Raw genomic sequence first — 144,179 nt, 5'->3', positions numbered from 1 at the left:
CAGAGAAGGTGCTGAGCTGCACAAGTAGAAAAGTTTTATCATTGGGGAGTGAAGTCCAGACTCTATCCCTCTATCCCTATCTCACAAAACATGCTGAAAGAAACTACCACACAGCACTGAGTTTCAGACCAAAAGTTGTATAGGAGTAGGTAATTATAGATGTTTATGTCTGAGCACCTTAGGCCTCTGAGCAACCCTACTTTAAAAAAATCATTTAAACAATTTTATGGGTATCTTTTTTTTTAAACACCACAATAATTTTCCAACAAATCCATCCCAACCCCCAACACAGCCTTCCCTAGCAACAGACAAAATCGGTTGTGTGAAAATCATGCCCGTTAGGGTAAAGCAACATCCTACACCCATAGTCCCCCACCTCTTTCCTGAAAGCTGGGAAGTGTTTTCCCTCCACTGATGAACAACCCTTTTTAACAGGGTGTTACAAAAATTGGCCTTAACTAAGACTTTTGGCACATTCTGTTTGAGCCAGGGGAAAGGGGTCTAGGAAACATATGGTTCAAACAGGATTTTCTCTCTCTGGATTGGTGCACCCCCTTACTAAGAACCCCATCCTGTTCAAGGAGGGACAGCCTTCCCAGCCTCCATGTCCCAGACTCCACCCACCACAATGAGTAGGTATTATACTTCCTAACAGCCCAGGAAGGGGCCCATTAGAGCAAGAGTCACTGGGAAAACCTTTTTTTTCTTGCTGCTTTCTCAGCGTCCACAAGGATTTATATCAGCAGTGGCCTAAAGTACTGTGTTTTTCTACCTTTGTGAACAGATTATGGTCCAATATCTAGAAATTCTAGAAAGCGGAAAACTTTCCACCCCTTCTATTTTCTGGTTTCAGAAACTCCCTCCATTCAACATCTAAACCTAGAGGCTTAGTTAGCTCTTCCCTGGTTTAAAAACAAAAAAGGGGGCGGGAGTGACGCCCTCCCCACCCAGCCCCACCCCTCCACTCCCGCTTCCTAATGTGCTTTCTCATTCCTACTTCGCTTCCCAAAAAGTTTTCAGGGTGAGGAATTTCTGCAGTTTTCTCCAAGCACATTTGGGCTCTAAATATTTCAGGACCCAAGGCCCTCTTTTCTTTTCCCCCAACTCTTAAGCACAGGGCTTGAGCCAGTAAATGCTTAATAAATTCCTTTAAAGAGAGCTGTAATGCCTTCCCTCAGTCTGACCAGTAGAGAGCAGTAGAGGGCAGCTCGCCTTAGCAACCCCTATGTAGGTGCTGAGGGAGAAAAAAATCGCAGCATGTGAAAGCTGGACATGATCGAGCAGAAGTCCTTCACCTGGGGTCCATGGGTAGGTTTCACGGAGTCCATGTCAATTTCAATGTCGCTGGAGGAAAAATATATATCTTTGTTTTTACCGATTTCCTACTGAAATTGAGTATTTTTTTTTTTCAATTTCTGTTATACCTTTAACAATATCACCCTGAGAAGGGGTCCCAGAGGGGTCCAGGACACAAAAAAGGTTAGGACCCTTCCTTTTGCATTCTGATTTTACAAATAAAACCACTAAGGCCCAGAGGGAAGGAGTCATTTGCCCACTTCTCACCACCACATGACTTCTTTTAGGAGAGGAAGAGAAAAGGAGAGGTGAAACTGCAGTATATAAATTTTAAATTCGCCTCCCGCCATCAGCACCAGTAGCACTTCATGGAGTTCCCAACAGAGGCCCTAGAATCAGGCTAGGGCCTTCTAGGCTTGAGGATTCTGTAGCCTTTGCCCCAGTTCAGAAGTTGTGAAATCTGATCCCTTTCCCCTTGTTTATATTTGAAACTGGCTGATCCTGAAACCCTGAAACCCAGCAACCTGGGCATGCAGAGACCTGCAGCTGCATCTCCTTCGAGAAAGAAATGGGGTGGGATTGGCAGGTAGTGCAGGATTTGGGGTATTTTTGGAAGGAGTTCTAGAGCTCACTCCTCTCCCAGACAGCTGCTGGGTGGAGGATGGGCCCCCAGCTCTAGTCCTGAAATTTTGGCACTGTTTTGGAGACAGTAGCCCATACCTCTCTTGACCTGTGGCAAGCATGCTTGCAAAGAGACAGTCAGGGCACCCTCAGCAATAACCAACTGGTGGCATAGGGGATAGAGGGTTGGACCAGGAGACATGGACTAGCTGTGTGACCCTGGGCAAGTCACTTAACCTCTACCTCTGTTTTCTCATCTGTGAAATGGTTGTTGTGAGGATCAAGTGAGATATTTGTAAAAAAATATTTTTTAAATAATATTTTATCATTTATTCCCAATTACACGTTAAAAACAATTAACATTTGTTTTTTTTAAATTTTGAGTTCAAATTCTCTCCCTCCATCCCTTCCCCCTCCCCTGAGATGGTAAACAATTTGATATAGGTTATACATGTGTAATTATGCAAAATATATTTCCATATTAGTCATGTTGTAAAAGAAAACAGACCAAGGAAAAAAAACATACAAAAAAGTAAAAAACAGTATGCTTCGATCTCCATTTAGACTCCATAGTTTTTTCTCTAGAGGTAGATAACATTTTTCATCTTGAGTCCTTTGCTTTTTTTGGTGAGGCAATTGGGGTTAAGTGACTTGCCCAGGGTCACACAGCTAGTAAGTGTCAAGTGTCTGAGGCTGGATTTGAACTCAGGTCCTCCTGGCTCCAAGGCCAGAGCTCTATCCATTGCACTACCTAGCTGCCCCATCATCATGAGTCCTTTGGAATTGTCTTGGAAAGAGCTGAGTTAATCATAGTTGATCATCGTACAATGTTGCTGTTACTGTGTACAATGTTCTCCTGGTTCTGCTCACTTCACTTTGAGTCAGTTCATGTAAATGTCATGTAACATGTTGGTCTATATCTAGTTTCGGCCATACCATTTTCCAGTTTTCCCAGCAGTTTTTATCAAATAGCGAGTTCTTGTCCCAAAATTGAAATGTATTTAGCATGGTGTCCGACACATTGTATGTGCTATAGAAATGATGGTAGTTATTATTAAATTTCCTTCTGCCCTGGGTACTAGGCAAACCTTATGCAGTAGAAAGAATACAGTGTATTTGTAGTCAGAGGACCTCGGATTAGAATTGTGATTCTGTTAATTAGTACTTGGTGACTACTTTCTGTTTCCTTAGTGATAAAATGAGGAAATAGAACTAAATAATCTCTGAAGTAGCTTCCCTATCTAAATTCCCCCTTCCTCAGCCCTGCTCTCCAGCTCCTCTTTATGTGCAGCCTTCCTTCATTACAATGAAAAAAAAATGAGGGCAGATACTATCTCTTGTATTTGAATCAATCAATAAACACTCAATCATTGACATTTATTATTAAGTGTTCCAGGGACTGTACTAAGAGCTGAGGATACTGAAAGAGGCAGAAGACAGTCTCTGCCCTCAAACAAATATAAACAAAGCAAGTTATTTACAGGGTAAACAATAATAATAATAGTTAACATTTATATATCGTCTACCACTGTGCTAATTGTTTCATAATTATCTCATTTGATCCTCATAACAACCCCCATTTTACAGATTGGGAAACTGAGGCAAAAAGCAGCTAAGTGACTATTTGCCTAGGGTTACACAGCTAGTAAGTGTCTGAGGCCAGATTTGAGCTGTTTTTCTTGACTTCAGGCCCGGTGCTCTAACCACTGCACCACCTAGCAGAAAGAAGATACTAGAATTAAGACTCATAGTAAGTGCTTAATAAATGCTCTATTTATTAATCTAATGCTGGAATAGACCTTGAAAGTCATTGCATCCAACTCCTTCATTTTACAGATGAGGAAACTGAAACCCAGAGGTGTTCACTAAGCCTAAGGTACCACAGGTACCTTAAGAGACAGAGGCAGTTTTTTAACTCATGTCAGGAGAGACAGAATTCAAACCTCCCAGGGGTCCAGTCCCCTAGAGGCAATTCAGCAAGTATTTGCTCACTTAGTGACCTGTAGCCCCTCCCTCTCCACGTGATACTCTAATCCTGGACCTAAAACCTTCTAGAGCACTTGCTCCCCACCACCAGATACTCAACTGGGCAGAATTGACTTGGACAGGAATTGGAGGGTCAATTACTTGTCAAACCCCACTATAACTAGGCAAGTCCCTGGGCTCTGGGACCAATGACCAGCATGCATTCAACAATCTGGTACCACCCTATCTTTCCAGCCTTATCTTTTATTATTCCCTACCAGCACAAGTATGAGTCTAGCATATAAACAGGGGAGTAGTATTGTGGATAATTTAAGGACAACTGAAAAATTCATGATGGGAGGAGAGAGGGGATGATGTGCATGAATGAATGAAATTTATTTAGCATTTATTACATACCAGGTCCTGTGCTAGGCATTTGGGATGAAAATATGGAAATGAGATAGTTCCTGCCTTCAAAGGAGATGACCCCTAAAGGAGAATGGTGGCCAGGAAGGGAATTTTTGTCTGGGGAGTCACAGAATTGGTGGGTGGAGCCATAGGGAAATTGACAATCATGCCCTCCTTCCCTATTATCCCTTTCTTAGCATTAGGACAATTTTCTTTCTTATAATTGTTTTCCATTATTTTTTATTTTTTTATATTGGTTTTTTTATACTGCCTAAATTTTCGCTGTATCTATCCCCTCCTCCCCAGAGCTATCCCACACAACAAAGAATTTTTAAAAAGAAAAAACAGTCAACAAGACCCATCAACATGTTGAAAAAAATCTGAAAATACATGCAGTATTCTATACTTGTGGCTCCTTCACTTCTGCAAAGTAGTGGGGAGAGGGTCTTCTCACGTCGCTTTCGGGTTAATACTTGCTCCTTGTAACTTTGTAACATTCATTTTTATTGTTTTGTAGTGGTTGTTTTTTCGATTTACATTGATGTCATTTTGTACGCTGTTTTGTCTTTGCTTACTTAATTTTGCATCCGTCGTTGCTTTCCATGCTTCTCTGTATGCATCATGTTCTTTTCTTACAACACAATGATATTCCATTACATTAGTGTACCACAATTTCCCGAACGATGGACTTTGTTTCCACTTCTCAGACCCACAAAAAGTGCAGCTATAAATACTTTGATGGATTGGGGCATGTGCCTATTAGTGGAATCTCTGGGTCAGAGGGCATAGACTTGTTAGTCACTTGATTTGCACAACTCTGATTTGCTTCCCTGAATCCTTATACTAATTTACAGGACAACATTAGTGTGCCTTTCTTCCCAAATCCCCTCCAACATTAACTATTCCCATATTTTTGTCATCTTTGCCATTTTGTCATGCCATTTCAAGAAGCAATGGTAATAAAATGACTATGATAATAATAATAATAATAATAATAACTGGCATTTATATAATCCCTTAAGGTTTGCAAAGCGCTTTACAAATATTATTCATTATTCTTATAACTTGGGTAGGTAGGTGCTATTACTATCCCCATTTTGCCAATAAGGAAAATGTGACAGAGTTTAAGTGACTTGAGTCTGCATTTGGCTTTAGGTCTTCCTGACTCCTAAGACCAGTGCTCTATACACTAGGACATCTAACTGTCTACAATGGTAGTATATGGTTCCTATTCCTAGAGGAAAAAACAAGAAGGGAGTTAGTTAAGGGAATAAATAAGTGTGATAGTTAGATGTCCCAAGATGTGCAGAGTGGATAGATGTAAAGACTGGTCTGGGCCAGCTAGCAGCTAGCTAAAAAAGTTTATTATGTGAGTTTACATTTACTCACCCGTCAGCTCGGCCTCAGGGCAGACTTCCAAAACTGAGTGGGTTAACTAAGGCAGAGAGGGAGAGATGGGTGAGCGGCAGGCAGATAGCTAAATGTCTAAGTTGTCAAGGGGTAGAAGGATGTCATTTACAAGATATCATCTTGGGAAATGTATGATCAGATAAGGAGACTGGCCAACCATGTTTCCAAGATGCGGTACAACATTCATGAGCTACCTTGCACCCAAGGAATGTTTTGGATCTTTTTTTTTTTAACCTACAGGAAAATCTGCAGCACATTGGTCAGATCTTCCAGATCTCTTATGGACATATGTGGGCAAGATGTGTATAGACAGATAGAGAAATGTAAGACCCAGCCTCTCACCTCAAGACACCACCTCCAACAACAGTTGAGAGCTTTATTTTTTATTTCTTTATATAAAGTACTTTATTCTTACCTGAGCTCACTGGATCCTGACAACAACCCTATAAGGTATAAGCTACAGTGATTAATTACCCCCATTTTACACATGATTCAGAGAAATTAAGTGACTTGCCCATAGGTATGGCAGGTAAGGGGTAGAGGAGGATTTGAACCAAGGTTTCTCATGAGTCCAGGGCTTTTTATGTTAGACCATACAGTGTCTAATTTAATTGAGAAAACAGAAGTAACACTTAGGAAACAAGGGTGAAATTGTGTGGTTTTGACCCTTAAGGAAACCAGCATGGAGCCAGGGTGGGGTGGGAGGAAGGGAGAGCTTTTAATGTGTAGTAGACTACAGACAGATCGCATAAAAGGCTGGAGGGGTCCTGAAAGATCATCAGCAACTCTTGCCACCTTGTCGGATTTGTTGTTGTTCAGTCACCTTTGACTCTTCATGACCCCTTTTGGGGTTTTCTTGGCAAAGATACTGGAGTGGTTTGGCATTTTCCTCTCCAGCTCATTTTACAGATGAGGAAACTGAGGCAAACAGGGTTAAGTGACTTGCCCAGCGTCACATGGCTAGTCAAAGTCTGAGGCCTGATTTGAACTCAGGTCTTCCTGACTCCAGGCCCAGCACTCTATCTGCTGCACCCCCCAGGTACCCTCCCCATCTAATGGCTTGTATTCTGTCCTTCTCTCCAAACCACCCTTTCCCCCACTGCTGGATGCATTTTTCTTCTGCACAGATTCCTGTGCCCCAAACCCTTCAATAACTCTGAGTTGCCTGCTGAGTCAAATTCAAACTCCTTGGCCAAGCATCTAAGATCTCTCCCTCCGCAATCCCAAGCCACATTACCTTTGCAGTCCTGTTTTGTATTCTTTCCCTTCAGGCGCTCCACCATTTAGCAAAACTGGAATATTCACTATCTTCTCTCCTTTCCCTCCCACACCCAGGTGTCTAGTACCTCCCCACCTTCGGTGCCTTTGATCAGGTGCACTCTATCTGCAATGTTTTTTCCCTTCCCCACCTGGCCCATAGAATTCCTATTTGTCCCTCAAAGCCTGTTTGAAAAGCAGCTGGCATCCTATTGTTTCCTCCTTCCCCTCCCCTCTCCTCCTCCTCATTCCCCAACCCCCTAATTCGTGGATTGGCTCCTATTTTTCAGATACATTTATATAACTATACTTAATATCAACTAATAATTACTTGTACACAGAACATATCCTTTGACTAGACTGTAAGCTTCATGGGGGCAGGGACTATCTTATCTGAATTTTGTATCTCACAGTAGGCACTCAATACACGTTATAAGTTGGTTCTAACCTGATCATTTTCTAGATGAGGAAACTGAGGTAGTCAGGGAAGATTTAATGGAGGAGATAGGACCTAAGTAGGACTTTGAAGGATTGGCAAGATGGCTAGGGGGAAAGGAGAGAAGAAATACATAACAGATCAGAGATTTTTTTTTTCATTTTATTTTCTTTTTAGTCTGAACATAACAGATGACAAAATGGATATATATGTGTTCGTGCGCACATACAGGCACACATATACACATGTACCTGCATATACATGCATACATACATATACCTACATATATACACACACAGAAGGGGAGGGTTGTATATGAAAGTGCAAATCTCTATTATGTACAACTTGGTTTTCTTTTTAAGTACATTATTCAACATACAATGTTGTCCTGCTTGTACGATTCTATTTTCTTTCCATGGTGGGGTGAGTGGTAGAGGAGGTGTGTGATAACCTACCCTTTCTCTTCTTCCCACCTTCTACAATGGAAAAAAAAAGAAAAAGAAATCTTTTGTTACAAGTAGCCACAGTCACCCAGCAATATTGTTACCAGGTCTATATCCCAAAGAGATCATAGAGGAAAAGGACTCATATGTACAAAATTATTGTTTGTTAGTTTGATTTTTTAGCTAGGCAATGGGGTTAAGTGACCAGGGTCACACAGCTAGTAAGTGTTATGTGTCTGAGGCCAGATTTGAACTCAGGTCCTTCTGAATCCAGGGCTGGTACTCTATCCACTGCGCCACCTAGCTGCCCCCAAAATTATTGTTAACAGCTCTTTTCATGCTGGCAAAGAAATGGAAACTGAGGTGGAATGACTAAACAAGTAATGCATCTAAATGGGTTGGAATATTATTGTGCAGTAAGAACTAATGAAGGTGATAGTTTCAGAAAAACTGGGGAAAAAGTGGATGAACTGATGCAAAGTACAGTGAGCAGAATCAAGAGAAAAACTTATACAGTAACTGCAATATTGTAAAGATAGTCAACTTTGAGAGACAGGAACTCAGATCAACACGATGATGAACCGTGATGAACCATAATTCCAGAAGTCTCTTTCTCTCTCCCCACATACGTGTGATTTATATGTACATAGGCTATATGGCATGGCTAATGTAGGAATTTGTTTCGTTTAACTATACATATTAGTAATAGATACTGTTTTTCTTGCTTTCTTGATGGGTGGGAAAGAAAGGAAAAAGAGAATTTGGATTTGAAAATTAAATAAAGTTTAATTTAAAAAAATTTTTTTAATATCACAGTCAAGATATATCCCCGTATTGGCCACGTCCAAAAAACCTATGTTTTATTCTGCTTCTCATGTCCAAGACTGTTAGCATCTGGTATCTGAAAGGTCACGTAATCCAGCTTTCCTGAGTTGACTGATGAGGAAACAGGTGGAGAGGTTACTTATATAACTTGCTCTAGGTGGAGAGAAGTATGAGAAAAGACTGAGAAGTTAAGATGACTCCAGATCGTTGAATGCTGAGCAAAGGAGTTTGAATTTTATTCAATGGGTAATAGGGAGCCAAGAGAGATTTATCGTAGGAATAACATGACTAGATATCTGGGTAAAGATAATAAGTTTTGCACAATTAGAAGAATAACTTGCAGAGCAGGGAAAGTGAAAGCTTGTACTCAATGGCAGTGGGAGGAAAAGAATAGGGAGGAGAGATGTAGTTGAGATGGGATTGCCACACCTCTCAAAAGAGTGTGACTATTATTGTTATTATCATTATTATTAAGAAGTCATTCCTGGACCTGATCCCAAGGCTGATTTGCACTGAAGCTTTGACCTGCTCCATTTCCATCCTGGGCCATTTTGCCTCTCCTTAGGCAGCCTGGTGGCTCTCTACCCACAGAAGCTCACCATACTGGTGCTAAATTTAGCTGCAGTTCGGAATTCCCCAGCTCAAGTGACCAACCAGCCTCAGCCTCCCTCCCGAGCAGGAGAGGTTACCGGCACGCACCCAACCTTCTTCCTTGTGAAGCCACAGCTCTTAATGCTCTCCATTTGGAAAACCCCAAAGAACCCTTCTGACCAAAGGAGAAAGGAGAGGATGAAGATATAGGATGACTTAGGAGTAGCCACTTCTAAGCCAGAGGATCACTCCCTCCTCTTCTTGAGCCTTGCTTCAACTAGGGGCAAATGGAAGACTTCGATCCCTTCCTTTCTCTAACGAAGGAATGTCTTGGAACAAGGCAACTGCTTTGCCCCTGGTGCCTGACCCCTTCCATCCTTTCCTTCTAAACTCTTCACAAAAGCACTTTGCTTTGTACAACTAATGCAATCCAAATGTTTTACTGGTGCTCTTAAAAAAAAAAATTCTATCACTTTCACTGACTCCCTCTCACCTTCCTTCCCAGAATCTTCTTTGTAATAAAGGGAAGTATACTGGGAATCAAGATTGCAGAGTAGCAAGTTACAGCCCAGCTTCCCGACCCCTCCCTCCCCGCCCCCATCTAAAAAATGCACCAGACTGAATCCTGATCAGGAAATCCGAGAAAAAATCAGCCTGAGTCATTTTTTCCAGCTCAGTTCAGCACTGGGAGATAGGCAGAGAGGTGAGTGATGGAATCCTAGTAAAGCTGCCCCCAACCCCAATATTCTAACTTCCTTACGGGCCCCATTGAACAACAGGCACATTCTGATTTAACCACACCACAGGACCCCAGACTCAATATAGCCACTGACCCTAGATCCAACTCACATATTTGAACAGGTGTGTTCTTGTACTCAATCACAATCACATCATCCATTTAGCCCAAGACAGGACCACAATACCTAACTATCCATCTTGACTGGACAGGACCACAATAGTCAGCCGATCAGAAAGCAGCACGACCAGGGTGTTTGCCCACCAAACCACAGAAGGGACCCCTCCCCTGTTACCTAATCCCATAACAAACCCCTCCTGCCTTTTTAATTTTCATAATTTCTGTTAGGTAATTGCATCTTTACCCTATAAAAGTCCATCTTGCTTTTTCTGAAATTGCTGGTTCCTCTTGGAACTTTTGAGGGGTGTCAATCCTCAATAAATGCCTGTAATTGGATTAGAGGTGGTTTGACTCTGAATTCTTTGAGACAGTGCTACCACAACATACCATGAAACCACAACAGTTTTTGTTAGTCCTAGGGGGGCAGAGTCCCAGCTCCCATCCCATGGGACTAAACCATAGCACCAGGACACTGGGGATGGGATCTGGCCATAAGTGCACCACACAGTCTTCTTCCCGAGCCCAGAGACCGAAAAGATGGTCAAAGATGCGCATGAGAACAGGGAGATATGCCAACAGGGGTCCAGAAATTGTGCAGGCTGCTAGAACCGGTGCCATCTGTCACCCCTCTAACCATTTTTGGATCACAGATCCAGAACTGAGGAGGGGCAGTGGAGAGGAGCAGTTGAGCAAATAGCTGTGTGGTTCTGACCCTGGGAGCAGAGCAAGAACTCAGTTCTATGAAGCCTATAGTGAAATATCCAGGGCAGGAATCCCAGACCAAAGTGAGGGTATATATTCAGTAACTAACTTCCCAGTAGTCTGGCTGGTTGGTTGATTGCTGCACTTTGTTTTCAAAAAGGACCAAAATGACATCATATGTTGGGATCAAGGTACTGTGTGTCAGACTGTGGCTATTTAGACCTACGTGAGCTTGGAAGGCTCTATCACAGGTCGGGCACAAATAGTCCATATGAACACTTAGAGTGGAGATGTCTCTAAATTTGTACATCTCATGTTTCTTTTGAGCTACCAGTAATTCTGCTTTGCAGTCTTCTGGAACTCCAACCAGGGACGAGCTACTCTAGATTTGCTCAGACCCGGAGGGCAATGGCCAGCCTCAATCCCAGATCACATCACTTTGGGAGCACTGAAAGCTTGCAGGTGCCCAGCCTCGCCTGTCACAGAGATCCTGGAATAATACAGCTCTATACTCCAAGAAAGCAGCAGAAGTACCCATGAGGGTAAAAGATGAGCCCAGACATTTCCCCCTAGAAGCGCTCAGAACTGAACCCTAACATAAAGTCAGGACATAGGGTGGAAGAAAGAGCAAACAAAACACAAAAGTCCCACATAACAGGCTCACAACCCAGACTTGACTCCTTACTCTTTCTCATCCCTCACGTCCAATCAGAGTGGTCAAGTCCTCTCACCTAGATAACGTCTTTTCTATACCTGTCTTCTTTCCTTTGATACTACCACCACCGGTGTGCAAGCCCTTATCACCTCATCCCTGGACTATTGCCATAGCCTGCCTCAAGTCTCTCCCATTCCCATCCATCAATCAGTAAGCTGTCAAATTAACCTAAAGCGTGCATCTGACCAGGTCATCCCATTATTCTACAAACTTCAGTGGCTCCCTATCACCTCCAGGATTTGAGATTTGATCTTCTGTTTGGCATTCAAAGCCCTTCACAACCTGGCCCCTTTCTACCTTTCCACTTTTCTTATACCTTACCCCTACATAGTCTGTGATCTAGAGCCACCGGCCTTCTCACTGTTGCTCCCAGGTCTTCCTGGCTTCCTTCAAGTCCAATTTTCTACAAGAAACCTTTCCTAACCCCTCTTAATCCCAATGCCTTCCTTCTATTGTTTGTGTTCAGTCATTTCAGTTGTGTCCAGCTCTTCTTTGTGACCCCATTTAAGAGTTTTCTTAGCAGAGATACTGCAGTGGTTTGCCATTTCCTTCTCCAGCTCATTTTACAGATGAGGAAACTGAAGCAAACAGGGTTAAATGACTTGTGTCTGAGGATGGATTTGAATTTAGGAAGATGAGTCTTCCTGGCTGCAGGCCTGATGCTCTATCCACTGTGCCACCTACTTGTTCTCCCTATACCGATTATCTCCAATTTATCCTGAATATACCTTGTTTGCATAGTTTTCATGTCTCCCCCACTAGATGGTGAGGTCCTCGAAAGCAGGTAGAGTCTTTTGCCCTTCTTTGTATCCCTGTGTGTATTACTGTGCTGTAAGAAATGATGAATAGAAAGAATGCAGAGAAGCATAGGAGTAAGAAGTAGGAAAACAATATACACAATGATTACAATAATGTAAATGGAAAGAATTAAAAAAAACAAACAAACAAAACTTGATGCTGAATAATTATAATGACCAAGCCTTCTTAGTGGAGAAGAAATAAGAAAGTATACCTCCTTCCCTTCATCTCAGAGGCACATAAATGTATATAATTTTCAATAAAGTTGATGTTGGTTTAGTTCTACTTTTCCCTCCTTTCTTTTAAACTCTGTGTTTCAGGGATAGCTTGCTGGATAGAGGATGGGGAGATATATATTACTAAATTAATTGATGCACAACCAAAAGCTATCAACAAAGAAGCAAGAAAGAAATAAAGAAACACATGTACTTTTTTTTTTTAAAGAAATACATGAAAAAAAAAGAAAAGAAATATACGTACTAAGAGGAGAAATGAGTTGTGGCTAACATTTTATCACCCTTCAGCCCATCTGGTAATGAGTGACTTTAAATGGAGCTGGGCTAATCCTCAAATGACAGGCACATGGTCCATTACTGTATCCAATTTAAAACCTTTCCAGCTAGGACCAGTCAAAGTCTGCAGTCTTCCGCCACAGGTTTGGAGAAGCCAGCGCTATCTTCATGCTATGATGAAGCCTCCTAATACGGCCTTCGTGGTGGAATCTTTAGCAAGGGAGAGATATTTGGATCCAACCAACAAGGTGATAAATCCCTGGCCAAAGCTATTGCAGCCTTGGAAAAAACCCATCTCTGTGGTGTGGCAATACCATTGAAAAAGCCTGTAAGAGTTCATTAAGAGAATCTGAAGAGCTATGAACAGTGGCTCTTCAGCTGCCTTGGGAGGCTATGGGTTCAGCAAATGGATGACCCACTTGTCAAAATGTTCCAGGGATTCTTGGTCAGGGTCAGATTGGAGATCAAGGGTCTTAGATTTACTTTGCCACTCTGAGACTGCTTTTCTCAAAGCTCTCTCTCTCTCTGTCTGTCTCCCTCTCTCTCTCTCTCACATCATGAAAATCTTTGGGGGTCAGAAGAGAGGCAACACCCTATTTAATTCAAGCTGAGTATTTATGTTTTTGCAATCCCCACCATGCCCTGGGCATAGATCCTTCTTTTTCCATGAAAGAGGATACAGGGCCAGCTGGACAGGGAGTGCCTCACACTTGAGCCTTCATATCTGCAGGAATGAATTCATGTCCATGAATTTGGACATGACCATGAACTTTTTCCCCTTCTGGCTAGCCTTTGAAGCCACCCTGAGATATCAGCATTTCTATTGCCTTCTCAGCTTCATAGATCACTTTAAATATATTTGGTTTGATCCTCACAGTAACCCTGTGAGGTAAGTTCTATAGTCCGTCAACAAGCATTAATTAAGCACTGGCTTAAAGAAAAAACCTAATATTTTATAATTAATAAAAGTGTGCTGGGCACTGGGCCAAGTATTGAGGATATAGCCTCAGCCTTCAGGGAGCTTACAGTCTAATAGTGAAGACAACATGAAAACAACTATGTACAGATAAGATATATACCAAGAAGATGGAAGCTAGTCTCACTGGAAAGGCCTTATCGGTGGGGACTGGAAGATGACTGAGAATCACCTCTTGCAGAAGCTGGGATCTGAGCAGAAAACCAGGGGAAGCCAAGAGAGGGGAGGTGAAGGGGGTGTCCCCTAGAGCTGGTGATAAAGGATGTTTCTTAAGAATAAGGAAGTGTTGGGTACATTGAGAATGAGGAGAGCTTCCCACCAGCGTTTTGAAATCACTTCTCTACTAGAAACCCATGATGGAAACTCTTTTCCATAGTGAAAAATGATCATAAATCACTTCAGAAGCAAACCACATACAGAACAACACCCCTCTCTACCATCAGAGAGATAAGATAGTCTTTCTTTCATTAAAAAGAGTTTTTCCTCACACCTATTAGATTGGTCAACATGACAAAACAGGAAAATGATAAAAGTTGGAGAATATGTGGGAAAATTGGGATACTAATGCATTGTTGGTGGAGTTTTGAACTGATCCAACCATTTTGGAAGGCAATTTGGAACTATGCCCAAAGGGTTATAAAAATGTGCTGGGTTGGGGCAGCTAGGTGGCACAGTGGATAGAGCACCAGCCCTGGAGTCAAGAGGACCTGAGTTCAGCTCTGGCCTCAGACACATAATACTTCCTAGCTGTATAACTCTGGGCAGGTCACTTAACCCCAACTGCCTCACTTAAAAAAAAAAATTAAAAAAAAAATGTGCTGGGTCAAACTCAGCAATAGCACTTCTAGGGCTGTATCCCAAAGAGATCATACAAATGGGAAAAGGACCCACATGCACAAAAATATTTATAGCAGCTCTTTTTGTGGTGGCAAAGAATTGGAAATTGAGAGGATGCCAATCAATTGGGGAATGGCTAAATAAGTTGTGGTATATGAATATAATGGAATACTATTGTGCTATAAGAAATGATGGGCAGGCGGACTTCAGAAAAACCTGGAAAGATTTGCATGGACTGATGTTGAGTGAAGTGAGCAAAAGCAGGAGAATGTTGTACACGGTAACAGCCACATTGTGCGATGACTAATGTTGAGAGACTTAGCCCTTCTCAGCAATGCAAGGATCTAAGACGTCTCCAATGGTCTCATGATGGAGAATGCTACCCACATCCAAAAAAAGAACTATGGAGTTTGAATGCAGATTGAAGCATACTGTTTGCTATTTTTTTCTTCTGTTTTGTTTTGTTTTCTCTTTTTGTGGTTCGTCCTATTGGTTCTAATTCTTCCTTACAACATCACTAATGTGAAAATATGTTTAATAGGAAGGTATATGTATAGCTTATATCAGATTGTGCGCCGTCTTAGGGAGGGAAGCAGGGAGAGACAGGGAGAAAAATTTTAAACTCAAAAGCTTATGGAAGTGATTGTTGATAAATCAAAATAAACTAATTAAAAAATGCATGCAAAAAAAAAAAAGGACTTTTTTCCTTTCTGGCTTCCTTAAAGAACTTTGTTTTGTCACTATCTAAAGCCCTCATCATGTATGATCTGTACTCACATTATCTGTGTTACTGCCAGTTGTCCTGTACACATATCTTGCTGGTACATAGCTTTTTGCATATTGTCTCCCTCACTAGACTGGAAGCTCTTTGAGGACAGGCACTGTCTTTTGCCTTTCTTTCTTTTCTCATTGAATAGCACAATGCCTGGCACGTAGTCAGTGCTTCATAAATGCTGGGTGACTGACCAACTCTCCTCCATGCCTCTTATTTTACAGGAGCATACTGAGGCCCAATGGTGAAATGACCTGCCCCAGAGGAACGCAGATAGCATCCAATGCAGGATTCAAACCCAGGTCCTCTTGATTCTAAGTCCAGGGCTCTATGTACTACACCCCACTGCCACTCAAAGACTTTGACTTGTCTAAACTCTGCATTTCCTGGAGTGTGAGCACGGGGGCTCTGGACACAGTAGGCACCAAGGGAACACTTCATCACCATAATGGTATCTCATTGCTGGATGGGACCTTAGTCTCTCCCCCTCATTTTATAGATGAGGGGAATAAGGTAACAACCCAATTTGAGAAAACTGCCTCACTTGAGGCCACAGCCCCAGTTCAGATGAGGGACTGCTTTTGGTTTCAAAGGGACAAGGAACCTCACAAATGGTGTACATTTAGCATTAGCAGAGGGGCTATTTTTGCCTTTTGGCTAATTAAAAAAAAAAAAAGACAATCATGACTAAGTATTTTCAAATAAGAGGAACATCTGCCTAGGAAGCTCCCATTACTTCCCCCATCTAAGGGTCCTGAGAAAGGGGAGGACCAAAACTTAGTTTGGGAAAGAGGAAGTGAATATGAGTGCTGGTGCCCAAGATGAGGCTGACTCAGCCAGGCAGGTTCCACAGAAGCTTTGACTTGTGTTTTTGCCCCCAAACCAATGGTAGACCAGGGATGTGGGACATGGAGGCAGAGGGCCAGGGGAGCTGCAGCCATACATCCTCAACGTTCCCTCTGTCCAAAGAAGTCAAAGAAAAACATCATCCCAACTAAGGGGCAATTTCTCCATTGGCCTTCCTTTGAGAGTGTTCCTAGTGGCAACCTACCAATATGGTATTGAGTAGGAAGAATGATGAAGATATGGAAGTTGGTGAAATGCTATGGCAAAGGGAAACTACATGGTATAGTACACAGGTTCCCAAAATGGGTGATACCACCCCCTCAGGGGTGCTGGAATGATCCAGGAGGGGCAGTAGGGGCCTTGGGTGCAATTGGGGGTTGTTGAATAAAATAAAGGGGTGGTGGAAGCATAAGGAAAGAAGAAAATTTTGAAAAACAATTTGTACATGTTTCATCTGTTGTGTAACAGAGTTAAAGTCATAGTGATTATGTTATTTTCCAAAGAAACACACAAAATGCAAGTTATAACTTGTCAGTGGTCAAGTCTGCTGACAGGTCTTAACAAGCAAGTGTTGGCAGGTGGGCGTGCCGCACATTGTCGGGAAGTCCAGCATGCGTGGGCATGAATATGTGCGTGTTAAAACTTGCTTACAATATGATACTATACGGTTACATGATGCAATAGTGCGTCATCAAAATTTCAATGCAGGAAAAAACCCACAAATTTTCAATAAATTATTAAATTCAAGATGCATCATTTAAAAATTTTTTTTTGAAATTATGTAAATTTTTAAAACCTGTTAAAAAGTTAAAGAAAGTAGATTTCCAGGGGGGTACTGAGTGAAACTTTTTTTAAAGGGGGTGGTACGCCAGATAAGATTGGGAACCTCTCCTATAGTAGAAAGAATACTGGCTGTGGATTCAGGGGACCTGGTTCAAATCCTGCCTGTGACAGACACTTAACCAAGTCCTTTAGCTTCTCTAGGCCTCAGTTTCATTGTCTGTAAAATGTTGATGATGGGAATATATTAGATGGCCTCTGAGATTTCTTCCAGTTCTAGATCTCTGAAAGGGCTGGTTATGTCAGGTATAAACGTCTACGTCCTTCAATTAAACGTTGCTTTTTTTTCCCATCTATTAAGAAACTCCTTGAGAGCAGGGACTATTTTTTGCCTTTATTTGTATCCCCAGGCACTTAATAAATGCCTCTTTTCTTTTCTTTCCCACCCTAAAGCCTTATAAAGCCACATGGGTTTCATTTCTCTTCCCTCACTCCTTCTCAACTAGACTTTTAATATTCAGAGATTGGACTTTCTGCTCTCTGTACTCATTATGGACAAGAGACATTGGTAAGGCTGGATCTGTCCATTTCTTGTCTTACTGAGCTACTAGCTTCTAGCATCTGGACAATGTCATGATCAAAAGTTACTGTTTTATAGCTCTACAGAGAGTACATGAGCTATGTCAACACATAGACGAGTGAATAGAATAAGGTTATATGGGAAGAGTTACTGTTATATAGCTAGATGAAAAGATGAAAAGTACATAATCTGTGTCAACACAGAGACGTATGTGTATGAAATAAGGTCCTGTGGCAAAAGTTACTGTTACATAATTATATGAAAAAAAAAATCTAAAAAAACCCCCAGAAAACCAAAAAAAAAACCCAAAAATCTATGGGCTATGTTAATAGACACGTGTATAAGTATAAAAAAATAAGATTATGTGGCATAAATGTTTTCTCTGATTATAACCATCTAAAACATAGGTATGGACACAAAGATTCATTCATTTAACATACTTTTATTTATTTTTATATCTTTTCTTTTTTTTTTTAAACATTACCTTTATTTCCAAGTATATTACAACTTGTCCCCTACCCGGTAAGCCAACCATTGTAACAAAAAAAAAAAAAAAAAAAAAAGGCAATTCATCAAAACAAACCAGCTCAATAATCTATGTGTGGTTCCACACTCATTCTCCCCTACCTCTGCAGAGAGTGTTCTGTTTTGGATGTTATCTTTTAGGAAGAATAAAATTTTTTTTGTATCAGTATTTATGGTGATTTTAATTATTTTCTTATTGTTCAGTTTTGCACATTTTTAAAAAACAATCATATTAAACATATTTCTACATTAGTCATGTTGTGAAAGAAGAATCAGAACAAAAGGGAAAAACCACAAGAACAAAAAAAAAAAGAGAGAAAAAAAATAGTAGGCTTTGATCTGCATTCAGACTCCATAGTTCTTTCTTCGGACATGGATAGCATTTTTTAGGAAGAGTATACATACTGTCGAGCTGGAGGGAATGCAAAGGAAGACAACTGTAATGGTAAAGAGCCTCAAGTGCATGCCACATAAGCATCAGTTGATGGAATTAAGAATGTTTAATTTGGAGAAGAGAAGATAGAAGGACGTGACAGCTGTCTTCAAGTATTTGAATGACTGTCATGTGGAAGAGGGAATTATTTCTTTTGGGACTAGGATCAATGAAATTATAGGCCAAGCAAGGAAAAACTTCACTAATAGAGCTGTCCAAAGGGGAAATGGGCTGCCTCAGGGAGTAGAAGGCTTCTTCTCACCAGAGGTTCTCAAGCAAAGGGTGGATGGCCAACCACTCATCAGACATGTGGTGGAGAAGATTCTTATTCAGGTATCCACTGACCTACACTGAAGTTCCATCTAACTCTTAAGATTCTTTGAGGGGACATAACAGGAAAGGAGGAAGACTCAAAGATGACAAATATGGAAGTCGGGGTGAATGAATGGTGCTGCCACAGTAGACATGGTAAATTCACAAAGTGTAGCAAGTACAGTCAGGTCTGCTATAAAGCTTGTTTTGAAAATGAGAATTTGATCTAACACAATTGATATATTAGGGACTCATTTGAGTACAATGTGAATTTTGTCTTTGTTTATGCATGATTTCATACTACTCATAGGCTATGACTCTAGCCACGGGCCTGTGGGAAGCCAGGTCCAGGTTGAGCAATAACCTGAGGCCATGGACACAGGCATTATTTATGGGAGTACTTATGCATGTCGTAAGCATTAGACATGTGTATAAAACTGTGCTACCATTTTTAGTAGATTCATGTCTTTTTCTAATGTGTCACCAATGATGTTTTTGAGTGTCATGCCTGTGATCCCCATAAGCTCTGTGGTTCTCATTGCACCATTCTACATAGCGTGGTGATTTTTAGAAATGACTGTATAAGGGAAAGGCCAATGACCAAGTGGTTTGGGACACACTGAGTTTGAGGTTACAGTGAGGGATGCACCTTATAGCTACACCCTGTAGAAAAGTTGGAGGTATGGATCTGCATGTATCTTAGAAAGAATTGAGAGACAGCTAGAGATTTGGGCATAGTCTGCATGGAAGTGGTTGATGCTCCTAGTTCTCCTCAATAATGACTTCATCTGTATTTTGGATTTGTCTGCATATTTCTCCTCCAATGAATGCATTAATAATAATAATAATACCTAACATTTATATTAAAAATTTATGAATCTTAAAGTACTTTACAAATATTTCCCCCATTTAATCCTCATAACAACTCTGTAAAATAGGTAATGTTATTATCCCCATTATACAGATAAGAAAACTGAGGCTAAGGGAGGTATAGGGGCTTACCCAGGGTCACACATTTTTTAAGTATCTGAGGCACAATTCAAATTCAGGTCTTTCTCACTCCAAGTCCAGTTCCCTACCTACTATGCCACCTAGCAGCCCTACACATAGAGATTATTGACTTTTTGGTTTTTGGTTTCTTTTTTATCCTTAGCACAATACATATAGTTGTGTGTGATTTGTTCTTCATTCTCAAAGAAGACCATGACATCAGGGAGATGATGCCATGACTTGCAACTGAGTTTGATTTGAGTCGGGGAGAGCTGTGCAAAGTCACCAGCCTCACTTTCTCCTCCAAAGCCATCTGAATTCAGTGGCCAGATATTCATTAGGATGACTGGAGATGGCCCAGGATGCAGTGGGAGACCTTGGTCCTTTTAAACTAAAGTCTTCTAGTCATGTCATCTGTTCCAGTACATATAGTAGGTGCTTAATAAATGTACATTGAGTTGAATCAAAGTCACTGGAGTGAATGAGACTGCCAAAAGAGAGACTACGTAGAGAGAAAAAGGCCAAGGATAGACCTTTGGGAAGGCTCTTCTGAAAGACCAGTGGAGAATGTGGATGGACGCCAACAGTGAGAGGTTGGTACTCAGGACTTGCTCTGTTTAGATTGTTTTTAAAACAGATCACCTTTAAAAAAGGACCTATATATACAAAAATATTTATAGAAACTCTTTTTATGGTGGCAAAGAATTGGACATTGAGGGGATGCCCATCAATTGGGGAATGGCTGAACAAGTTGTGGTGTATGAATATAATGGAATACTATTGTGCAATAAAAAATGACAAGCAGAATGATTTCAGAAAAACCCTGTAAAAACTTACATGAACGATGCACAGTGAACTGAGCAGAACCAGCAGAACACTGTACGCAGTAACAGCAACATTGTAAGATGATCAATTGTGAATGACTTAGCTCTTCTCAGCAATACAATGATCCAAGACAATTCCACAGGACTCATTATGGAAAATGCTATCCACCTCCAGAGAATGAACTATGGAGTCTGAATGCAGATTGAGGCATACTATTTTTCACTTTATTGTTTTCCCATTTTTTTTGGTCTGTTTCTTCTTTCACAACATGACAAATACGGAAATACGTTTTACATGATTGTGCACATATAACTTATATTGAATTAGTTACCATCTTATGGAGGGGGGTGGTGAAGGGGGGGAATTTGGAACCCAAATTTTAAATAAACAAATGTGTAAAATTTTCTTTACATATAATTGGGAAAAAATAAATTTTATTCAAAATTCTAAAAATCACCTTTATTTTCAAATGTATTCTTTCTCTTGTCTCCCATTCGAGAGTTGTAAACTTGGAATCAGGAAGATCTGAGTTTCAATCCTGCTTCAAACACTTCAAACTAGTTATATGATTCAGGGTAGTTTTAGTTTCCTCACCTACAAAATGGTGATAATAATAGTACCTATCTTATGCATATGTTGTGAAAATCCTATGAAATGATATTTTGCAAACCTTAAGGAGCTAGTTATAAGTGCTTTTATTACTAAAAAGAAAAAGAAAGAAAAGCAAACTAACCAACATATCTGCATTCAACAGTATTCCTTGTGCACACCTGTAGCTCACTTCCTCTGCAAAGAACATTCTCCTATCAGTTCTTTGTGCCCAGATTTAGTCATTATCATTACACAGCATTCAGCTTAAGCCTTTTTTGTTGGTTGGTTTTTCCATTCCACATTCCCCCTATGACCTTATGTCAGTGAGACTTACCCTCCATCGATCCCAAGTGTGGGATTTTTTGCTGGGAAAGCGGGGGGGGGGGGGGGGGGAAGGAAGTGTACCTGTTGTGTCCTTCCCCTAGGGTGTCAATTCTTGGAAGGTGGAAGGAAGGTGTGAAAATTCCTTTCCCTTTGAACATCCAAAGCAATGATCCAAGCTGTAAAACAGTAGACAAAAATGGTTTCTATTTTGGAGGGTGTTGAGTACAAGTCCCCATTAATATGTCTGTTTACCAGGCTCCTGTCATTTCTTCCCCTTGCTTGCCTAGTTGGGAGTATTTTCCATTTCAGGTGGCATCACTCTCCCAACAACCGCAGACCTAGCACTGAAAGTCGGGTAGGGGAGGGCGGATCCATGCCATGGCAACTGCAGCACAGCCCTGGACTTTGACCATATGATTCTATAACCCACAACAGCATCCCTGGGACTTTCATTTACTCCCATAGCTACACTAAGTTCAGAACTATTTACACCAAGCCCAGCAAGGTCAAAACAACTTTCATGCTTAGCCCCAGATTTCCGGACCCTGACATTGGACTTTGTCCTTGGGTGGATTTTTTTTTAATTGCTTAACTGTTGTTCTCTGCCACTATCATTCTTCACACCTGCAATGGCTCCATTTCCTGCTTTGCTAAACTAGGGAGCCTCCCTTCATTCCAAGTCCCAAGATATAGGAAATGTTTCCGGACTAAAATGAGTTAGGTGTAGACTGCTCTGAAACAGTCACTATACCTGGCACCACACCTCCGTGAAAATACACACCAAGGCTTCAGGAAGTAATAATATCACAAAGAGATATCTGTGCCTTTTTAGTATCGCAAATATTAAATACTTAGTAATAGCAAAGTAGGGAGGCAGCATGGGGTGGAAGATTGGGTGGTGGCCTTGGAGTTTAGAAGAACCACATTAAAAGACCAACCCTGACAATGACCAGATATGTGACCAAGGACAGCTCAAAGCAAGCTTAAAATCAAGATACAAAGCATGAGAGGGGAGGAGGGAGAGCATTCCAGGTATGGAAGACAGTCAGTGTGGGGAATAGCAAGAACACCAGTTGGGCTGGATTGTAGACTATGTGAAGAGAGAAATGGAGTTTGGAGCCAGGTTGTGAAGGCTTGAAATGCCAAATAGAGGAGTTTGTATTTGATCCTAGAGGTAATAGAGAGCCACTGGCACTGATTGAGCAAAGGAGTGACATGGTCAAACCTGTGCTTTGGAAAAATCAGATGAGATTGGAGATTTTGTGAAGAGAGATTGGAGGCAGGGAAACCAACTAGGAGGCCAATGGAATAATCCAGGTGATACACAATAAAAGCTAGAAGTAAGAGAGTGTTCATGAAAGTAGAGAGAAGGGGACAGATGTGAGAGAGGCTTTAGTATACGGAAATTCAATCAATAAACATTTAAATCCCTATGTGCAAAGACTGTTCAACTTTTTCACTTCCAAATCCAAAGACCTCTTCTTCTCTAGGTTAGGTTAAATTATTCAGGGAACTTTCCCTCTGTTCATTTAAAAAAGCATTAAATACGTACTATGTGCCAGGCACTGAGCCAACTGGTGTGGCTACAGAAGACAAAATAATTCTGCTCTGATGGAACTTACATTCTTTGGGGAGGCGGGAGGAGAGGAACAACACTTACACAAACAAGTCAATTCAAAATTTATAGAAAGTTCTACTTCCAAGTCACTTAAAGCCTCTGGGTCTCAGTTTCCTCATCTGTAAAATAAAGGAGCTAGACTGGAGCTCTAAGAGTCATTGTTCTAGTTCTAAATCTATCATCCTGAAAACATGGTTGTCTCAGGGACAAGAAGGAATCAATGAGTCTCCTGGAGGGACTGCAGCATTTGAGATGAGCCTCAAAGACAACTGAGGATTCAAAGAGACAGAAATGAAGCGCATTCCAGGCACTGGAAACAGCCCCATACAAAGGACCAGAGAAGACAGAGAGAGAATACTGTGTATGGGGAATAGCAGATAGGCTGGTGTGGCTGGCAGAGAAGGCTAGGGGGGAGATCTGATGATGCCATATTCAGGTGTGTGTGGGTTAAAACATTGCCTCACCAGCCATGCCACATGATCTCTGTTGTTCTGCGGTAGCTGAAACAGGGCAGGGAAAAGCATTTCATACAGGAATATTGCTTCCTCTTAGCTTTTCCTGAATAGTACAAAGTCCCAAGAGGTTCCCAGTTATAGGTTGGGCCCTCAATTCATATGGAAACTGGCTGCTAACACGTCATCAGATGGAATTGTAGAAGTAAAAACCAGAAGAATCAAACTGCACATTGCTGCAGCACTTTTCTCCCAACAACCCTGTGGGGCAAAGAGTACAGATACTATCCCCATTTTAAAGAAGGGGTAATATATTAATATTTAATAACCTCCCTGAGGTTGCATGGTGAGAGTTACAGTTAGGAATGTCATTTAAGCTTCAAGATTTAGAGCTGGAAGGAATCTTAGAAGTAATCGAGCTCAACCTCTTCATTTCTCAGATGAGGAAATTGAGGCACAAAGAGGGCATGAAATTTGCTCCAGGTCTCACAGCTCCAAGCTTTCCATTTTACAGCTGGCCAAACTGAGGCTCATCATGATTAGAGGACTTGTTCAAGGTCACAAAACAGCTGATCCGGGATTCCAACCCAGTGTCTCTTACTCCAGATACAGTCATCTTCCCATACTGAACTCCCTTCTTCGTAACCTTCACCCAGGAAGCCAACCAACTTTCATGCCAGATTACTAGACAGAATTTCCAAGGACTGGGAGGGCACCCCAGCTTCAGTTTCTCACAAGTCATTCGCTGGGAAAATGTTCAGCCACTTGCTGGAGTGGTCCCACCCACCATCTCATACATGGTTTGTATCATCAAAAGTTGGGTGATTTTAGTCACTTAGTTCAGGACAAGTAGGGAAAGGTGTAGAGAGAGCTAGAGGGAGACAGAAGTCATTTTCCTCATGAGTCTCCACCCAAGAATTCGGGTTGATTTTGATTGCAGAATATAGAAGAGAAATCTGGTTTCTCACTGACACAAAGTGGGAACAGGTGTGCCCAGGCAGAATTTCTGGTCTGGGACCCGCTGACAAAGTCCTTTATCTTGACTAGTACTGACATCACCCTGCAAGTCTAGACAGATTTCAATGAGCAAATCTTGGGACAAGGGCTAAGGCTAAGGCTTTGGCACCCTCACTAATAAGGTAATGCTGCTAAAAAACAGGGAGGTGAAAGGTCAGCTCTCTCCACCTATCTGACAGGTGTCTAGCAAGCTCCCTCATCTGGCATTTCAGAGACACCCAGCACCACGGGACTTGTGCAAAGAATAGGAACGCAGCTAGGGCTGGGGGGAATCTATTTCTTCTAGGCTGCTACTAGCAGAGTAAGGGAAAGAAGTGGCAGATGGGGAGGAGACGGCTGCTATCAGCTTTAGAAAGACATCTTACTATTTCCTGCCTTGTTAAGGAAAAACAGAACTATCTAATAAACAGTGATCAGCTCTGGTAGGCAGGTGAATAGGAGATTCCCAAGGATCAAAGACAGTTGATTGGTCATTGGTACTCTTATGGGGCATAGATCCCCTCAAAGGAGGATCTAAGTATGATCCCACTCTTTAAAGGTTATCATTTTTCTTTAAAAAAAAAAAAAGCTTTATTGTTTTTTAAAGTATTTATGTCATCTTTTAACGACTCTCACTCACCCAAGAGAATGCTCCTTTGTTAAGGAAAAGAAAACAACATGTTGACCATGTCCGACAATATATACCTCACTCTGCACCACCTAGCTCAGGGCATTTTCTTTGGCTGTCCCCCATGCCTGGAGGAGGCTCCCCTTCTCCAAAGGCTCCATCTACTAACTTTCCTGGCTTCCTTTAAGTCTCAACTCAAATCCCTTCCTTCAGTGGAAACTTTTCCCAATCTGTCTTAATTCTAATGCCTTCCTAATAATTTCCTATTTATCCTGTGTGTTTTGTATATATTTATTTGCATGTTTTCTCTCCTTTTGAATTGTAAGCTCTCTGAGGGCAGGGACTATCTTTTGCCTCTTTCTGTAGCTTAGCTCAGAGTCTGGCATGTGGGAGGAGTTTAATAAATGTTGATTGATTGATTGATTGATTTTATTGATTGCCCCAGAGGTGGGAGGTATGTTATGGTGATTATTTTTCAACAAGAGCCGGGGAAGTGGTGGTGGGGGATGGGAACCAGGAAGTTAATCCTGGTGAAAAGCCCACCTTTCCATTTCATTTTCCTCCAACTGAGCAGGACCAGTTTCATCTAAGAGTTTTCATTCCCTGGCGGTTCCTTACCAGTACTGGGTGGAACCACTTCTCATTGCTTAAGCCTCATTATCACACCTGCTTAGTCTGATCAGTTGGGTCAGTAAGAGCAGCTAGCTGAGTAATTAATTACCTAGTACTCGAAGGCCAGGCACCCCAACAGTGAAAGTCTTGGCCAGTATACCTGACCGCAACACACATATTGTGACTTTTTAAATCCCTTCGGTGACAGTCACTCTTTAAGGCTGTGGCCTATCTAGTAAACTGTTGGGTTGGCCTCAAAAAACAAAAAAGTCTGAATCACAGGACCACAGCTTTATCTTAGAAATCCAGCTAGCTCAGAGGTATTGAACTGGGCACCAGTGAGTCACATGTAGCCTGCAAAACTCTCAAGTGCGGTTGGAAACAGATTAAAATGGGAAATATTAAACAAAATAAAAATACAATACAACATAGGTAATGTTAATTTGTGGTTTTCTAAGTCGACATGGGCCATAGGCATCTGTTTCTTTTTGGGTTTGACACCACTGATATAGCAACCCCCTCATTTTACAGATGAGAAATGAGGTCCTTTGTTGTTATGGTTGAGTTGTCTCTAACTCTTCTTGACCCCATTTGGTGTTTTCTTGGCAGAGATACTGGAATGGTTTGCCATTTCCTTCTCTAGCTCATTTTACAGATGAGAAAACTGAGGTAAGCAGGGTGAAGTGACTTGCCCATGGTCACACAGCTAGTAAGTGTCAGAGGCCAGATTTGAACTCATTAAGAGGAGTCTTCCTGACTCCAGGCTCATGGCTCTTTCCATTGCACTACCTAGCTGCCAATTCAAAGGCCAGAGAAGTTCAAAGACTTCTCTAAAATCACACAGATCTTAAGTGTGGCAGAGCTGAGATTTGAACCCACGTCCTTCTGCCTCCACATCCATCCTACTTTCTGCTGTACAGCTTTAGAAGGGACCTAACCCATCCCTGATTAAGTATCCACAGGAGCTCACTGAGCCATGAAGACTGCCATTGAAAAGGAATCCACAACTTCCTGAGAGGACCATCTCCAGTCATCCTGACCTATGTCTTGCCACTGGACCCAGATGGCTCCAGAGGAGAGAATGAAGTTGAAGACTTTGCATAGCCCTGCCTCACTTAAATCCAATTCACTTGCATGTCATGACATCACCTTCCTGATGTCATGGTCCTTTTCTGGAACAAAGGACAAACAACAACAATTACCTCCTGAATTAACCCATTCTGTCCTTGCACAGGTCTCATTGTAGTTTTTTCTTACATTAAGCCCAAATTTCTACAACTTCTACCTATTGACTTTAGTTCTTCCCTTTAGGGTTGGAATGATGAATGTTCAACTTGACAGCTCAAATACTTAAGGACCCCTCTGATGGTCCTCCCCTAAATTCGATTATGTCCAAGCTAAATAACCTTGGTTTCTTTAACCTTTCTGTGGATAGCATAATCTCAAGGTCCCAAATTGTTCTGGCTGCTTTGCTCGGCATATACTCCAACTTGGCAATTTACTCCCGAATATTGGGCACCCAGAACTGAACCTGGTACTTCAGACCTGGTGGCCTGACCAGGACAGAGAAGGGCAAAGTGGACACTTCTCTCTTTTAGGACAACCCTGTGTTCATATAGCCCATGATTGCATTAGGCATTTGAGGGCTAGTTTGCACTTTTGACTCCCCTAAAAATCCCATATCGTTTTCACGTGAAATGTCAAGCTGTATCTCCACCATCTTTTATTTGTTGTATTTGTTTTGTTGACTTTTTGAGTCTAAGTGAAGGACTCTATGTTGATCTCTTTTCATTTCACCAGTCACCCAACTGGCAGGACTTGAGAGGCAAATACCGTTGACCCTAAATACTTCTCTCACTAACCCCAAGTTTCACTACTAGCAATTCCTGAGACTCACAGAGCTGGAAGGAAGCCTACAGATTACCTAACTCAACCCCTTCACTTTAGACATGGGGACTAACAGAAGGTCATACCACTGGGTTAGGATTAGGACTGAGGTCTACTAACCTCCAGCTCGATCCTTTTTCTACTCTAACATGAATCCATGCTCTGGAGTTAAATGCCTCCTGGGGCCTTTTCATGTGACTGTCTCAAGACCTGGCCCCTTCCTGCCAGAGGGGGATGATGCCATTCCATCGTGTGTCAATCTCCTGGGCTGGCTTCTTCCCACTTGCAGGGCACCCATACTTTGTTCAGGGACAAAGAAAAGCCACTCCTTCCTACTCTCTTCAGCTATTTCCTGGCTTGGCCTGCCCTGCCCTGCCTGGAGGGATAGGAGACAAACACTATTCAGTTATCTCCTACCATCGGTCTCCAGGCTAAGACCCCACCCTAAGACCAAACTCCCAAAGATGTTAATAACCCTCCAGAACTCATTCAGCAATGATGAATAACTCTATACTTTTCTCACCAGGCCTTTGACCCCTTATCTTATTGTCTATCTTTCCCTACCAAGTCTCAGTCTAGTTAATAAACTTGCACCTGGCCATATGTACCCTATCCATCCTAGTGATCCTGAATCCAGGGCTGTCATAATACAAACCTCATTCTCCTTCCCTTTCTCCAATTCCACTCAATTCAATCTACCCCCACCCTCTCCAATGTGATGCTTCTAAAGCTGCCCACCCCTTCCATTGTACTCTCTGGAATACTGTTTGGTAGGTAGCAAACTTACTTTTATCTTAAATCTTTCTTTTCCTTTCCCACTCTCTTTTTATTTTCTGGCTCTCACTGAGACCTGGCTGTGGGTATGAGGTGGTAAATGTTTAACAACCAGCTCCCCCTCCCCCCCAAAAAAGTATCCATCCCATACTTCTAAGTCTAATCTGAATTATTAAAATTGTATCCAACACTTTAAATCTCTAGACAGTCAATAGAATAATGAATCAAGCCCTGATCTGTAGCATTTGCCAATTTTTGAGGTGTAAATGCTCACACTGAAAATTTAACAATTTAATTTTGCCAGTCGGTTTCAGCTGGTCTCAGCATACCCTTCCCTACCTCCATCCTGACAACATAGCCTCTCTGGCCACCCTTTCCAGCACTGGTGGCACTCTGGATCATTGTCTGACTCACTGGTTGTGGTAGGGGAGTTGAAATTGTCTTTGTTCCCCATTGCCATTTCCAGGGTCTCCCTCCACCTCCATCACTCAGTAAGCTGTGGTTCACTCTATCCATATCTACCACCCAATCCTTATATGTGTACCCAACCTGTGGTAGAGCATTCCAAGCTCCTAGCAGTCTGATCAGCCACAGTTGGACACACTTGACCCCAACATAGGGAGGCCATGTTGGTGCTCTTCAAGAACGAAGGACAGCAACCATAACCATCTACCATCCAATCAAAATTCTGGTGGCCATTGTCTACTGTCTTCCAAGAGACTCATTTCTTCCTATAATGAGTTTAGTGCCCAGCTCACGGTCTTTCTCTCCTCCCCAACTCCTGCCCTAATACTAGGTAACTTCAGCATCCATACTGATGCTCCCTCAATGCTTACTTACCTCTCATTTCATCAACTTGCTCCTTTCTCATGACCTGCACCTCCGACCCATCTCAGCTACACACAGGGACGGGCATACTTTTGACTTTGCCCTCACCTACAATTGCTCCACTTTGGTGTTTATGAACTTTGAAATTCCCTTATCTGATCACAATCTGTTGTCTTCCATTTCTCCCACTGTCTTATAGCCTCAAACCCCATTCTCTCTTCTCATTGTGACCTCCTATCCCTCAATCCCTGATTTCTTTCCCCAGGCTCTCACCCTTGCAGTTGTTATACTCTTCTCCCTTCCCCATCTTGACCACTTGGTGAAACACTTCAACTCTTACTTTTCTCTTGTCTCCAGGCCTTTGACCCCCTTATCTTATTGCCTATGTTTCCCTGCCAAATATCAGTCCAAGAATACTCCCACTGTCCACTGCCCTCACTCCTACTTATGTGCTGCCAAATGACATTAAAGAAAATCATGAAACCCTAAAGAATGGAGTCACTATAAATTTACGTTATATAATCTCAACTGGGCCCTCTCTGTAGCAAAGCAATCATTTTACACCTACCTAATCTACTCACTTTCCCACTCACCATAGCAGCTCTTTCCAAACTTTCTCATCCCTCCTCACACCCCCCATAGTTTTCTCCTCCCATACCCTCTGAGGACCCTGACTCACATTTCACTGAAAAACTGAGGTCATTCATCCGGGCTTCCTATTCTCCCCTCCTCAGCTCACATTTCATAAATACACCTCCTGCCACTATTTCTACCTTCACGTAATGAGGTGGCCCTTCTGTCCCCTCTACAGACACATGGGATCTCCTTCCATCCAGTCTTCTCCAGTAGATTTTCCTCTCTATCATTCACATCCCTCTCTTACCTTCTTTGTCATTTACTATAGCCTACCAGCCATGCCTACATCTCCCATCCTCAACAAACCCTCATTTGACCTATAGATCGATGTTAACAATTGTCCTGTTTCTTTCTTCCTTTTTGTGGCTAATCACCTTGAGAAACCTGTCTCCAATAAGATCCTCCACTTCCTTTCCTCTTACTCTCTTAATTTCCTACATTCTACCCCAGACCTCACCATTCAACCAAAACGGCTTTCTCCAAAATTAACAATCTCTTTAAAAAAATTTGATATTTAATATTATTATACGTAAAAACAATTTTAACATTCTTTTGTCAAATTTTGAGTTTCAAATTCTCTCCCTCTCTACCCCCCCATGCTGAGAAGGCAAGCAATTTGATATAGGTTATATATGTGTAGTCATGCAAAACACATTTCCATGTAAGTCATGTTGTGAAAGAAAACACATACAAAAAAAAAAAAGAAAGAAAGAAAGAAAAAGTATCTTTGATCCACATTCAGGCTCCACTAGTTCTTTCAAAAATCATGACATGTGGGTTCTGCCTGAAAGAATTTGACCCAAGCCTTCTTTCAGCCAAAGACAAGATTACTAGAACGTCCACCATATTGGGCAGACTCTTAAGGAGTCTGAACATTAGTAAGCTATTGGCTAGATTATAAGAATCCCAGCATCTTAATGGAGTCAAGATGGACCTTATATACAGAAAGACTGTGGGAGGGACCTAGGAGTGGCCAGTAAGCTGGAGTGAACAGAACTCCTGGGACCTGGACCTCTTGGCCTAGGGAGAATGGAGTTTAGCTAGGATTAAGGGTGGGAAATGGCCAGGGGCCATATATAGGGAGGTAAGACAATGGAGGGGAGATTGGGTGTAGCCACAATGAAAGGGGCCAGTTGATAGGATTATAGTCACGCAGGCGGAACCTCAGAGATTTGGCCAAATGGGAAAGTCAGGGTTTTTCCTCTCTGGGGCCCAGATCCCAACCCCATCATTTGTTTGAGGGGGGAATGATCCTATTTGTCATTTCTTATAGCACAATGGTATTCCATCACAATCATGTACAACAACTTGTTCAACCATTCCCCAATTGATGGACATCTCCTCAATTTTCAATTCTTTTCCATCACAAAAAGAGCTGCTATAAATATTTTTGTACTTATAGGTCCTTTTTTCTTTTTTTTTTATCTCTTTGGAATACAGACTTAGTAATGGTATTGCTTGGTCAAAGGCTAACAATTGAAATTGCCAAATCTAATGACCTTTCCCAATTTTCATCTTTCTTGACCTCTCTGCAGCCTTTGACATTGACATTTTCTTTCTCTTGTCCCTAAGTTTTCATAACTGCTCTTTCTTTTCTTTACATACCTATCTGATCCTTCCTCAGTCTCCTTTGTTAGATCACATCCTGGTCACACCCTGCCAATAGTGGGTGTGCCACAGGATTCAGTCCAGGGCCCTCTTCTCATATTCCTCCATTGAAGTTGGGTAGGTGATCTAATCAGTTCCTTGGGATTCAATTATCTCTATGCTGATGATTCTCAAATCTATTTATCCAGCCCTAATCTCAAAACTTAAATCTCCAACTGTCTATTGGACATCTGGAACTGATTGTCTTCCCCATTACTATTGAGGAAATTACCATCCTCCCAGTCTCCTAGCCTTGCAACCTAGATGTCATCTTCAGCTTCTCACCCTCTATATCCTCCCCGTTGCCAAGGCCTGTCAATTTTATGTTCATAACCCCCCTCTACTCCCCTCTGACACTGCCACTCATAGCTGGACTATTATAATAGCCCATTGGTGGGTCTGCCTGCCTCTCTCCCCACTCCAATCCATTCCCAACACAGCTGTCAAACTGATCTTAAAACACAGGTTTGACCATGTTACCCTCCAATTCAATAAACTCCAATGACTCTCCATCATTTCCAGGATCAAACACACAATCTTCTGTTTGGTATTTAAAGCCTTTCATAACTCAGCCCTTCCCTATTTTTCCAGTCTTCCTTCCTGCTACATATTGTTCCATCCAGTAACACCAGTTAGCCTCCTTGCTATTCCATGTCCTAGACACATCATCTCTTAACTGCAGGCATTTTATCTAGCTGTCTCCGTGTCTGGAATGCTCTCCCTTCTCATCTCTACCTCCTAGCTTCCTTCCAGTGCCAAATAAAATCTTATCTTCTACAGGAAGCCTTTCTCAATCTTTCTTAAAGCTAGTGACTCCTCTGTTGACCATCTCTATATTAACCCATATATACCCTGTTTGTCCATAGTTGGTCCATGTTGTCTCTCTCCTTAGACTGTGAGCTCCTTGAGGGCAGGGATTGATTGTCCTCTTGCCTTGGTTTATATTCCCTGAGTTCAGCACAATTGTTCAGTCGTTTCAGTTAGGTCTGATTTTTCGTGACCCCATTTGGGGTTTTCTTGGCAGATGCTGGAGTGGTTTGCCATTTACTTCTCTGGCTCATTTTATAGATGAGGAAACTGAGGCAAACAGAGTTAAGTGACTTGCCCAGGGTCACACAGATACTAAGTGTCTGCGGCTGGATTTGAACTTATGAAGTCTTCCTGATTCGAAGCCAAGTGATCTATCCACTTTGACCCTAGCTACCTTAGGGCACATAGTAGGTATTTAATTGACTAATTGACTGATAGATACTTCTGGGAGAAGAAACACATCTACTAACCTCTTAGGATGAAGACTTTATTGGAATACTGATTTTTGGACTTGACTGGAAAAGTAGTATTAAGCCGACTTAATAGAAGTAATAGTAATTGCTAGCATTTATTATAGTTTTTAAAGTGCTTTACAAATATTATCTCATTTGATCCAATCCTGGAAGGTGGTGCTATTGTTATCCCCTTTTGGGTTGGTTGTTGTCCTTCATTCTCAGAGGCCCAAAATGACATCACTATGTTGGAGTCAAGGTACAGTGACTGTGGTTGAGCAGACCAATAAAAAACTCTACCACAGGCTGGGCACAAATACAATTATCCCTTCCACCTTGCAGGGGTTAGGGTTGTAGCACACCTTGATCTGCAAAATCCTAGTAAAATTTTTGGCCCCCTCATTGTACCAGAGAAGAATTCTGAATTATTATATTAAAAGATAAAATATGTTGATATTATACTATACTATCTGCATGTTTTGTGCATTTCTGAGTTTCTAAATATCTTTGTCTTCCACAAGATTCCCCCCAAAATTCCCATTTAATTTCTTGTGCCAACCTTTGATATATGGAAAAACCTAGATGGGGAAAGTTGCAATGTAGAAGGGATAATTGTATTCCACATGAACATTTGGAATAGAGATATCTATTCCCATTTTACAGATGATGAAACTAAGGCAAACAGAAATTAACTGACTTGCCCAGAGTCATCTGGCTAGACCAGTATTCATTCTACCCACTGCTTTGGCTATTCCCCTCCCCCCCAACCTTCTTGGCCTCCAATCTTCAGGTCATAGAAGGCTAATTGTGTTTTGCTATTAGGTGTTTAATGAGTACTTGTTGAATGAATTCTCCTTACCCATGTCTTTCACAAACCGTAAAAATACAAATTGAAAGCCCAGAAAGGCTGGCTCCAGACTACTATTGCAAACTTATCTCACACTGAACTTCTCTTCATTCTAGGATCCAGCCAAACTTGACCTTTGTCCAATACCCAAACCCATCTCTCCTACCTCTCTACCCTTGCATGTCCTGTACCCAATATCTACATTGTAATCTATCCTCACCTTCCACCCCTTAGACCTTAGTTTCCTTCAAGGGTCACTTTAAGTATCACTTCCTAAGGGATGCTCTTCCTGATCCCCCTAGCTGGTATTTCTCCCTCCCTCTTCAACTTGCCTTGTATTTAGTTGGCATGGTGAGATCTTCTGTAAAATCTAAGATCCTCCAAGGCAAGAACCCTTGGTCATTTCTGTCTCTATCTCTGGTGCCAGGCACAACGCCTTGAACATAGTAGGCATTTAATAAATGCTTCTTGAACTAAATCAGTGGTACCTTTGGGTCATCTCTTAGACAAGTGATGCAGTGGATGGAGCTCTGGAATTGGAGTGAGGAAGCCCTGAGTTCAAATTTGGTCTTGACTGTGTAACCCTGGGCAAGGCACACCAACTCTCAGCCTCAGTTTCTTCATCTGTAAAAATGAGGCTAATAATAGCACTTAGCTCATAGAGTTGTTGTGGGAATCAAATGGGATAATAAAGAGCTCTGCTGACTGTAAAGTGCTATATAAATGCTAGCTATTATTTATTACTGTTGTTATTATTACTATTATTATTCTCTCTCCTAAGCTTACAGATTCCTTGACATGTAAAGAAGTTATACTTGTCAGCTGCTTTTAAAGAGAACACTGAGTACAAGCTGCCAGAATTCATATCTAATTGTTTTTTAAAATCCTTTTTATTGAATTATCTGTGTACAGGAAAGAGTTGATGTAAGTCACAAAGGAATTAGAACTTCAAGGCTTTCTAGGTGGAGCAAAGGAAAGCATTGATGGCTTAGTGGGTAGACATCATATAAAGTACATATTTTTATATAACTAGAAAAAAATAAACTGACCAGCCAGCCCCTTGGGGGAAAAGTCTCTCTCATCATTTCCATTATCTTGTTTAATGCAGGAGTCTTGGCAAGAAAGGAAATATACTGTATCTATCCATTTTAGCCAGTGCTAAGATGTATAAACCCAAATGGCCTCAGCACATGATGTGAAATCCATTAATAAGGAGGGAATGGGGTTCGGAGGAACGGGAGAATTGGTAAACAATTTTAACTGGGTTTGCAGCCGGCTTTTCTCCTTACAGGTTCTTAAATGAAAACAGAAATTCACATAGCAAGGCCTTTATTTTCCCCCTATAGATTTTGTGGAAAGAAGACTCAGTTTATTTCTTAATTGAATATAATTTTATTGCATTTTGGTCCATAAAAGATGTATTTAATAGTTCTGCTTTTCTATATTTATTTGTGGGGTTTTTAATGCCTTAATAACAGGATCAGTTTTTTGTGAAGGTACCATGCAGAGCTGAGAAAAAAGTTTCTACTGCCATTTAATATTCTCCAGAGGTCTATCCCATATAACTTTTCTAAAACTCTATTCAGGTCTTTCATCTTCCTTTTTTGTTGTTGTTAGATTTATATAGGTCTAAGAGTCGTAAATTGAGGTCTCCACTATTATACTTTTACTGTTTATTTCTTCTAATAATTCATTTAATTTTCCTTTAAGAATTTGGTTGCTGAGACATTTAAGGCATATATTTAATATAGATATTAACTCACTGTCTATACTACCTTCTAACAAAATGTAGTTTCCCTGTAAATCTTTTTAAATTACATTTATTTTTGTTGTTCCCTCAAAATCCTACATAAATGTCAGCTATTCTTATCTCCGGTTAATCTTATTTCCCCTTTTCCCATTTTGTGGCTTGTTTCTTAGACAATGGGATTAGCCCTTCTTGGGACAGTTTCATTCCCAGGATTCTCTGTGTTGGAAGTGACTGTTGGAGATCATTTTGTCCAGCTCCCTCATCTTACAAACGAGGAAATGGAAGCCTTGAAAGGCAGTGACTTGCTGAAGGTCCTGGGGCTAGTAAAAGCCAAGGCAAATCAGAAACCAAGTTCCCTCTCCACTCTGCCATGTTTTCAGGCACACACATGTTAAAAGGAGACAACAGGGTCTGGTCACTGGTCCATCAGCCCTTGTAGCCCTTTTTACTGTTTAGTCGTGCCTGACTCTCTGTGACCCCATTTGGGTTTTTTGGCAAATATACCCGAATCGTTTGCCACTTCGAGGAAATTGAGGCAAACAGGGTTAAATGACTTGCCTAGGGGTCACCAGGTAGTAAGTATCTGAGGTGAGATTTGAACTCGTGAAGAGTCTTTCCTGACTTCAGGACTGGTACTCTATCCACTGTGCTACCTATCTGCCCTGAGGTCTAGGATAAATGTCTCTAGGATAAACAGAAACTTCTCTATTTTGCTTTTTAAAGCTCTTCCTTACCTCACTCCAATCTATCTTTTCAGCCTTATTGTATGTTTCTCCCCCAGTCACACTCTGTGATTCAATCAAATTGACTTTTTCTCTGTTTCTCACATACTTAGTACCTTCCCACTGACCTACCTACCCCCATCCTTGGAATGCCCTTCCTCTTCACCTCCAACTCATAGAATCCCTTACTTCTGTCAAGATGAAGGTCAAGAATCATCTTCCATGTGAAGCTTTTCCTGATTGGCTTTACCCACCCCATAGTGTCTTTCCTCCCAAACTCCCTGTACAGGATGTCCCAAAAGTCTCAGTTCAGTTTTAAAGCTTTAATAAAGCTTATGTGTATAGATATAGACATACATATATAATATAGACATATACATATATAAAAAATATAAAGAAAATAAATGCAAAATATTTAAATACACAGTATTCCAAAAATCTTAGTGAAGTTTTAAGTTTAAGCTTAAACTGTCTACATTTCACATATATTATACATTATATATGTATGTATATGTTTATACATACATCTATCTGTCTATACCCATCCATGTATCTACCTACCTAGCTATCCGTCCATCCACTTATCTACTTGCCATCTCCAATAAAACCTAAGCTTTTTTTAGAGTAGGGGTTGATTCATTATATTTTTATTTCTAGCTTCTAGTGCAACACCTGGCACACAGTAGGTGCTTAATAAATGGCTGTTAATTGATTAATGAGGACATGGTATTTTGGGCATTATTATAGGTGTTTGCCCCATATTAAACTTCTTCCATCTGCCCCAGTTTCCTCTTTCAGAGAGTTTCAAGCCTTCAATCCCACAAAGGACAAGCTGAAAATGCAAACATGCCATCAGGAGGTTAACTGAAAAATAAAGCTGTGGTTGATAAAAGCATTGAAATGGGAATATCTTTTGCGATTGCCCTGCTTGAAGTCTACACTGCACAGATCCAACAGTAAAATCTGCCACATCTGTTAAGTGCAGTTGACAAGAACAGCATTGCTTTGCTGTTGGCAAAGATCTTGAATTTTGTTTTAAAGTAAAAGTTCTTTCCTCTTGTTAAAAGAGGAGGTAAAATCTGAATAACTAAGAAAACTGGCTTTGCTTCTGACAGCTGCCCAAATGGAATGTCCAGAACAAAACTGGGGGAGGTCAGAACACTGGGAAGAGGGCTGGACTTGTCCTTTCCAGCTCTAAATTATATTATATTCACACTTAAGAGTATAAATTACCTGATATTAAGCTCCTTCCAGATTTAGAAGATGGCCTTAGGATTTATTACTGGAAGTGGGCTTAAAAAGTGTCTAGATCAAGGATTTCCAACTTATGGATGCCAGCTAGTAAGGGTTTTTTCCAAGGATAAGGGAATCTCTATACCCCCCAAACTGTCCTTTTGTTTTTTTTTTTATTTAACTCTAATCTCTCCAGTTCTGCTCCCTGACTCTCTGGACTTCTTTCTTGACCATGAACCAGCAGTCTTCTTAGCTTGGAAGATGTCTAGCCACCACACTCAAAAGCATCCTTCTTGCTGTGGGAGGTGGCTGTACCTTGCAGCCTTCTCACCTTGGGAGATTCCTTTCTCTCTTCTTCTAATTTGTTAGTTCCTCCCCAAACCTGCATTTTAAGGAAGAATTCAGGCCAGCCATAGTGCTCCTTCATTCCTCTGAGCTGCCTCTCTTCACTTCTCTTTCCACAGTTCCTTCTCAGTAGTTACCTTCTCTCTCCCCCCTCCAACAGCATGTAGCTTTCTTTTAGGTGAGTCCTCCTTCCATTAGAAAGTAAGCTCCTTGAGGGCAGGGACTTTTCTTTTTTTGCTTCTATTTGCATTCCCTTGTTATTGTAGTTCCAGGGCCCTAAGCTCTCAACCTTTTCCCATTTGTATTCCCAGCTTTTATGGAAGAGCCTGGTACATAATAAATGCCTAATACTTGTTGGCTTGACTCCAAATAATGCACTTGACTAATATGTAATTTGCCTACCAAACGTTGTGATTTGGATTTTTTATTTAAGTCCAACTAATAATATGCAGCTTTTTGGAATTATCTAGACCCAGTTGCAAAGCTTTTGAATACATTTCTATTTTACTAATAACGTTAAAGTTGCTATGAAAGTTTAGGTTTTTTGTCATTTTCTCGAGCAACTGACATTAATAGTACAACTACAGTCACCGGTGCTCTGCAAATACTTTTGTACTTAAAAGGGGTCCTCATAGGCAGAAAGGCTGAAGACCATGGATCTAGCCCAGTTTCCCCCGTTTTACGGAGGAAGAAACTGAAGCCCACAGTGCTGACATGACGTAGGTCCCACATCAGTGAGAGCAAGAAGGAGCAGGAAAACTGGGGAGGGGTGGGGGTGGGGGCCTGGGGATTTGATAAGTTCGGACATTTAAACCTCTTTTCAAGGACGCTGAAGAGAGGATTCCTGCTTCAGAAGGGGTTGGATTCTGAGGAACATTTTCACCTGTGGGAATCTGCCATTCTATAAAAGACGATCAAAACAAATTTCCCAAAAGGCTCAGATGCCTATGAGTTTCTTACAATGTAAGAAGCGGATCCCTGGATCAGAGCTGTCCTCGTGCTGGAATTCCCCCCACCCACCCACCCCCAGTTTCCAGCAGATAATATGCGGCAGAGGGAGAAGATACAGAAGGCTCCATCGCAATGAGAATTTCTCTTACACGAAAGCCGTTCCCCCACCAATGTCACTCAGAATGAGACATACCGCTCGGGGTGGTGTCGGGCTGTGGGCTGCGCGGGCTCTCCACGGTGCAAGGAGCAGACGACCTCAAGCACTGGTGAAAGATCGGAAGGTTCAACTTCTGCCCTAGACGTGGGAAGTCACGGCTCCGAGGGCTAGAAAGGGGAGTGATTAAGTTGCCCGGGGTGGGTAGACAGCCCACGTCCAGGCTCAGAACTCCAGGGCCGAGGAGGGAGACAGTGCTGTCTGGGCTGGGTTAGGCAATCCTGACTGGCTCATTGGCGCCTCCCGACGCAGGTGTGCGCGCGGACCAATCAGCAGCTCCGAGGGGCGGGTCCCTCGGGGCTCACCTGGCTGGCCTCTGGCTGGTAGCCGCAGTATTGGCCCCTGGGAGCGACTGAAAACCTTTGGCCCACCTGCGCCTCCGAGGAGCTGCGCCGCTCGGGCCGCAACCCCAGCCGCGTTACTACTACTCCACCCGCGGCCGCACTCCCGGCGCCACCACCATGCGCACCAGTCGGAATTTGTCTCTCAGCCTCACCTTTCTCCTGCTGCTGCTTCAGGTAAAGCCCCGGAGCGAGCTGGGGTTGGGGCATTTCCTGGTGGATGAAGGAGAAGTGTGGGGAGACGCTGATCCTTTCCCTGGAGAGAACTTTGTTTGACCCCGGCCTTTCATCCCACCCCGTGCCCCTTACCCCCAGAACAGCCCTCCTCACGCCCATCCCTTTTTTCGATTCCTCTCTTCACCTCCCCTAAGCTCCCCTCACTTCCCCTGCTCCTTTCTTCCTCCCCACGGGTCACCGAACTAACTCCAGCACCCGAGACCTCTTTCGAGAACTGAAGTTTGCTTTCGAAGGGTATATGGACTTTAATTTCGCCCTTGAGTTGGCGCAGTGCCCCTCGAAGGGGCAAGTAGGGAACGCACGGCTTAGGGAACCCCAGCGCCGAGCCGGCAACTCCCTCCGTCCTCTCCCTCCTCCTTTTCTCCGGGGTGTGTGTGGGGGGGGGAGGGCTGGTACATGGTACCCAAAATTTTAAGAGAGAAATCTGAACTGGCCCTGAGGGTCGAACTAAGTGGGGGTGGGGTGGTTCTGGGCAGGGGGTAGATGAGACTGAGGAGAGCCAGTGTATGGGGGGTAGGGGAAATCTCTTCTGTGTTTAGGGTTGATGGGATCTGTGACTGCTGGGGACATTTCTGAGAGTGGGAATCTTCTACTAAGAGTGAGAGTTGGGGATCCTGTGAATGTTTGGAGGAGGGCAGATGGATAGAAGGAGGGTGACCCAGGGCTTCTAGATGGATGAGATCGGGTTTCGAGGGAGGGGAGTCACGCCGCGTTGATTTGGGAAGGATGACACGTCTGGTCTGGACTGAGCTGACTTTCGGCTTCTCTCCCTCTCTGCAAAACTCTTGTAGTCCCCTGGGAGCAGCTGGCTGTGCGGATTTCTGGTGGGAAGGGAGCGGCTAGGGCCCGGGACCCGGCAGTCTTCACTCCCACTCCTACAGGGCGAGGCTGGCAGGTTTCGGGGCGGGGGAGGAAGGCAATCCCCTCCAGCTCCCAGTCACCCCAAACCCCTTTTCTTCCTCTCTCAGGCGTCGTTATGGCATTGCGAGAACACTGGGCATTGCCGTTCGGGCTTTGCCTCCGAAAGTTATACCTTCGAGGTGTCCCGGGCACACCTGCAGCGAGGCCGAATCTTGGGCCAAGGTAAGAGGCCTGTGGGGGAGGAGGGCGGCTGCTGTTCCGGTGCCCAGCCCCGGGGGTGGATGGGGAATCGATTACCTAGGAAAGTGATCGGCCCTTGAATTGGGGGAGGGAGCTGGGAGAGGACTGGCCCCCTCCTGTTCCGGCTGGAGTTTTGATGAAATTAACATTTATGCTGGGTTTCCTGTGTTGAAATTAACCGGTGTGTAGGAATTCTCTTTTCTCTTTGGAAATTATCCCCGCCCCAACAAATATTTATTGAACTTGCCAACGTCTCTACATTTCTTTTTGTCCCATTATCTTGTACAAGACCTAAATCTAAGTCTTAAATTATTATTTAAGAGCGCACCCCTTACCCACCTTTGCAAAGTACTGAGTTTTTCTTCTTAGGGATAAAAATGGAACTGATAATATTCCTATAGGTATTACTTAAAAAAAAAAAACCCTGTTAACTGACTCAGAGGAAAAGCATGTGAGTGACTTGGTCATTTCTTGGTCGTTATCACAGTGCTATCAGAATTGTGTTTGAGTTTCTTGTCTTGCTGGCCAAATGAGGAGGAAGTTTGGAATATTATTCATTGGCTAAATGATTGAAATATGCTGTCTTCCGGTTTCAGTGTGAGAGCTGCTGTTTTCTCCATTGACTTTTTAAAAAATGGGGATCTGTGATTTTTGTCAGTGTTGAAACTTCTCCACTCCTTTCTGAGCAATTTAACTGTAACTTAGTTTTAGACAATTGCCTGAAGGCTGGTCCTTGGTCACACTGCCAATATGTGCTTAGAGAGAGAAGGGCTTCTTGACTCCAAGGTCAGCCCTATAGTGCTGGATTTGAAGTCCAAGATTTGAGCTCATATCTCACCTTAGACACATTCTTCTTGCTTTCAATCAGTTTGCAACCTAATTGGTGAGGCCAAATAAGCACAAGTGAAATTAGGAAACAAATAAAATTGAACAGTTAAATTGTGTGATACATCAAATGCTGTAGGAATTCAGAGGAAAAGAGAGTTCCTAAACTAAGTTGCAGGAGCACAGGGACCATATCTTATTTACTCATTGTATTTTTTCCCTCCAGTACATAGCAGAACACTGTAGGAATATGTGTGTCTCTTTATGTACAGTATGTGTAAAATGTTGGCTCGACCTGTGATTTCATCAGTAAAAGGAGTTTCTACCAATATAGATTAGCAGCTATCTTGCAACCACTGTTTTTAGTTGCTTAGGACCACTGAGAGGTTGTGATTGGTCTGTGGAACTTTTAACTGGCAGAACTTGACCTCTAAGGCCAGGTCACTCAACACTGTGCCCTGCCTCTCTTTTCCATTGCATATGCTTGCATAAATATTGGAAGCTGAAAGGTTAGGAGGATAGTTGAAGGAATACTTCACACTACTAGTTATGTAGACACTAGCGAAATTTGAATAATTGAAGTATTTCCCTTAATACGGTGTATATAAGGAATGTAATAAATGTTTGCTAGAGGGCTGGAATAGTCAAGGAAGATTTGTTGGAGTTAAGACAAGTCAGATTCTGAAGGACATGAAAGATTTCAATGGGGGAAATGGAGACATAGAGAACATAAAGAATGAAAGGGATGTTCATTGTGCATGGTTGGACCATGCCAATATAATAAAGAACAGTTATATTACCTAAATTACAGACTGCTTCTACCAATTCAGCTGCAAAGTGCTTACTTTATAAAGCTAGACAAAATAATTCCTTTGAAGAAACAAAAGCTATCAAACATTGAGGGAATAGTAGTAGAACAAAAGTAGAAACAAAGGGAAATATTGCTTTTAACTCCTTACTCTCTAGCCCTTTGCAGCCTCCTTCCATTTTTACTTCGAAGATTTTTCTTTGCTATTTGGAAATATAACAGTATCTTCATCCCTGTTGGTGGAATGGGACTAAGGCCCATGGGTTACATTATGGATTTGTATCTGTTACTGGAAATGACTAACTTCTTATGGAGATATAAGTACAAGAAAATCAGTCCCTCAAGGAGCTTACATTCCTTTGGGGCAAGACCAAACATAAAGGGAACCTAGAAAGCCAGATTGTAATAACATAGAAAAGTTGTAACTTGAAAAATGGTTGAGCTTATCATTTTTCTCCTGTGTCATTCCTGGATGTATTTTCTTATAGAGAAAGTTCTTTTTTTTTTTTCCTTTTTTTTGGCTTTGAGCTTTGGTTGCCTTGTTTTTCTGCCCATCGGTTCAGAGATCTTCCATACATCATCCTCCATCATTGATCCCCCATTTTCCTCACTCTTGAAAGATTTGTTGAAAGTTGATAGACTCAATATGTCTGATGCCTACTTAAACTGGTCTAAGAAAGCAAATGCTGTATCCTATTTTGGAATTCCTTTCTGTCTCCTGTAGTCAATGTGACTGACCCTAAATTGTTCCTTCTTCCTTCTATTACCTGAGTCTCTGATAGGTGTTGCTAAAAATGCATAGCTGCCTTAAAGAGAAAGCTATTAAGAAACTTGCATTCCTGCTTCTCTTGCCTTACAGAAAGGGAGAAGTCAAAGAAGGGTAAGGCCTATGCTTTCAGGTACCAGGGGTTGTCCACCAGCATTTAAGGAAGACCAGAGGCAGGCATTAGAGATATAGCAGTTAGACTGCCAGACTTGAACTTAGGAAGACCATGGTTCAAATCCCACCTCAGATATTTAACCAGCTGTGTGTCAGTCATTCTGCCTCAGTTTCCTCCTCTGTAAGATGAGAAGGTTGGACTCAAATGTCCACTAAGGTCCTCTCGGCTCTACATCTGTGACCCTAAGGTCCATGCTACTATAGGCAACACTTTGGGACTTTCTCCCACCTTTTTTGTTAGATGCTGGACACATTACACATAACTGATATTTGGGGGGGGGGGCAATAGCTTTTTGTGTTTGTCTTTGTACATCTAGCATCTTGCCAGGTAGGTGCTGAATTAATGTTGGCTGAATCAAATTGGGTGAATCATCAGTAAAGATTAGATAGATGTAGTATCTGCTGCAGATTCCAGTGAGGAAAACTAGTGGTAGGTACCTCCCTCCTCCATCTCCCTCCTTCCTTCCCTTCCCTCTTTGTCTCTGTCCCTCCATCCCTCCTTCAAGTTCAGCTTTATCTCAAATTACTCCCCTCCATGGACTCTCCATTGCAACCATATTGGACTATTGTCTGTCCCTTAGATAATCTTTCTATATATCCAGAATACCCTCCCTCAATCCTCTTAGCCGTTTGGTTTTTCTGCCTGTCCTTTAAAGCCCATCTCAAAGGCCCCCTTCTTCAGGAAGCCTTTGGATACACACCACAATTTCCCATTACCTTTCCCCTCCTACTTCTCAGGGCTCTTTGCATGCCTCCTCCCTAATGCATTTATGTACCACTATATTATAAGACTTGTGTGCAAAGGATAACAATGTCTCATAGGGATACCTTTTTCTCTGGCAAAGGAATTAGGCTTAGTTCTTCCAGCAGAAAACTGTAATGGGCAAAGAGAAAGAACAACTTAAGATTTGAGACTGGAATTGTAAAAGTTGGCTAGTCTTTTCAGAAGTGTTCTCCTGTATTTCTTTTTAATCACCTAAAGAGAAAATTACTGCTTGTCCTCTTTCCATTTTAAAATCCAAATTTACTCCTTGCTCATAACAACACTGTAACGAGCAGACATTTCCTCACCATTTGGGGCTCAGAGCATAGCATGCTAAGTGCTTCACAAAATCTTGTTGCTTTATTGACTGTTTGTTAACAGATGAGCCTTTCTGATGTGTCCCCAACCTCTGTGGCAGAATGGGCTGCCCCTAAGAAATCCTGAACATATATTAGGAAACCATGATGGGGGGCAGGGGGAAAGAGAAATGGCTCCTGAAATTATGCTAATTAAGTTCAACACACATCTCTTTAGTACCATTCTGTGTGAGTCCCCAGGCTGGGGATACAAAGACAAACAATTCCTGCCCTCAAGGGTTTTCCGTACTACTGTGCATGGTTAAGTAGAAACAATATATTTTAAAAAGCAAATTTAGGCTTGAAGTAAGGAAAAAATTAGTGGGATTCCCTTTCTTTGGAGGCATTCAAACAAAAGGCAAGACAATCACTTGTTGGCTATATTGTTTAGTAGTATTATGGGTTTAGTAGTATTATGACCATTAGGGTCCTTTCCAATTCTGAAATTCTGTGGTTCTGTAATTTTGAGAGGGGGAGCTCTAACAACCGTGGAGTAGGGTGGGGAGAGAGGACGACAAGACTTTGTGTAGAAGGAAGTTACAGATCCCAAGAGTTACGGAGTAGGAGGGAGTGTACCAGGAGCATGGGAGAGGGAAAGCTGTATTTGAGGGGACATCACATCTTGATTGGAATGAAGAGTAATTAAATCCAGAGAGTACTAGAAAGGTAGGTGAGCATCAAATGGTAGGGGGCTTTAACTGCTAGGCTGCTTGGATTTTGTTCTAGATCAAGGCATTTTTGAGCTGAGTAACTCGGTCAGATCTGGGTGTTGGGAATGCTAGTTTGGCAGATGGGTCGAAGGTGAATTGGAGGGGGGTGCTAATGTTGATTGCAGCAGTCTAGGTGAGTCAGAAGGGCCCAAATTAGGGCAGACTCTGCCTGAGTAGAGTTGGGGAAGTGGGGTGATGCAAGAGATTTTGTGGAGTTGGGATCCGTAAGATTTGGCAGCTACTTTAGTAATCTTTTCATGCTTTAGAATCCCTAGACATGTGCCCCTTTGGGCTCCATTTCTTTGCTATCTCTCTCTCTCTCTCTCCCTCTCCCCCTTAGTAGTTGATTATCAAACAAGCTAGGCGAGTTCCTTGCCTGACTCCCCATGTGTACTAAGCAAACATCCTTCTGCAAACACTACCACAGATCAGAATGCCTTTCATTAGAAAAATTACATTCAGTCTGGTTTTTCCCACCACCCTTGATTAGTACAGCCTGTTGGAGGTGGGCTTTTTTAGATTGGAAAAAGCAGTCTGATTTTATTGTGAAACCTAATGGGAAGGAGGAAGAGAAGCAGGGCAAGAGGGGACTACTTCTTATCCTTCTTTCTTTCTTTCTTTCTTTTTTACATTTTTTTTAAAATTTTTAGGCAGGTGGGGTTAAGTGATTTGCCCAGGGTCACACAGCTAGTAAGTGTCAAGTGTTTGATCTGAGGTCTAATTTGAACTCAGGTCCTCCTGACTCCAGGGCCAGTGTTCTCTATCCACTGAGCCATCTAGCTGCTCCTACTTCCTTATCTTTCTAGTTGGTCAGTGGCTCTCAATTTCTAGAGACATTTCACAGCAATTAACACCTACTATGTTCCCAGCACTGCTAAAGACTGGGGATATAAGGAAAAGCAAGAGACATTCTTTGCCCTTAGGGAGCTCACAGTCATGCAAACAACATGCAAATAACTATGTCCACACAAACTATATACAGGGGTAAATTGAAAGTGATCAATGCAGAGAGGGCACTATAACCAAGATGGATTGGGAAAGGAAGGTTCCTGTACATGAGATTTTAGAGACTTGAAGGACATCAGGCAAGCCAGTAAGCTTTCTTATCCAGGCTGGAAGTGTGGTGTTGCTCATGGCTCTTAATCCTTGGCTGACCAGCTTTGCCCCAATCTGTATTCTACATGGGGTCATTTGTTACCCTTTAGGAAGCTAGGTGTTCCACACTTCCACAAGGGAGAGGGCTGTTGATTTAGTGGGGACATCCAATCAGTTAACCTTTGGAACTCCCAAGCTCAATCAATCCACCAGCCTCCCTCAGTAGCAAGGATTGTGGGCATGTGCCACCCAGTGCCCACTTTTGATGCTTTCTAATTGGTCATTTCTGAATATGCTTCTGGATATGCTTAGATATTCAATTTTTTTTTAAAAAGCCAGTTAAATAAAACCAAGCACCATAGTGACTGTATCTGATAATATATGCAACATTCCACACCCATAGTTCTCTCACCCCATTTTTACTGAAAGGGGGAAGAGCTTCCCTTCTTCTCCAGGACCAGGATTGGTTGTTATAATCACTTGGCCTTTAGACTTAATTTTCTCTGCCTTCTTGTAGTTCTTGGTTCCCATTACTCTGCTCTAATCAGTTCATACAAGTCTTCCATGTTTCTCTGGAATTTCTCCTTTACAGTTTGCTGCAGTGCAGTGATATTCCATTCCACTTAGAAGCCAGTATTTGCAGCCCATGTTGATGGGCACTTACTTAGTTTCCAGTGTTTTGATGCCACAAAGAACCCCGCTCTAAATACGTGGAATCTTTCTGTCTTTTTCCTTCTTAGGTACTCTAGGTAAAAGAGTAGAAATTGTTGGCTTTTTTCATATCATTCTAAATACCCCATACCCAAGCTTAAACTTCCTCTCCTGGGCTAATTTTCATTGAGACTTGTATTCAGTAAGATTTTACTCCAATTGAATTCATCGGAGGGGATATCCTCTAAAATATCGGGATAGGAACATATTGAAAGGTTTGCACTTTCTTTTGAAAAACTGGTAAACTTAGAGAGAAGGGAGGTGAGGGAGGGAGAAAATTTGGAACTCAAAATTTTAAAAGATTGAATGTTAATTGTCTTTATATGTGATTGGGGATAAATCAAATATTACAAATATTACAAAGAAAAATAAGTGAAGTTGCAGGTGAACTAATTGGTCAATGTCTTAGGGGTTAGTGGGATAATTGGCTAATTGTAGCATATAATAATTAGAACCACTCATAAAATGCTAAAATACTCTCCCAGTTTTGAATGCATTTAAGATTAGGGTAGTTTCTGGAGTAGGAACTTGCAGCTCTTCCCAATCCACTGATCCCATCTCTGGAAGATTGGCCTAGGCATTGTCATTGAGACAGATCCCCATGGTGGGGTACATTGAAACTATTCTTTCATTTTATGGAACGCATAACAAGACTGTTAGGGCCAAAAGGAACTTTAGGCATCATTTAATCTAACCTCCTCCTCTTATAGATGAGGAAACTGAAAACCTAGAGGGTAAGGGACTTGGTTAGAACTAGTGTTTCCTTGAGGAACTTGCCTCCCTAGAGGGAAATGATAGTAAAGTGAATTTTGTTAGGAAAGGATGACCTTGCTGTTATGAGATGGAATTAGAGGCTGCAGCCAGGACAGCGGCTTCTTGTAACCTTACCTGTGCTGACTGATGCTGCAGGAGTTATCCAGGTAAAGTGGAGCTTTGTGCACCATCTCACTTAATCTCCACCCCCCTCCGGTTCCTAGCACTGAGCTGCTCATTTGCATCCCAGGTGTGAAGATCAGGTGAGGCATCTTGTGTTCCACATGTCTGAATAAGGAAGCACCAGATGAGAAGTTAAGATTTTGGAGGTTGGAAACCAAGTAGATGGCACTGGTGGTCAATCACCTTATGCTGCCCTACAGAAGTTCTGTCTCTGTCTCTCTCTCTGTCTCTGTCTCAGTCTCACCCTCCCTCTCTTTCCCTCTTCTCCTTTCTTTCTCTCTTCTTCTGTCTCTCTCCCCCCACCTCCTCTCTCTCCAAGTAATATTTTCATCAAAATTCTCCTGAGAATCTCCATCTTAGGAAGTTTTAATTCTTGTCATTAGCAAAAGATCTTTATAGAAGTTAATTCAAAAGAAGCTTACTATTCATATTTCTCCCTAATTTTTATTTTCTTTTCTTTATTTTCTCCCTAATTAATAATTCTCATGCTTTTTTTTTTTAAACACCAGGACTATTTCCCCCTCTAACACCCATTGCATTTTCTCTTGTAATAAAGAAACACTTGGGCAAAGTCATCCTTTGAAAAGACAATGTAGTCTGAGGGTATAGGCATCATTTCCCACTTGGAATTCCTCACCTCTCATTTGTTTTCCTCAATTCTCTGAGACCAATATTGGTCATTGCAACTAAGCCAAATTTGGAAGCATTTTATGTTAGTGTTACTGGTTTTGTTAGCCATGCCATCATGTACATTGCTCTTGGTTCATTTCTTTCTTTTTTTTTACTAGGCAATGGGGTTAAGTGACTTGCCCAGTGTCACACAGCTACTAAGTGTCAAGTGTTTGGTCTGAGGTTGGATTTGAACTCAGGTCCTCCTGACTCCAAGGCCAGTGCTCTATCCCCTTCGCCACCTAGCTGCCCCATGTTCCTCATTTCTTGTGGTCTGACAATATCCTATTATTGTTGGTCATTTTTGGGCAAAATGCCACTCAGAATTCCTTTCATTTTTTTCTTTTTTTGGCAGTTGGGGTTAAGTGACTTGCTCAGGGTCACACAGCTAGTAAGTGTCAAGTATTTGGTCTGAGGCTGGATTTGAACTCAGATCCTCCTGACTTCAGGGCTGGTGTTCTATCCATTGCACCAGCTAGCTGCCCCAGAATTCCTTTAATTTTAATGAACCCAGAAGTATTTGCTTACCCTGTGCAAGGCACTCACCCCTGCTAGGAAGTGCAGGACAGAGGAATATGATACAAAAGCATGCTGGTTCCTGGGGCAGGGGTGGGGTTGGAGTTGGCCTGGTGGTGATAATCTCCCACCTGGATCATAAGACATTTTGTACTTGAAAAGATGACTCGGGGAGTACCACCGATAAGTAAGACCTAGAAGGGAGGTGTTCTGGAGGGGCTTAGGGAGAAGGTTGAATTTGAACTGTGCCTTGAAGAGCTTCACTGCTTTGATTTCCCAAGGAAAATTCATTTTAATTGGCTATAGAATAGAAATAGGCTGCTAGGTGTCTTAGGAGATAGAGCCTCTGTGGCTTGAATTCAGGAAGACTCATCTTCGTGAGTTCAAATCCAGCCTTAGACACTTAGTAGCTGTGTGACCCTGGGCAAGCCATTTCACTCTGTTTGCCTCAGTTTCCTCATCTTTAAAATGAGCTGGAGAACGAAATGGCACACCACTCTAGTGTCTTGACCAAGAAAATCCCGAATGGGGTCACAAAGAGTAGGACATGACTGGAAAAAAAATAACTAAACAACAGAGAATGGAGATGCTCTTGGAGGGGAAAATCCCTTTTGTTAGCTCTTAAGCATGCTTTTGCTATATCATTTTTGATCTGGTACCAGTATAGATGAACGGGGGGGCATAGGGTATTATAGTAGGAGGAGCACAGGATTTGGGAATAAGGTAAGCACTGGGTTTGAATCCTTATCTTTCTTCTTAGCTATGTGAACCCTAGCCAGGCCTCAGTTTCCTCGTCTGTCAGCTGGGGGTGATAATATTTGAACTTAACCACTTCACAAGGTTCTTATGAGAATAAAAGGCTCAGGGAAAGACATGACCGGAGGTGACCTTTTGGTAGCCCACACAGCTAGCAAACAAGAGCATTCCAGGTCAGAACGGCAACTAAATTCAGTGCTGGATTTGGAGTTGGGACAGCTTCACTCAGTTTCTGGTTTTTCTACTTAGTTCCAAGGTGACAATGAGCAAGTCATTAAAGGTCTCTGGGCCTCAGTTCCCTGGCCTGTAAAATGAGATTGGGAAGATCCTGCGATCTCTAAGATTCTTTCTAGCTTTAATTCTGTGATCTTACAATCCCCCTCCATCCCCCTGTGGATTCGGGTGTTACCCATATTGTCCCTTGTCAGGAGGAAAATGACTATGTTTTCCCCAAGCTTTCCTGCCTTGGTGAATTACTGATTCCTCAAACCTAAGCAGGCCACTGGGTACTGAGCTGGTTTGGAGATAATATGACTTCCCAGATGGGGTATTGGCACCCAGGGATCCTATGAATATCTCAGTCATGCCTGACTCTTTGTGACCCTTTTTGGGGTTTTCTTTGGCAAAGATACTGAGCGGTTTGCCGTTTCCTTCTCCATCTAGCTCATTTAACAGATGAGGAAACTGAGGCAAACGGAGTAAAGTGACTTGCCCAGGGTCACACAGCTAGTGTTTGGGGCCAAATTCAAACTCATCTTCCTGACTCCAGGCCTTTCACTCTATCTACTGCACCCCCTAGCTGCCACCTTCCAGCATGGTTAGATCTCAGTATTAGAATATCTCCAATTTATCCTGTATTTATCTAGTTTGCCCATACTTGCATGTTGTCTCACCCATTAGATGTTTACTTCTTGACATTGGGAACCGTGTTTTTGCCCCCTTTCTTTGTCTCTAGTGCTTAGCATAGTGTCTGGCACCTACGTGACCGACAGGAAGAGATTTCCACCCCATCCCCCCTTTTCTTTCTTAACCACTTCTGTATTTTTCAGTAGTCATCTCCCCCCACCTCTCTTTAGACTTTAGATCTCCCCTTCTCTTGACTCTTTCATAGAATAGGAGTGTTCTAGACTCCCGTCTCTCCTACTGAAGAGTTGGTATTTTGGGGTATTCAGGGATCCATTCTCTTTAGACAGCCTCACAGATTAATTCTATTGGTTCTGGAGGGAACTGGAAACACAACTCATTCTATTGGTTCTAGAGGGAACAAGAAATAAAGTCATAGGTTCTTTTTCTTTTCTTTTTTTTAATGTGTATATATGAGAAGGAGTGAACGAAATGCTGATAAGGAAGTTAGATCATAGCCCAGTTTGTACCCTTGTGAATTTCCTGTTTAAATTGAAAGCCAACTGCTCTTAATTTTAGGTAAGCGGGTGACTCGACTGTGGCATGTTAGTAACTGGGCATTTAATATTGACAGGTGGTGAAGGGAAGGCAGTTGAATCACTGGCACCTGATGGGCTGTCTCTTTTTTTTTGTGCTTTTAGTAGGTGAGAGATTGAATCAGCTCTTGGTGACCTCATCTTTTCACACCGACAGGTGCCACAGCCCAACCTGTTTCCACTCAGATTCGAGGGGATTGGCTCCAGGCCTACTTTTTCCTTCCCCAGGAGGAAATAGGACCCTATGGAGAAACTGAAGGACAACTGTATTTGATAGCCCGTCTGTTACCATGGCTCCTTCCTTCCCTGCTGTGGTTTCCTGGCTTGTGGAATAGGGCCCTAGGAAGATCTGTGGTGTCCCCTCAGTTTCCTGAAGCTCAGTTCTATGTTTAAACTTGTCTTCCCCACCCCTGGCTTTTCTGAAATTTTGTAGGTTAACGTGCTTTTAAAAACTCCATAAAATTAATTTTAAAAATTAATCTATTCTCTTATTTTTTAACATTTATTGTTAGTTTTCAACATTCACTTTTATAAGATTTTGAGTTCCAAATTTTCCCCTCCTCCTTCCCCAAGATCTTCAGGATCACATCCAGCCAGTCCAAGTTGTGATGGGCCAGGATTAAGGGCCAGGGAGAATTCATCCAACTGTCAGAGGGGCTAGCTAGCATTGTGCCCTCTAGCAAGCCAGCTTCCTGAGGATTGGAAAGATCATTTGTCTGCTTTAAAGATGACCAGCTATTGAAGGGAAAAAATGAAGAAATTTCCCTACCTATATGTTGCTTAGTTCCTCCGAAGAAGTAATATTTAGTCTAATATTTAATTAATTTAAATTTAATATTTAGTCTAATATTTAATAGTCAAAGGCTATTGTAAGTTGACTTATGTGCTGTAAGGTTGAAAAATAAACAAGATGGTATGATTGGGGTTTAGTATAATTCTACCTAGCAACTGAAGCAAATTTCCCTTGGTGCTTTTTCTGGTGCTAAGGTTTTTGTCTTGTGGTATCGATACAGATGATGGGTCAAAATCAGGAATGAACCACAGACAAAATTTTTCTAGAGAAATTTTCAGCTTAGGCCAAGAGTGTCAGGATACTTGCCTCATTTCATATGGGGTTGATCTAAAGCAGTCATTGCTAATCCCTTAAACATAAGCTTGTTGTGCATAATCAGAGGCAACCAGGTGGCAAGGGAGATAGAGCACTGGACTGGACTCAAAAAAGATCTATCCTAAAAAAAAAAAAATCTACCTCAGACACTCATTAGGTGTTTGAGCCTAAGCAAGTTACTTAACCTCAGTTTGCCTCAGTTTTCCTTATTTGTAAAATGGGGATAATAATAGCACCTGCCTCATGGGATTATTGTGAGAATGAAGTGATATTAGCATATGTAAAGTACTTTGCAAATCTTAAAGCCTTATATAAATGTTAGCTGTTATTATAACTAATGGTAATAATCTTTTGATGGACCCATTGCCTTGGACCTCTCTTCTTCACAGACTGCCTCCTCTCCTACAAGATAAGGCTAGAGAAATTAATCTATTCCCTTCATTATTTTTTCCCCAAGATGGCATGTAATCTGATGTAGACTACACATGTACAATCATATAAAACATATTTCTACATTAGTCATGTTGTGAAAAAAGAATCGGAACAAAAGGGAAAAACCACAAGAAAGAGACAGTCAAAAAAAAAAAAGAGCAAATAGTATGCTTCAATCTGCATTCAGACTCCTTAGTTCTTTCTCTGGATGTGGATAGCATTTTCCATCATGGGTCTTTTGGAGTTTTCTTAGATCATTGCATTGCTGAGAAGAGCTAACTAAGTCTTTCAAAGCTGATCATCGTGTAACGTTACTGTTACTGTGTACAACGTTCTCCTGGTGCTGCTCTCTTCACTCAGCATCAGTTCATATAAGTCTTTCCAGGTTTTTCTGAAATCTGCCTGCTCATCATTTCTTATGGAACAATAGTATTCCATTATATTCATATACCACAACTTATTCAGCCAGGGAATGATTCTTGAAGCATTGGAGACATCTGAAGGCTGGGGGGTCACTTATACACACCAAACAAGAAATTATTAATTGTCTAGACAATTTCCCATTGGTGAATGGGAGGAAGGGAGAGATGAATGTGGACCAGAAAGAAGAGTTAAAGCTTCCTTGAAGAGATAGCCCTCAAAGATGGACTGAGTTTGCTCAGGAAGGAGGGAAGGCATTCCTGGGAGGGAGAACTGTTTAGGCAAAGGTGGTAATGGGGATAGGGTGGAGGTCTTTGTCAACTCAAACTTGATAAACCTGGAAGACAGATATTTTAAGAGTTGCCTAGCCGAGTAGGTGGGGCTGTGTTGGTAGGAAGGGTGCTTGGGGAAGCTGAACTGTGTTCTGTAAGCCTCCTGGCTGATGATGGAACTGCAGCCTGGAATGCATTTGACTATCAAACCAAGCATTTTGGAGAAGCCAGTTTGGGGTGCTTCCCCCCCCAGGGTGGAGAGAAAAGGTCTTGGGATTCTTGGTGACCCGGGCTGAAGAGATTTCCTTTTGATCTCCTACTTAGAGCTATGGGGCAGGCCCGAAAAAGAATGTGCCAGGGGTGGGGAACCTGCAGACTGGAGGCCACATGTGGCCCCCTAGGTCCTCAAGTGTGGCCCTTTGACAAATCTAAACTTGCGAAGTTTCAATTTGTGAAGATTCCATCAAAGGGCCACACTTGAGGACCTAGAGAGCCACATGTGACCTCGAGGCTCCAGATTCCCCACCCCAGTTAGGTTCGTCTTGTTTACCTTGGAAGAGCATTTCTCCTTAGGGAAGCAGCAGGCCTGGTGAATGCAGCGGAGAGAGTGTTGAGAGTGGACCTAAAGTTTTTGGGTGCTGCAGTGTCCTCAACTACAAAGGGGTGTGCTTGTCATAGAAAGATCCCTTTTAGCTGGAAATCTAGGATGGTCAGATTTGTATGCTTTTCTCTCCCATCCTTCCTGTGGTCCTTGAGTAATTAAGTACCTATAGGCCAAAGGGGCGCAGCTAGGTGGTTTAGTGGATAGATTGCTGAGCCTGGAGTGAGAAGACTCATCTTCCTGAGTTCAAATCTGGTGACCCTAGGCAAGTCACTTAATCCTGTTTGCCTCAGTTTCCTCATCTGTCAAATGAGCTGGAGAAGGAAATGGTAAACCACTCCAATATCTTTGCCAAGAAAACCCCAAATGGAGTCACGAAGGGTGGGACAGGACTGAAAAAGGACTGAACAACCACCTTGCCGGGTTGTAAAGTACTTAGCGTAGTACCTGACACATAAAAGGCACTGTGTAAATGCTTATCCCTCTTGGGAATACAAATATAAGCAGAAGTCCTTGCCCTCCTGGAGCTTACACATAAAAGTGGGGAGGGGAATGGAGGGAAGGTAGGTACCCCTGAGGAGGCATGGTAGAGAAAGAAGTCTATAGTCAGGATGGAGGGCCCCGAGAAGAATGGGTGTTGTTTGCTCTTCATTCTCGAAGAGGACCAGGACATCAGGGAGGTGATGCCAGGACACAGAAGTGAGTTGGATTCATGTGAAGGAAGGCTGTGCAGTCACCAGCCTCTCTTTCTCCTCTGGAGCCATCTGGGTCCAGTGGCCAGATATAGATCAGGAGGCCTGGAGATGGCTAGCCTGAGCACTTTCTTTAAGATGGAGGTTCTGGGAGGAGCCCAACAATCAGAGGAAACTTTTTTAAAGGTAGAGTGGCAGAGAAAGTCCAGAGTCTATAGGGAGGTGAAGAGGAAATACATTTCATGAATGTGCAAAGGTGTAAAAGACCAGAGATGAACTGTTATAGAGGGAACCAGGAAGTAGGCCAATAGATTTGGTCAGTAGATTGTGTTTGGGGGTGGACAAAGGGTGATAACAAGTTAGGTTGTCGAGAATTTTAAATATCACAAAGCAGAAGTTTCTATTTTTATCCTAGAGGCATCAGGAGCTTTTTGTTCTGGGGATGGTCTTGGTCTGACTTTTGGTTTTTTGTTTTTGTTATACACACCGGCCCCGGCCCCACCCACCAAACTAGGGAATTTGTTAGAAGCCTCCTGATCCTGCCCCTCCCTCATTACTGGGCATTCTAGCGTGCTCAGCCTCTAATCAATCAGTCAAACCAGCTAAGAATATTAGAGTTGAAAGAAACTCACACTTCATCTTGTCCAGTCTAATCCTCTTAGTTTAGGAATGAGGAAGGTGAGGCTTTTGGTGGGAGAGTCAATTGTTCAAGGCTCCTGGTTCCCACTTTCCTTACCCCTCAGGTAGTGGGGGGGGGGGGGGGGGGGAAGAAGGAGTCCTGGATAGTACAGACAAAGATAGGGTAGGAAAAACAGCTTGTCACTAGGCAGAGCTCACATCTTGAAATGTAATTGGATTGTAGGACTCATGATCGTTTATTGCCCTTGAAAATTTTGATTAGCTGATTAATCATTATTCACAGGTTTTTAAGCTGCTCTAAACTATTATCTTGTTGTATATACAATTTCATTTTTATATTGGGCTTATTAAGACTCCCAAAAGTCTTGTTTTTTTCTAGAAGGGATTCTGCCTTCTGTGAAGCATTTTCTTAGAGGAATGAAGTTTCACTGTATGTCTATGGAAAGGAATATATGGATTTGGCATTAAAATTTAAATCATCTGGAGTTCAAAAGGTGTATAAAGCATTTTAGAGAGAAAGGCAGCCCTCATCTGGGATATGGCATTTATTTAGTCATGAACCTGAAGTGATCTTCGCTTTCTTGCCTCTAAGCATAATCCACAAACTAGTTCTCCATTTTCTTTTAATCAGTCAATGAGCATTTAAGAAGTAGTTGGCACTCTGTAGGTAGGTCCAATGACAGCCTCTTCTCTCAAGGACCTCACCATCAATCTGGGCCCATGACAACACTTACCAACTAGAAGGAAAAACACATATGGAGTAGATGGAGCCTGAACGAAGCTAGAGATTTTAAGAGGTGGAGGGGAGTTCATTTAGAGCAATAATTCCACCTAGGCTTTATTTCAGCCCTTGGTCCTCTTGGCTTGGGGGGTGTGTGCAAAATCAGAATTTTAATACTTTATTTCCTTTGTAATTCTATGGATTTGGTTTTATGCATTTAAAAACATGATTCTGAGAACAGGTCCATAAGTTTCACTGGATTACTTCCTAAGAGGCCTGTGACATAAAAGATGTCAAACTCTACTTTGACCTTGGTTCATCTTCTATAAGCCTTAATATAATCTCTTAACATAAAAAACTTACCAGTTCCCTTAAAAATGTTGAGCACCAAATCCAGGTCTGACCACTGTAACTGATAAGTATCTACTCATACCCCCTCAGGTGGGTGAATAACTGAAGGTGGGGAGACCATTCTCCAACAATAATGAAATGACTCATCAACTAATGAGAGTATGGAGCATGGGAACTGTGAAGTGGCTAAAACAGAAACCCACTGCTGACTCATGCCTATGGCCATATAAAGTGTCTCTGTGGTGCTAGCAAAGGAAAAACGGAGTTGAATGGGAAATGTACAGGGAGTGTCTTTGTGGTTTTTGAGAAAGTCCTGTTCCTGGGTTCATTCCATAAAGAGCTATGTAGAAACCCTTCTTTGGATTTTACATTTTTTCCCCTGATTTTTCATTTTGGATATACCCCTCCTAGGAATGTAGATGTTTTGCCTCAGTGACTTGGGAGATACGGTCTTTTAAGAACCGCCCTGATTCAAATTCATCCCCTGGCCAGTTTGGGGGGGGTAGGTTTGGGAGAACTTTGGTTGGCTGGTTGGTCTTGGCTAGCCCTGCATGCAGGTTTTCCATTCACCACGCATATAGACTTCTGGGATCCAGGATTCCATGGAACTTTGGAGGAAAGAACTATAATAAAGGATTTTAAAGTAAACATAAAAAAAAAAAACCTCTTCCTGGATGCCAAAGGAAGGATAATTGATGCAAATTAGCTTATACCTCTATAATACCCTGACCTCAGCAGTTTCCATAAATATGCTTTTATCAAGCGTTCTTTCATTGCTATCCGATAAAATATGTCGATACTTTAAGTCATATCTGGTTTCCTTTTTTGCCCAAATATTCGAATGAATGGGCTTCAATAGTGCCAGCCCACTTCAGCCCACTGTGATCTGGCCTGATAGCCTTCATTGTCTATACCAGCAGGTTTTTTTGTTTGTTTGTTTGTTTGTTTTTAATATTTTGATAACTTTTTTCATCATAGTTGGTTTCCTATGTAATCCTATGTATTTTATTTTCTGCATTTAAAGTCTGAGAAAAGGGGTCCAGAGCCTTTGTAAAATTGTCCAAGGGGTTAAAGGGCTCCCCCAAAAAAGTGTTCAAAACACCCAGGTTTTGATCATGGCCTGTAGCAATGATTTATGACTTTTAATGTGAGTTTATTTTTGTTTTTGTTGAGTAACTGTGCTCTCCTTGATTTTGATGGCAGAAAAATCCAATAGTATTTTACACCTCTCAGACGCCTTCAGTGCCTCATATAACATGTCATTATTGTCGTTTCAGTCTCGTCCAACTCTTCCGGGACCCCATTTGGGGTTTTCTTGGCAAAAACACTGGAGTGGTTTACCATTTCTTTCTTCAGCTCATTTGACAGATGGGGAAACTGAGGCAAACAGGGTGAAGTGACTTGCCCAGGGTCATAGTTAGTAAGTATCAGAGGCTGTATTTGACTTCAGATCCTCCTGACTCCAGGGCCAGTAAGTGCTCTATCGGCTTCAGCACTCTATCCGCTGTGCCACCTAGTTGCCCCTCGTATAACGTAGTAGGCACTAAATCTTTGGAGGCTAGTTTGGATTTAATAAAAAACTTGATCTTGCAGCTTCACTTCTAATTTAATAACAATAACGATAGCACTTTAAATGTATGTGTATGTCTGTGTATCTGTGTGTATACTTTTAAAGGTTTGCAGAATGCTTTACATGTTATGTTGTTTGAGCCTTAAAATAACCCTTTGAGGTAGGTGCTACTGCTATTATCCCCATTTTACAGATAAGGAAACTGAGGTTGAGAAAGGTTAAATGACTTTACCTAGGGTCGAGCAGCTTGTAAGGGTCCAAGGTAGGATTCAAACTTTGGTCTTCTTAATTGTATGCACTCCCAATATTTTATCCACTAGGCCACCAAAATGCATCATACTTAGGTTTGTCAATAGATGAGACTTCTAACATTTCCAGAATGGGGTTCTCTCTCTTTTGTCCAAGGCATAGTTCCCAAAGATCAGCCTGGATCATGGATTGAAGGTCATGGTCATAGGATTTAGTGCTGGAAGTTTCCATAGCTGTGGAATTTTTTTTTTATTTATTTAATTCTGTTACCCCATTTTACACATGAGGACAATGAAGTCCGTGGTGGTGCGAAGTAGCAGAGATGTGTTGAACTCAACTCCTCCAAAGCCAGATCGAGTGTTCTTGCCACTACACCACCTGTCTGTCCTCAGGAAAGATGCCGAGGAGCTGTGTCCAGCCATCTTCATCTCCCCAACATCATCCACAGGAATTACTTGTTGGCAGGACCCCGCAGAGGAGACCTTCCCAGTCTGTTCAAAACGTGGCAGCATCTTTGCCTTTTAATTAGCTGCCCTATCCGTCTTGTGTCTGTTCACCCAACTCATGCTCAGATCTATAGGCATCAGTGGGATTACTGAATCACTTGAGGCATTTCTTATATTAATATGGGCATTTGTAAGCACAGGAACTTTTTCTTTGTGAGAGGCTGTATATGGGGATGCATACTCATGCACACACAACCCAAGTGTGTAATTAGGACTCTTAACTGGTGGAGCCACGTCAAGTATCTCTCCCCTTTAATAAAGCAGGGCTGGTGTGGAAATCTGACGCATGGCAGTCTTCTGCCTTCAGCTGCCTTCCAAAAGCAGTGATTTGTGTTGGGGTCACCTGGATTTCATCCATGTGGGGTTTTTCCTGCTTAGGAAACCTTCCCCTTTACCAGGGCAGGCCAGCGATGGTTCTAGCTTATGGTGAGGGCCTGGGGAAACCTATGGAGCAAAGGAAGGATGGAACATTTTCTCATATCTTCTTCTAGGTCAACCCTAGTCGTTACAATTATACAACCAGGGAAGTGCTTTAAAACAAAATAAGTCACTGGCTAAGATTAAAAGTGGGAGGACTGGTACATAAGGGAAAATCCTGGCTCTGCTACATGCCCACCTGTGGGACTTTGGACAATTCCCTTAAACTCAGTTTCCTCATCTGTAAAAGGAGGGGAGGGAGTTGGGCTAGGTGGGCTCCAAGATTCTTTCCAGGACCAAACCCTGTGTTTAGCATTTAAAAAAAAAATCACACTGTAAATTACTCCTGTGCATACTTAACAGCTAGAGAATAGTCCAATATTTTTCTGGACTAAAGGTGCTCCTTTCTTGAGCTTTGCAGAACATTCCCAGGTGACCCTTGCTGGAACAGCCTGGTGTGAACGACCTTGCTACACATACAGTTTTCCCATAAACCAGAAAGATTCTGGGAACCACAGCCACTGAACTTCAGGAGAAAATGAACACTTAGAGATAACTGATGTATTATATAATCAAAACTGTGGCTTCTCAAAGATCTTTGTCTAATGGCTTAAAAGGGTGTTTTGGAAAGAGTACCTGAAGCTCTGTTGGTCCTAACCTCCCCTGACTCCTGATAAATGGTAACCTCTGTCCCCTGCCCACTAAGCAGAATTCAGGCATTAAGCATGAGAAGATAAAGTATTTAAATCTGGCATTGATAGCTAGCTGGTTGCTTCATCCCACGGCATGACTGCCTTTGCATTTAGTTAATGCATAATTCTCCTCTGAAATTGATTTTCTTGGCAGGAATCTTTGCATCTGGCCCTCTTGGCTACTTTATTCTAAGCATCCTGAGATGCTCTGGGTGTTAACACTTAAAAAAGGGTGGGGGAACTCTGGCTTAGACTAATTAAGGTTTCTAGTATCTCCCCGGTGGACCAAAAAACCTGTTTTGTCAGGATAAAACCTGGCAGCAAACACCCTAGCATTTCCAAGGTGTTTAGCTGATTTTATTTACATAAAGAGGGAGCTTTCTGTGCTATTTAAATTCCCCAAAGGCCTTGTATAAATGGGCCTTGTCAAGTGTCAACATACCAACTGCACTGTCAGCAATTCAGTCCATCCAGCTGCAGCTGAAACATAATGAGATGCGGAGTGGTTATCTGTCTCAGACAACAAACAGCCTCCCATCTGGAATATGACACCCACTTTGGCTTCTTTTGTGCTGGGAATGAAAAGGTAGAGAAAGGCAAGGTAGGAGAGGGAAAGGGATAAGTGGCCCCAGAGAGTGTGAGAGTGATGGGCAGAATGAATCCCCTGATCAGGGACATCGAATTTGGACACACGCATCGGTAAAGAAGCAAGTTGTGAAGGGATCTTTCTGCTCAGTATTTTTTAAAGTATTTAATACATTGAAGATGGTACTTTCAAACCTGCCCCGCTTGTCTGTGTTTCCTTCTGAACTTCTGTTTTCTTCTGAGCATTTTAGAAAATGCTTTAATGAGCCATATTCTCCCCTCCCCTCCCCGGCAGTGTTCTTAATATGAATATTTCACCTTTCTCTAGAGCTTTAAGGTTTACAAAAGTGCGCAACCACTGGAGAGAGGTGTCCTTAGTGCTGGTATTGGCGCCATTTTTATGCAGGGGAAATGTAGGCTCCCAGTAGAAGTGACTTGACAAAAACTTAGCACAGGTAGTGTTGGAAATGGGACTTCAAACCCATTTGACTCCTGACAGTAAATATGGCATCTGCAGGTACCTTTGTGGTCTTTTGCCTAGGCCGCACTGTGAAGTGGACCACTGTGTCCTTCACTGGACTAGAAGTAGAGATAATAGCTAGTCTTTAAAGTTTGCAAAGCACTTTACATCAACATTATATCATTTGATCCTCACAATTGCCTTGCGAGAAAGATGCTACTAATATTCCCATTTCACAGATGAGGAAGCTGAGGCAGACTGAGGTTAAAGTGATTTGCTCAGGGTCCCTTGCCTAGTAAAGGACTATGATAGGTTGTGAGTTCAGGTCTTCCTGACTCCAAGTCCATTTCTCTATCTACTGGGCCACCTTGCTGCTTCCCCTGCCTGCTGTAGGGCTCTGAGAAACAGTAACTTGTCCTACATGTTACAAGGAAATAATAGTTTAACTGAAAATTCCAAGGTCTTAACTCACAATTCCCACTGTGAAAGGCCTTTAAGCAATCTCTATGGTAGTTTGTTTTAATCAGTAAAGAGTGAGAGTCTCAGTCTCTCTCTCTCTCTCTCTCTCTCTCTCTCTCTCTCTCTCTCTCTCTTTGTTTCTCTCTCCCCCCCCTCCTCTGTCTCTTTCCCTTCCTCCTCCCCTCTTTCTTTCTCTCTGGACTGGGTAAAGCCGCCAGTTGAACTTGGTTCTTTCCCTCCCCTCCCCCACTCCCCACTTTGATTTGTTACTCTCATTTATTTTAGGAGGGAGAAGGGTCGGGGAATTGTGACCTAGGGCCATTTTGGATATTCTTAGAAGCAGAGATAAAAGAAAATACTGTTGACCTGCCCCCACCCCTGGAGGCACTGATGAGAAGGATAAGTAGCCTAGCCACTGCTTTAACAGTACTTTAATAGATAATATTCACAACTGCTGTGAAGGGAAGGAATCTCATGAGGAGAATGTGTTGGTCCACAGGCACCCTGATTCTGGACACAGGTGTGCTTTCACTGTTTCTGCTGACTGAATTCTCACGACAGCCATGAGATGGGAAGGACAGGAAGGCCGCAGTTATCCCATTTTCCAGATGAGGCTACCTAACACTTGGATAGACTTTTTAAGTGACTTGTTTGCCTAGGATCTGGTGAGTGGTAAAGATCAGACATAGAAGCTAGGTCTTTGGATTTTGCCCCACTTCCAAAAAGGTCGGTCATCAGCCAAGCTTGCCTCACCACTCTCAGGGTGCCATAGTGCCATGGTGAATATTTTTTTTCTTTCAGTTCTTGGTTCACCTAGCTGGCCATTGAGATTTCTGAAATTCCCAAAATTTTCCATTTCTGAAATTTTGTGATGCCAAGAGGCAGAATTACACTTCCTAAAAGAAGATCTGAAAAAGCCCATCCTCTTGAGTTTTGAATCAGGAAAAAGGGGGATTTCTCTTATTGGGCAAGGAGTCCTGGTACTCCATTCTTGGTGGGCAGCAGGACCTAAGAAGATTAATCCTAGATGCCAGCATGGAACAAGACATGTAGTCTACCTTCACCAATTAATAGGGCCAGTCTTGATCAGTTTCAGGAAATCTACCCGAGGAGCAAGAAACAGCTCAGAGCCATAGCAGTTTTCAGAAGAGATAAAGGGGAAGGTTGTGACATCACTGATGGGTGCCCCAAAGCCGGGAGCAGAAATCTCTTGGACATAGGTAGAGAACATTCTTCCAAGGAGCTCTTGGAGGTTAAGTGAAAAGACAGAGAAGAACAGTAGAACTGGGAGAGAGGAAACCCGGATTCTACTACCAACTAGCTGTGTGACCTTGGGCAAGTCTCTTAATCTCTCTGAGCCTCATATGTAAAATAAGGATGATGAACTAGATGATCACTAAAATCTATTCCAATTTACCAAAACCTTCACTTTGGTGAAGTAGGTCAGTAGGTTACTGTAACGTTCAAAGCCCCCTTTGTTCCTCTGTGTGGGTATCCTAGGTGGGCAGGTTGCCACCACTTATGCATTCCTGAGTGGGAGGAACCCACCTCCTTTCTTTTGGGTTCTTGCCTAGACTCTGACGCCTGATAGAACCAAGCTGGGAGCTGTTCCCATCAAAAACCAAACATGACCCAGGCCTAAGTGCTAGAGGGCCGTCCCCTAAGCACTTAGGAGAACATTCTGGTGGCCATAACCCTCTCTGCTAGTCTTGGATCTGGGGCGAGGCAGATTAGCCCAGGTCTCCTGAGTCAGACACAGTCCATGCAGTCTGATAGCACACGGAGGACTTGGTGCCCAGCACTCTATTTGGATTCCCTAGGGTAATGCCTGCAATGAGTCCAGTGCTGAGTAATACCTGAGGCTGCCGGCCAGAAAACCCTGTCAGTTAGAGTCCTATAATCTGCTAAATCCCTGGAATCTCTGCTTTTTCCATCTTTTTTGTCCTTGTGCCTGGAGTGAAGAAGTGTTATTGTTATTCATGCTTTTATTCATCCAATGGTTTTATTAAGCTTTTGACTACGTGAATTGTTAACTTGTCAGTTCTATAAGGTTATTAACAGAGGTGTGGAATATTTTCAAAAGGCCATAGGACATGGAAGAGACTTTAGCAGCAGTCTAGCCCTCTCATTTTACAGATTAGGAAACTGAGGCTCAGAGAAGGGGGGGTTAGTGTCCTAGTTATTCTAATTTTTATTAATGTCATGGTGGATTTTTTCTTTTATTTTACATCACAATTTCCCTTTGTAACAAAGAACAGAATTACTTTTTTTCTTAAGTAGCACAGCCTTGGTCTTTCCTCTCCACGGTGCTGTTGAGAAGGGAGTTGGATAATGTGGAAGATAGAAATGAGGCCTTTGGGACTATCCTGCGTTCTCAAAAGCCTTGATCTTTTTATATTCCTTTTCCCCAAAGGAATAAAGTGTTAAACTCCCCTACCCTCGAGGCCCACTGAAGCCAAGTAGTTTCTGTAACTGCATTAGGAAGCAATTGCATTTCATATAAATGCCCCATTGTTCTGAGTAGTAAAAAGTGATGCTAACATGCATTTTAGAAACTCCTTTAAAAGTTGTTGGACAAGCGAGTACTTGTTCTGGAGTCATCTGCAAATTCATGTGACCTAAAAAAATCCCAAAGCATCATCTGTGGGAAACACCCAGCTTCTTTCTGTAGCTTTCTTTTCCAGCTGTTCTGTTGAATTGTTGTGGAATTTTGCTCCAAATGTCAGAAACAGGGGGACTGAACTTTCTCCCATCAGGCCAAACTCAAAGGTGTTTCAAGCCTATTCTATATTTTATTGAGGAAATGTTGATACTTTGCAAAAAAAAAAAAAAATTGAATAGTTCCAAGATTTGAGTTCAACAAAAGCCTTCTCGTTTTTATGAAATTGGTGTCAGCAAAATTCTTTGTCACAAAAGTCCATTAACTCTTGGGGAGCTTCCGTTCTGGATTAATGTGTTTTTGCCTTGTGATGTTGTATGGGCAACACAGCATGACCACCCCCGGTGCTCATTGGGAAAAGGTGAACAAAACCTTTTACCTGACTGCTCCTCTTAAAGAATTAGTATGTGATCTTGCCTTCCCTTTACCACTTATTTTTCCCCCTAAATTTTAATGAATATCTTGGTGTTGTCCCGTTGGTTTTGTTTTATTTGGGTTTTTTTTACATCATGAGTTCCCCTCTTTTGTCAAGGAGAATTGGCCAGTGGATGCAGCATCTGTTATATGGAAAGATATAGACAATACCAGCTCAGAGAAGCATAGACTGAGAGCTTGGAGGCCTCACCTAAGAGGCAGCATGGGAAGAGTCCTTGGGTTTGGAATCCGGCAAGGCCTGTGTTTGAATCCTGCCTTTGGCACTTACCAACTGTGAAATCACGGACAACAAGCAGCTTCCTCCCTCCCAACTCACATTTCTAAAGCACATTAAGGTTTAGAAAGTACCTGCCTCATTTAATCCTCACCACCCTGTGAAGTAGGTGCTGTTATTGTCTTCGGTTTACAGATGAGGAAATGGACTGAGAAGGGTGACGCTACCAAGTCACAGTTTTGCTCATCTGTAAAATGGGGTTATTAGTAGGGATGGTGTGGGAATCAAGAGTCTTTTGTAAATTTAGCAATTATCTTCAGTGGAACAGGATCGTTTTTAACTGGTGGAAGTACCTTGTTTAAGGTCAATATCTGAATCAGTATTAAGGACTAGAACCTGTGTCTTCTGATTTACAGTCCACCTGCTTTTCCTTCACTGTCCTCATCTACTCTTTGGGGAGGGGTAGGCCCTGACTAGAAGAGGACGGGAGATGATGGGGAGCTTCTCACTCATGTGGTAATTCTGGGAGTTTTTGCTCAGAGTTTCTGCTCGCTGTTATCATCACTGCTACCTCATTGCCTAAAGGTTTGGCATCTGCAGAGTTTACTCACTCTGTTGGAATGTGTGACACAGGAGTCACCCTGAGCTACCTGGAAATCCAACATAAAGGCTCCTTTAAGGGTTAGCCAAGAAAAGGTAGGAGGAAAAGGGAAGACCGTAGATGAGAGAGAGAACTGGCCAGCTCTTAAGGCCATACAAGGTAGGGAATGGTGCTTCTAGACAACAGGGTTGGACATCAAATCTTAGACTTTAGAACACGGAGGGACGGTAGAGATCCTTTTATTGATCAGCAAACTAAGGCACAGGCAAGTGATTTGATGCTGCCAGCCAGGTCCAGATTCCAGAGCCCAGTTCTTTCTGCTGCCTCTCACTTTTCCATCCATCAAACGAGTTCTACAAAGAACTCCACAAATACAGCTTGTACCAAGTAGAGTAAAAAGAATGGCTGAACCTGATCACAGGAAATCTGTCCCTAACTATGGCACGGTATGATGGAAAGAGACTGGGTTTAGGCCAGAGGACCTGGATTCTGATCCCCTGATTTGCTGTTGACTGACTTACTGCACCTCCATTTAAACTTTCTAGCTCCCAGTTTCTTGTTCTATATGATAAGAGGGTTAGAAAATTTGCTCTTTAAGGGTCCCTCCTGCTCTAAATTTATGGATCTCTATTTTCGGAGTGGTATGAAGTCAGTTTAGCTTACAGCTTGTGTGAATGATCTCTTTTTGGAGGTTGCTGTCTTAACATGGAAACTTCAGTGAGTGGAAGGGAGTGTTAGGAATAAAATTTCTAAGGAAAAACCAAAGACTCCTGGGGTAGATGAGGTGAACTCAATTTATTTACGTTCATGCATGAAGCGGGTGTGTTGCTAGGCAAAACACATTCTACAGAAGCCAGAGCAAGCTTACATCCCTGTCCCTCCCTCATGTCCTCATTGGCTGAGTATTTTAAGGTGTACAACTTCCCAGCATGCCCACTTCATGTTTTCCCCTTTGACATGCTCCCTCCCTCCCCATAAGCCATTGAGCATGCCTACTTCATTAGGTACCTTTGGATTGGACACCTGCCTGATTCTGAGAACTGAGAACTCCATACCCTGTGGTCAGAGATTTCTGAGCTATTGACTTCATCTTGTGGAAACATAAATTCTATATCTCACAGAAGGAAGAGCCTCAGAGTTCCCATTTCCCATTTATTGAGCTGTTGCACAACAAAGTAAAGCACATAGTTTCCCTCCCTCCAGCAGTACAGGTGGGATCTGAGGATGACTCTTCAATGTTGGTCCCACAGCAATCCTCTTTGGCTCCAGAGAGGGCTGATGGGTCTCTGACGTCAAGTGGTGCCAAACATTGACTAGAGTAAGTGACTTAATTAAGCTTTACCAAGGAGGAGAAGAGGAAAACTTGTAGGAATCTCTAGAAGAAGGAGGGGCGGCTCGGTGGTACAGTGGATAGAACACGGGGCTTGGAATCAGGAAGACTCCACTTCCTGAGTTCAAATCCGGCCTCAGACACTTACTAGCTATGTGACCTTGGGCAAGTCACTTAACCCTGTTTGCCTTAGTTTACTTATCTGTAAAATGAACTGGAGAAGGAAATGGCAAACCACTCCAGTATCTTTTTCAAGAAAACCCCAAATGGGGTCACAGGAAGTCAAACATGACTGAAAATGACTGAATAACAATGAAAGAAGGAATGAGATTGTTTTTCTAAGTGGGATTCCTTCCTGTACCTTGTACCAGGTTCCTTTAACGATTGTTTATTTAACAATTAGATAAATTGGTGGACCATCTGTCCTGGTGGTCATGGGAGCATAAATTTAGAGCTATCAGGGATCTTTACGGATCAACTGATTTTACAGGTAAAGGAAGTAGAAAGTCCAGATAGGTCGTGACTTGCCCAGGATCTCCCCACTAATAAATAGCAGAGCTGAGATCTGAACCCAAATCCAGTGGATTTCCCATGAAATCATACCATGCTGCTGCTGGTAGTAGTAGTAGTAAGGACATCTCATATTTGTATAAAGATGTTCAAACTGCTTTCACATTTGATCATGGAAATAAACCAAATTGTAGTACCCTCATTTTATAAACAAAGAAATAGAGACCTACCAGGTTGAGACTTGGGCAAGAGCTCACAACCCTTGGACTATTCTCATCCCAGCCTGTAACAGCTGTATTTGTATGGAGTTCAATCAATTTAGACAGGCCAGTGATTCATAAACAATAAGCCTTTATTGATAGAGCTCCTCTTTATTTTTTTATTTATTTTTGCATTATGACACTTTTAACTTCTCACCATTGTGGAACTCCCCTGGGTTGGCAACAGGGGGCAAGGGACAGTCAGAGCAATGATACAGTCAAGGAAGTTGGCAGAACCCCAGGCACAAAGGTCTTCAGGCCATAGCAGCAGGAAGAAAAGGGGTCAGCAGGCCAAGAGGCCACCCTTGGGGTTGGCACACTGGCTTTTGCCAAAACTCTTATCATCCTTCCTAGTGCATGTGTGGGACACCTGGGTCCTTGGACATCTTCTGAGTAGACAGTTGGGGAAGAGGGTTTCTCAATCAAGTATGGCTCATTGATTTCCTGTCTCCAGTGGTAGTGGTACGCAGGCAGTAGGAATTCCCTGGTGAGGCCCCTGCTGTCCGAGAACAAGACAAGGACCTTTCTAGAAAAGGGAAGGAGAAGAAGGGGGTGTGTGTATCACCATCAGTTTTATGGCCCATTTTTGCATATTGCCAGATGGTTTTCCAGAGAGCTTTATCAATTTGAGCTACTAATCAACATTTGTTAAGTACCTGCTATGTTCCAGGCACTGTGCTATGTGCTGGCAATGTTAATTTTAAAAAGAGAGACAGTTGTTAGGGAGTTCACATCTCAGTTTTTTTCGAGTCACAGAAAGGTAGGTACAGGCCTGGCCCTGTCATTCCTTCTTGAAGAACATGTCCATATGATGCACTGATTGTTTAAAACGTAAGCTCACTAGCCTGTGACATTTAAGACTGGATCCCACTTCATTTTGCATTATTGTCTTTCATGGATCCTATGTTCCAGTCAAACTGGACCTCAGTATAGAGATTCCGGCCTCGTTCAATCCATGCTCTCTGGCCTGGCTTGCACTTTCTCATCTCTATCTTTCCAGGATTTCTTGAAGGCTCAGATGTCACCTCTTCCAAGAAGTCTGCCCAGATTCCTTCCTCTTGTCTCCCCCCACGAGCCTGTGTTCCCTGCTTCTTTATATTCTTTTCTAGAACTCTCCTTTGCCTCAATTACTGCCTACTTTGTCACATACTTATGTGCAAAGCTATTATATTTTCTACCCCCTAGTAAAATATAAAGTCTTTGAGGGAAGGGCCTGTCATATTTTTTCTTGGTAGCGCTTTGCACATGGTAGGTGCTTATAGAAGCCAAGTCAATCAGTATTTATTAATTATACTATTTATACTGAATTAATTGATAATACTAGCTGATGTTGATCAGCAACTAGAGCTGTAGTCAATAGGGCACTGGATTTAGAGTCAGGAAGATCTGGGTTCAAACTCTGCCTCAGATACTTATGATTTTGGATAAGTCAACTGACCTTGCTGAACCTCAGTTTCATTATCTGTTAAAATGAGAGGGTTGAACTTGATGGTCTCTCAAGGTCCCCTTCAATTTTGCTTCCAAAATCCAATCATTTGTATAATTCTTTGTTTATTTTACTTTGCAGATGAGAGGTAGAGGTTAGCTGAAGCTGAAACCCTGCCCAATAAAATAAAACCAGCCAGGCATGTGCTCAGAAATCAGCATGAGTTAGAACAGAGGCCTAGGTGGTGAATGTTGCTGCCAAGGGTCAGTGATTTCATCTGTGTGGTTCTTGTTCTTGCTAAGCACATTGTGACCACGCCATGCCCTTACAGATGGCACTCAGGTTATGAAATTCACCTGGCAGCAAAACTTAGGTTGTTTCAGGGACCAGGGAATCAACCTTTCCTGGCTGGTAGGACCTGAGAGCTTTAGGGATCCAGGTTAGAAGCATGGGAGGAGGCGATCTTCCCACAAAAACTTGCACTTGACCTTCTTAAGATTAACTCTCAGATTGCCTTGGTTGAGGGAGGGAAATCATGCTCAAGGGATCGGCCAGATGGGGCTGGCCACATTCTCTAGTCTTTCATTTTACTCTTCTGCGTAAGCATGGTGACATCCTAGGCCTGACCATCTGCCCAGACTAATAATAATAAAATAACACTATACAAAAATATCCTCATTTTATCTTCACAACAACCCTGGAAAGTAAGTGCTGTTATTATTATTCCCATTTTATTGATGAGGACACTTGAGGCGGACCAGGCTAAGTGGCTTGCCCCAGGGTGTCTGAGGCTGCATTGCACTCAGGTCTTCCTGATTCTAGGCGCTACCTGGATGTCTCAAGTCACAACCCATGGTTTATCAATTTAGATGATTACCCCAAAATGAAGAATTTCTGCTGTATTTTATTTGGAGAAGTGGTGTGATATAGTTGGAAATGGAATCAATATGAAGACCTGGAGACTGGATTTGAATTACATCTCAGATACTATGTGTATAAGATACTTAAGTACATGTAACATGTTTGTGGTCTGACCGGATGAGTTGGTAACTTCTCTCTGAAACTTAATTTCCCCCTTTAAAATGGGGACATAATAGCACTGATCTGCCATGGTTATCTTGAGGCCCAAGCAGGGTAACATAACATGTAAAACATCTTGCAAACCATAGAGTATTATATAAATGCTAGCTATTACTATGTTTGGTTTTTGTCAAATGAGCCGTGTTCCTGGCGGGGTCTGTTTTTGCATTGGAGCTGATGTGGGTGGTGGCCATAAATAACTTGGCTTCATACAAGACTGGTTTGTAAAACTTGTTCAATTACGCAGAAAATCAGCTCCCCATTCCCAAGGTCACGTGGTTGCCTTCTGTCAAGGGAAGTTTCTGATGGGCTTCAGGTGGGTTGTTCCTGAGAGTTTCTAAAGGCAGCTTTGTATGTGCACGGGAAGAATTCCACTTGTGTAATGTGAGATTCCAAGTGGCTTATCTCAGACTGAAAAAATGTTTGGGGTTAAAAGCTGGGTGATTGACAAAACTTTGATTCATTTTTGTTAATAAAACGTGGTCACCTAAAGTCCTTGGATCTCCATATTGGACCCCAAAACCAAACTCTTCCATTTGTGTGACTGTGGCTTTCCTCCCTAAAGTAGGGTTTGGTGGTCCCTAGTACACATTCCAGGAGGTTGCAGGGTGGGAAGGGGTGTCCTACTGTTTGAATTTTTAATTTAATTTACTTTAATTTCCCCATTACCCATCCTACACCCTACAAGAGAACTGTCAAAATGGCTTTTCCAGTATACTACCTTGGAAAGCTTTTTCTGGATGCTCCTCGGGTCCATGAAATTGGATCAGAATTATCAGGGGCCTTTTCAAGAACTGACGTTTTCCAAGTCTATCAATTTTTTCATGGCTGTATGCTGTAATACAATCTCTGCTGAGCACTGATTCAGTAAATGTTTAGAAATCACAGGGCCATCCACCAAGAGAGACAACTGGGTAATTAGTTGTTAGTGCTTAGACCAGTTGAACCCGGCAGGAAATTTAACTGGATTTCTGTTCACAAAGGGCCAAAGTAGTTAGATGAACTACATTTGAATTCTGGATCTATTATAATCTTTGTGGCCTTGGGCAAGTCACTTGGTTTCTCTGGGCCTCAGTTTCCTTATCTGTAAAAAAGTAGGGCTTGAACCTCAAATTTGTAAAGTGTTTAGCCCGGTGCTTGGCACATAGAGTAGATGCCTACCAAAGGTTATTCCTTCCCTCCCTCTAAAGCCCAGTCCCTGATCACTCCTCTTCTGTCCAGTTTTCCCTTCCTGTTTATCTTAATATGAGTAATGTTAGAGACAGATGTCTTTGCTTGTCACTTATACAATTTCAGGGTGACCCAGATAAGCTTCGAAAGTTGGTCTGTGTCTGGTAATGCTCCGATCTTGTCTTTGGGGCCATACCTGTTCCTTTTGTGGTGAGACTATGAGTTTAAGTGTTAAAATGCCAGGAAATTCAACGGATTCTTTTATGTTTGTTGTGGAAAAACTATCCTAAACCAGGCAAAATCAATAAATAATGCAAACTTTGTGTGTAGGAACTATGCTAAAGCCACTGCTTCTACCAGACCCCATTACTCTTCCTCTACCCCTCCTCCACCTCCTCCATGGAAATAACCCAACTGGTTAGCAGGCTTTTACTAGGCTAGGCCCAGTTGTCCTTTCTCTTTCTACTCATCTGTCAAATGAGGCTGGTTTGAGAGGCTAGGAGCTTGTAAATGGACAGAGACTTGGTTGCCTATTTACTCACATTCCATTTATGAGGAGGAACTGATATTAAATTCAGAAAGTAGGAATGTTTCAAAGCCCCTCCCTTTGACGGAAAGATCTTAATTAACTTGGATGTCACTGTTGTAGATCAAGATGATTTCTGTGCCTCTGATGTGTTCTACTAAAATAACTTGAGAAATTTCAAGTAATTCAGTTTGCCTTCATTGGAGGAAATAAGGGACGGGGTACACTTTGCCCCCAGCGAGCGAAGTGATTTGCACATCCCAAGTGTGCCCCCTCATCCTTTACTAAAGGATGCCACTATTTATAGAGCAAACAAACCAAGGACTTCGTACATTTGTATATGGCTGAATGGATAATAATAGCTAGCATTGATATAGTATTTAGAAGTTCACCAAGGACTTATACTCTGTTGATCTTCATAACAATCCTGGGAAGTAGGTGCTGTTTTTATTTTCCCCACTGGGGGAAAAATCTGGGGCTGAAAGGATTACCTGCTAGTACATGTCTAAGTCAGGATCTGAATTCAGGTCTTCCTGATTCCAAGCACTCTATCCATTATGTCACACAGAGGCCTCATGGTGTAATGCTTTAATGTCTGCAAAACCTTTTACATATGTGTATAATATATATATATATATATATATACACATCATCTCGTTTGTTTCTCTCAACCATCCTATGAGGTGCTATTATTACCCTTCTTCGATAGGTAAGGAAACTGAGGCACAGGTGAAGTGACTTGTCAGACACAATTCAAACTCAGTTTTCCCTGATTCCACCATCCACTTTGCCTCCGTAGCTGCCATCATTTACGATAGGATTTCTCCACTGAAAATTGGTAGGGGTAGATTGTGAACTCATATCCCCATTTTACAGATGAAGGAACTGAAGCTCGGAGAGGGGTGAAATGAGTTGCCCAGCCATGATTCATTCACACAGCCAGCCTTCAGACCAGGCTTCCTAGCTTCTACATCACACCCTTCTCTCCAGTTGACTGCATTATTATTGGTAGTTTTGGAGAAAGCCTAACCACTTGCTGGATTCCCTAGCCAGTGGCTTTTGAAGCTATTGTCCTTTCCTGGGCAGGGTTAATCAAAGTTTCCCCACAGTTTTGGAGTTCCTCTCCTCTCTTTCCACCTATTTCATACTTATCTCCCCAGCCGTCAGCAGAAAAGGTTCAGGTTTCAAGGAAGGGCGGTTCCCACACTGGATCTGGAAATTCCGGTTGAGGCTGCTCTCTCCTTGGGGCTGGGGGGCAGGGCAAGAGACTCCCCTCTCCATTTTTCTATGGGGTGGGGCCTTGACTAAGGCTGAGAAGGGCTTTAGAATTAGGTGCTTCTGTGACATTCTTTCCAAAGCCATTTGCCTTTTCTGAGATTTTTGGGTCTCGAACCACCTACCAACCACAAGGCTTCCCTCCAACTTTCATTTCCCCCCCACTTCTGGTTGCGGCAGGAATCTGGCAGGTGGAGCCGGCTTGTCTGGTATGAGAAAGCGACCAGGTGCTTTCTACATGGCCCTTTCTACTACCGTGACTCTCACTTGTGAAAGCTGCTTCTGCCCACAGCCGGGGCCATTTCCTCAAATGCTTCTTTGCCAGCCACTTCAAATACAAAAGCTACTGGCCCACTTTCTAGGGCCCTATTGTCCCTCCTCCTGTCTTCTTTTGCAGATAGCAGAACTAGACAATTCAGAGCCAATATGGGAGACAAGGCATGATTTCTGACTTGTTATACACTATGCCTAATGAAAGCGAGCCAGGGACTGGTGGTAGACAAATTCAGAACTAATATGAGAGACAAGGCAGGGTTTCTGACTTGTTATAAGTTATGCCTAATGAAAGAAAGCCAAATCATTAATGAAGGAATTAGAGATGAATGGGACCAGAGGTTCTTAACTTGAGGTTAAGAAACTCTTTGATAGACATATTTCAGTATGATTGATTTCCTTCATGTGTATTTTATAGACATAAAAACATGATTCTGAGATGGGGGTCCATAGGCTTCAGCATGCTGCCAGAGGGGGCCCGCTCATGACATAAGAAAGGTTGAAAACCCCTGGACTGGTTGATCCATGTTTCTCTTTTCAGAGCAGGCAACAGGCCTCAGAGGTGTAGTTGGCACAGGATACAGAACCCAGATTCAAACCAGATTCTTTCCACTATACTGTTTCTCTTGGTACCATACAATCTCTGCCTTCAGAGGCTGATCCTAAAACAATGCTGAGGATGGTTGGGAGGTAAGAGGGTCAGGTCAATCCTTGCGTCTGAATCGGAAATACTACAGCCTAAGAAGCAATATGTGATGAGGAAAATACTGAACTTGAACCCAAGTCTTCTGATGTTAAATCTTGGCTCTGACACTGGCAAAGTCCTAAACTTTTCAGAGCCTCCATTTCTTCATCTGTGAAATGAGTGAATTAGACAAAAGAGAGACTTGTTTTTGCTATGGCTGGAGAGAAACATGGCTCTCTGGCATCCAAACTGTTGCCTAGGGGGACACCAGATGGGGGGAAAAGGAACTGCAGTCAAAACTTTTCATAGGGAATTTTTTTTTAGAACAAATTCAGCAGCACCTGGCCAGGTAGCAGAAAGAGAAATGGCCCTCAGAATTAGAACGTTGAAGCAGTTTGATTTAGCAGATATTACAATGCAGAGAAGTTACAAGTACCTAATAGCAATTTAGAGGGAAAAATAGATGCATGTTGACATCCCAGAATTTCAGTTTACTTCAAAAACAAAAACAACCCTTGAAATTAAGAACCCTAAACAGGGCCTATTTTGGGGCTCCTACTTTGATAAGGTCCAGCTATGTGATTTCTTTGGTATGGGGAGCTCTAGGTAAAGAAATTCTACTGTGAGTTTGCGACTTTGGAAGGGCACATAGCTACTACGTGTCAGAGGCAGGTCTTCCTATTCTAGCTTTCCGTCTACCAAGTGACATTGCATGTTACTGTACACAGGTTGGTTCAAGTCAATGTCATTTAAGAAAATTTTTAAGAAATTAATTAACATATATTTGTTTTCCTATTTCTCTCATTACCAAGTGAGATAATATTTGTAAAGCACATAAACGGTACTTAATAATTATTCCTTCTTTCCCTCCCCCTCATCAAAAGGAAAAATATATTTAAAAAGTTTTTTTAAAGTCTTCCTAAAGTGTCTGAAGCCCTCCCCTTTATCATCTCTTATCTTACGATAGTATTCCATTACATTCACGTACCATAATTTATTCAGCCACCCCACTGCTGATGTGCCCTCCCTTAATTTCTGTCACAAAGTCACTTAGCCCTGTTTGCCTCAGTTTCCTTACTTGTAAAATGAGCTGGAGAAGGAAATGTCAAACCAATCTAGAATTTCTGCCAAGAAAACCAAATGGGGTCATGAAGAGTCAGACATGATTGAAACAACTGAACAACGACAGTTTGGGTTGTATCTCAAATATCCTGTTGGAAGACCATCTGTAGTTTGATACTTAAACGTACAAGCTCTTTACCTATTTGTACCCCCTTTTGCCCAGTTCTTGATGGGTGGATGAATTGAGTGTTCTTTCCACAAGGAACTCCCTGGAAGGGAATGGTACCATCCGTTATGATTCAACAAATCTTTGTTAAAAGCTTACTTTGTGCCAGACACTCTTCTAGATACTGGGGATATAAAGACAAAAAAAAAAAAAAAAAAGGCAGGCCCTGCCCTGTAGAAGCTTCCGCTATATACTGATCTGACAAGTTCTCATCAGATATGTATGTACTTTGCAGTTCACTTTGAAAGCTGTTCTGAAAGAAAGCTGAATGCCTATTTCTCTGAGGATTCAAGATTCAAAGTGACTTCTGCGGGTGTCGTCATTGTCAAGAGGTCTCTACAACTCCATGATTTAGAAACAAGCTTTAATATCTATGCTTGGGATGCTGCAGGTAAAAAACTCTCAACCAGATTGACAGTGAAGGCACCATCAATACGACATCGACGGCACCACCACCACCACCAGCACAGAGAGGTATTTTGGAGCATTTGTTTGTTGATTTGGGGGTATTCTACTCCAACTCTGATTTCTTATCTTTTGACTTCATTCTCCATGCTGGACAAATAATTAGTTCTCTGTGTTTGTCTTAAGCTTCATAGGATTTTAGAATTTAGAGTTGGAAGACAACTTAGAGATGTCTCACTCCTTCGAGAAACTTGCATTCTACAGGTAGAGACAGCCACATGTACTCATAGGAATTATATACAAAATTCTTGGAGAGGAAGGAGGCGCTACCAGCTGGGGGGGGGAGCAGGACAAAGACCTCATGGATGATGTAATTTTAGGAAACATCAGGAAATGGGGGCCGCTAGGTGGTGCAATGGGTAGAGCACCGGCCCGGAAGTCAGGAGGACCTGAGTTCAAATCCGGCCTCAGACCAAACACTTGACACTTACTAGCTGTGTGATCCTGGGCAAGTCACTTAACCCCAATTGCCTAAAACAAAACAAAACAAAACAAAAAAAAAGGAAGTATCAGGAAGCTGGCAGATGCAAGAGAGGGAATGTCTTATGAACAATAGCAACAAGACTAGTTTGGCTGCTGGTACTGTCAGACTCATACAAATTGGTCCCCGGTGAGCTACATATTGACTTTGATAACCACAAACTAACTATGTTTTATTGTATTTTTATTTCATTAAATATTATTTTCAGTTTCAGATGCTTTCTCACCCTCTTTCCGACCCATTGAGCAAGCAATCTGATACCCATTATAGTCATGCAAAACGTCTCTGCATCAACCATGTTTAGGGGATGGGAGGAGGCAAGAAAAAAAAATAAGCTTAATCTGTATTCAGAATCTATCACTTCTGTATCAAGAGATGGACAGCATTTTATTTCATAAGTCCTTTTGAGATCCTTGTCGCAATTACATTTCAATTTAAGTTTTGTGTTGTGGCCACAAGCAGAGTAATGTATATTTGCAAAGGTAAATTGGAGCCAGATTGCAAAGAACTTGATGTGACAAACTGAGGCATTTGTATTTGATTCCAGAGGGAAGTAATAGGCAGCTACAGAAGTTTATTGAGCATAAGAATGGCACAGTCCTACCTGTGCTTTAGGAACATGGTGCTTGCTGTGTTGCAGAATAGATTGAAGAATGGAGAAAAGCCCCAAAGCCCATTTTAGGTTGCTAGAGGCAAGGAGATTATTAGGCTATTGCAATAGCACCCTTAGTGCTGATGACTCCATTAGAATACAAGCTCCCTGAGGTTTAAGGACTGTTACTTATTTGTGGTGGTTCCTAGAACTTAGCATAGTGCCTAGCACATGGTAAGTGCTTAATAAGTACTTTTTCATTTATTAAATGGGCACATACACATATATACACATCCCATGCAATACCTAAGTATAGTCACCCAAAACAAATACATTAGCAGAATTTTGAAGTCTTTTAGTTGTTTTTCTTTACGATGTTGTATGCATTGAATAAACTTTCTTCCCTGACTCTCATTTCACCGTGCTGTTGCCCATACAATTCCTCCCAGGTTTCTCTGAATCCTTTTGTCATTTCTTACAGTGTATTCCATTCCCTTCATAGACTTGTTCAAGCAATTGGTTGGCATCCACATTCTGTCTCATTCTTTTCTGCCATATTTTTGTTCATGTGCATGGGTCCCTTTTTCTTTGATCTTGTTCCTTTCTCATTAAGAATACAAAAATTTGGTGCAGAGAGTATCTCTATGAAATTTGTGTGAGAAAGCAGAAATGTGGATTAATTGTTACTGATCTTGGTCATTTCCTTAAAAAAAAAAAGCAACACTGTTTGTAATCTTTCCTGTTCTTTGGAATTTTCCCTTTACCCTCCTGAGATGAAAATTGAGCCTTTGATTATCTTTAAAATTGTGCTAACTTAACCACTTCAAAACATGTCTCTTCCATCTATTTTTTGAGCCCAAGTATAAGGTTTTATTTTTTGTCTCTATTTCTGATTAGATTTAGCTATGTGTTCTAACCTCTTGATCTTGAATTACAAAAGATCTTGAATTACAACCTTCTCTACCAGTGTCTTAGCTACCCCACCCAATTTTTTTGAGTTTCTTCTTCTTTTTTTTAATTTTTAATTTATGGACTAAAACAATTCTATAACATAGTATAATTTAAAATATGATTATATGATGATATATATAAAATAATAATATATACAAATATGATTATATGATAAAAAAGATGATTGCACATGAAACTGCAAATCTATTATATACAACTGGCTATTCCTTTTAAATATATGTAAGGTCTGGAATTCCCCTGGCTGGGGAGTCCTGTATCTCCCCCATAACCATGGGACCTTCTTTTTATACCAAAGGAAGAGGCCATAGAGCTCTAGATGGATTATAGGAAGTAATTTAATCAATCACTATAAATATTTTGGGTGGTAGCCAGACAGTTCTGTGGATTCCCACTAAAGGACCCCCAAAACCCCCATGGTAATTATAGAAAACAAAGGCAGGAGAAGCTAGAGAGTACATCACTACTGATTGGTGGATATTTTTGGTTTTCTGCTTAGTAATGAGCTTGGGAGTTAAGCCAATGTTATGCCCAAACATAAGTTTGTGTATCAATCATATCCTGGTCACATGATATTCTTGTTATGACTTTCATAGATCCAGAATATCTTAAGTTTTGACTCAACTAAAATATAACTGTAAACAGGTCACTGTGTTCACAGAGTTTAAGTTTTTATGACTTTTCACTTATTACTTATTATTATACACTTATTATTATTATGTATTTTAGGGCTTTTTCCCAATATGAACCCTACAATATACAATAAAGTTATTAAGTAAATTTCTTTTTCCTCCTCCCCCCTCCTAATGGCTACCATTAGACACAAATAGGGGTGTGTGTGTGTATGTATATAAAATTATTTTATGCATTCTTCTATTTATCAATTGTTTCTCTGGATGCAGATAATATCTTTCTTCATATGTCCTAAATAGTTAATTTGGGTATTTGTAATAGTCAAAATAACTTAATTGCTTGAAGTCATCCTTTTTTTAAAATTTTTAATTAATTTATTTTGAATTATCAACAATCATTTCTATAAGCTTTTGAGTTTTAAATTTTTCTCCCCCTCCCCAAGGCAGCACGCAATCTGATATAGGCTATACATATATATATATATCTATATATAGAGAGAGAGAGAGAGAGATATATATATATTCCTATTAAACATTTTCACATTAGTGATGTTGTAGGTAAGAATTAGAACCAATAGGAGGAACCACCAGAAAGAGGAAACAAAACACAACAGAACAAAAAAAATAGCAAATAGTATGCTTCGACCTGCATTCAAACTCCATAGTTCTTTCTTTGGATGTGGATAGCATTTTCCATCATGAAACTTTTGGAGATGTCTTAGATCCTTGTATTGCTGAGAAGGGTTAAGTCTATCAATATTAGTCAACACACAACGTGGCTGTTATTGTGTACAATGTTCTCTTGGTTCTGCTCACTTCACTCAGCATCAGACCATACAAGTCTTTCCAGGTTTTTCTGAAGTCAGCCTGTTCATCATTTCTTAAAGCACAACAGTATTCCATCATATTCATATACCACAACTTGCTCAGCCATTCCCCAGTTGATGGGCATCCTCTCAATTTCCAATTCTTTGCCACCACAAAAAGAGCTGCTGTAAATATTTTTGTACATGTGGGTCCTTTTCCCATTTGTATGATCTCTTTAGGATACAGCCCTAGAAGTGCTATTGCTGGGTCAGAGGTCAAAGTCATTTTTTTTTGTTGTTCAGGCAATTGGGGTTAAGTGACTTGCCCACAGTCACACAGCTAGTGAGTGTTATGTGTCTGAGGCTGGATTTGAACTCAGGTACTCCTGACTTCAGAGCCAGTGCTCTATCCACTGCGCCATCTAGCTGCCCCATCAAAGTCATTCTTAAAACAATAATGCTGTTACTGTATATGATGTTGTCTTGGTTCTGCACATTTCATTCTTCATTATTTCATGCAAGTCTTTCCATGTTTTTCTAAGATCATTGAGCTCACCATTTTTCCACCCAATTTTGTGTCCTTCATAAAGTAAGCATCCATTTAACGGCAGGGTAAAAATCTTATTTATTCATTTGAAGGCTTCTTTCTCAGTCATAATATTACATTCATCACAGTAACAGTCTTCAAAATCACAGTACGAACCGTATGTAAAATCCCATTAAATCAGTTCTAAGGTCTTTCTTACTAGGATGGACGTCATTGAAGAAGCTTGTCCATGCTCAGAAAACTAGAGAACCTGGCATTCATTGTAAGTTTGAATTGTTAACCTTCTGGTTTCCATCTTGATTGACAGCTCTTTGGAATATCTCTCCTTTTAGGAATCTCTCCCAGAAGAACAGAGAGAAGTACTGATGTTTCCCAGCTCTCGCTCTGGTCTTAAGAGGCAGAAGAGAGACTGGGTTATCCCTCCCATTAGCTGCCCCGAGAATGAGAAGGGTCCATTCCCTAAAGTCTTGGTTCAGGTATGGAAGGAAATACTTTTTTTTCTTTTTGGTGGGGTAAGGTTGGGGAGGAGCTGTCTTGCTGTGAAGAAACAGCAAAGGAAATTGTTGACGAATGAGAGAGAATTTCAGTCCCCATGGCTTACGAAGCTGTTTCTGTTTTCTTTAGATCAAGTCCAACCGAGATAAAGAAACAAAAGTTTTCTATAGCATCACAGGACAAGGGGCAGATGAGCCTCCACAAGGGGTCTTTATTATTGAAAGAGAAACAGGGATCCTGAAAGTGACAGCGCCTTTGGACAGAGAAGACATTCCAAGATACATCGTGAGTACCTCCAGGAGCATTTCAGGAGAATCCTGGTCCTGGTTTTTCTAAATATTTTGGGTCAGCAATGTAGAATTCCCCTATAATTTAGTCAATCAGTTATTCAATAAACATTTATTAAGTGCCTACTATGTGCCAGGCAATGTGCTGAGTGCTGGAGATACAAAAAGAGGCAAAAGACAGTCCTTGCCTTCAAGGATCTTACCATCTAATTGTGGAATAGCAGCAAGACCACGAGACTTAGAGCCAGGAAGACCTGAGTTCCAGTCTTGCCTCAGATACTTACTAGCTATTTGACCCAGACAAGTCACTTAATCTCTCTCTCTCTCTCTCTCTTTTCCTGTTTATCTCTCTCCTCCGTTTCTCTCCCCTCCTTCTTTCCCTTTCTCTTCCTCTTCATTCCTCTTTCTCACCCTCTTCCTCCACTCTGTTTCTCTTTCTCCTCTTTCTTCCTCTCCTTCCTTTCTCTCTGTCTCAATTTCCTCATCTGAAAAACTGGCACAATAGTAGCACTTTACTTCACAAGGTTGAGAGGATGAAATAAGATAATCATATGTAAAGCACTTTGCAAACCTTAAAAAAGTTTATGAAAAATTGAAAATATGGACAGATGAAAGGATGTTATATACATACTAGTTGCTACAATCATTATTAGTTATTGTTATCCTATTCTAATGGCTTTTTTTTTTTAAAGCAAAGAGGTATTAATGAGTTAGATAGCTATGCCAGGAATTTGCTAATTCAGTCCATTAACACCAGGCTAGGTCTTTGAGTGTAGACCTCATGTGGGTCTGTTATCCAGATCATCACCAGCTTAACCAAAAGGTGCCAAATTTAGATACCTGAATTCAGATGACTCATCTGGTCATGGGAAGAAATTATTGTTATTCCATTAGTAAGAAGAAACACCTAAGGTGCTCAGGACATTTTAGGGGTCTAGATTGCTTCTTGGACAGTAAGAAAGAGATGGGATGTGGCAGAGCCATTCCCTAGGATGGGTGACTGGGATCTTGCCCCCAGGTCCCAGTATCTAGGGGAGTGGTATCCCTCCTTCCCACAGTAGTCTAGAGACTGCTTCTTGAAACTCTGTTTGTCCCTATGGGGCACGATATTTGGTGGGGTGGGAGGAGTCAGGCCCTGGGAGAAGCCAATGGGGAGCTTATTTAAGAGTTTAGGGGAAGAGATATGATTCTCCTCATGCCCAATCTCAGTTTGCTCAGGTGCCAGCTTTTCAGCTCTGGGAAGAGTTCATTCCCATGCATTATATACATCCGAATAATGCAGAGATTTGATCTAGAACACAAACCCATTCCTTAATTTATGTGGTGTCTGATACCATATGGACCATGTGATGATGATGGGCTATGAGGCAGCAGCATGATCTGAGCATAGTTAGAGATAGTTGATGAATATCAATTTCCCGTTTGTCTTCTGAACAGTTGAAACCAGCTCACAAAGAATCTGGGCAAAATATTAGTGTCTATGATCTAGAATAGATTACTTATCCTTACTAGGAGTAAGAATTTTTCTTTTAACTCTCCTATGAGCAAAGTTTCTTTTGCCAGCCAGTATAGAGAGAATGAATAGATGAATTTAAGTGCCTGGTGTTAGCAATAATTTGGTAGAAATTGGCTGACCAAGGAATAGACATTTTCCTGTCCTACTGTGAGAGATAACTTAACTTAGCCATGAGAAGCTAGTTTGCCATAACAGTAGTTGAAATATTGCTTAAATAGCATTAAATATTTAAAATTAATTTCCTGATATGGAGGATTTTGGGGGGGGAGGGTCAGAGTGAGAGAAGATTAGATACCACCCTCTTGGAGACTCTCCATTTGTATTGCCCTTTTCCCCATTTCTTCATTCTTAGTTAGCCCCCATGTGACTCTCTAATTTTAAATTTACAGCTTTACTCCCATGCTGTGTCTTCAAATGGCCAATCTGTGGAGGATCCAATGGAGATAGTGATTAGAGTAACAGATCAGAATGACAACCGTCCTCAGTTTATACAGGAGGTGTTCAAAGGATCTGTGATGGAAGGAGCTCATCCAGGTATTTTTTTTTTAATAAGACAAATTCCAAATGAATCAACAACAATCTAAATGTAATAAAAGAAAAAGCACATAAAGGAGCCTGTTATATCCTTTACCCTTGGAGAGGGGATAAATTATTCACCCATGATTTAAAGACATAATATGTTTGATTATAGAAAGAGTTGATGTACAACAACAAAAAATACATTTAAATCAAAAGGAAAGAAACAAAGTAGGGGAAAAATCTTTCCTTCAAATATTTTTGACAAGCCTCATCTGAAATTCATAGGACACTTTATAAAAATAAGAACCGTTCTTTAATAGCAAAGGAATGCTTCCATAAATGGAATACATTGGAAAAAGAAATTGAATAAATGGAAAAAAAAATAAATAAAAGTTACATTAAAAAATATTAAGAAGTCAACAACCACGTGGGAAAAAAATTCGCCTAATTTCTGGTAACCAGAGAATGCAAATTAAAACAACCTGAGGGTCATCAAATTGACAATGATAAAATGACAGTTCAATGCCAGTATGACTAGTAAAGCAGGCATGCCATGCCATTGTGTGATGAGTGGAATTAATTTAGTGTCCCAATCACTAGGGAATGGACAAGTAAATTAGAATATGAATGTTATGGGATGTTACTGTACCCTAAGAGTCAAAGTTGGGAATAATTGAAGGAAATTATGGGGATACATGAAATGATGGTATAAAGAAAGCAGAGCCAAAAGAACTGTGTAATTAGAAACAACAATAATTCTATGTTAAACACAGGGAAGGTCAAGATACCATGAAAATAAGGACATTAGATGCTATTGTCTTAAAATCTATATCTGTATCACATGGATTGAGTTTTGGTTTTTGTCCAGACCCGTGATAGGAGCTGCATATAGAAACTCCCTCATCTCATGCCAATCTGTAACTTATAAATTTGTTGCAAGTGAGATCTTAAGTGACTTTCCCGTGGTCACAAAAAATCAAAAAACACTCGAGCTCACATCTTTTTATAGAACCTCCCTTCCCTACTGTGGGATGCTGACTACTATACCATGTTGCCTTCCTTTGGGGTAGGATGACAATCAGTGAGTAAAACTTTCATGGATGTGACTTTATTTTATTTTTGCTTTCTTTTGTTTATTTTTAATATATTCCTGTTTATATGTTTAAATGCCTGTGTCTGTTACATTTGTGTTAGAATAAAACTCAGGCACATTCCCATTAAATTAAACCCAGAAAAGTTGCAGTTTTTCTTTTTAAAAATTTTTTTCCTATTAACTTATTTTTAGATTTCAACATTCACTTCCACAAGATTTTGAGTTCCAAATTTTTTCCTCATTTTATTCCTCCCCCCACCCCAAGATGGCATGCATTCTGAATACCCCTTCCCCTAATCTGCCCTCCCTTCTATCTTTCCTCTTCCTCTTTTATTTTCCTGTAGGGATGCATAGTTTTTCACATCTGGTCATGAACAGGTTTTAAGGGATTAAATGCAGCCCAGTAAAAGTAGCCCTTTAGCTGGATGGATTCTCATCTTTAGATGCCACAAAAAGTGTCATCCAATCAACAAGCATTTATTAATCTCCACCTGTGTGCTGGGTACTTTGCTGGTTGCAGTTTTGCTTGGTGACACACACTAGCCACGTAACTACGGGCTTTAACCTCTCAGTGCCTCCAAGTAACTAATAAGTCGCCGATCTACCCTGGAGGAGGAAGTTTCTACAATGGAGCTTCCTACACAGATGAAATTACTGAGTATATTTTTTAAAAATAATCCTCAAGAAGCTTAGGTTCATCTCCAAACAATTAATGGCTTAAAAAAAAAATGGCGAGCAAAGCTTCAGACATCTTCATGCTTCTCTTGAATCTTATTTATTCTGAGAGTTGAGGCCCAGACCTTCTATGAAAGGAAAGCGAATTCTTGTCCTTTGCATCTCTTAAAATGCGGAATTTAGTTAACAAAACATTCAGATAAAATTTAAAACGATCCTATAAGCCCTAAATCGTTTTTTGCAATTAGTTTTTTAATTTTATACAAATTTATTTCATACAAAATGTATACAATTCAAATTTATACAAAAGTCTGTTACTCATTTCCATTTGTAGGAATTAGAAAACAGGGTAACTAATCATATCCTCAAACTCTTCTTTTTCTGCCTCTACTTAAGAATATCATTGATGGGGGTGAATGTTGCCCAGGATATCTTACTGTATCCTGAATAGTACCTGTGCCTTGAACTCTTCTCTGCTTTCAAATTTCCAGGTACCTCCGTGATGCAGGTGTCAGCCACTGATAAGGACGATGATGAGAATACCTACAATGCTTTGATCGCTTATTCTATTCTTAGTCAGGAGCCCAAGGCACCCCATGATAGTATGTTCACCATCAACCGGGCAAATGGAATCATCAGCGTGGTCACACCTGGCCTAGACAGAGAGGTGTGTGTGTGTGTGTGTGTGTTTGTGTTGTTTTGTCATAGCCAGCAATGTTCCTGAAAGCTATTTCTAAGCCTCAAGTGATAGGCAAATGACCCTCTCTCTCCTGGAGTTCTCAGGTGTACGTGACTTAAACTTGGAGAGGAGGAGGGTTATTGGTTTTAGAGCAGACCATGGTTTGGAAAAGAAGTCTCCTTGGCCTCCATGAGCACAGGGCTCATCACCATTCATCTGGATGACTGGATATACCTGTCATAGATACCATTTCTCTGGGCTACGAACAGGCTTAATCATTCTCTGTCAGCCTTCAGTAATCACAAAATCTGTAGATGGCCTCCATTTCCCTGCTCTTCTCCCTAGGTCTGCCTCCCCATTATTTATGATTTGTATGACATTAAAATCCAGTGAGATAAATCTGATTATTCAGGGCATTATTAAGAATTTGATTGTTGAGGGCCAGATGTCAATTGACCCAGATACCTGGGGCCAATTGGAATCCCTGTTAAGCCCTATTATGAGTTTCTGCATTGATGGTCTGAGTAGGTATCCAATAATTTGCTTATTAAGAAGAGTGATTTGGGGGCAGCTAGGTGGCACGGTGGATAGAAATCCATCCCTGGAGTCAGGAGGACCTGAGTTCAAATCCGGCCTCAGACACATAACACTCACTAGTTGTGTGACTCTGGGCAAGTCACTTAACCCCAATTGGCACACACACCCCCCCAAAAAAAAAATTTAAAAAGAGTGATTTGGCCCTTACTTTCCCGGCTTTGTGCGGGCTTCTCAGCTTAATAATTAGAAGGAAGGGGAACGTGAATGTCTTCACTGACCATAAAAGGGTTTCAAAAAAATTTGGCATGCTGTGAGTAACACTGGAAATTGGTCCTGATTATTGTGTGTTTGTTTTGCAGAGCAACCCAGAGTATACACTGATTGTCCAAGCTGCTGACTTGGACGGAGAAGGTCTAAGTACCACAGCCACAGCGATGATTACAGTCACGGACACGAATGACAACCCTCCTATCTTCAACCCAACTACGGTAATCCTGGTGCCACTCATGGCTGTAGTTGGTGATATAGCTTTGTATGGAAATGCCACACAGCTCAGCAAAGTTAACTCTGACTGAAACTGAAGAAGGGACGCATGTGTGCTCATATTTATGATAGGAGCCTTGGCTTCCGATGTAATCACATCGAAGGTGGTTTGGATTTGTTCCACTTGGCCTCAAGAAACTGGGACAGATGGATGGAAGTTACAGAGGAAACTTTGAGCTAGTATAAGGAAGAATTTGCTAATAATTAGAGCCGTCTCAAAATGGAAGCCTTAGGTGAATGACCACTTGTTGGAGTCCATAGATTAGAACCGGAAATGACCTTAGATAAAGTCTAGTGCTTCTGTTTGGCAAATAAGACATCCGAGGCCTGGAGAAGTCCAAGGTCCAGTGAGTAATAAGCGATCGAGTTGGGCTTTGAACCTTACTCCATTATCCCACATTGTAAAGCAGATTCATGCTTCAGGTGGATTTTAGGCTTGGTAATGGCCTGGCTCCTGCAAACTTGACTCTATGAGAGTGTCAGAAGTAGCCTCAGAGTTTGTGAAAGCATTAACATTTATGGATGGTTTATTTGTTGTATAGAAATCTGGATCCATTTAGGCAGCTTATCTCTGTGAAGATTGTGCTCAGATTTGATAGCACCGTGAGACCTGCAGCTCGTGGTGTTCAGCCGCAGTAGGTCATCATTGACCTGGTTCTCTCCTTTGCTTTGCAGTATGTGGGTGAAGTGTTGGAGAATGAAGTGGACGCAGTCATTACAAAGTTAAAAGTGACTGATGCAGATGTTCCTAATACTCCAGCATGGACAGCGGTCTATTCTATCCTAAATGATGAAAAGGGTCTCTTTGCTGTTACCACTAACCCAGCAACCAATGAAGGAATTTTGAAAACAGCCAAGGTTTGTGTGTGGTATGGGGAGATGGGCAGAGACCATAGAAAGTGGCCATGAGTTGTCCCGTAACCTGGGCAGCAGATTTGGTGATAGTGAGTGGGTTTGGGTCGAGGTCATCATTGTCATTGTTGTTATTTTTATTTCCAGGTAAAAAATTTTTTTCCAACAAAAAGTTGATCTTACCATTTCTCTACCCACTCCTTTCTTTATCAGGGTTTGGATTTTGAGACCAAGCAGCAATACATTCTTCACATAACAGTAGTGAACGAGGTTCCATTTGTTGTCAGCCTCCCTACCTCTACAGCCACAGTCACTGTGGATGTCATGGATGTGAATGAAGCCCCGGTCTTCATGCCACCAGTTATGAGAGTCGAGATACCAGAAGATTTCGAGTTGGGTGCTAGAATTACATCCTACACCGCTCAGGATCCCGACAAGTTTCAGTCACAGAAGATAATGTAAGAGTGAAGGATGATACACACACATGCACACGCGTGTCTATGTTTGTGAGAACCACATTATTTTGCATGTAAATAGATTCAATTTTGATAAAATGGAAAAGCACCAGAATTAACATTTTAGAAAACTAGTTTCTAGTTAGTCCTGACTCAATCATTAGCTGTGAGCAAGTTAGTTAACCTCTGAGCCTCAATTTTTCCATCTGCAAAATGGAAATAATATTTACTTATTCCAGAAATTCTTAACTTTCTTTGTTGTTGTTGTTATGGACCCCTTTGGCATTCTAGTGTAAAACCTATGGATCTCATCTCAGAATAACGATGTTAAATGTCTGAAATAAAATCTATGATTACAATGGAAACGAATTATATTGGAATAAGTAGAAATTTTTTTTTCCATCCAAGTTCATGGACCCCACGAAATCCATCCAAGGTGGTCCATTTATCTCAGGTTGAGAATCCTTGATCTGGGTTCTTATAAGGATATAATGAAATAACGTATATAGAGCTCTTAGTAGTATAGAAAGCACTGTGAGGGAGGGGGGCAGGAATGTTGTTGTTCAGTTGTTTTTTAGTTGTATCCAACTCTTCATGACCCCATTTGGGGTTTTCTTGGCAAAGATACTGGAATGGTTTACCATTTCCTTCTCCGTGTCATTTTACAGATGAAGAAACTGAGGCAAACGGGGTTAAATGACTTGCCCAGGGTTACACAGCTAGTAAGTGTCTGAGTCCAAACACTTCTCATTAAGAGGAGTCTTCCTGATTGCCCCACCTAGCTGTCCCATTCTGCATTTAAGAGAAAAGCTCTATAAGCTCAGAAGAGTCCCATGGTGGGGCAATCAGCTGACCATTAGACTAGGTAACAGGCTGAGGGCTTTGCCTTATCTAAGTCATCTTGACATTTACTGCCCATCTGGGCTCTGAAACTGGAAAACCATTTGGAAAGACATAACTTTTAAGTCAGTTGTGGTACAAGTAATCTGAGAGACGCAGATTTTGAGTTGGTTGGCTAAAAGTTGGATGCAAAATTCACCAAAATGGTTGAAAAGTTTTGCGTTTTTGTGTTTGTTTTGCACTGGTTCAGACAGGTTGAAGTCGGTGTATTTTTGCCTGGGTGACCTGCTACCCACCTCCTCTCTCCCACCTCCTTCTGCCCCCAGTGAGAAAGAAAAATAAAACCCCGATAAAAACATGTATAGTCTCACAAAATAAATTCCTGCATTGGCTACATGCCAATAACCCCCCCCCCCCCCAAAAAAAAATGGTAGCTCCAGAGTCCACCACCTCCATCAGGAGATGGGTAGCAGAGCTTCATTGTGGGTACTCCATCTTTTAGAAACTAGTTCTGGCACGAGATCTATAGGCACTGAAGGTTTTTGTTCTCTCTCTCCATAGATGGAGATTATCTTCTGTTCTCCATTACTTAGATTTACAAGGCCAGCTTGATAGAAATCGGTCCTCCTTTGGTATGGTGACATTGTCTGTCCATTTGCCCACTGTAGGGATACGGACGTGAAAACGACAGGCAGTATGATATAGTAAATGGAGAACTTGCCTTAAATGAAATTATAGGTTGAGTTTTTGTTTTCTTAAGAGATAAGCCTACCCTTTGACCCAGCAATAGCACTTCTAGGGCTATATCCCAAAGAGATCACACAAACAGGAAAAGGACCCACATGTACAAAAATATTCATAGCAGCTTTTTTTGTGGTGGCAAAGAATTGGAAATTGAGAGGATGCCCATCAATTGGGGAATGGCTGAGCAAGTTGTGGTATATGAATGTGATGGAATACTATTGTGCTATAAGAAATGATGAACAGGCTGACTTCCGAAAAACCTGGAGAGACTTGTATGGTCTGATGCTGAATGAAGTGAGCAGAACCAAGAGAACGTTGTACACAGTAACAGCCATGTTGTTTGATGACTAATGTTGATAAACTTAACCCGTCCTGGCAATACAAGGATCTAAGACATCTCCAGAGGCCTCATGATGAAAAATGCTATCCACACCCAAAGAAAGAACTATGGAAGCTGAATTGTTATTTTTTTCTCTTCTGTTGAGTTTTGTTTCCTCTTTCTGATGGTTCCTCCTATTGGTTTTAATTTCTACTTACAACATCACTAATGTGAAAATATGTTTAATATGAATGTAAATGTATAGCCTATATCAGATTATGTGCCATTTTGGAGAGGGTGGTAGGGAGGAAGGGGGAGAAAAATTTTAAACTCAAAAGCATATGGAAGTGATTATTGATAAATCAAAATAAATTAAGAAAAAAAAAAGAGTAAATAAGCCTAGACACTGTCTTATTTTTGAACTATTTTGGTTTCTCTGCTATCTTATGAGGATCACCAAGAATTCACTGGAGGCGTATTTAAATGGACTAATGTAAAGACCGACTCAGTGATGTATATGTTCCTTACCATCCTTTCAGGTATCGAATTTGGAGGGATCCAGCCAACTGGCTGGACGTTAATCCTGAGTCGGGGGTCATTTCTACTCGGGACAATCTGGATAGAGAAAACATTGAGTATGTGAAGAACAGTACCTACACAGCCCTCATTGTGGCCGTGGATGATGGTAGGGTTGTTATGCTTGTATTGTTTTCTGCTCTTCTCTTCCTCCCTAGTTCTTCCACCTCCAAAGGCATCAACTAGGTAGCGTTGGGTTTGGGGTTTTGTTTGTTTTTTGAAAGGAGGAGATGGTTCAGACTTCATTAGATACATAGTTAGCATGTTGTATAGTTTGTTTTCAATTATTGTTTGTTTGTTGTTGTTTTTTTTTTTTTTTACCATTTTGAAAATTTTGATCTTCAAATGTAGGTGAATATTTCAACATAAAAAGAATTTTAAAAGAGGATATGTATATGAGACCAAGAACTTCTGTTTGGGTGTTTTGTTTTATTTTTAAGTATATATTGAATTTAACATGATAATAACAAAAGTTGCTTTTACTTTCTTTTATATTTTAATGTTCTTATCTATATCACTACCCATTGACTTCCCTTTCCCCCTTTGCCCCTTGTAATACATATAGTCAAGCATGCAAATGGCCATGTGTGAGAATATGTGCCCTTACTCTGTACCTCTAGTCCATTACCTCTCTGCCAAGAGGAAGGAGGCGTATTTCATTGTCAGTCTTCTGAGATCATGATTTAGTGGCTACATTGCTCAAAGTTCTGAGGTCCTTCCAGATTGTTCTCCTCTACCTTCTTGGAGTGGTCATGCTGTCCTGGTTCAGTTCATTTAATTCCATATCGCTCCATACTGATCTTCACAGATATCCTTAATCTGTCATACTTAGGGTTTTTTAAATAATGTAATTATATTCCATTATAATAATATGTTTTCTGTAAATGTCATCTGACATGCTGTCACTTAGTGTTCTTGACAAAATTCCTTCACCTATAGTGTGAGCCTGATTCTAAAATCTTATCTTGGATCGTGGAAATATTGCTTCCTTAATTAGGAGCTGAATAAAATCAATATTGAGGACCTAGTTACCATTTAATTTTTTTAGGGTAGGGGAATGGCGATTACAGGTGAGCATGTATTGTGGGAGGGTGGATATGTTTGGAAGATAGTTACTGGGGTCTGAGGAGATTAGAGGGTGTTGAAAGCTAGATAAAGGAGGAAAGAAAGTAATAAGGATCCATCATAGGTTACTGAATGAGGTAGTGCCATTTCTTCTCTTAACCTCTTCCAGCTAAGATGTCTTTCTCTGCTCCTTTCCTTAGGTTCTCCTCCAGCCACGGGCACAGGAACCCTTCAGTTGTTTCTCTTGGACATAAATGATAATGGTCCAGTACCTGAACCTCGAAGCATGGACATTTGCCAGAGGAATCCAGAGCCTCAGATTATAAATATTGTTGATCCAGACCTTCCACCAAACACTTCCCCCTTCATGGCAGAATTAACACATGGCGCTAGTGTTAACTGGACGATTGAATTTAATGATAACGGTAGGTATCCAAGCCTCTTTGCAAGCTGATTAGAAGGACATGGCTTCTTCAATTTTCTGTCTACAGTAGTCAGTAATAGTCAATAAACATTTATTAAGTGCCTCTTATGTGCCAGATACTGTGCTAAGCACTGGGAATACAGATACAAAAAAGGAAAGACAGTCCCACCCTTAAGGAGCTTACAGTCTAATGGGGGAAGATAACAAATGAGGAAGCTGAAATGCTGGACCATGGTGGAGATTTCAGAGAAGTCCCATCATTAGCTTTGCTTGGTTTCCATTTGGACTTAACAGTTTTTTTTTCTTTTTGGTGAGGCAATTGGGGTTAAGTGACTTGCCCAGGGTCACACAGCTAGTAAGTATCAAGTGTCTGAGGTGAGATTTGAACTCAGGTCCTCCTGATTTTAAGGCCAGAGTTCTATCTACTGCACCACCTAGCTGCCACTTGGTTTCCATTTGGGAATACCATGCCTCATTCAGGATAAGATGATCACCTGAAATCTCATCACTATGCAGATTGACTTAAGTTTTTGTAGTTAATTCTCCATTTTCCATCAGCGCCTTATGTCCTCTGGTACCCCAGTCCCACTTTTCATCTTCCTTTTGTGTGTTATGTTCCCCCATTAGATTATAAGCTCCTTGAAAGCAGAGATTCTTTTTCTTATTTGTGTCCCAGCACTTAGCATAGTGCCTGGCATATAGAGCATAGTAGGTGTTTAACATTGAATTGAAAATAGTATAGATATAGCACACAGTAGGTGTTTAACAAATATTTATTGAATTAAAAATAGTATAGCCAGGGAGGAAATGAGGAAACCTCTCCTGGGGACTTCAGGCATGGCTCCACCCTCCCATCAGAGAGAGAGAAGGTGGTGTCCCAAGGCTGATGAGATCTTACAGGATGATGGGATTTTCCCAAGGAGGAGATATGGTGGGAAAGGCAGTCAGGAATCCCAAAGTAGTGTGTCTGGGTGTTCTGAGCTGAGCCTCCTCCTTAAATGGAGGTTTTAGAATTCATGGCTCCGCTGCTCTATCACTGTGCCCAGTGCAGTGCTGGCGACCTAACCATTCTAGATGAAATTAATTCTAATTCTCACAGGTGTTCCCTCTCCCCTTCTCTCTAATCTAATCTAAATTGACCACATATGTACGTATGTTTTATTGATATCTTTTGTTTACTACCAGCTGTTTATAAGTGCCCCCATATGTTTACATACTTGCCTTCCCTTGTTACAAAGTAAAACCAACATAGGAACCACGTTTTTCATCATGTGCACTATTCTGCACCCATAATATTTTCCCTCTTCTCCCTACATCCCCCCCATTCTCTCCATGGAAGAGAGGGAAGCATGTTTCCTCATCTTTCCTTTGGGACCAAATAGGTTATTATAATTAGTGTTGGGCTTTGTTTTGATGGATTTTTTTCAATCATTTACATTATAATCGTGTCAGTTTCCTGGTTTTGCTTACTTTACTCTGTATTTGTTCATACAAGTCTTTTATTTATTTATTTAGTGAGGCAATAGGGTGAAGTGTATTTGCCCAGGGTCACACAGCTAGTAAGTGTCAAGTGTCTGAAGCCACATTTGAACTCAGGTCTTCCTGAATCCAGGGCTGGTGCTCTATCCACTGCACTACCTAGCTGCCCTCCCCTTATATTTACGTGTTACAGTTTATTCAGTTACTTCCCAATTAATGGCTATCTCCTATTTTTCTTGTTTGCCCACTACAAATAGGCAAAAGTGTTGCTGTGAATATTTTGGTCTACATGGGACCTCTCTGTCATTTGGAATGTCTGAGTCTAAGGGTCTGACCGGTTTTGCGACTTTTTTCTCATACATCTGCAATCTGATTTCTAGAACGGTTGGATCATTTTATCAGAGTCAAACTGGAATGCATTCCAGGTCCAACACTGTTCTGTAACAAGCTAAAAACAGGTTTTCATGGTCATAGAATCATAGAGCTGAAAGGGACATTGAAGGTCATGTGGGACAATCTTAACCTGAAGCAGGAGCCTTCTACTTGTAAGAAATTCTTTGTTGAGCCCCTGGGACTGCCTTTCAGTGGCTTTCACTTCATTCATTAGCCCAGCTTATACTTCCCAGAGCAAATCAGCGTCTAGTACTACCCCGTGTCACTTGAATTTGAGGTTGAGGGTGGATTCTTTCAGCCATACTCTGCTACCCTTCCCCAACAGTGTAATATAATGCAGGATTGGAGCTCAAAGGAGCAGAGATGGAAGAAAGTGTTCTTCATAATCCCAATTATGTCACCATCCCAATGTTGGTCACACAGCACAAGTAGGTAGCTTGTTTATGAATAGGAAGAGCTCTGCTAAAACTAGAAATTGGATTCTGGGGGCAAGTAGTTACTTTTCTTTGTCAATTTGTTCAACTGTAAAATGAAGAGGTTGGATTACTTATCTAAGTTCTAGGGTCCCTCCCATTTCTAAAATTTTATGGATCTATGATTACTTCTCTTGGTATTCTTTTGTATTCCACTGAAATATAGCTAGCTGCTTTCATATTTTACTCTAGAACAAAGATTCTTAACCTGTGTGCACTGAACCTCTACAGAGTATAGATTTCAGGGAGTCTATGAATTTGTTTTTTATTTTGGGAACTATATTTCTTATGCTTTCTTAACAGCAAGAGAATCTCTGACTTTGAGGCCAAAGAAAGAATTAGAACTTGGGGAATACAAGATAAATCTCAAGCTGACAGACAACCAGAATAAAGACCAGGTGACCACCTTGGAGGTGTACGTGTGTGACTGTGAAGGTGCTGTGTCCAAGTGTGTGAAGACGGGTGTAATTGCCCAGACTGGCGTGGATGTACCGGCTATCCTGGGAATACTAGGAGGAATCCTTGCACTGCTGAGTAAGTGACTAATTAATAGATGCCATCTTCTGGGAGTCTTGGACTTCATGGGCTCATCTCATACAATTGGGGAAGGTTAAGTCAAATAAACAAGTACTTTGTGTGTGCCAGGCACTGTGCTAAAAGCAAACCTCTCCTTTCCAGCAGCTGATGGTAAAAGGGAGATGAAGTTTGTTAAGAGCCTCCTCTCCTCACCAGTCTCTCTCATCTCAAAGCCAGTCTTCATGCAGCTGTCACATAACCTTTGCTAAGGGATGACCATGGTGTTGACCTTCCCAAAAATGTTCAGTGACTCCTGATTTCTTCTAGGAGAAAATACAATCATCAGTTCAGGTCCATCCTACCTTTCCAGTCTTCCCTCATCACTTCATTCAGTCTTTTTGGGGGGAGGAGGGGGGGTTTGGCAATGGGGTTAAGTGACTTGCCCAGGGTCATACAGCTAGTAAGTGTTATTTGTCTAAGGCTGGATTTGAACTCAGGTCCTTCTGAATCCAGGGCTGGTGCTCTATCCACTGCACCACCTCGCTGCCCCATTCAGCCTATCTTACAGCCAAACTTGGCCACTACCTGTTCCCTGAATTCGACATGCTCATTTCCTCTGTTCCCATGCCTGGAACATATTCCGCCACTCCCCTTGTCTCCACATTTTAGAATCTTCTTTTCTCGAGTCTCAGATCAAGTATCTGATTTCCCTGATTCTCTACCCTATAGCTGAAAATTTCCTTCCTCTTAAATTTCCCCAGAGCTTCCTCTTCAGATTGTCCTCATGATATTCTCCCTTGAATTATTCATATTTGTGTACAGGTCCTGTTCTTTCCACCCACTTCACACCCTATTATATAGAATGTTTACTCCTAAGGGGCAGGGATCATGCCATTGGTTAGGTTCCTTCCAGTAATTAGCACAGTGCATTGCATACACCTATTGGGCATTTAATAGACATCTTGAATTGCTTGTTGATGGGAGGCGAAAATGAATTTGGGGAGTAGATACGTTGAAACCAAGTTATATTGAAATTGAGTCTGGAAATTGAGGTTTAAATTTGGAAATAAGAGATTATTATCAAGCGTTTTGTGGTTGAACAATCATGAGAAGTGATTGTTTGCCCCTAGAATGTGTTTCTGCTACTTTGACCACTGCTGGTCTGCCTCAGTACCCTGGACCCTGTGTCTTCATGGTAGTTGTGTGTTAAGGTGTGTTCAGATACCCACTCTCCTATACTGTCCTCCCTCTGTGGAAGTAGGGAAGTTTCACACTTCTCCTGGGTCTGTGGATATTAGATCCCCACTGAGTGCCCCAATACATGCAGACCTCATCATCTTTCTTCTTCCTGCAATAAACCCTGTACCCTCTGGAAGCAGGAAAGGGCTAGGATTGGCAGCTTCAGGATTTGGAGATGCCATTTCTAAGTCAGAAAATGGGCCTTGAGGTCAACTTTTGAGGGGTTCTTGGGAATGACAGGAAGTCCTAATGTCAACCAAGAACACCATGTTGTATTTTTATTTCAATAGCATTTGGTTCAGTCTGTCGATATGCATTTATTAAGCACCCACTAGGTCTCAGATACTGTGCAAGATGCACTAGGGATACAAATAGGAAGAGATCTCTAGGGGTTACCAGTCCAACAGTGGGAACAATAAGTATATTCTGAAGTTTAAACACTAATGATTTAGTCAGTCCTGTGTCCCAGGAGCTTTCCTCCCATGAAGCAGATCACAGCCTCTCTGTAGATGATTGACTGGTCCTTGAAAGAGTGGCTATGGCCAGAAACCTCATTCTATTATAGAATAACAATAGAGAACATTCACATTGCACTGTTAGGTGCTTTATACACTATTTAATTTGATCTTTATGACAAGGTAGGTTGTCTTATATTGCAGGTTGACAGCTAAGGAAACTGAGGCTGACAGGTTAAGCAATTTTATTTTTTCCAATTACACGTAAAGATAGTTTTCAACATTCATTTTTTATAAGATTTTGAGTTCCAAATTTTTCTCCCTCCCCAAGAGAGCGGCAATCTGATACAGGTTACCCATTTGCAATCATGTTAAACATATTTCCACATTAGTCATTGAACCTGTGTTTTGATAGTTCTACCCACTGTGCCACACAACATCCAGTCTTGAGGTGAGCTTTTCCAAATTCAGTAACTTATACCTAGTCTGTCACTGGCCTCATATTAGAATCCTCCCCTACTTGGTAGGACCAAGAGGAGCTTGGTCAGAAATAAGTTTAGAAATGAACTCAACTTTGCCGCCTCTCCTCTTATGAATTCAGCATAGGTTTTGGGGGTATAATTTTATTTATTTAATAATAATAAGGATCTCTTGCCCCTATCAAACATGAAAGACACCTTAAATAAATAAAATTATACCCCCAAAAACTTACATTATTTTCTAATCATATTTTTCTTTCCATTTTTTTTTTTGGACATTTCATTATTCTTTAGTGCGTTTTGCTGTCCTCATTATTCCATTTCTTATCGCTTAGTTTTACTGCTGCTGCTGCTTCTCTTTATCCGAAGAAGGCCAGCGGTGAAAGAGCCTTTACTGCCCCCTGATGATGACACCCGGGACAATGTCTATTATTATGATGAAGAGGGAGGCGGAGAAGAAGATCAGGTTGGTTTAAGTAGCCCCTTAAAAAAAGTTCAAAGTTATGTGTCTCTGCTACACCTTAATTAAAGTCTGGGCTAGTAAGCAGCCTGGTTGGGCTTTTATTTGTTCGGTTGAATCTGATTTTATAGGTAGGCTGAACTCAAGTCCAGATCCTTTTGCCGCTTTGCTAGAAATTACCCAGGCAATCCACAATCTCTGAGTATACTTTACCTCTATATTCTTAGAAATTTGTCTCGTTCTAATATAGACAGGATAGTTGACATTTATATTATATATACCTTAAAGGCTTTTATAGCACATTATCACATTTAGCTACCAATACCTCTCTCAAGTAGGTAGTGGAGTCCCATTTGACAGATAAGGCAATTGAGAACTCACATGTCTAGTATATGTGAGAAACGATTTAAATCTTGGTCTCTATTGACATAAAGCCCAAGATTCTTTCCATCTCGTGATGCCGCCTCTTTAGATATGTATACACAAACATTTAACAGTAAGTCAGCACCGATCATCTATTATTTATATATGTCTTAAGGCATAAAAAATTACGATATAAAAAGTTCCTATAGCACTTAAGTTGGTATGCCCTTTTATTTCCTGCTGAAAACTTCTCCAGAATAATCCATGATCTATAATCTAAAAGTTTACCTTTGACATATTTGGTTCCTTTTGGGACATTCCCTTGTTTATAATTTGTTTTTCATTTGTTTGTTTTCCACTTTCTTTCATAAAGGACTTTGACTTGAGTCAGTTGCATCGGGGCCTGGATGCTCGACCAGAAGTGATTCGTAGCGACGTGATACCAACACTCATGAGTGGCCCTGAGTATCGCCCTCGACCAGCAAATCCAGATGAAATTGGCAATTTCATTGATGAGGTAAAAGAACAGGTTCGAGAACAGAAGTGTAATTTGTATTTAAACCTAGCGATTGTCCTTACAACAAAGGGAAGGAAGGAATGATGGATGGATGAACCAACCCCCCAAGTTGTCTTTTCTCCTCCTTTCCATGGTTTCTCCTCTCTATGTAGGACCTTAAAGTTACCTCATTTTAATGGGGATTTATTGAACTTCAGATCAGCCTTAGAGAATCCAGAAAGTCTGCATGGCAAGAATAAGAGCCCCTTAAATTAGAAGCATCAAAATATTCATTCACCAAAAACTGGTCAACAGCACAGGGCCAATGGAGAAATGCCTGGGGAGCCTTGGCCTATGCCTTTTAGGGTTTTTAATTAGTGTCTTGGCTGAAGGGTCAGATGGTTCTGCCTGTCAGATTTTCAGATAATACCAAATTGGGATGTTGTGTGATAGTCATGATTCACAGACATCTTGAGAGTCAAGAAGGACTGACTGAATTGGATGGTGAAACTTATTAGTGTCTATACTTGGGTTTGAAAAGATGAACCCAAATGAGATGGGGAAGATAAGGCTAGACAACAGGATCTGTACGAATTCAAGCTGGGAAGAACCCTTAGATCTTTTAATGTAGGGAGTCCATGAAGTTGGATGAAAAAAAATCCGATATCTCTATTTTCACTAACTTTTGGTTGCCTTTGTAATCCTCTGCATTTTATGTTTTGCATTTAAAAACATTATTCTGAGAGGAGTTCCATAGGCTTCACCAGATTGACACAAGAAAAGTTAAAAACTCTTGCTCTTTTTTTTTTTAAAGTAATCAGGGTTAAGTGACTTGAACTCAGGTCCTCCTTATTCCAGAGCCATCACTCTATCCACTGTACCACCAAGCTGTCCTGAGAAGAACTGCTCTTAACCTAGGTCCTTCATTTTACAGATGAGGAAATCCAAGCCTCAAGGGCTATATGCCTATATATATGTAAAAATAGCTGGGATTTTCTGTGGTGACTCAGAATTCATTACCTAACACCTATCACAGAAATATATTGATGTCTACACCCGTAGTCCCCCATTTTTTGCTAAAAAGGGAGGGCAGGATAGAGGTATCTAGAATACTTTTTAAGGATGACCTTCTCTTCCCTCTCTTAGAAACCAGCTATGGAAGTCAGGTGCTTTATAGGGAGCTGTGTAGTGCACTGGGCCAGGAGCCGGGAAGACCTGAGTTCAAAACCAGCTTCAGACGCTTACTAGCTTTGTGTGACCCTGGGCAAGTCACTTAGAATGAGGATGACAAATAGCACTTATCTCCTAGTTGTAAGGGTCAAATGAGACGATATTTGTAAAGCACCTATTAGCATAGTGTCTTGCACACAGTTGGTGCTTAATAAACGCCTTTTCCCTTTCCTTTTAGCTGTTTGGAAGGATAAGAGGGAGGGTGTTTAGTTAATGTTGGTCGTATATATTAGGGCTTCTTCTGTGCGTGTGTCACAAGAACCATGGGAGGATGAAATAACCCAAATGCCACGGCAGGCTAAGCCTCCGTGCTAATCATGAGCTTGAGATTTCTTTGACTACAACATCTGTTCTCCGTTTCTCATAGAACCTGAAGGCGGCTGACAGCGACCCCACAGCGCCCCCTTATGACTCCCTGCTCGTATTTGACTATGAAGGCAGCGGCTCTGAGGCGGCCTCCCTGAGCTCCCTCAACTCGTCTGGCGCTGACGAAGACCAGGATTATGATTACCTGAACGAATGGGGCAATCGCTTTAAAAAGCTGGCCGACATGTATGGCGGAGGGGAGGATGATTAAAGGCAGAGCCTGGGGCTCAGAGTCAAGAAACAGTCTCCAGGGGCTATCATCCCCAGGATCAGGAGAAAGAGGCACGTGTGATCCAAGTGCTATCTGTTCCTCGCTCAACTGTGTAACAAAAATAGGAATTATTGCTAATTTACAAGGTTAGTTTTCTATTTTAAGGCTAGTATCAGTTCTCTCTTCCTACTCTCACCCCTCACCTTTAATTTCTTGAGAGACACAAGTAAAGGTTTCAGCAAGTAAAGGAAATCTGTTTCAAGGGCAGTTTTTCCAGTCTTAGAGCCACCATGTTGGTGGGCACTTCTTTGGGGCTCTGCCTAAGTTGATAATAAAAATAGATGGCAGCTGGCCCCCCACTCTCTCTCACCTCTGCACCCCCTTTTTAAATGTGTGTAATGTTTTTTTTTTATTTGTTTTCATTTTTACTTTTACTTTGGTTCTAAATCGATTCCTTCCCTCTTCTATCATCGCATCTTTCCAGGCAGGAGCTCTCAGAAGCACATACCTTACTTCACATTTATGGGCAAGACTGGCCACGGCCATTTTATAAACTTGACATCATGGTGTCCATAAGTTTTCCTTTATCACCAGTTCATTATGTACAAGTATGTCTCAAGTTTGTGAAGGGATACTGGTCATGTAAGGGTCATTATTATTGTTGGAATTCTTTTGGAGAGATGTCACAGAAGGAGAAACTAACAGGAAATAGGGATTTTTTTCCGTGTCTCATAATTAATAGAATGAAATAATGATGCACCAACCAGGGAAGCGTTGACAGTGCAGTCGCCAAAGATTGGAGATGATAGGTTAGAGTGGAAGCAATAGCCAGAAGCATCGGAGAAGGAAGCTTTAACATGTCTTTGGAGAAGAGGATTCTATCCAGGAGGGGTGCTGCAGTTGAAACATTTGGTTTCAGAGGTTCTAGGTTCTCCTCAGATTTCCCAAGTATTGATTTTGGGTCATGTCTCCTGCATGCACTAGCAGACAGATAATAAGAAAAACTGAGGAAGTTAGCAAGCAGGCATCTTCCCTGGAGATAGACTAAATTGGCTGAAAGGCTTCTCCCCCTTTCGCCAGATCAACAGGTGAGGTGCTGAACAGAGGAGCTTAGACCAGATGTGGGGAACCTGCAGCCTCGAGGCCACATGTGGCCCTCTAGGTCCTCAAGTGCGGCCCTTTGACCAAATCCAAACTTCACAGAACAAATCCCCTACATAAAAGGACTTGTTCTGTCAAACTTGGTTCCCCACCCCTGGCTTACACTAATTGCCACGCACGAAGGAAATGTTTTGTCAGAATGGCCATTAAGGGTTTTTGGTGCTTTCTGTTCGCAATACCCCTGAAATGTCTTCTGTCTTTTGCAGCCAAACAGTCTGTGATGATTTAGCACTGTTTCTAGAATGCATCTGTTCAGGTCCTTTTAAATTTTGTACAGTGTGGGTGTGGAAGACAGCTGTGATCCATGTTGACAAGAATTAAACCCTTGAAAATGCATTTTTATAAATTATATTAAATAATTTTGTTAAACTGTTGTCAGACTGTTACCTTATTTGAACAGGCACCACAGTCCTGTGCCTCGAGGTAAAAGCACCTCCTGACCCTAGCTAGATGATGGATCCAAGGCTCAGTTATCCCTGAGAGTGTCATGAATTAATACTAATATTAAATTTCCTATGATTTAAAAAGTTCTATGTCCAAGAGGATTTTTAAAAATTGATACATTTTGTTTTGCCACAACAACAACAATAGCTAGTGTTGAAACAGTGTGTTGAGGCTGGCAAAGCACTTTACAATTATCTCAGTACAACCCTATGAAATAGGTATTATCATTACTCTCATTTTACAGATGAGAAAACTGAGGCTGAGAGAGATTAAGTGACTTGTCCAAGATTGCACAGCTAGTAAATATAAAAAGTAGAATTCAAACCCAGGTCCTGTACTCTAACCAATTGGACGTTCCCAACAAATAAAGCACTAACCCCTGACAGACTACATTTTATACATGTATACAACTAGGTGCAGCCGTAGATAGAGTGCTGGGCCTAGAGTCAGGAGGACCTCAGTTCAAATTTGTCCTCAGATACTTACTAGGTATAAGACCCTGGGTGAGTCACTTCACCCTGTTTGCCTCGGTTTCCTCCTCTGTAAAATGAGCTGGAGAAGGAAATGGAAAACCACTCCGGTAACTTTGCCAAGAAAACCCCAAATCAGTCACAGAGAGCTTGCCACATTGAAAGGACTCAACAATAATAGCATATACACAGGTACGCATGTGTATTCATTGTCTATAGGTATTATATACTTATATCCTCTCCCTTTCCCCCCCACCCCATGCTTGGTATCTCTGTGAGCCTTAGGTCAGCCATTTAACAAATCTCTGGGCCCCAGTTTTTTCATCTGGGATTAGACTTGATGCCCCCCAAGATAGCACTGAACCAGCAGGGGCCACAGTGGAGCAGAATGACACTCCCCCTTCCAGGGGTAACAGCAGAGTTGAATTTATCATGGTACTGGAACTGGGAGTAAAGTGGGGGATTGCTCAAGACATGAGAATGATATAGGATGGCCAGGTGAGAAGATGGCCTTGCAGCAGGGAATGAAATGGGGATTGGCTGAAGCTTTTCTGAAATGCAGTGTACATATGGGTCCTTTCCATCTGTCTTTGATCACTTTGGAGGATAGACCTAATAGTTGTATCACTGCGTTCAAGGGCATATATATGCCGGTTTAATGGCTTTTTGGACATAGTTCCAAATTGTTTCCATTATGGCTGGACATGGGTGGACAACTTCACTAACAGTGTATTAACATACCATACCCCTCCCCCAAATCCCTCTAGCATTTGTCATTTTCATTTTTTGTCAATTTTGCCAATCTGATGGGTATAAGGTGGCACCTCAGATTTGCATTTATTTGCATTTCTCTAGCACAGTGCCTGCCTCATGGTAGGTGCTTAATAAATGTTGGACTGTTGACTAATTGTCAGTCATTTAGAGCACTTTTTCATATGGCTATTGATAGTTTCAATTTTTTCCTCTGAAAACTGCAAGTGACACTCATCTTTAATGTTTCTAAGGCAGCCTATGTCTCACCACTATATAGCAGCAAATAAAATGTTAGTATTGAAAAGACTGGCTTTTGTTTTCATGGGAAGCCTGCAGTCAGTAAAATGGCTTTGCAGTTACCCGAAAGTAATCCAGCCTACTCTATTCCTCTTACATTCAGGACCCAGCTCAGTGTCCGTCTGTACAGTCCGATCCAGGCATACATACTGTCGGGATATCTTTCCAAATGCATGAAATCTCGGCAACTGACATTCTTCATCCACTTGGTCTTTCCTTCCTACAAAGGGCAACTTTTTCTGAGAGATTACAGCTCTCTACCAGGAGAAGAGAGCAATGCTTCGATATTTAGTGTCATTAGCATAATGTCATCCATAAACAAACCATTTGGAAGACCCACCATCTGTACCAAATACCTCCTTTCCCTGAACTCTGCTCTGGATCAGCTCCATCATGTTGGCAAGCATGGATGTCCCTGTTTTATGCTTCATCTGTTGTTTATTACCAGCAGCCCTTTGCACAGGGTTATTTGTGGCCTTATATCTTCCAAGAAATCTCAGGATTTTTCTATATGGATGGGAGATAACTTCCTGCAAAAGAGCCTCTGGGGCTGGATGAAATGTACCTCCTTGATTTCTTCCTTCTCTGTTGAAGCTCAGCCCCACTCCATCACCTTTCTCCTACTGCTGGTGTTCATGAGTCTTTCCAGCTCAGCTCTTGAGCGCTCAGCCCTGTTCTTCTCGGTCTGTTTCTTTAAGACTGTGTATTTTTCTCTTACAAGAAATCCAAGGTGGTCTTTAACTTAGTTCCTCCTGGCTCAAAGTTCGCAATGGTCCCAAATTATTCTCCAGGGTGGGAAGGGTAATGCTTCTCCCTTTGAAATAGAAATCCGGAGATGCCAGTCAGGTCTCAAAACTCATACCAGTCTTTTTCTCTTTAGTATCATTTCTACTTTGTCTATAAGCACATCTTGGATTATGACATTGGTGGTTCCACCCTTCATTCTTGATGGAAAACCCAGTTTGTTAAAATTATTTTTAGAAATCTTTTCCATTTTTCTTCTGATTGTAGCCTTTCTTCCATTTTCATACTTAGATATCCTTGGAAGGACATTGCTGAGTTACATGTCTAAGTTTTGTTTTTGTTTTTGTTTTTGGCTAGGCAATGGGGTTAAGTGACTTGCCCAGGGTCACACAGCTAGTAAGTGTTATGTGTCTGAGGCCAGATTTGAACTCAGGTCCTCCTGAATCCAGGGCTGGTGCTCTATCCACTGTGCCACCTAGCTGCCCCCCCTAAGTTTTCTTTAAACTGATTTTTACCCTCTACGGTTTCTCTTTGCTTTATGAGGATAGTTCATAATTATCCATTATTCTTTCTTAACTTTTTATTAAATAAATTTATATTTTGCCTTTAGTAGCTATGTCTCCATTTGACAAGCAAGCCAGATGTTCACCTACTAAGGTGCTTTCTAGGTTCCTTTGCTCTCTTTGTTATATCAATTAATTTCTTAAAGTTAAATTTTATTTCATTTTCAGATCTGCACTCTCTCTCTTCCATTTCCCCTCCCTCCACATCTCCAGCAAGAAAGCAAGGAAACCAAAACCCCTTTAGCAAACATGTATAGCAAAATAAATTCCCTCACTGGTGCGGTAATTAATTTGCATTGGTTAAATTCCTGGATAAAATTATAGTTGGTCTTTGTCACTTCTATTGTTTGTTTCTTATTTTTGATCAGTTTGTTTAAATCTGTTATTTCAATTGAATATCATATATTTTCCTCTTTTGGCTTATTACTAATTTTGATCTCAGCTCTAATGAATTGTTGGTCTGACTTTACATTTGATAGTTGATTCAGGCATAATTCCAATATCAATAACAAATGTTAAAATGAGATCTATTTCGTTCATTATGATGTTATTTAGTCCTTGACATATCCAGTGTCTAACACTAATTTTTTCAAAGAAAGTGTTCATGATATAGAGGCATGAAGCTCATCTATAAGTCTTGGACTTCTCATTCTTCCTGAACCATGTTTTCCCATATCCCCAAATATTTCTCTCCATCCTTATCTTCACAGTACAGTCACCAAGTTTGAAAGTATACATTGATTGGATTTGTAGGGTCTTGTCAAGTTCTTTGCAGAATTTCTCTACTACATTCTCAGCAATGAATGTGAGGGCATGAGGTTCAATTATTTTCATGGCAGTCTACTTGCATGTTCTTAGTACTAATATAATAGTACATGACAACCACGAAAAAAATGTTTCTTGTTGAATTTTGGGGTAGGATAAAACACTTTGCCTTTCCAAGGAGTACCCGTGAGCCATCCATCCTTCCATTTAGCAGATATTTCCTTCTTTCCTCTGCTTTCTAGGATTGAGCTCTTCCAGGAACATGCCCTCTTAACTGGTCATTGGACAACAATCTCATGTTTAGATTACCAAATGCCATATTAATGGTTTTGTTTTGTTTTGTTTTTGTTCTCATGGGTTGCTGTAGCAAGGCATGAAAGGAAAAAGATCAATCAATACTTTGAGTGCTTTGCTCCATATTGCTTGATAATCTTTCAACAGCTACAATCATTGGGATAAGAAATGACTGTGATTTATAGTAAGAACATAGTCCCCAGTAAAAAGCCTGTGTAACTGATAACACTATAGTCCCAGGTTAACCTGTGTTAACCTAGAGTGTATATTAAGCATGTAATCATAATGATCATCTTTATATTAAAGCATACGGAGTTACCCTAGGTTCTTGATGTGATTGCATGACCTGACCTATTGTGTAAAAGATGCTTGTGACCTGGACAAGCTGAGTGATGCAAAAGGACGCTGATTTGTGCCATAATAAGCCTATTTACACTACACATGAATCGAGACCCATAAATAACTGAATTTTGTATCTCAAGGTCTCAGACCATACTGGGCAGACTGTAGACCCTACCTTTGCTTCTCTTAATAAAGGCTGATTTCTTTGCCCAGAAAGGCTTCCCAGTTTCTTTTTTACAGGCAATATACATTTATTAAGCGCTTACTATGCTAAGTGCTGGATATACAAAAACAAGCAAAAAAAAAAGATAGTCCCCGCCTTCAAAGAGCTCAGGTTCTAATAGATGCTAAGTGAAGGTGGGGTTATATTGGGGTGAAGAGGTGATGGTTGTGTGTGTGTGTGTGTGTGTGTGTGTGTGTGTGTGTGTGTGTGTGTGTATGGGGGGTGGTGTCGTGGTGTCATGGTGTCTGTCTGAAAAGTCAGAAGCCAAGCCAGAAGGTGAATGAAGTTTGGCCAGACTGGGTCTCTCCCCAAAATAGCGGCCCTGGGAAGAACTCACCAATGGAAGATTGTAATCTTCATGGTGAGAAGGTCAAAAGAGCAAATGGGTATTCCAGGGTGTGGAGACCCCAGGTGCTGAGGGATGTCCCAAGGAGAGTCAAGGTATGGTAGCCTGGAAAGTCAGAATTGAGCTAGAAGAGCACCCAAAAAAAAATTAACCACCAGGTGGCCAGCCTCCTGGTGATGTCTTTTCTGTAATTAACTAGGTTGGTTCTCAGAAAACAGATTTAGTCTGTAACTGGGGCCATGGATGGCAGAATGTGGCAGAGATGCCACAGTGCAGTGGCATAACTTTTGAGAACCTAGGGTAAGCTCTGTGCCCCCATGAATGATTGGGGTAGGACTTTATGGAAGAAAATTATTCTTCATTAAGTTCATTAACTGATGAAGAATAATTCCCCTCATTAACTCCTCATGAAAAGGGAAGAAATAAATATCTTGAGATGTGGGTGATGGGGTAGGTGAGGAGTCTTATGCTCCAAAGACATATGCTTTACAAGTATTATCTCATTTGGTCCTCACAACAACCCTGAGAGGTAGGTGCTATAATTATCCTCATTTTAAATATGGGGAAACTGAGGCAAATAAGTTAAATGACTTGCCCAGGGGTACACAGCTAATGCCTGAGGCTGGATTTGAACTCGGGTCTTACTGGCTCAAGGCCCAGTGCTCCATCCACTGCACCATCTAGCTATCTGGCTATATATGTGTCATATCCTGCCATTAGACTGTAAATTACATGGGAGAAAGGGCTCTATCTTACCTAAACTATATGCTTCCCATCCAACACAACGGGTAATTAGAAAATCTTTATTTAGCTGAATTGAAGCTTACGTGCCAAATGCCATGAAGGAAGAGGCTATTTGAGATGACCCAGAGAGTGAAAAGTGGGCTGAAACGCACAGTGAGGGGCACGTTCAGAGGCACGTTCAGAGTGATCTCAAGATAAACACTGAACAAATGGTAGATCTCTGGAAGCTTTTCAAAGAAGGTGAAAAAGCAGAGCAAAACAAAAACCTGGAGGGGGCGGGGCAGGTGAGGATGGGTCCTGGGTCCTGGGTCCTGGGTGAAGACCAGATTGAGAAGATGCACTTTGAGGCAGAGCTAAGACACTCATTTACCATCAGCTGTGGAGCTGCTGGCATCTGACAACATACCCTGAGTCCCCCCAGCTCAGACCCTGTGAGGCTAGCAAATTCCCCCCACTCCTCATCTCTTAATTCTGCCTAAGAGGCAACTGAGAGGTGCACGTGACCTCTGTTTGCCTCAGTTTCCTGAACTATAAAATAGGGAAAATAGTGGTTGTGAGGATCAAAGGAGATAGTATTTGTAAAGAGCTCGGCACAGTACCTAGGGTGGACATCCAGAGCTCCTCCCAGAGCTTCCATTTAAAGAGGGCGCCCAGAACAGCCACTTCATAATTTTCCACCAAAAGTTCATCTTCCTGCAAGATCACACCAACTCTAAAACTCACCCTCTGCATGTGGGGCCCCTCCCTCCCACTCACTGGAGAAGGTGGAGGGTGGACATTGGAGATGTCCACCAGGGCGGTCATCTCATTTCCCAACAGGCTTCAGGACTTCAATACTCTCTCACCTGGTATCAGCTTCTCCCTCCCCTGACCTTTTTCAGCTTCTTCCTAAATTAGAATGTAAGCTCTTTGAGGGCAGGGACTGTCTTTTGCCTTTCTTTGTATCCCCAGTGCTTAGCACAGTGCCTGGCACATAATAGATGATTAATAAATGTTTCCTTCCTATTGTTTCATTTCCATTTACCTCATTTCCAACCCTCATAGGCCTCATTCCAACTCTGGCTTTCCCTTCCATTCTCCCCTCAGAAGCCCTGTTCCAACATTTACAAGCTTCTCTTCATTTTAGATCTCTTTCTCTTGGGCTCCTTCTGGAATTCACAGCTGTCCAGCTCCCCTTAGAACCCTCCCCATTAAATATGTTAAATACAATTGTACATGTATAGCCTATATCAGGTTGCATGCTGTCTTGGGGAAGGGGGAGGGGATTTAGAACTCAAAATCTTATAAAAGTAAATCCAGCCTTAGACACTTAATACTTACTAGCTGTGTGACTCTGGGCAAGTCACTTAACCCCGACTGCCTCACCAAAAAAAAAATCTTATAAAAGTGAATGTTGGAAACTAAAAATAAATAAATAAAGGAAATTTTAAGAAAATAAAGTGAATTTTAAAAAAAAAAGCTTTCCCATTCTGGTCAAGCACAGTGGCTAGCTAGGTCCCCTTGGCTGAGACCACTGAGACCAGAGACCTGTGCCAATTCCCACCCTTAGCCCACATTACTGCTCTGGGGCTGTTACCTTCTCAACAAAGGAAGTAGGCTCCCCAGCTGTCACCTACCTTGGCCCTTCACCCTCCTGTGGCTACTACAAGGCAAAGTGCTCCTTATGGACTTGATAATTATAGGAATGGTTATGGGCTCAAAGTCTAAGATTCTCTCCCTTGCAGCAAGGAGGAAAGTAAATAAGGTAACCAATATCCGAATACGAATCGGGAACGTAACAAGCATTTTAATTTTCCGAAGGAAAGGGAATCCGAAGCAATCAAGAATCACAGAATGATTCGAACAGATTCTGATGACTTACTGTTACTAAAATTAGTTGCAAAGCTAGTATTCAGGCCAAGTTGGGGCGCAGTCTTTGCAAGGCTTCTAACTAGCCAGTTCCCGCATCACCTCCACTGAGCACAGCATGATCAATCACCAAGCTAGATCGTCTCTCTAGGGGCCTGTCTCTGATGCCAACCCTTTTCTTGCTCCAGAATCCTCTCCCTTGCATGGATGCTGCCCTTGTCTCTGTCAAAGACTTTCCACTTTGGTATTGCCGATTTTGAGGTTCATTCTATCCAAACAAATCACCCAATTTAGGTCCTGGGGGCTGTTACCTGGGGTCAGTCACTGGACCCAAGGTGTTCTTCCTTTCTCAAGGAGTTCAGTGTCTGCCCCACAGTTCTCTACACTGCTAATCTGCCTTTGTTCTAGGGACGTCAACACATGCTGATGCTCCCTCAGCCATGCTCATCTGCCAGTTATTTAGTCTCAGTGCAAATTACACACAGGGACAGTCGGACCCTTTATCGACAACCACAAGTAAATGTTCCATTTCCATTGTCCAGAATTCTGAGGTGTGTTTATCTTCCTGCGTTCCCTTTCTCCTTATGTTTCACTGCCCCTAAACCCATCCATCCCCCTCACTGTGACCACCAATCCCTCTGCTTCAGATTATTCTCCCACGCCATCACCTCTGCTCCAGCTTCAATGACCTCTCCCTAAAGCTAGCCAGTTCAATGCTCTCTTGGACTCTACTCTCTTCATCAATGCTTGTTGATTAGTTGTTGTTGTTTAGTTGTGTTTGAGTCTTCATGACCCCATTTGGGGTTTTCTTGGCAAAGATACTGGAGTGGTTTGCCATTTCCTTCTCCAGCTCATTTTACAGAGTGAAGTGACTTGCCCAGGGGCACACAGCTAAGTGTCTAAAGCTGAATTTGAATTCAGGAAGATGAGTCTTGTTGACTTTCAGGTCTGGCACTCTAGTGGCCCTGATTGATCTCTCTGCCTGTTTCTATCAGTAACATGGTGATGATGATGGAGAGGGCACCTCTGGTCTTCCTGATGCCCGAGCCCTGATGATTTTCACTACCTGCCTTTCCTGCCCCTACACTTGAGCTGCTGACCAGAGCAGGAGGGCATCACACAACTGGGTACACTCCAAGACCTTAGTCTTGGGGATTCGGGGACTTGCCCAAGGACCAGCACCAGCACCAGCACCATCGGAGGCAGCTTTTTGAGGCTGCTGTTTTCATTGGCCACCATTTCATCTCCATGGGGCATTCCCAGGAAGGAACTCCCTCTACCAGCCTGGGCTGGTACTTGTTCAGCCATCTGTAATCTTAGCTGCCTTGGACACAGAGAGATTACAGGTTTGCTCAGGGTCACAGATGAGAGGCCAGTTCCACTCCCTGGCCAGCCCTCTACAGACTAAGCCACACAGCCCGAAGGAAGCACTTAATGACTGTTTGACCAACAGGATTCAGAGAATTTGAAATTATAAAAATCAAAGAATCCATCAACCAAAAGATGTGGAAAGAACCATGAGAGAGAACCGATGGTGCACTGGATAGAAGGGATGGAGTTAGGAAGAAGCTGGGTTCAAGTTTCAACCCTGACCCCTATTGGCTGGGTGACCCTGGAAAAGTCACCTAATCTCAATGCCTCAGGCAACTAAGACCCTGATCCCCCCCTCCTCCCCTTCCCATTCTTCTTCTGTTCCTCCCCCTCCCTTGCCATCCTCCTCCTTCCCCCTTTCCTCCTCCTCCTCCCAGCCCTCCCCATCCTTACCCTCCCCCTTCCCATCTTTCTCCTCCCCCTCCCCCTTCCTCCCCTCCTTCTCTTTTCAGCTTTCTCCCTTTCCTTCTTCCCCCTCCTTCTTCCCCCTCCCTCCTTCCTCCCCCTCCTCCTGCAGAGCCACGGTCCAGGGCGGCTGCTCAGCCAGAGCAGTGATTGACAGCTTCCTCCTTCCAGGAGCGTGGCTTCCACGGCCACGGAGCCCGGCCCCGCCCTGATTCTGGCCCCGCCCCCGAGACAACCGCGCGGCCTCACTCAACATGGCGCCGACGTCGGCCCCTACGTTAGCAAGCGCAGGGGCGGCTGGGAGCCATAACGCCGCTGCAGTGATGGCGGCCCCCGGGGCGCCCGAACCCGTGGCGCTGGAGCGGATCGTGGGGGCCCTGAAGCTGCTGCTAAGCCCCAGAGGTACGAGGCCTGCGCGGGGCGTCGCTCGCTCCCAGGCCAGGCCGCTTGCCCCTTCCTCCCTTCCCCGCGCCCCGCCGCCCTCCCCACCCCGCGTGGCTCGGCTCGAGCTGCGGGCCGGCGTCCCCGAGAGGGAGCGAGGGTCAGTGCAGAGTCCGTTCAGAGTCGCCCCCTTGCGGACGGACGGACCACCCGCACAGCGAGCGAGCCAGGCTAGAGCCGAGTTTAAATCCTACCTCAGACACTTAGTAGCCATATGACATTCAACCTCTGCGTGCCTCAGCTCCCTCATCTGTAAAATGGGGATAATAATAGCCCTTCCTTCCCAGGGTGTTGTGAGCTGATAATTGTAAAGGGTTTTGCATGTAACTGCCGGCAGTGATCTTGGCGGTAGAGACGGGGAACTCCCGGGGAAGGAAACGCCCTTCACCAAGAGAGCTTAGCACTTTTTCTGCAGCCAGTGGCCCTGCACAATTGTCCAGTGCGTGGGAATAGGAATACTGGGAATAAAACAATTCCTGCTCCCCGAATAAGATCACAGATTATAGACTGGAGCATAGAGTGCCTACAACTTCAACACGCCCATTTTACAGATAAAAGAAACTGAGGCCCAGAGGAAGGAAAGTCAGCAGTTGTCAACTTTTAGTTTTAGTAAGTACCTTCTGTGTGCCAGGCACTGTGCTAAACTCTGGGGATACAAAAAAGAGGCAGAAGATAGTTCCTGCCCTCAAGGAGCTTACGTTCTAATGAGGAGACGACAGACAAATAAGTTTAAACAAGTTATGTACCCGATAAATAGGAAATAAATAAGAGAAGGGGGCTTGAAATAGGCTTCAGTAGGATACTAGATTACATAGAACGGGATTGAGATCTGGAAGGGACCTTTTCAGCCAGTTCCCCTGGATTTTACAGATGGGGATACTGAGGTTGGGAGAGAGGAGTGATGGGAATTGTCTGAAAGTTGGCCAGATTCAGGGCTTTTTCCATCATTCCCCCCAGACTGCCGCCCGCTTTGCCCACGTCGCACCCTTTTCAGGTCATACTCACTTCTGCTGGCCTCTGCCTCTTGTACCCTTGGAGACAAGGGACAGTATCTTAATTTCACGTCGGTGCCCCAGCACCTGGCCAGGTAGGAGCCCACTCTCAACAAGAAGCCTTTTCCTGTTCCCCTTCATTCAAGTGCCTTCCCTCTGACCTTTAAGTGATTTATCACTTGTTCGAACCTCATGGTTCACATGTTGGCCACCATTTTAGACTATAACCTCCCCGAGGGCAGGAATTGCCTTTTTCTTTTCTTTGTATCCCCAGTGCTTAGCACAATGCCCGGTCCATAGTAGGCACTTAATAAACACTCGTCGTCTAATCTTTGTTGAATAAGGGCACTGAGTGCAAACCAGTTTAGTGGAGGTGGAGGGTTTGGAAAGAGGAGCTGTTGGTGATTAGGATGGACGGGTTAGGTTGAAGTATATATAATAGGGGGGTATTGAATGCACCTTATTGTTAATGTACACTTTCTCTTGTAGGCAGTGGGGAGCCATTGAAGGTTTTTGAGTAGGGAAGTGATGATCAGAGTAGTGTTTTAGGAAGATTAGGCCAGTTTGGGATATAGTGGATAAAGATCGGGAGTTATATGCAGCCATTAAGATCCACATTCTAGTTTTGCCAGTGTGTCACACACTAGCTGTGTGATACAGGACAGTCATTTAACCTCTAAATGTTCTAAGCCGATGGTGGCAGACTCAGAGTGAAAGAGGTCACTAAGTACACAGGGATCTCTTCAGGCCACATATTGACTTAGAAAACTGCATATTATATATATATTTTTGTTGTATTTCTATTTATTTTGCTAAATATTACTTTTTTACTTTTTAAAAATTATTTATTTATTTTTAGTTTTCAACATTCACTTGTACAGAGTAGACAGAGGAATCAAAGATGTCATGTAGTGTAGAGGCTAAGATAATGGTGGCACCGTTGACTGAAATAGGGGAGGGAGGCTCATTTAGAGGAGAAGGAGGGTTCATTTTAGCCAGGTTGAATTGGAGATAATGACAGCATGTCAAAGTGGAAATATCTAGCAGGCAGTTAGAGGGTGGGGAATGGAACTCAAGGAAATCAGGACTCAAGACAATGGTTTGGGAATTCTCTGCAAAGAAATGATAGTTATATAGGCTTTTAGGCTTGGAAAGGACCTTAGAAATCATCTCTCCAATCCTCATTAACCTCTCTGGGCCTCAGTTTTTTTTTTTAATTAATTTGTTTTGAATTATTAACAATCACTTCCATAAGCCTTTGAGTTTTAAATTTTTCTCCACCTCCTTCCCCATGATGACGTGCAATCTGATATAGGCTCTACATATACATTCCTATTAAATATATTTTCACATTAGTGATGTTGTAAGGAAAAATTAGAACCAATAGGAGGAACCACCAGAAAGAGGAAACAAAACACAACAGAAGAAAAAAATAGCAAATAGTATGCTTCGATCTGCATTCAAACTCCATAGTTCTTTCTTTGGATGTGGATAGCATTTTCCATCACAAGGCCTTTGGAGATGTCTTAGATCCTTGTGTTGCTGAGAAGGGTTAAGTCTATCAACGTTAGTCATTGAACAATGTGGCTGTTACAGTGTACAACGTTCTCCTGGTTCTGCTCACTTCACTCAGCATCAGATCATACAAGTCTTTCCAGGTTTTTCTGAGTCAGCCTGCTCATCATTTCTTATACAGCATAATAGTATTTTGTTACATTCATATACCGCAACTTGTTCAGCCATTCCCCAGTTGATGGGCGTCCTCTTAATTGGGCCTCAGTTTTCTTCTCTGTAAAATGAGGGGGTTTGACTACTCTCTGAAGTCTGTTTTCAGTTCTAAATTCTAAGGCCATGACCCTCATTTTGTAAATTGGGAAATATGGTTAAAGCCATGAGATCTCCAAAAGGAAGGAGTTAATATAGACCAAAACAAATTGTTGAGGACAAAACCTTGGTGTTTACCCACTTTTAGGGAGTGAGAGTAGGAAGGGTAATGCTGTTGTAGGTGACAAAAGGAATAGTCAGAGAAGTAGGAAGGGTTTGTCCTTGTTGTTTAGTTGTTTCAGTTATGTCCAACTCTTTGTGACCCTATTTGGGGTTTTCTTGGCAGAGATACTGGAGCTGTTTGCCATTTCCTTCTCCAGTTCATGTCACAGATGAGGAAACTGAGGCGAACAGGGTTAAGTGGCTTGCCAAGGGTCCCACAGCTTGTGAGTGGCTGAGGCCACATTTGAACCCAGGAATAAGAGTCTTCCTGACTCCAGGCCAGGCACTTTATGTCCTGTGGTGCCACTTAGCTGCCCCAAGTTGGAGGTAGGGGTCTTTGTGCAGTTGGCACTAGGCTAGGGGCTGTGAATATAAAGACAAAATCTAAACCATTCCTGTTCTCAAGCAGCTTAATATTCTACTGGAGATTCAACTCCATCTTAGCATTCTTCTCTTTCTTCCCCTCTTTCCATCACTCTCATCCATAAAGACAAAGATGAAAAACTGTTTATGCTCAAAGAATTAGTTTCTCTGGATTGTGTTAAGTGGAATCTAAAGATGTTCAGACATTTCAGTGGTGTGTTTGTGGAAATCTGAGATGTTACACAACAGTCTTCCCCAGGAAGCTCCAAAGTAAATAGCGATTCACCCCCAATTTGGCTATCATTCTCTTTTTATAATTATATTTTATTTATTTTTAACATTCATTTATTTTTTTTCTCAATTACATGTAAACAGAAATTTTTAACATTTGTTTTTTTTAAATTTTGAGTTCCCGATTCCCTCCCTCCTCTCTTCCCTTCCTGAATAGGCAGGCAATTTGATAGAGATTATGCATGTGTAGTCATGCAAAACATTTCCATATTGTGAAAGAAAATGCAGGCCAAAAAAACCAAGAATAATAAAGAAAGTTTTTTTAAAAGTGTACTGCAATCTTCATTCAAACTCTATCATTTCTTTCTCTGGAGATAGATAAGTCCTATGGAATTGTTTTGGATCATTATACTGATCAGAGTAACTAGGTCTTTTATAGTTGATCATTGTACAATATTGCTTTACTGTGTATGATGTTTTCTGGTTCTGCTCATTTCACTTTGCATCAGTTTGTGTAAGTCTTCCCAGGTTTTTCTAAAGCATCCTGCTTGTCATCTCTTATAGCACGATAGTATTCCATCACAATCATATGCCATAACTTGTTGAGCTGTTCCCCAGTTGATGAGCATCCCCTCGGTATCCAATTCTTTGCCACCATAAAAAGAACTGTTATAAATATTTTTGTACACATAGCTCCTCCCCCTTTTAAAAAATCTTTTTGGGATACAAACATAGTGGTATTGCAGGGTCAAACGGTGGGCATAGTTTCATTCCTCTTTGGGTATAGTTCCCAACTGCTCTCCAAAATGGTTGGATCAGTTTCCAACTCTGCCAACAATACATTAGTGTTCCTATTTTTTAACATCCCCTCCAACATTTGTCATTTTCCTTTTCTGTCATAGTAGCCAATCCAGTAGGTGTGAGGTGGTACCCCAGAGTTGTCTTAATTTGCATTTCTCTAGTCAGTTGTGATTTCAAGTATTTTTTCACATGTCTATAGATAACTTTGATTTCTTCTTCTGAAAACTGCCTGTTTCCCTCTAATATTGGCTGCCTTGATTTTGTTTGTGGAAAAAATTTTTAATATTCATTTTTAAAATTTTGAGTTCCAAATTCTCTGCCTCTAGCCCCTCCCTCACCTATTCAGAAGGCAAACAATGTGATATCAGTTATAAATGTGAAGTCATGCAAAACATATTTCCATATTAGCCATGTTGAAAAAAAAAAGGCAAGAAAAATAAAGTAAGTGAAAAAAGTTATGTTTCAATCAGCACTCTCAGTTAATTAGTTCTCTGTCAGGAAGTAGATAGCATTTTTCATCATGGGTCCTTTTGAATTGTTTTGGGTCATTGTATTGATCAGAGTAGCAAAGTCTCATACTTGGTCACGGTTACGGTTACTGTGTGCAGTGTTCTTCTGGTTCTGCTCACTTTACTTTGCATCAGTTCATAGAAATCTTCCCAGGTTTTTCTGAAAATATCATCCTCATCATTTCTTATATTGGCTATCATTTTAAATTAATGTCTTTTAATAGTAACCTACATTATCTATAAATAATAATGTTCCATAACAATTCCTAACTTTTTGAGTTTTTGTTCTTCCTCAACCTGCCCCGCCAGGAAATCGGCTATTTACTGTCACCAGATATGTATACAAATATACATATACATATATATATGTATATATATTTACCTTATACTTAAAGAATCGTCTCATCCTCATGGCTCCATTTTGTTGTGACCTAGAGCAAATTATTTCGCTACGCTGGGCCTCACTTTCCTCAGTTGTAGAATGACATGACTGGTTGAGATAATTTCTAAGGTTCTTTCCAGCTCTTTAATCTCCTGATCCTAAAAGGTAAAGATTGCTACTCATTATAGGAATACCTGTGTTTAGATTCAACCAGATTTTCATCTTCCATTTCAGCACAGGGCAGAAAAACCCATTTTAGTGTTGGGTTTTCTTTGTGGGCCATGAAAAACTTTAGTTTTTGGTTGTTCTTGTTTTTGTTTTTGTTTTTTTTTTAGTGGTGTTAAATTAGTCCCCCCCGTGCCCAACATCTTCTTAATCTTAGATCTTATAAATAGTAATGTTTGTATATTTCTTCTATGGGTCTGCAATTTAAATCCCCGAAGTTTGTTATGCTTAAAGGGCAGTCTTCTGCTCCATGTCTAATTTTCCTTTTTTTTTTTCTCTTAAAGGATCAGATTCCAGTTCACTGCAGATCACAAAACACGATGTTCTGTTGGATACTTTAATATCTAACTTGTCAGCTTTGGACAGAAAGTGTGAGGAGGATCCTCAGTGGAAGGAACTGAAGAGCTTGCGGGATGAAATAGCGATGAGGGCAGACTGGCCGCAGAGCTCTCTGGACGTTACCTGGAGTTTCACTTCTCAGCTTTTAGTGTTGCTGCTATGTCTGAAACAAAGCATGGTCCTGCTGGCAGCTCACTTCCACCCACCGGACCCAAATCCTAGAACTGCAGAAGCCGCGCCTGTCCTAAGTCCCGATACGCTCAGTGTCGCTCAGCAGAAGACGGTTCAGTCAGCTTTGCAGTTTGTGGTTACCTTGGGCATTTGTCCCTTTCTTCTGTCTGGTGTTGGAATACCCCTGCGATGCCGGACAGAGTTTGGTGCTGTGATTCAGGACGTCGTCTCTTTTGCTGCTGCGCCCAGTGCGATTCATAGACTGTACACGAGTTGCATGGTACTGCTGGATATTGCAAAACACGTGTCCCTGGGCAGCCTGATTCTTGGTCGCCATTTTGGAGACATTGCAGCGGGGCTGTGCCAGCTAGGATTCTGCCCCATGAAAGGAAAAGATGAACAGGCAAAGCCTCTGCAAGAAGTGAGTTATAAAGAACGTGTGTGTGTGTGTGTGTGTGTGTGTGTGTGTGTGTGTGTGTGTTTTGTCTAGGAGTAGTACCAACCTGGCACCCTGTCCTACCTTCTCTCTTCTCTCACTCTCCCCAGCTAGTACCCTTGTTGGCAGGTCTGGGGGTGTTATGAGATGGAGACCAGCTGTGGCCATCGTGCTCAGAGTTGGGGGAGTAACCCTGGAGTGGGGGAAATACAATGATACTGAATGAGCCCCACTGATGTGCTTCCCATTTATATAAATCAATCACAATGATGGCATTAACTTTTTTTTTTTTAGTGTTCCTTTTTTAAAAAAAATTAATTTATTTTGATTTATCAACAATCACTTCCATAAGCTTTTGAGTTTTAAATTTTTCTCCCCCACCTCCCTCTCCAAGATGGTGCACAATCTGATATAGGCTATACATATACGTTCCTATTAGACATATTTTCACATTAGTGATGTTATAAGGAAGAATTAGAACCAATAGGAGGAACCACCAGAAAGAGGAAACAAAACAAAACAGAAGGAAAAAAAATAGCAAATAGTATGCTTCGATCTGCATTCAAACGCCATAGTTCTTTCTTTGGATGTGGATAGCATTTCCCATCATGAGGCCTTTGTAGAGGCATTAACTCTTAATCATGAAACATTTAGTAAATGAGAAGGCAAAATCAAGGAAAATCTTACTGTAACATTGACTAAATAGAAGAAAATTAATAATAATCAAAACACAGCAGTCCACCGTGGACCTGAGTCATGTTCTCCCACCAATTCACACAGTGTTTCTGGGCTGGAGAGTGGATGCAAAGGGGTAGAAAGCTAGCTGTGAGGCCCCGGAGTGGAGGAGTCCATGCGGCTGTGGGTCGCTTGTGGCTCACACTGGCTGTCTGTCATCTTTTTAGGGGACGGTCTGCACTACTGCTCCTCCTCTGAGCCTCTTTGTTCTTCTGCCGGACACAGCCACCTCTCTGCAACCCCTGGAGAGCTGACGCAGTGTTAGGCCTCTTTAGCTAACAGGAGCTTAATTAAGCCTGACATCTGCAGAGCTTGCCCAGGCTCTACCCTGGCTTAGTATAGAAGCAGTGTGACACTCTTTAAGTGAAAAGTAGTTCCCTTTAAACCTGGAAACTACAGACTCTATTGTCTGTGGACTTTGAGGTATTTTCTCCTCTCTCAAGTTCATAAGGGTGCTAAGGAGCAAGTCTCCCTTTCCTGCCCCAGGATACTGCTTTCTCTAATCAGCTCCCAGCACTAGAAGTCTGTCTCTAGTGTCCCATCTCATCTGTGCTCAGCTCCATTGGGCAATGTGTCTGGTCTTCCATCTTCTGGCTTCTGTGTCTTGCTTATATGATCAGCTTTTCTTGTGGCTTCTCAGCCTTCTCATGGATATCTCTAGCTTAGGTTGGGAACACAAAATCCACAGTTCTGTCAGGCATGAAACAAACAGTGAATATGCAGTTGTTCCATAATCCTAAAATAGCTGTTTTTGTTTTGCTTTTTTTTTTTTTTTAGTGAGGCAATCAGAGTTAAGTGACTTGCCCCAGGGTCGCGCAGCTAGTAAGTGTCATGTGTCTGAGGTCAGATTTGAACTTAGGTCCTCCTGACTCCAAGGCCAGAGCTCTATCTACTGCGCCACCTAGCTGCCCCCTAAAATAGCTTTTTGAATCATTTCCCAGAAATAAACAGCCATATGTGAATTAGCTACTGGGAAACATAGCACTGCCGCCATCTTTACAGCCAGTTAATACTCTCGCCTTGAGGGACAGCTTGCACCTGGTCTGAGAACACTCTATATCTTTCCTTAAAAAATCTGAAGGTGGGGCAGCGAGGTGGCACAGTAGATAGAGCTCCGGTCTTGGAGTCAGAAGGATCTGAGTTCAAATCTGGCCTCAGACCAAACAATTGACACTTACTAGCTGTGCGTCCCTGGGCAAGTCACTTAACCCCAGTTGCCTAAAATAAATAAATAAATAATTTTTAAAAAATCTGAAGGCCAGCTTTCCTCTCAGATCCTCTGAGAACTTTCTTATTCTCCTCAAGCTCCTTTCTCTGTTTCTCACATAAATGACTTTTTTTTTTTACTCTTTCAGTAAATAAAAGGTTCACATAAGAAAGGGGAAGTACATTACATGAATAATAAGTTAAAGAAATAGAGTCATTTTAAAATATATCTTCTGGGCAAGGACCAACAATGTGTTATGAAATTTTAGAATGTTGTCACAGTTCAGTCACACTGCTCTGAAATTTGAAAACAAAATACTTAAGAGAAATGGATCCTTTTATAGAAGTTTCCAGGTGCTACTCTTTCTTTTTATGAACTGAAAGATCATGTCTTTCTATTATACCCTAGCTAGTGATGGCAAAGTCTTTTATCATCTCCATGACCCTATTGGCAGATGACTAATGTAGGCTATTCTTTGGAATCTCCCAGTTTCTTGCTATCAACCAATCAGCAAGCATTCATCCATCACCCTTCTGTATACTCAATACTGCTTTAAGTGCCCCGAGGAATAAAGAAATAGTAGAAGCCAAAGGTTCCCCACCCCTGGTGTAAGCTATTGTTTGTGCTCTTAAATAGCTGACAATCTATTCACCAAGAGAATGTACATACACACATACCAAACAATGCCATTTTTTAAAATTAAAAATTTTCAGCCTGATTTTAATCTGTTCTTAAATATACTATTATGCCTGTAGAGGACTTTAAACTTATTTCAAGTTTAAAAATAGATGTATATGATATCAGCTCTATAGTGTTTTAAGACTTACAGAGTGTTTCACGAAAGTTATCTCATTCGAGCCTTACAGCCACTCTGTAAGGTGGGTGCTGTTATCCTATTTTATAACTGAGGAAACAAAAGCTGAGTTAGGTTAAATTACTCGCCAAGGGTCATACAACTAGTAGTGTCTTAAGGCAGAATTTGAACTGAGTCTTTCTGACTAGAGTCCAGTGCCTCGCTGCTATGTGAATGAATTTGCCAATCTGAAAAATCTAAAAGCAGGAGTAGAGCCTGGCATCAGGCTGCGTTCTTAGTCTTAGGCATTTAGCTAAGATACATTTCCATCATAAAACTGCCTCTGACAGTTCATGAGGGACATTTGTGACCATTAGTGGGTCTGTCCACCAATGCGAAGGTTCATCCTCAGTTCCGTTGGCAGCTGATTTTGAAAATCTTGCCTTAATTATGAGTCCTGGCCTCCTGCCTATGCTTCCCAGAGTGTAAAGGAAATCCCTGGTCAGGGTTGAGTGCCCCAGTAGAGGAAAGGGGCAGGGTCAAGGGGAGAGCCAGATGGGGGAAGGTGGAGAGGGAGAGGGATAGGAAAAGTGAAGCAGAGAGTGCCTGTGGGGAGTGCCTCAAGCGGGTGGTCAGAAGGCCATGGTGTCACGGACCTGAAACTTACTGCTTGCCCATGTTGTGAGGTCAGTAATACACTAGGGGGAGACATCACCTCATTGCAGGCCATGGTCGTTTATTCTCTAACAGTCTGGTCCGAGAATAGCGAATATTTTGTTTTGAAAACCTTGACTTTTGTTTTTTTTAGGGTCTAAAGGAAGAAGAAAGGACTCGGGCCAGAAAAGCCTTGCGGAGCATTTTAGATCAAGTCTACCAACCCCTGGTTGTTCGGGAGCTGATTATCCTCCAGGGAGGATCTCAACAGGTGCTTAGACCATAGCCTGGGAGAATTGCATTAATGGAGACGTGTGCTATGCCTTTTGCCCTAGGGGTGATTAATAGGAGATTGGATAATTGGAGTACTCTGTTTAACAATTTATAATTTAGTGGAGATGCTGTACCCTTCAAGGTCACTTAATGATATTTATTTAACTTGTTCCAACAAGGAGCAAGGGACAGGAAACTTGAAACTAATTAAAATGGAATCTTCTTTTAGATGAGTAACGGGGTTGTGGTTAAGAGAACTTTTCCCAAGGGAATAGCAGGACCATTTTTTAAAAGATTTATTGATAAGATTTTTATTTAAAATTTAATTCTCATTGAAGCTAGATCATCTGTTTTCACAAAGAGTTAAGATATTTTCAAAGAAGAATTCTTTGTTGGAAGCATTTTGGGGATATCAGTCTAATGGGGAATTTGACTGCATTAAAATCAGATAATTAAAAATACACTTCTCATCATGAACCAAATAGTCCCAAGTTTAAGAAGGGTCCTGCTAAGCCTAAGATATTTTTCTTATTAATTTCTGAGTTCTGTAAAAATATTCTTTCATTACCATATTATTTATTAGAAGGCTGTTGTAGTTATTTAGGACGCTTTGTTTTTAGTTCCTAAATATACTGATATGTCTAGCTAGGTGAGTGCAATTGGAGTGGTGAGTGTTAGGGTTTTGCCCAGAAAATGGTCTACTTCTGGATTTGATATTCCCATTACTTAGTATGGCCAAGGTTCTGTGTTTTATTGAAGATGAAAAATGAGACAACTGATGCTGATAAAGTTCTTTTTAAAAAAAATTTTAATTTTAAATTATTAAAAATCTTTTTTTCTTGTTCCCCCAGTAGAAAAAAAAAATTGAAAAATAAAGCCTTTTATAACAAAAATATAGGGTCTAGCCAAACAAATTCTCACATTGACCATGTCCCAAATAAAATATGTCCCATTTTGCCCCAATTCCATCACCTCTCTGCCAGGGGGTGGATAGCACGCTTCCTGGAATTGTGGGGGAATCTCTGAGCTGTGCTTTTAAGCCATTCAGAGCTGTCTTTACAGTGTTGTTGTTATGGTATAAATTATTCTCCTGGTTCTCCACACTTCACCCTGCATCAGCTCATACTTCCCAGATTTCTCTGAAACGCTCCCTTTTCATCATTTCTTACAGGACAATTATCTTCCAAAACATTCAGGTACTATAATTTCTCCAGCCTTTCCTCAGTTGATAGATATCCCTTCAGTTTCCAATTCTTTGCTAGCACAAAAAGAGCTCCTACAAATACTTTTGTATAATATAGTCCTTTTCCTCCTTGCTCTCTTTGGGGTATGGGCCTAGTGAGGGTATCGGTGAGTCAGAATATCGCTACAGCTCCCTCACTTTTTGGGCAGAGTTCCAATTGCTTTCCAGAATGGATAGACCAGTTCACGGCTCTGTGAACAGTGCGTGAAAGTAGCTGTTTTCCCACAGCCCTTACAACTTTTATCATTTTCTCTTTTCATCTTCTTTGCTAGTCTGATGGATGTGAGGTGGAATCTCAGAGTTGCTTTAATTTTCATTTTCTAATCATTAGTGGTTTAGAGCATTTTTCCATATGTTTATTGATACTTTGAATTTCTTCTTGAGAAAACTGCCTATTCATCTCCTTTAAGAAGGAATGAGGAGCTTTCACTAATTTCTGTAAAGGGCTTTTTTGTTTTTGTTTTTGGTTTCAGAAAAAGATATTGCTTTACTTCCTTTACAAAGTGTCCCAGGAGTCTTCATGCAGCTTGAGACTTTTAAAGCTGACGGCTACTCGAAGATTTTTGGTACACCTTACACATCTCATCTTTCTGTGTTAGGATACAGTGCAGTATTTTCCAAGTTTCACGTCTCACTATTATTTTTATGACATCCTAAAGCCTTGTCCCCCATTCCTTCAGACAGGCTCGGATATGAAAACCCAGACTAGTGCCCGGGCTCCAGCCTGGCTCCGACGTCTTTGTGGACAGCTGCTTTCAGAAAGGTTGATGAGGCCCCATGGTGTTCAGGCTGTGGTCCGGGGCATCCTGGAAGGAGCCGGTGGTAAGAAATCAGATATTTCCATTCTGCATTCATTTTCTTTTTAGTTCACATTTAGGATAGATCATGGGTCTTTTAGCATTTGTCTTAGATGAAGTGCAAGAAAGCCAACTGAAATAATTAGCTTACATTGTGGGTAGGAAGAGGCAAGTTGGGAGTTCACCTGGATTTGTTGTGTCCTTGACACACATGTACCATCTGTGTGACCAGGGGCAAATCACTTAACCTTCCAGTGTCCCAGGCAGTTTTCCAAGTCTATAAGCAGGAGAAGGCAAACCACAGCCTGCCTGTTATTGCAGACACAATAAAACTTTATTTAAAAAAGCACCAACCATTCTTAGCTCAGGCAGTCCAAAAATAGGCAGAGGGCTTGATTATAGATTGCTGATCTCTGTGGGTAAAGGTATTTTTGTACATTGGGAGTTCTCCATGCTGAAGAAATCACAGGTTGAGATGAAGACAAAAAAAAAGTTCCTATTTCATAATAATTCATTTTTCTACTATTAATCTAAAATAATCGTAGATGTAATCTATTTTGGGCACATTGTTGTAGTGGTAACAAATCTGGATTTGATTCTCAGCTTTGCCACCTCTTAGCTGTGTTATTCTGGATAAAGTCACTTAAAACCTGTCATGTCCACAGAAGAGAAGTAATAATTCTGGCCCTATTTCTCTAAATTGTTGTGAGACTCATCAGAGATAATTTATGTGAAACTGATGTTTATAAACTGTAAAATATAAATATAGAATATTCTTTTATTAATTATGTTTACTCTTGTTGTTTACTTCTTTTTAAGTCATGTCCAACTCTTCTGTGACCCCATTTGGGGTTTTCTTGGCAAAGATTCTAGAGTGGTTTGCTATTTCCTTCTCCAGATCATTTTGCAGATGAGGAAACTGAGGCAAACGGGGTTAAGTGACTTGGCCAGGGTCATATAGCTAGTAAATGTCTGAAGCCAGATTTGAACTCAGGAAGACTCATCTTCCTGACTCCAAGCCTGGCTCTCTACCCACTGCACCACATAGCCGCCCATGTTCACTACCACTACTCATAAAGTATAGAGCTGTGTGTGGCACGGATGCAACATCCTTTTAGGGAAAAGCAGTTCCCTTTATACTGGGGATCTACCAAGTTACTCAGGTATGCTTTCTGCAGGTTCTAAGGGATTTTCTCCTTTTGACCCTTAGAGAGCACTAAAGCAAGCCTTGGAGAAGTTTCTCCTTCTTCAGGCTCTAGATGGTGCTAGAGAGTAAGTTAGCTCTTCTCCAGCCAGCATAGAAGGCTAAGTTCTTTAATCAGCTCTCAGCATCACATCTTTCTTCCAGTCCTATCGGTTCTCTGTATCAACTGTAGAACATCAGAACTGTTTTTTTCTCCCCCTCAGGCTGCTTTTCTCTGTGCTTTATACAAATGTCCACATTAGAAAGGGGAAGTATCTCCTTCTCATAGTTGCTGAACAATAGATGAGCAGATATTAATAATTTACAATACCAGAACAATTCATTACACAGACATTCCAGGGCATAATGGCAAAGGAACTGTGAAATTCTTTATGAAAAAGAACTTTATTTGTGCAAGGGTGCTAAAGATAATATTACTTCATGACCAAAAAAACAGTTCTTTTTAAGTCTTTTAGGAATGTGTCTTTTTAAGTTTGGAATCTTGAAGATTCCTATAAGGTGCTGTTTTGTTCTCAAACTTCTGAGTGAGTATTTGTATTCTACTAATCTTAGTTACTTTTCTTTTGATGGGTAGAAATTAAATACTTTGTTGAGCAGTTAACTTTTTGATGATTTTTAAAAACTCTTCAGTGTTAGATAAGAGAGAGGTCACGGGAGTAACAAACTGCATGTGACAAAAGTGGGTAGGACTCACAAAATTCAGTAGCTAGAAATGTACTGCTGCTCACCCTGTTGTGCATCTGGGAAGGGTGAGTGGCCAACAAAATAGGAAAAAGTCAGTGTTGGCATGCATTGCATTAGGTTGCATTAGGCAAACATGTTAGCATGCATTGCATTAGGTTGCATTAGGCACACAGATTCCACACTTTTATAAATGGTTGAGGAACAGAGTCCTCTTTTTCCCCTTCTTTGGTCTTAAGTACGTTCTTTGAGTTGATTTGATGTTTTCATCCATTGGGAACAGCTGGAGCGGCTGGTGGTGCTGGTGCCGAAGCAGCTGCTGCGGACTGGAGGAAGTGTGACATGGTTGCTAAAATTCTGGCCTCCTGCCCCCAACAGTCCCTTTCCTTAGAAGATTACTATCAGCAAGTCTGCCCTCAGGTAAGTCATTATTGCCTTTTACCACCTGAAGGCTCTCCACTCTTTTCATGAAAGGAGCTTTGAGCATCCCAGAGCATCTTCTGATGGGAGTAGGAGAAAAAAGGAGGATAATACATTAGTCTGTTGTGAAAGGGCACTCACTCTCCTTTGGAGTCTAATGGCTTCTATGGGGTCTAACACCCTCAATTGGCCACAATTGAGGTTGGTCATTAGGTGAGAACCCACAATGAGGCATTCTTGAAGGACTGATTAGTCTTTCTTCAGGCTTGGAATCTCCAATGGAAGTTGTCATCTTATTCCTGATCTTTTGAACACAGAGATTAAAATTTCATTTCAGTAGATGGAATGATCATCTTATGGCATAGCTATTGCCTCATGAGCTTGAATAGTCATAAGGCTCTGCAGTGACCTGTCAGTTGGAATTCCTTGTACAGAGGTTCTGCTCTTGGGCTGCTCTGTTCTTCAGGGTTCCCAGCTACTGAAGAGTGTGCTTACAGACAAAATTGAAAAGCCTGATGCGAATTTATAAATGTATGAATTATATACATGTCTGTCTGAAAACGAAGATAAAGCTAGCGGTTTCTAAACAGTGGCTAACAACTAAAATAGCTTGGGTGCTTAAACACTTATTAACGGTCTTTTTGTGACACCTGTAGTCATCGATTGGCCATTGGTTACTCAAAGGCTCTAGCAGCTTGAAGATCTGGAATTTTTCAGTGATTTATACGATGCCTCTCTTTTCCCCTTCCAGATTCTAGATTTATTGCACATTCAGGATAAATTGGTAGCCCGGCAGTTTCAGAGAGTTGCCACCACTACCTTCTTGACCATGACAAGAGAACACCCTCAATTGGCCACAAAACACTTGCTTCAGCCAATGTTAGAGCCAATCCATCGATGTTCAAGTGCGGCAGGTAAAGGACCCACAATGTGACTATCTAGCCAGGAGAAAAATGACTAGTTTTTCCTATTGTATCTTATCTTACAGTACAGCACCTTGGGAGTTGCCCCTCACAGCTTGCTTTTTTTGGATAAAATGTTTTTTGTATACATTTTTTTAAAATTGCTGTCCGTTCCCACTGCCTTTTCCCAAATAGAATCCTTATTTATCATGAAGAAGCATGGTGAGGAAAAGCAGAGAAGCACACTGACCACATCTGTCCCCGTGCGAAGAGGTGGAAGGCATGTTTCATTGTCAGTCCTCTGTGATCGCGGTTGGTCACCGCACTGATTAGGGTTCCATGTGTTCTTGTTCTTTTCGTTACTTTGTTCATTGTGTAAATTATTCTGCTTTTTCTTACATCCGTCTGCTTATAAAGCTTCCCAAGTTTATCCAAATGCTTCACATTCAGCATTCCTCAGAGAAGAAGAAAGTAGTCCATCCCATTTGTCTCTTACTTTTTTTTGGCCACTTCATTAATTTTTCCCCCACTTTTTTGCTACTACAGAAAGTGCTACTGTGAATATTTATCAGTATTATGGGCCCTTTCTTCTGTCTTTGGCCTTTTGGGATATGTGTTGAGTATTGATATTGCAAGGTAGAAATCTGTGTATTGCCACAGCTTTCCATAGCCTATGGCTAAGCGCAGTAAGAAGTCGTATGAATAGATTTTAAAAGGTCCACTAGCTTGAGGGAGCTTTGGTGGGAATGTTCTCCAGTGGCCTTGGAGTCAGCCAAACGAATTTACAAATGTAAAATAGAGGTAATTATACTTGTCCTACCCCACTGGGCTCCTGTGCTTTGTGTACCTTAAAGCGCGACTTAAATTAGTTATCATGGTGTAGTTCAAGAATGAATTAAATTGATTTTTAAACTCCCTAGGGGTTTTAAAGTCCATTTCACATGTTTGATTTCTTTGAGAGGCGGTATCCTTGTGGATAGAGAGCTGACTTCAAAACTGGGGAGACCGAGGTTCAAAACCCTCCGATGATATATACAGACAGTGTGACCCCGGGCAAGTCCCATGACCCTGCAGGGATGCTTTGGGCACCTCCTCAAGACTTGAGGTTGTAGAGGAGGTACTGAGCTGCATTGATGGAGGGAGTGTGCATTGCAAGTCCAGCCCAGGCCCTGTCCCTGATCCTACACGTCCTCCCCAGGGGAGTCTGACCATTTTGACTTGTACAATGGAAGGAAATCTACTTAAAGCCTACAAGTTATAGAAAAAGCTTGCAGATAATTGCAAAGTATCTATTAGCATACAATTAAGCTTTTTTGAGTTACTTCTCCCTGTTCTGGAAGCTGTATATGGTATAAAAACAAAGCAAAAAATTTTTTTAAAATAAAAACAGTCAGTTCTTGGTCCACCCTCAGCCCTTGGCTGGCCCTGGGTGGGCAGGCCCCTGTCTCTCCGGCTTGTCCTTCTCCTCTTACTTTCTCTTGATGCTGGGTCCTTCTGGATGGGGCCTTCGCTCCACCCTGCGCCCATCTCACGTAAGTCACTTAAAGCCCGCCTAAGACCATGGAGGCCGTTAGACGGTTTCTTTAGTGTCACTTTCCTCTTCTGTTCTTTCTGTGCAAATGAGTTTACTTGCTATTGAATATCCCTTTCACCCTGGATCCTGGCATGGGGGAGAAGACTTCTCTAAGGAGAGGTGGCTCTGCTTCTGGGGTTCAAAGAAGGAACTGTTTGACATTTTGGTTGAATGAAATAGTTTCTTTTGCAAAGTTATCTGTAGCCTAACAGTGATGATCAGTAAAACCAATCATATCTCATTGATTAAAGAATTGTAATAATTCAGACATGGGGTATAATTTCTTTATGAAAAATGTGAATTTTCAGTATTTTAAAAGGAAGTGAAATGTCTAAAATCAGCTAAGTGGCACAGTAGATAGAACGCAGGGCCTGAAGTCAGGAAGACTCGTTGTCCTGGGTTCAAATCCGGCCTCAGACACGTACTAGCTGTGTGGCCTTGGGCAAGTCATTTAATTCCATTTGCCTCAGTTTCCTCATCTGTCAAATGAGCTGGAGAAGGAAATGGCAAACCACTCCAGTATCTCTGCCAAGAAAACCTCAAATGGAGTCACAAAAAATCAGATGTGACTAAATAACAACAGAAATGTTCTTTTCAGAACAAGAGTTAAAAACTTAGTTTTTGTGTCACTCTAGGCCTATGTTACACTACGTGTAACATTGTCCTATAGTGCTTGTTTAATGAATAACATTTTTTTTAGCATAGAGCAATTAGGTGGGACAGTGAATAGAAGACAGGACTTGGTGTAAGGAAGAATTGAGTTCAGATCTTGCCTCAGACACTTATTAACCATGTGTCCCTGCTTAAATCACTTAATCATTCTGTGCCTCAGTTTCTTCATCTGTAAAATGGGAATAATAATAATAATAAATAATCCTATAGGGTTGTTGTGATGACAAATGAAATAATAATATTTGCAAGGCACTTTGCAAACCTTAAAGCATGATATAAATGGTAGCGGTTGTTATCATCACAGTTACTACCACAGCTTGTAAGTGACTGCTTAGTTCAATTGGCTTGAATATTGGGCTAATGAGGCCGAAACCGTAGGTCTGACTTCTCTGTGGTTCCTTTAGTCTCTTTTTTGTCCACAGTCACAGACCTTGTTTCACGGTCGATGCTGTTGCTTACATGGGTGACTAAGGAAAAATGTAACTTGACTTAGTATAAAGTCATTATCACTGCTAGAAAAGTAAAGTACAATTAGGAACAGAATTTTGTGTTGTTAATATATGCTTTGATTTTTAGGGACATGAGGCTGTTTAGTCAGATTCTCTGAGTGCTGCCATTTTGGGCGATGGTGATCTTAATAGACTGGCTTATTTTGACTGCTACTTACCATTGTTGTAGTAAAGCGTTCTTGGGTAGAAACAGTTCCTTATTGTTATTTTCAAAAGTAGGTCTTGTTGATGTCTTTTGTTTTAACTTCAGTCATTTCTAGATATACCTTCCTCCAACTCCAAACTCTGCCTCTTGGCATTGAACTCTCCCTTATAACAAAGAATAATATTAAGCAAAAATAATTGATACAGTGATTATATTTGACAGTGTGTGTAATATTTTCCCTTCATAGTATACACACACACATACACATACCTACATACTCAAACACATATGTATACATTCACATATACATACATAGACACACATATATAATATACATATTTTTAAACTCCTTACTCTTCTTCAAATTAAAAAAAAAAAAGAAAAATTTGATCCTTGTTAAAAATGAGCACTGTCTGGGGCAGCTAGGTTGTGTAGTGCATGGAGCACCGGCCCTGGAGTCAGGAGGACCTGAGTTCAAATCTGGCCTCAGACATATAACACTCACTAGCTGTGTGACTCTGGGCAAGTCACTTAACCCCAATCGCCTCACTAAAAAAAATTAAATGAAATTAAAAAATGAGCACTGTCAAAGCAGAACAGCTCCTTATGGTTGCCATCCAAAATGTAGCTATCATTTTACATGTTGAGTTAAGCAGGACGTGAGCAACATGCTTCATGCTCAGTCCTCGTGAAGATAAGAATGAAATGTGATATTTGTAAAGTGCTTAGTCCAGTGCCTGGCAGTATAATACGCATTTAATAAATGCTTGTTTGCTGCCTTCCTTGCCTTTGGAGTCTTAGTTGGTCATTGTATTGATAAGCGTTCCTAAATCTTTCAAAGTTTTATTTTATTTTTTTTTAATAACAATCTTGTTATTGGATAAATTGTTCTCCCAGTTCTGCTCACTCCAGTCTTCATCAGTTCCTTTATTTTCTTCCCAGGCTGTTCTGGAATCATCTCTTTTGTCATTTCTTACGGTACACATATTAGTCTATTACATTCCTGTAACACAATTTTGTTCAGCCATTCTCCGTTTAATGTGCCTCCTTTTTGTTTCTAGTTCTTTACTAAAAGAACTGCTATAAATATCTTTGTATATATGGGTCTTTGGGGCAAAAGATATTTGGCTATAATAGTTTTTCGGTTCTTCCCAGTCCAGTTCCTTTTAGTGATCTTTTCACTTACAGGACTGTAGCTTATGTGAGCATTGTTCTGATTCAGCCCATTTCACGCTGCGTCACTTCGTATTTGTCTTCCCCATCTTGCTCTGAATTATCATATTCCCCATCTCTTACAACACCATAATGTTCCATTACAATCACAGACCATATTTTGTGTAATGATTCCCCCGTCAGTAGAATCCCAATTTATTTCAGTTCTTTGCTACTACGTAAAAGTGCTGCTATGATTATGTTGGTCTATACTGGACCTTTATGTTTTTCACTTCTTTGGTGTTTATGCCTGCAAGTGGGCTCTCTGGGTCAGAGTGTATGAAACAGCGTAGTCACTTTTCTTGTATAATTCCAAATTAAACTCCAGAGCAGTTAGACCAATTCTTTGCTCTCCCCACATTGTGTTAGGGTGCCAGTCTTCCTACAGCTTCTCCACCACGACTGTTGATGGGGTTTTGGAGGCATCTTTGCCAATTTGAAGAGTGCAAGGTAAAACCTCCTATGGTTTTAATTTGCATTTCTCTTTTTATTAGTGATTTGGAGCCTGTTTTGACACGATCCTTTTGTAAATTTCAAAACTGTTCATATCTTTTGATCACCTGTTTATTGGGAAATGGTTCTTGGTCTTACTATGTTTCTGTTTATTGGGAAATGGTACTTGGTCTTACTTAACTCCCTTTATAGCTTAGATGTTGGACTTTTATCAGAGACATTAATGTAAGAGCTTTTTAACTTGAAGTAGCTGAAATGGCCTCTTCTGTGTTTTGTGATCTCAGTGAATCAGCAAGCCCTCAGGTGCCTCCTCTGGGTCAGGCGCCATGCTAGGGCTGGGAAGACAAAAACAAAAGCAATTCTTAGACCCTACAGTGGTATTCTCTTGGGAGGATTGTTCAGAAGAGGATTGATTTTGGGAGGAAGAACATGAGAATGATAATCCTTTATACCTTGTTTGGTTAAGAATTCTGTCTGTAGTTCAGAGAGGCACCTAATCTTACACTCTGTTTTTGACCTTTTATATTCAGGTCACTTATCCATGTGGATGGTCCTAACCCCTTTCTATTAAATGACTTTGCAGTTTTCTTAGCAGTTAGTTCTAATCAACCAGCAGGGCCTTCCCCCAGTAATTTATGTTCTTGTGTTATTTCAAACAGTGGGTTACTGTTTGGAATTGCTTTTGTCGAGAAGTTCTTAATTAACGAGTTATGGAGTCTTTATTTCCCCATTTTATGTTCCCTAGAGGTATCATCAGAGCGAGAATTGCCTCCAGGAACCGTTGTGGTAAAGGAGGAAGAACTTAGCCGCTGTCTGGAAGATGTGTTTAAGGCAAGTAATTTCATAATAATAGTTCATTTTTGGATAGCACTTTTAAGATTTGCAAAATTCTCTCCTCATAGCCCAGTGAAGGAGGTACTCTAAGTATTTTATGCCTGTTTTACAGATGAAGAAACTGAGATTCAGAGGGATTGTTAGTTGCCCAAGGCAAGTAGATGGTGCAGTGGATATAGCCCTGGGCAAGTCACTTAACCTCTGTTTGCCTCCGTTTCCTCAGCTGTAAAATGGGGGTCATAATAGCACCTCCTTTATAGGGTTGTTGCAGGGATCAAATGAGATATTTATAACAAGTACTTGGCACAGTGCCTGGTACATAGTAGGCATCATGTAAATGCTTCTTCCCTTCTCTTCCCTTTCCCTGCCCTCAGTCGTATGACTGGGGTCAGCTCTGTACCTCATTCTATGTTCTTTTCATTACATCAAATTACAACCCAACTTAATTTCTTCATCTGATGCTTAGAAGTATAAATGTGGGTATGGTCTTTCAAGTAAATGATTTTGTCTTTTGTCTTGGGACCACGAGAATCTGGGCAGCCACATCTAAACCCCAAGCCGCCTCGGAGGCACGAACATTGTAAAACTGTCCTTTTTAGTGACATAATTGAGACATGCCTGTTTTAGTGATATTTATTTCCTGTTTCACTACTAAGGCAGGCTCACAACATTGATTAAAGTACTTTCAATGAAATGCAGACTCGAATTCTGTATTGAAGTCTGGTTTTTGGAATATGACCTTCTCTTACATGACCATCTTAAAGGATTTGCCAGAGGCATTTTCATTATTGAAGTCTCCTTTGTATTCTGTTAGAGTACATTGTGAATGAAGTTTGAAAATAAGCTCTTGAATTCTGAGAGTCCACATTTCAGGAGGTTTTATTGAAGCCTGGAATGGCAAATTGGAACCATGTTGTAAAGGACCTTAAATGCTGAGAAGGAGGTGTTTGTATTTGATTTGAGAGGTAATAAGGGGCCTCTGGAACTTATGGAGCAGAGTAGTGACTGAGTTAGACCCATGATTTAAGAAGATCGCTTTGGCAGCTACGGATTGGAGAAGGGAGAGACTTAAGGCCAACTAGGAGGCAGTTACAAGTGTCCAGGTGAGGTATGATGAGGGTCTGAACTAGGTTGGTGGCCCTGTGCTGGAAGGAAGGGAACGGATGGGAGAAACCATGAGAATTGGATTAGTCTATTAGAAACCAAGTTATTCTCTTTTTAATTTTTATCAATATTTTTTGTTGGGAAGGCAGCGTTTTTGTAGTGGATGAAAAGCTGGCCTGGGAAGACCTAGGTTCATATCCTGCCTTTATGACTCTCCTTTTAAAACTAAAAGTAACTGGCACTTAGTTGCCAGTCTGCATTGGCACAGGAATATCTTTTCCACAAGCTCTTGGAACTGATAGAATCCTAAGTCCAGTAGAGAAGAAAAAAATGCTCTGCTTATTACATCACCTTAATTTCTGAATAAGACCCTCCTTCCACTTCTTGGAAAGTGACCCTTTACAACAGAGACCAATGAAGAAAGAGAGGGAGGAAAAGGCAGTTCAGTAACGTTAGCCAGTGGATCAGCTAAGGCAGTTTGAACAAAAGCAAAATTAGAACATAGAAGGTATTTGTTATCAAAAACAGCTGATACAGAAAACAGTCAAGGACAGATAATTTAAGAATCACTGGACTGCCTGAAAATCATCACCAAATAGAAAACATGGATACCGTATTTTAAGAAATCATAAAAGAAAGCTACCCAGATCTGTTGGAATCAGAGGGCAATTTAAATAGAAAGAATCCACCAGTCATCTCCTGAAAAAAAAAACAACACCAAAAAACTCGAATTGAGAATATCCAGGAATGTCAGCAAAACTCCAGAGTTTCCAGGCCCAAGTACAAATATAACAAATAGCCAGGTTCATATAACAAAGAACCACAGTCCGGATCACACAGGACCTGGCAGCTGCCACCTCTACCAGAAAAGATCTTGCAATATTTTGCCCTAAAAGGCAAAAGAAAAAGATCAAGAATGTGCTGTGAATGCGAAGTTAATAATAACACCATAGCACCATGGTAATAAGCAATTATAGCAGTTCTTGGCACAACCCAGAATAATTAGCCCTGCAAAACTTGGTATAATCCTACAGGGGATGATGCATCTCTTAATAGATAAAGTACTTTCAAGCATTCCTGATGAAAAGACCAGAGCTAGATAGAATCTTTGAAATGAAAACACAGAGGACAAGAGAAACCTGGAAATGTAAATACATTTGAGCATTTGGAAGCGGTTAAATGATGATTAAGTGTTTACCTTCTAATATGGGGAAGATACTTGGGTCCCTCCAGAATCCCACTGTTTTCAACAGTCACAGAAGGGGCAAACACAGGATCTGGGGGTGGCTCTGTTCCTCTTTTTGTTTTGTTTTGTTTTGTTTTAAAAGGGGGAAAAAGGAAGAGAAAATAGAATACACTAGAGAAGAAAATGAAGAAGGAGAGGAAATTATTATTTCTCATGATTGGAGTGCAGAAGAGTAATATATATATGTATATATACACATACACACACAAACACATATATATACATATATGTACATACACACACAGAGGAGAGTAGGAGAGGATCTGGCATCTCATGAGTCTCAGTCTTAGCTGAACTGGGTAAAGGAGGGTTGAAGATGCACGCACACTCACGTGCACGTGCACACACACACACATGCAGAGTTTTAGAAATACATTAAATTCAACAGGGAATGGTGAGGACAGTGTTTGAGAGGAAGGGTAGGGTTGGGAATGGAAAAGTCACAAGCAAAATAAACTTTAGCTTTGAAATGTGTACCACAAAGCGGAGATTGAAAGTATAAAAAATCAGTCATTGTTATCTTGGCTGGATGAAGAGAAGGGAGGCGGAGGAAAGGGATCAGACTGTTTCATTTATAGATTACTAATATGAATCCTATTGCTTTTCTTTCCCCATCTTCTTTTTTTGCAAATAGAAGTGAGGGAAAAGAGAGGAGAAACTATAAGAGAATTTGCTAGCTATTAATAGTAATATTAAGTAATAATATATAATAGTAATAATAAGATTATTAATAGTAGTAACTGTGATTGAATTGAACTCATCGATTAAATAGAGAGTAGAAGAACAGTTAAGAAAGCAGAATACATGATACATTGGTTACAAGAAACACATTTGGAACATAAAGATTTATGCAGAATTCAAATTAGGAGTTGCAGCAGAATTTCGTATTCCTCAGACATATTACACAAGCAGGAGTAGCATAAATATTCATCTTTAAAAGAGATAAGCAGGGATACTACATTATTCTTAAAAGTGCCATAGATAATGGAACAATATCAATACTTAATATAGTACATGCACTGAATAGTAAAGCATCTAAATGCTAGCATCTAAATGCTTAAAGAAAAAGCTAATCAAGTTACAGGGGAAAAGAGATAGCAAAACTGTAATAGTTGGAGACCTCATTGCTTCTCCTTCAGACCTACACAAATCGAACAAAAAGATAAATAAGAAAGAAATTAGGACTTGAAGAAAATTTTATAAAATTAAATATTTTAGATCACTGGTGATTACTGACTGGGAGTTGAAAAGACTATTGATATTCCTCTGCTGTGCATGGCAGCTTTACAAAAATTGACCATTAAGGAAATCTCATAAATAAAATATAGGAAAGTAGAAATACTAAACACATTTTTATTTAGCATGATGTAATAAAAATAATCAGTAAGGGCATTTGAAGAAAGTTTTCAAACTTAAATGGAGGCCAGAAGTTATCCTTGAAAATATGTGGGTCAGAGAACAAATCTTAGAAATAATAAATAATTTTATCAAAGAAATGACAAGAATAAGGCAAAACATCAAAATTTGAGGGAAGTAGGCAAAAGTCATTGGGGAAAATTCATATCAAATTGTTTCATTAACAAAAGAGAGAAAACAGATCTTTGAATTGAGCATGCAACTGAAAAAACAACTAGTCATCCCTTCCGCATCACAGCTTTCCCCACTGCAGTTTCAATATATCCTAGGTCAGCATAAGAAATTAAATGGAAATTTTGGGGGAGTTTTTCAGAAGCTGCAGGTGACACGTGAAGGCCAGCAGATGACACAGAAGAAGTTTAGAAACTCAGAAATGCAAAAAATAGATGTATAGCATCGAGTAATACCAACATATTTTATCTTTTAATACCATAATAATTCAGACACTTTAGTATGAAGAGAGGGCCAAAAATTTTTACATGGATTTATCAGATCATGGGGGCGCCCCAACCAAATACAAAAACAGAAGTTCTGAAGATTAGAGATATAAATAAAATCAAAAACAAAAAGGCTATTGAACTGATAAAACTTAAGAACTATTTAAAAAATAATAATAAACCATTACCAAATTTGATTTTTTTAAAAGAGGAGGAAAATCAAATTACCCTTGTCCAAAATAGTCAGCAAAAAGAACATCAGGGAAATTATTAGAAGCAGTTTTGCCCAATTATATGCCAATAAAACTATCACTTAATGAAATGGATGGATATTTACAAAAATATAAATAACTCAGATTAACAGAACAAGAAATAGAGAATTTAAATAACCTCATCTCAGAGAAAGAAACTAAGTAAGCCATAAATATATACTCAAAGGAAAAAAAAGTCACCTTAAAATGATAGGTCTTGTCATCAGGATCCAGAGGTCTGGGATCTTTTGGAATGTGGAGATTTAAAGAATTGTAATTACAAGTCTAGAAAATTAGTATTTTCGAGATCCAGAGGCCCAGGGGCTTCCAGAAAGGTCACATATAGGTATCTCCTATACACACAGGCTAATATTTGAATAGCTTTGAACATAGGGGTCTGAAATGACAAAAAATAGATTAAAATTTCTGCCAGCAAAGTAATGTAACTAAGATTCATAGGATTTCAAGGTGGGGGAGACCTTAGATATGGTCTCATCTATCCCCTTCATTGTGTGTGAAGAGTTGCAGCTAAAACCTGATCCAAATGCCTTAGCTGCCCCTTTGGAAGAAGGTAGATTGAGTGAAAAGGCGGCCAGATATAAGAGCTGCCGCCCTTTAGGTGAGCGCAGAGGGCCTCCTGGTGCCCTTTGGCACGTGTGAAGAAGAAAGGATCGCTCCCTCCTCCAACGACTGCATTTTAAACCTGCCCAGCTCTCAGCTGGCTGGAGAAACACTTGGTAGCACAAAGGGTCTGGAATGTAACAAAACCAGGAAGGAAGTGGGGACGAGTAATTACTCCTTTGACAGGGTTTTGGCAGCTCAGCTGCCTTGAGAAAACAGAGGGAGAGTTTATGTTGGAGAAAAAGGTAAATATCGTGCAGAATGCTGCAACAAAGGACACATTGTCTCTGCTCATCGTTCGCTAATACTAAATTATAGAGTGTGGCTTCAGAGACAGGAAATTAGGAAAGCATCTCGGAGGGTAGAATTGATCCAGCCACTCTGGGACAAGGAGAGGCATTTGATTTGAGAAAGATGATTGTGAGGATGTGGTGGTATCATTTCCAACTGTGATTTTCAGTTGCTTTCTATGTGCCTCTAAGGACATAGGAATTGGGTCTTTTTATCCTATTATTGTTATTATAACTCAGCATTCATAGCAAACACCAATAAAACAATATTCAGAATAAATATAGAGCAAATCTCCAACCCAGACCCCCACATTTGAACCATTTATAGAGAGAGACTAAATAGGCATAAAACCAGATTATTACATACACTTTCCCAAATTAAAAAAAAATAGTTCACTGTTCTGTGACTCTTCCTGAATCTCTGTGTACCTAAAAAAGCTCCATTGCTTTTGTGTGTGTGTGTGTGTGTGTGTGTGTGTGTGTGTGAGAGAGAGAGAGAGAGAGAGATCAATGTATATTATTCTTATTTTGCTGGTCAGTGTTATTCTACATGTGTAATTCTTATATTTCCTTGTTTTCTTCTGACTTACCACATTTTTTTACAGCATCATAGTATTCCATATCATTAATATACCATAATCTATCCAGCCCTTCATCATTATTGGATATACAGGTTATTTCAGGGTTTTTCTTTTTGCAAATAAGACTGAAAATATTTTGGTATAACTAGGACCTTTTTTTCCTTTTATTTAATCTTATCTTTAAGACGAAGTTTAAAGCACTGGTATTGCTAGGTCAAAGAGTACGATCAGCTTTGTGATTCTTTTCACATATTGCCAGATTGTCATTGGTGAATCAACAATTCCAACATCAATAATAATAATATTGATTTCTCATTACCTTTAATAATATCAAATCAGTATGCACTGTTATATCAGGTGATTTCAATGCAAAGGTAGAAAAAAATGAAGATGGAGAAAAATATGAGAGAGAACAGGGTTAAGGAAGAAAGAATGACAGAAACACAAAGACTTGTAAATGACATAGAAACTTCAGGCCTCTATATCATGAATAGTTTTTTTGGGGGAGGGAAGTATTGGTAGGTGTTGGGTGTGACAAGTACCAAATAACACCATAAAAATAAAGTGGATTCTATTTTAACAAAGAGAAAAAGATTCGTTATTGATGTGGGAATTATCCCAGAGTCTGTCAGACCAATCAATTACCTTGTCATAACTAAGATCAGAATTAGTAATAAATAAGAAAAAATGAGTGTGAGAAAAAAGGTATTGTCCCATTGAAACCACTTAACCCTGAATTATTTTAACAAGTAATTAGAAATAAATAATGAGAAAGGAACAACAGAAATGACGTGAGCACTGACTATAATAATTTCATCCAATGTAATAATTACATGCGGTGTAAATTAATTGCCACAACAAGGTGAAAAGAACTTAGAAAACAACTTAGTAGTCAGACATCTGAGCCATTTGCCAAATGGAGAGAGGTGGCTGCCAAAGGCAACACTGGGTTAAAATATAAATTTGTTTATAAAAATTTAACACGGAGGGTCGATCAATGATTATGGACAGTTTTGTCTCATGAAGCAGAGGGAAACAGTGGAGGGCAAAACCAATTTAAAGAAAGCTTGCCAAGAGATCCAGCTGAGAAACGTCATCCCAACACCACTGAAGGGTGATTATTGAAGGAGGACTGCAGACAGGAGAAAAATGGAAAAGACTGGCAAAAGACATTTTGATAAACTTTTCTTCATTGGAGATAGTAGAACCACCACACCTGGACCCTGGCATCACCATCCGAGATGTGCTGATAGAGGAGGTAGAAATAGCGCCAGAGAGAGCAAAGTGAGAAGAGCAGCTGAATTAGACCGACTTTATTTCTCTCCATGCCTGGCTTTTCCCTCTTCTGCATTGGAGCCATCAAATATCATTGTATATTGATTTGATTTGGTTAAAATTAAAAAGGAAAAAAAAGCTTCAGTCACTTACTAGCTGTGTGACCTTGGGCAAGTCACTTAACCCTGTTTGCCTTAGTTTCGTCGTCTGTAAAATGAGCTGGAGAAGGAAATGGCAAACCACTCTAGTATGTCTGCCAAGAAAACCCCAAATGGGGTCATGAAGAGTCAGACATGACTGAAAATGACCGAACTGAAAAAATGAAAATATGCCCTCTTATTATTAATGGTAGAACTGTATACTAGTATACATTTCTTGGTGAAAAAAAATCTGTCAATATATAGACATCTGTGCTGGAGGAGATAAAGTTAGGAGGATGTTGCAAGAACAATATTTAAGGTATCTCAATGAACAGAATATACCAAGAAATCTCAGACCCTTTTAATACCAAAAATGATGACCAAGAAGACATAAGTAGCTGCTGACATATATGCTTTCTGTCTTCTCCATACCAAAGGCTTTGGGAGTTGTTATCCTCACATGAATTGAAGGGAACCTTAATGGGGCTTTTAGTAGGGACCAAGAAAGCTTTCCCAAATAACATTCACTAATGAACCATGTCTTTACCGTTTCACAGTTGACTGAAAGATGGAGAGAATGTAAGATTCCTTTATGCTTCTTTGTTGATGAGGAGAGAGCCTTTGAATTTTCTGTAGAACAAAACTCCTTTTCAGGCTCTTTCATAACCAGGTGTCTCTCATCCATTCATGACTATCATTTAAGATTCTCTGGGAGATTTAATGAGATAAGGAACTCCATTCAGCACTCCTCTGGTAGTAAACATCAAAGGAGGCCTAAAACCAGGAGGGAGGTGTCTGCTAGCCACAGCTGCCGTGATGAAGGTGAGCCAGCAGTATCTGAGCGAGAAGGGGCTTCCCTGGGGACGATGAGGCCCTTGAAATGCTCCTGTTTGTGGATGGAAAGGCGATGTTCTTATTGCATCAAGTCTCCTAGAAGAGATCTGTACTCACTCCATGCAGTCTGGGCAGTCCACCACACAGGAAAGATGAAGTAGATGAAGAATGTCTGTTGCCTAGATTTCAGTGTGCAATGGGATGGGACAGTGAACTGGAGCTGGGGTTGAACGGGGCGGGGGTGGGGGGACGGAACAGGCCAGATTGCTTTTAGAAAGCAGGTATGTGTGCCTATGCTTTTTAGCATGATATTTTCAATGATGTTGTCAGATGCCTTAAGTGAGGATGAAAACAGCATGAAATCAGCTCCTGCACTGATGGTAAATTATTTAACTTGAGGAAGCTACGAGCCAAGAACAAAGCGGAGGGGGCATTGGTGCATGACTTTCGTTCACAGATGATTGTTCACTCAATGCAGCCTTTAAGGCCAAGATGCAACAAATTATGGATTGATTCTCTGCTACTTGTGCTGATTTTGGCCCAACAATTAACACCAAGAAAACAGAGGTTCTCCACCAGCCAGCACCACACCATCCATCTGTGGAACCATCGGTTACAGCAAATGGAGAAGTTTTGAATGCTGTGGTTAAGTTCATTTACCTTGACAGTGTACTTTCCAGGGATATACATATAGATGATGAGGTTGATGCACACATTGCCAGAACTAGCTCAGTGTTTGGGAGGTTCTGAAATAAAGTGTGGAAGAGAAGATGTATTAGATTGCCTACCAAACCAAAGGTCTCCAGAGCCGTTGTGCTGACCTCATTGTTGTATGCCTGTGAAACTTGGACAGTCTACCAGTGCCATGCCAGGAAACTGAATCGCTTCCATTTAAATTGCCTTAGGAATAGTCTGAAGATCACCAGGCAACATCAGGTACTGGACACCGAGGTCCTTTCTGGAGCTAAACTGCCAAGCATTCAAACCCTACCGCAGAAAGCACAACTCCGATGGGCTGGCCACGTTGTTCAAATGCCAACACACATTTGCCGAAAAGACTATTTTATGGAGAACTCATACAGGGCAAGCATTCGCATGGTGGTCAGAAGTGATACAAGGACACTCTCAAGGTCTCTCTGAAGTACTTTGGAATTAGTTGTGTGACATGGGAGACACTGGCCCAGGACCGCCCAGCTTGGCATGCCCTCTTCAAAGAAGGCTCAGTGCTCAGTGAGTGCTCAGTGAGTGAGGTAGCTCAAAAGAAATGTGAGATGCACAAATTTAGAGACATCTCCCTTCCAAATGTTCACATCGACCCTTTGTGCCTGACCTCCGGTGGAACCTTCCAAGCCCACATTGGTCTGCTCAACCACAGTCAGTCGGACACACTGTATCTTGACTCCAACATAGTGATGTCATTGTGGTCCTCTTCAAGAGCAAAGGACAGCAGCCAACCAGGAAATTCCAAGTTCTTTTACTTACCTCCAGCTTCCTATGAAAGCAAAGGCCCCTCTTTTCACTATTAACACTTTATCAGTGTTGCTATGGCAGTGAGATGTGGAACACTACCCCTTAACTAGGTATGTTATAATTCTTTCTGGTGCTCAGTGGAATAATCTGGAACCTGTTTTTGTCCCCATCCATTTTATTTTATTCTATTTTTAGCTTAAGATTTCATTTTTTAAAGATACCCCAAATGACATCACATACATGCACATTACATCAGGGAAATAATAATGGAATGGCATTCATAAAATGAGAGAGAAACCCCAGTCATGAATAAATGCCATTCCAATACTGCTTAAAACTGGTTTCACGTTTTTGGGCCAGTGCTGGAATGAAAAACACCAAGCTATTTTAGGTGCTGCAGAAACACTAATAATGAAGAGAAGGGCTTTTCGCTAATTTCTCTACTTCATCTATTCACTGATGCAGGAGCCATGCTCTTGACTTGCAGATAAGTTGTACACATATGTAAACATGTAGGTACATGTAAACAAACTGCTTATGAGAAAATATAAGTATCTTACTAATACATGAAACTCCAAACTTGAAATTTAAGCATTCACTCATTTTCTTTTTTTTTAAATAATGTTTTATTTTTTTCTAATTACATATTAAGACAATTTTTAACATTCATTTTTTATAAGATTTTGGGTTCCAGATTTTTCTTCCTCTCACTTTCCCTAAAATGGTAAGCAATTTGATATTGGTCATATGTGTGCAGTCTTGTAAAACATTTCTGTAGTCATCCCATCCATTTTAAATAGTTTTATTATTGTTGGAAATTTCACTGTTAAAATATGTTTGGTAATACCTTATCCATCTGGAGCTCAGCTATTTGGAAATATATACCCAGAACCTCTATAAAAATCAGGAAGGGTTATTAAGTAGGCCCCCAACTTACATGTCACAAAGTATCCCTCTTGATAGGTGAGAGTTTTCTCAGGCCCTCATTCTGAGCCTATTTATTCTTATTTTGTATATAGTTCTAACAAATTTGGGTTCTGCTTCCTAAGCCTACAGCAAATTAGAAACAAGTATATTTTAATATTTGAGACTTCCAAAATGTGTTGATCCTGAAACCATTTATTGATAAATGTTTATATAGATGGGAGATGATCATCTGTACAGATGGGATAGAATTTTGGGAGACAAGACCTTTTGCTGTCTCTGCAAGTTATTCTCATTCTGGTTATGTGATAAATCTGGAAAATAGTAAAGAAAAAAAAAAAGAAATTATTTAATGAATTTTATAAAGTGGTGCTTCCTGGCTGAACTAGGAGGTATTGAATTTATTCGTCTTTGCCAGGTAGGATTAGGGAATATGTACAAATTCTTTCCTGACAAGTCCAGTGAGTGGGGAGTGGTTGAGACACACAAACTTACTCAGAGGCCTCCAAGAAGTTTCTGGTCTTGAAAGTTCTCTGCCAGGAAGGCGGATAAATAAGTAAGGGCTTTCAAATCATATTTGAACCCGACTTTACATGATATGTAAAAAATTGTGTGTAGACTGAATTTCCGTATTCTGAGAAGCTTCCTATTGATTTAGCTGCAAAAGTTGGACCTCTATTCCTTTACGGTAAAAACAATAACAACGGCAACAGCAACATCTGTCATCCTTTTACTCTGTTCCTCCTTTCCTCCCATCTCTTTACCACCCCTACCCCACCCCCACTGAACTGATAAATCACATTGAAGGTGTGCAACAAATCTTTATAATTGAAATCTATTTTTTAAAAATCAGTTTTTCTGATGCCTTTTTGGGGGGGGGGTTACAGTTATTTCTGGGAATACTCCCACCCTTCCCGCAAGGGAAATATTGAATTTTCTCTTGTAACAAAGAAAATAATTAAGCAAAAACAGCCGTTAGAGTGACCTTGCCTCTTCTGCCTCTCCCGCCCTAGTTAGAACACCCCCCTCGCCCCCAGCTCTCTACCTTGAGTAGGGAGATGTTTCATCATCCATTTTCTGGGAACATTGTTGTTTATTCCTGATCTTTTAATCTTCATTGTTGTGGTGTTTGTGTCTATTGTTATTTTGGGGCTACTTATTTCACTCTTCATATTTAAAAGAGAAATTTAAATGTCTGCCTTATTATTGTTAAAAATAATCAAATGAGATGTGTGCAAAGCACTTTGCAAACCTTAAAGTGCACTATAAATGTTAGGTATTAGTAGGAGTAATACTATTTTTGGCCTGGACATCTGGTTTCATCAGGATTTTTTATTAATAATATGATGCTCATTTTTGCTGAATATAATTGCAGAGTAACTGAAGTCCTTCTTATATCTGAGATAATCCCTGAAAGGTATCCTGAGGGGAAAATGATAGCTTAATTGGATAGACTGCATTGGATTGAAAAGTCAGTTTCTGTCAGACTCCCCTCCAAAATACCCTTTGGCATGAAGACAGGTAATTTTTTTTGTTTTGTTTTGTTCTCTGTACTTCATTCTTCTTTTGTGGAATCTGTGCTGATACCTAGAAATTAACAGGCTGGTCTGGACTGAAGCAAGGAAATAAATCGGAAGCCTAAGAAGGACAGCTGTTCAGAATGCAGCTAGAAATGAACCAATAGGGAAGCATTTTTCCCGAGCCTGTGTGATAGGAAATCATTGGACAAAACATGCATGGAAACATGGACAAGAAGCATGGGAATATCTCTGTAGTGTCAAATGTGTTTTGGATTATTTGATTTATTACATTCTATGATATCAGATTTTTGCAATGATAAGCTGTGTGTGAGGTATAATCTCTTTCATACTTAAAATCAGAAGCAGTTAGCACCTTTAATGGAAGTTTTTATTTCTTTCAACCATTCAGTCCTTGCTTCCTTTTCAGCCCTTTCATATCTGCAAGGGTAATTAAAGGTTGCTGTGTTGGAAGACAGATTTGTGGTGGGAGATATGATGGGTTATAGGTGAAGCTTTTTCTACAAATTTTGCTTAAGGATTTAAAATTTACGCAACTGGGTCAGGATGGTACAGTTAGGATGGTGTAGGGTAATCGGACAGTATAAAAAGTACTTAATGCTAGTGGGCACCAACATCTTATTGAGTTGAGACCCTGGAAATTCTGCCAGAGTTTTATTTGGAAATACAGAACATTTTACCTATCCACATT

The 144,179-nt window shown here is 41.3% G+C and overlaps 2 protein-coding genes across 3 annotated transcripts in view; both read left to right on the top strand.

Moving 5' to 3' along the window:
* Positions 1–39,376: 39,376 nt before the first annotated feature.
* CDH1 (cadherin 1) lies at positions 39,377–100,942 on the top strand. The gene is made up of 16 exons (XM_027847591.1): positions 39,377–39,546; positions 40,575–40,689; positions 75,373–75,611; positions 79,962–80,105; positions 80,254–80,409; positions 82,317–82,461; positions 84,706–84,881; positions 85,790–85,918; positions 86,649–86,831; positions 87,039–87,283; positions 89,723–89,868; positions 91,025–91,249; positions 93,897–94,127; positions 96,618–96,748; positions 97,479–97,622; positions 99,199–100,942. The coding sequence occupies exons 1-16, from the start codon at positions 39,490–39,492 to the stop codon at positions 99,406–99,408; spliced, it is 2,676 nt and encodes an 891-aa protein (XP_027703392.1). The 5' UTR covers positions 39,377–39,489; the 3' UTR covers positions 99,409–100,942.
* A 9,559-nt stretch (positions 100,943–110,501) lies between these two features.
* The window catches only part of TANGO6 (transport and golgi organization 6 homolog), a 198,530-nt gene continuing 164,852 nt past the window's right edge, over positions 110,502–144,179 (top strand). For both annotated transcript variants that reach the window (XM_027847693.1, XM_027847694.1), the window contains exons 1-7: positions 110,502–110,580; positions 116,393–117,039; positions 120,598–120,714; positions 122,640–122,781; positions 124,925–125,061; positions 125,813–125,975; positions 131,273–131,358. In XM_027847693.1, coding sequence (XP_027703494.1) covers positions 110,502–110,580; positions 116,393–117,039; positions 120,598–120,714; positions 122,640–122,781; positions 124,925–125,061; positions 125,813–125,975; positions 131,273–131,358 — 1,371 coding nt within the window. The remainder of the gene's footprint in view (positions 110,581–116,392; positions 117,040–120,597; positions 120,715–122,639; positions 122,782–124,924; positions 125,062–125,812; positions 125,976–131,272; positions 131,359–144,179) is intronic.

This window comes from Vombatus ursinus, unplaced genomic scaffold (genome assembly GCF_900497805.2).
Source record: "Vombatus ursinus unplaced genomic scaffold, bare-nosed wombat genome assembly UNPS02005286.1, whole genome shotgun sequence".
In the NCBI taxonomy this organism is placed as follows: Eukaryota; Metazoa; Chordata; class Mammalia; order Diprotodontia; family Vombatidae; genus Vombatus; species Vombatus ursinus.
Note: the sequence above shows the minus strand (reverse complement) of the source record. Positions and strands in the feature narration are given on the sequence as shown.

What these genes read in the sequence shown, in the direction of transcription:
- CDH1 (XM_027847591.1), top strand. Translation starts at nt 39,490, where the DNA reads ATGCGCACCAGTCGGAATTTGTCTCTCAGCCTCACCTTTCTCCTGCTG. An exon ending in ACCACCACCAGCACAGAGAG is followed by an intron (nt 75,612 to 79,961) that starts GTATTTTGGAGC and finishes CTCTCCTTTTAG; the next exon opens with GAATCTCTCCCAGAAGAACA. An exon ending in AAGACATTCCAAGATACATC is followed by an intron (nt 80,410 to 82,316) that starts GTGAGTACCTCC and finishes TTAAATTTACAG; the next exon opens with CTTTACTCCCATGCTGTGTC.